Genomic DNA, 144,179 nt, shown 5'->3' on the forward strand with positions numbered 1-144,179 from the left:
CCTAGAGAAAAGTGGGGCCACGAAATATAGGGGGGGGGGGTATATAGGAATAGAGAAAAATCTTCTTACAGGTACAACAACAAAAGGGGCTTAATATTTACCCAAAAAGGAGGTGGGTTTGAATTGGCAGATTTTCAATTTTTTTTTAGCATTACAGTATAACAACTAATGTCGAGGCATTTTGATACTGTAATGCTAATTTGATCAGAATTAAGGCAATTGTTGCTTAGGTGAGTGATGTGGCCCCTGGGCCTTTTGTTTTAATGTACAAATGATACACATTTTTTAAAACAACGATAAAGGACGATTTTAACGGCGTATTTTATTTCGATACCATAGAACATATATTGAATGACCATTTATGTATATTTTTTTATCCGGGAATAAATTGTTATAAATTTCAGTGTCTGACAACCGAGCCCCTGTGGTTTTAAATTCAAAATAGATTTTAAAAAGGTAAAAACGGCAGGGTAATGCTATTTTTTGATTTCTGGAATATAAAATTACACATATTAAGCCATTTATTTTTCGAATTTTGTCTGGTTTAGACAGAGACATATCTTTTTATATGTCTCTGGTTTAGATGTTACATTTTAGATATATGATATTTAAAAATGCGAGATTGTGGGGTAACGGTATATGCAAAATGCGTAATTGTGGATTAACCGTATATGAAAAATGCGGGATCGCGGGTTATCGGTATATATACAAAGTGTGTGATTGTGGATTAATCCATGTCCTCATTTTGTACCATGTATTACAGTACTGCCTGACTATGAAAAAAAGACAAACAATATAGACATGTCACTTTAAGTTTATTGACTTTTATCTACAGCTCGCTACATTTACCCAAACATCATTTGTATACAAGTATTATGTTTTTCATGGTAAGAGTAAACACAATAAAAATAAACATAATACTATATATACGTTATAAATGTATTTCATCACGTTCATTGTGTGCGTAAACAAAACAAAACTAGAACTGTCCTAATGGGACTAATACCCCCGCTAGGCTAATTTCAAATGGGACAAATAATTGAATTGAATAATAATTAAGGTTTGGAACACATAAAAAAAAAAATTCTAGAATTATAAAAAAAAAAAAAATAGTTAACAAAGAAAAATCAAAATTGTCAGAATTTCACTGTAAATACATATCTATAACAGTAATACATTTACAAATGTATGTATTTGATGATATATTTTTTTAATTTAATTGATTTAAAGAAAAACCAACAAAATGACAAAAACCCCTCCCTTTGCAGTGAATAGAAATACCGGTAGCCAAGCAATGCTCTTCTGTTGATAAAACTTTCAATATCTTTCTAATAAGAGTCTTGACAGATGCAATTAGTTGTTTCAAATTTTCCTCACTTTCTCCTATGGCACAATTGAACTCCATATCAGAAAATTGATCCCATAGGACTATGATTTTCTTTGATGAGCTTGTTAAATTTAATAAACTCCCAAAACATTACCATAATTACCATACTATGTAAAAATATGTAAAAAAAAAAAAAAGAAAATTTAATATTACAAACAATTTTAAAATTGCCAAAACACTACAATCATATCAGTAATTTTGAATTTCATTTAAATTAATGCCCAATAGGGTCACTTCATCAAATTACTTGACAAATAAATTTAAACAACCTCTAAAAATAGTTTAACTTCTTTATTAATAATTATATTATTTATTTCCTTATAATGATAGACCTTTTGGTTTACATGAAACAGTTTTAAAATAGCCCCAAAACCATCACCCATTTTACAGATTATCAATTTCCCCTAAACACATGCTCCATCTGAGCCATGGCTCAGATAATGGCTCCCTTGGGACAAATGAATTCAGCCACACTTGTCTTTGATGTTCTCATTAGCTCCTAAGAATTTATCATTGACAAAAAAAACTTTGCATTGTCAGTTGATAGAATACTTATAAAAAATAATTTTTTTTTTATTAATTAAGACATAAAGACAAAAAACTCCATCTGGATGTATTTATATAAATATATTTTAGAGTGTTTTCTATTAATTAATTGATAAAATCTGTAAGGATTACCTCCCTTACTTTTCAACATTAGTGTACAATATATAGAATAAGGAAAATGAAAACTGTCACAAAATCATTAAATCTTGTCTGATCTTAAAAAAAATTGCAGGTGCACATCTTCAGATGGTGTTCAACATATGAACAAATTTTCAAACTGTTCCATGCAGTAATAAAAAATTCTATAAGGGGGACAAAGTTGCGTCTACAGACAGACGGACAGACGGACAGACGGACGGACAGACAGACGGACAGACAGACAGACGGACAGGGTGAAACCAATATACCCCCCTAAACTTCGTTTGCGGGGGTATAAAAATTCTCAAAAGAAAATGACATTAACTTGAGTTGTCCTATCTATCTGGTCAACAGAGATACAGAGTGTGAGAAATGTGCTTAAACACCATTAACAACACATAGGATTAGCAGCTTGCTAAATACAAATTGAGGTCATCATGACCTACTTTTACATTGATATACATGAGTAAATGACTCCTGGTATGATTAATGGTACTTCATTTCTAAAACACAAGTTTGGTTTTTTTTTTCCAAATAGATATGTTCTAAAATAGTTTCACCATAAACTACCATAATTCTAATTGGGTCATTGTGACCTACATTTTGAGCACAACAAGCAATATATGATGCACCAATTGTTACACATGCACAGCTCAAACTTAATGAATTAATCTAACATCAACTATTAATATATTGAAATTAAAACTACATTACATTGTATAAAAAACCATCTAACACTTATCAAATTCTTATCAAAAGCTTATCAGATCACTTCTTTCCAAATGATCACGGTATATTGTAACAAGAGGCCCAGGGGCCACATCGCTCACCTGAGCAACAATTACCTTAATTCTGATCAAATTAGCATTACAGTATCAAAATATCTTGACAACTAAATACAGTAGATTTTGCTAAAAAAAATAGAAAATCTGCCAATTTTTCACCACCTCTTTTTTGGGGTAAATACCAAGCCCCTTTTGTTGTTGTACCTGTAAGAAGATTTTTCTCTATTCCAATTTACCCCCCCCCCCCTCCATTTCGTGGCCCCCCTTTTCTCTAGGGAATCATGGTTTCATCAAACTTAAATCTGCATAACCTGTGCTTTCACACTAACTACTGAGTTTTGGACCGAAAACTTTCCCAGAATATTTTTAAAGATTTTTCTCTATATATTCCTATGTAAAAATTCAAACCGCCATCACGGCCCAGCCCTATCACTAGGGACTGTGATTTTGAATTTACACTATCCGAGGATGCCTCTACACAAGGCTTTTCTGGCCAAATAGTCTTTAAAAAGAAGATATTAAAGATTTTCTCTATATATTCCTATGTAAAAATTCATCCCCCATTGTGGCCTCACCATACCCCATATTTATTATTTAAACAAACTTGAATCTTTACGATCTTGGGATGCTTCCACTTAAATTTGGGCTTTCCTGGCCTTATAGTTTTGAGAAGAAGATTTTTAAAGATTTTCTCTATATATAAAAATTTATCCCCCATTGAGGCCCCGCCCTACCCCCAGGGACCATGATTTGAACAAACTTGAATCTACATTATCTGAGGATGGTTACAATTTGAGCTTTCTTGGCCATAAAGTTTTGAAAAGAAATTTTTTTAAAGATTTTCTCTATATATTCCTGTATAAAAATTTATCCCCTAATTGTGGCCCCACCCTACCCCTGGGGACCATGATTTGAACAAACTTGAATCTACACTATCTGAGGATGCTTCCACTCAAATTTAAGCTTTTCTGGCCTGATAGTTTTTTAGAAGAAGATTTTTAAAAAAAAATTCGATATATTCCTATGTAAAACATGACCCACCTCTTGTGGCCCCACCCTACCCCAGGGGACCATAATTTGAACAAACTTGAATCTACATTACCTGAGGATGCTTCCATTTTAATTTGAGCTTTTCTGGCCTGATAGTTTTTTAGAAGAAGATTTTTAAAGATTTTGTCTATATATTTCTATGTAAAACTTGATCCCCTAATTGTGGCCCCATCCTACCCCTGGGGACCATGATTTGAACAAACTTGAATCTACACTATCTGAGGATGCTTCCACTCAAATTTAAGCTTTTCTGACCTTATAGTTTTTGAGAAGAAGATTTTAAAAAAAAATTTCGATATATTCCTATGTAAAACATGACCCCCCTCTTGTTGCCCCACCCTACCCCCGGGGACCATAATTTGAACAAACTTGAATCTACACTACCTGAGGATGCTTCCATTTTAATTTGAGCTTTTCTGGCCTGATAGTTTTTTAGAAGAAGATTTTTAAAGATTTTGTCTATATATTTCTATGTAAAACTAGCTGCAGGACTGTAGCTCCCGGTCTGAAAAAATTCGGATGGACGACCTGGGAGCTACAGTGCCTCCCATAGTAAAAAACTGCAATTTACGGCGCACAAAAAAATGCGCTAGGTTTTGACTGATTAATCTCATCTACGATCACATTCTGTACAAATATTTAATCCCAAAAAATTCCTCGGACATTTTACTACAGATATTGTCACTTCACTTGCCTCTGATATTCTTTTAAACACCATCCCCAGCCCTGTCAATTAAAAGTGGTGCATGTTTGTTTACATTTAAAAATGGCGACTCTCGATCTCGACGTAAATTAACATACTTCATTTTCCGAGGTCGGTTATCATGTTTAAGAGAAGGTCTGAGGCAAGTAAAGTGATGATATCAGTAGTAAATTTGCTGAAGAATTTTATGGTTCTAATTATTTTTACAGAATTTGTGTGAAAATAAGGTTAATAAGTCCAAACTTAGCGCAATTTTTTGTGCGCCGTAAATTGCAGTTTTTTACTATGGGAGGCACTGTAGCTCCCAGGTCGTCCATCCGAATTTTTTCAGACCGGGAGCTACAGTCCTGCAGCTAATGTAAAACTTGATCCCCTAATTGTGGCCCCACCCTAGCCCCGGAGACCATGATTTGAACAAACTTGAATCTACACTACCTGAGGAAGCTTCCACTTTTATTTGAGCTTTTCTGGCCTAATAATTTTTTAGAAGAAGATTTTTAAAGATTTTCTCTATATATTCCTATGTAAAACTTGATCCCCCCATTGTGGCCCCACCCTACCCCTGGGGACCATGATTTGAACAAACTTGAATCTACACTACCTGAGGAAGCTTCCACTTTGATTTGAGCTTCTCTGGCCTAATAATTTTTTAGAAGAAGATTTTTAAAGATTTTCTCTATATATTCCTATGTAAAACTTGATCCCCCCATTGTGGCCCCACCCTACCCCCGGGGACCATGATTTGAACAAACTTGAATCTACACTACCTGAGGAAGCTTCCACTTTGATTTGAGCTTCTCTGGCCTAATAATTTTTTAGAAGAAGATTTTTAAAGATTTTCTCTATATATTCCTATGTAAAACTTGATCCCCCCATTGTGGCCCCACCCTACCCCCGGGGACCATAATTTGAACAAACTTGAATCTACACTATCTGAGGAGGCTCCACTTTTTATTTGAGCTTTTCTGACCTTATAGTTTTTGAGAAGAAGATTTTAAAAAAAAATTTCGATATATTCCTATGTAAAACATGACCCCCCTCTTGTGGCCCCACCCTACCCCCGGGGACCATAATTTGAACAAACTTGAATCTACACTACCTGAGGATGCTTCCATTTTAATTTGAGCTTTTCTGGCCTGATAGTTTTTTAGAGGAAGATTTTTAAAGATTTTGTCTATATATTTCTATGTAAAACTTGATCCCCTAATTGTGGCCCCACCCTAGCCCCGGAGACCATGATTTGAACAAACTTGAATCTACACTACCTGAGGAAGCTTCCACTTTTATTTGAGCTTTTCTGGCCTAATAATTTTTTAGAAGAAGATTTTTAAAGATTTTCTCTATATATTCCTATGTAAAACTTGATCCCCCCATTGTGGCCCCACCCTACCCCTGGGGACCATGATTTGAACAAACTTGAATCTACACTACCTGAGGAAGCTTCCACTTTGATTTGAGCTTCTCTGGCCTAATAATTTTTTAGAAGAAGATTTTTAAAGATTTTCTCTATATATTCCTATGTAAAACTTGATCCCCCCATTGTGGCCCCACCCTACCCCCGGGGACCATAATTTGAACAAACTTGAATCTACACTATCTGAGGAGGCTCCACTTTTTATTTGAGCTTTTCTGACCTAATAATTTTTTAGAAGAGGATTTTTAAAGATTTTCTCTATATATTCCTATGTAAAACTTGATCCCCCCATTGTGGCCCCACCCTACCCCCGGGGACCATAATTTGAACAAACTTGAATCTACACTACCTGAGGATGCTTCCATTTTAATTTGAGCTTTTCTGGCCTGATAGTTTTTTAGAGGAAGATTTTTAAAGATTTTGTCTATATATTTCTATGTAAAACTTGATCCCCTAATTGTGGCCCCACCCTAGCCCCGGAGACCATGATTTGAACAAACTTGAATCTACACTATCTGAGGAGGCTCCACTTTTTATTTGAGCTTTTCTGACCTTATAGTTTTTGAGAAGAAGATTTTAAAAAAAATTTTCGATATATTCCTATGTAAAACATGACCCCCCTCTTGTGGCCCCACCCTACCCCCGGGGACCATAATTTGAACAAACTTGAATCTACACTACCTGAGGATGCTTCCATTTTAATTTGAGCTTTTCTGGCCTGATAGTTTTTTAGAAGAAGATTTTTAAAGATTTTCTCTATATATTTCTATGTAAAACTTGATCCCCTAATTGTGGCCCCACCCTAGCCCCGGAGACCATGATTTGAACAAACTTGAATCTACACTACCTGAGGAAGCTTCCACTTTTATTTGAGCTTTTCTGGCCTAATAATTTTTTAGAAGAAGATTTTTAAAGATTTTCTCTATATATTTCTATGTAAAACTTGATCCCCCCATTGTGGCCCCACCCTACCCCTGGGGACCATGATTTGAACAAACTTGAATCTACACTACCTGAGGAAGCTTCCACTTTGATTTGAGCTTCTCTGGCCTAATAATTTTTTAGAAGAAGATTTTTAAAGATTTTCTCTATATATTCCTATGTAAAACTTGATCCCCCCATTGTGGCCCCACCCTACCCTCGGGGACCATGATTTGAACAAACTTGAATCTACACTATCTGAGGAGGCTCCACTTTTAATTTGAGCTTTTCTGGCCTGATAGTTTTTTAGAAGAAGATTTTTAAGGATTTTGTCTATATATTTCTATGTAAAACTTGATCCCCCCATTGTGGCCCCTCCCTACCCCTGGGGACCATGATTTGAACAAACTTGAATCTACACTACCTGAGGATGCCTCCACACAAGTTTGAGCTTTTCAGGCCGAATAGTTTTTGAGGAGAAGATTTTTGAAAAATACCAACAAATTTTCAAAAATTCTCAATTATCTCCCCTTTAAAGAGGGCGTGGCCCTTCATTTGAACAAACTTGAATCCCCTTCACCTAGTGGTGCTTTGTGCCAAATTTAGTTGAAATCTGCCCAGTGGTTCTTGAGAAGAAGATGAAAATGTGAAAAGTTTACAACGCCGACGCCGACAACGACAACGACGACAGACAACGGACAAATTGTGATCAGAAAAGCTCACTTGAGCCTTTGGCTCAGGTGAGCTAAAAATACATTAACTGATATTCAATCCTACCAATAAAACTGTCAGGGATAAACACCATCAAATTCATTTCTCATTCTCAAGGGGAATAACTGTTTTTTCATCCTGACTGAAAAATACAAATTTTGAGTTATTCCCCTTTGAATATAATGTTTACTACAACATACAAGATTATTTGTGTAAAAATCAAAATTAAAAAAACCACACTATGTGACACATTGGCTACAATGGTAATGGACATCTCCGTCCTAGCACCGAATGATACCAGAAATTTCAGGAGCTTAGATATGTAAAACATATTATATACTGACAACATTTACACTTAGATAAAATTGATAAAAAACGTATGATAACAAATTACAGTAGAGTTTACGTACACAGAACACAGAGTCCATTGATGACTCGGTATATCTCTAGAGTTTACGTACACAGAACACAGAGTCCATTGATGACGCGATATATCTCTAGAGTTCATGTTCACAGAAAGCAGAGTCCATTGATGACGCGATATATCTCTAGAGTTCATGTTCACAGAAAGCAGAGTCCATTGATGACGCGATATATCTCTACAGATCATGTACACAGAACAAGTTCATTGATGACGCTTTCTTTATGTAAAGTTCCCGTACACAGAAACGGACGCATTATTTATGTACACAGAAACGGAGTCCATTGATGACGCCTTATTTTTACAACAAACTATTTTTATACAATTGGTGTCGATATCTGTGACAATCAGAATTATGGATTATCTGAGCAGGTTCTGTACTGTCTCCACCTCAAGGAGTTTGAAAAAGCAGCTTGTCTGTAAGAAACAAAATCCATCATTTAATAATTGTATTAATGAATAACACCAAATACTAATGAAAGAAAAAGTGAGCAAAGTCAAATAACTAATGCTCCCCCATTACTTGACATTGCTACACATCAAGAATAGCAGAGTATGCATTAAATACACAAATCAATAATGGGCATTACTTGAACAAAATAATCAGATCTTTTTGTTCCTGGAAATATTCTCATCTATTCATGTGTCTTTGTTATATTCAAATCTACACATTGAAATTCCATGCAGCTGTTTAAAGGAGTTATGCTAACAAACAAGAGGCCCAGGGGCCACATTGCACATCTGAGCAACAACTGTCTTAACTCTGATCAAATTAACTTTACAGTTTTCAAATCAAAATCAAGACAATTACTAAATAAATAGATCTTGCTTAAAATATTTTATTTCATTACAGTATCAAATCAAAATATCTTTACAATTACTAAGTAAGTAGATCTTGCTCAATTTTTTTTATAAATCTGCCAATTTTTATCCACATATTTTTGTGGTAAATATCAAGCCCCTTTTGTTGTACAAGTAAAAAGATTTTTTCTCTTCCTATATAACACCCCCCCCCCCCCTCTCTTATGGCCATTTTCTCTGGAATTATTATGGTTTGATCAAACTTTAATCTGCACAACACATGCTTTCACACAAGTTACTGCTTTTTGGGCTGAAAATTTTCCCAGAATATTTTTAAAGATTGTTTCTATATATTCCTATGTAAAAATTCATTCCCCATTGTAGCCCACCCTACCCCAAGAGACCATGATTTGATCAAATGTGAATCTATACTGTCTGGGGATACTTCCACACAAGTTTAAGTTTTTCTGGCCGAATAGCTTTTGAGAAGATTATTAAAGATTTTCTCTACATATTCCTATGTAAAACTTGATCCCCCCATTGTGGCCCCGACCCTACCCTCAGGGACCATGATTTGAATAAATTTGAATTTATACTGTCTGAGGATGCCTCCTTTCAAGTTACAGCTTTTCAGGCCAAATGGTTTTTGAGAAGAATATTTTTAAAGATAAACTCTATATACTCCTATGTAAAACTTCGACCCCCCCATTGTGGCCCCACCTTACCCCCGGGGACCATGATTTGAACAAACTTGAATCTAACCTATCTGAGGATGCTTCCATACAAGTTTCAGCTTTTCTGGCAAAATTGTTTTTGAGAAGATTTAAAAAAAAATATCTCCAAATTTTCAATAAATCCTAATTTTTTCCCTTTAATTAGGGTGTGTCCCTTTATTTTAACAAACTTGAATCCCCTTTACCCAATGACGATTTGTGCCAATTTTGGTTGAAATTGGCCAAGTGGTTCAGGAGAAGAAATCGAAAATGTAAAAAGTTTACAGACAGACGGACGGACAGAAAGTGATCAGAAAAGCTCACTTGAGCTTTCAGCTTAGGTGAGCTAAAAACCAGGACTGACTGATGGACGGGTCAAATTATACCCTTCATGAGGGGTAGGTTGAAATCATTATTTCCTTAGAATTCCCTTACATGGAGTATAATAATGCCACAATTAGCAATGCAAAGATAGATTTTCAAATTGATAAATATTATTTACACTTATTTCTTTAGTTATTATAGACGTCGTTTGGATATTTGTTATAATTATATACTATATGATAATCCACATTTAGCAAAGTAAAAACTTGTATAACATGATGTTTCTCACTCAGCAACAGACAGCCATGTTTGGATGATCACAAAGTGTGAAATAAACAGGAGTCAGTATTACAGTACATGTGAATTATACACAGCTCAATTTCAGCTGCAGATGTTGAACAAAGTGACAAACAACATGTGTGGTTTTGAGAGCAGACTAGATTTGTACAGAAACATTTACAACCTGTCAATATCCCAGCTATCTCCATTATACGGCTGGTGTTGAGCTGGACATGGCGTCCTCATCAGGACGGGGTCTGTGTTCATCTACAACAAGTCATTAATTAGCTGTTAATTAATCATCTCTATACATAATATGTAATGATAGAGCTACATCTACAATTCAAACTTTGAACTGATTACCCTAACACTTGCTTTATTATTTATCTAATTATTTAAATTAAGTCAATTAACATGTCACAAAACAACTGATTACAAATACATGCGTCAGTGGGTTTTACTTTCGTTTAGTTGATGAGTTGTTGTGACGAGGTGTCGTGTATCGGGTGTCTCCATCAGGACGGGGTCTGTGTTCATCTACAACACGTCATTAATTAGCTGTTAATTAATACATACAGTATATGTAATGATAGAGCTACATCTACAAATTAAAACTTTAAACTGATTACATTGACACATGCAATAATATTTATCTAATTAATTAAACCAATTCAAATTACTTGTAACTAATTACATGTGTCACAAAAAGTAATTACGATGACCTTTTATTCTAATTAACCAAATACAAGAAATACAATGTCATGTGAATGTACATCTAATTAATAAAAAAAATGTAACTAATGTATATTTAAGATAAACAATGAATCCCAGCTAACCCTGTAACAATGAGTTGTTTATATTGACAAACAATCACACAGATAAACATGTCTTACATGTATCTTATTGACTGATAATTAACACGGACTGTGTGTCTTAGTTATCTATATCTAATTAATGTGAATGATAATGACTCAGACTTACCTGTCAGAGCGTCCTGTCTGGTGATATACCTGTAGACACACACCTTGTTGTTCCACGGTGATCCGACCCAGAGACGGTGAGTGTTGACATCATAACTCAGGCCCCATGGTTCACGCATCTCTTGTGATTTTGTCAGTAGATGTGACAGGAACCGACCGTCCTTATTTATCATCTGTACTGTGTTGGTTATAGCATCACACACCAGGATGTGTGACAGCGCGTCAGTACAGATTCCATGTGGCCGTAGTCGTGATCCTGATGGATGTCCTGTGTAGGAGAAACGATGTCTTCCTCCACGCTCTGTCACCACTACAGCTCTGTATAAGTCAGACACCACGACATCCCCATTGTTGTTCTCTGTTATATAGAGAGGATCACTATACAGTCCCCGTCCTGTGTTGTGGTTCTGTATGGTTTGTGTGAGTTGTCCACTCTGGTTGTACCGGGTTACCTTGCCTGTCTTTGTATCATTGTTATACATCCCGACCAGTAGATCCCCAGTGGACGGGGACCAGTACACACACTGTGGTCCCCATGTAGAGTCTGTTCTCTCTATAAATGTGGTGGTTGTTTTCATATCCTTTGACAGTTTGTTGATGTTATAATCCTCATCTATATAAATCAGTTCACTCTCACTGTTCACTGTGTGTAATCCATATAAACCACTCCATGAATCCTCCACACGATGTAGAGGGACACCTGTTGTGTCTGTCAACATGAGATTTTTCCAACCACTGACCCAGACCCGGTCTGATGTCACACAGGAAATGTGATAACAACCATCAACACCTGTCACTGTGAGAGATTGATGGAGCTCAGCACCAGACGTCAGTTTCAGCAGACACTGGTTTCCTACGCGTCGGTTTCCTCTCTCTGTGATTTGGATTGCACTCAGTGACTCCATCACATCCTCCTTGTTGAGTGACTCAGTCATGGAGAGCTGGCTGGTGTGGAGTGTAAGATGTATCTGGGGGAGGGCTGTCTTTGTGAAGGAGAGGAATTGTAGCGCACTGAATGTGAATGCTGGCTGTACATATCTGTGTTCATATCTCCTTAGTCTGCCAATATGTCTGATCATTTCTATCTTTTGTTTTTTACATCTGTGTTTGAAATCAAAGTCACATAACACATTGTTCAATAGATCATATACCACATAGTCAATGAGATCCTTCAGGTTCTGGGCCTTTGTTAACATCTCTGATTGAAGGGGGGAGAATTCTGTGTGACAGGTTTTGACATCAGCTTTGATTCCTGTCAGGAGAACAGGTCTGTAAAAGAGAGCCTCACTTCTGATGGTGTGAATGGTTCCTCTGTGTTGTTGTCGCTTTGTTTTATAGGCTGTTGTAACATCTATCTGAGTGTGTTTTCTATGTGTTTGGCAATTATTACAGGCAGGAACTTGACAAGGGTCACAGTACTTTATATAAACATGGCTAGGATGTCTCACACAGATCTCTTGTGTTGGGATGTAGTTGATTTTATCACGGTGTGACACAACATCATGGTCTATTGTTTGGAGATCTTTTACATGGTTCTCTTTACACTGGGGACACAGATCACATGGACACGATACACAATAGTACGCTGTGTCCCCCGGACACTTAGAACACAGATGTACTTGGCACGGGGAGCTTGCTGTGATGTATTGGGAGCTTGCTGTGATGTATTGGGAGCTTGCTGTGATGTATTGGGAGCTTGCTGTGATGTATTGGGAGCTTGCTGTGTACATGATGTGGGCGGTCTGGGTCATAACCTGTTGAATGAAAATAAAGTGTTTTAAAATTATGTCAACCACATTCTTTCAAAACTATTTAATGATTTGATGGATTTATATCATATCAAATTTTGTATGTAAGGAATATTTTAATTTAAAACAGACTCTTTTCTAAAATTATATATTTTCCATTCATAGATAAATAATGATCTATTACTATCTGATGATTAAAACACTTGACTTGTAGATAAATTTTTTGGTTAAAACTCTAAAACATTGGTGAAAACTTTCTCCCACTCTCCTTTTTTATTTATCTTATTTATCTTCTCATTCAGATATTCATGCTCTCTCTCTCTCTCTCTCTCTGTCTCTCTCTCTCTCTCTGTTTACTTTTTAAAACATGTACATCTACAATACACTTTAACTTTATCTCTTGTTCTTTTTTTCTCAATCAGTCTTTGATAAACATGCATCCTCTCTCTCTCTCTCTCTGCTAAACATATACTTTTGTTTTTTGTTCCTACCTCTCTCTCTCTTTATCTACTTATTAATGACTTGTACTCTTGCTCTTACTTTTTCTCTTTCATTTCTTCTTACTCTCTCTCTCTCTCTCTCTCTCTCTTGTTCTCGTACTTATTCTGTTAAATATTAACTTTTTTTTGCTCTATCTCTTACTCATTTTTAAACCATATCTCTCTCTCTCTCTCATTCACTTTTCTGATCAACATGTACTCTGGCTCGTTTTGTCTCACTATCTCTGACTTTCCCCATCAAACATAACATGTACTCTCACTCTTTCCTCCCTCCATCTTTCTTTCTCTCATCTAAGACACATTTTCAGACTTTCTCTGCTAAAGAAATACAAGTAATCTTTCATCATGTGTTTCCTATATGTATGCCAGCTTTTTATGTCTATTTCTCTTTCACACACACACACACACACACACACACACACACACACACACACACACACACACACAATATATATATATATATATATATATATATATATATATATATATATATATATATAGTTGTATTCTCTCTCTCTCTCTCTCTCTCTCTCTCTCTCTCTAACATTATGTATAACATTTACTTTTTTGCTGCTAAAAATGCTCTCTCTCTCTCTCTCTGTGTGCTAAACCTGAACTCTTGCTGCTCTCTCGGTCTTTTACTTCTTGCTTCACCAGTACTTTTGCTTTCTTTCTTTCACTTTTTTTTTAGCAACATGTACTCTCTGTATGCGCTCATTCTCTCATTGCCTCTCTCAAACTTTCTCTTTTAAATATTTACTTTTTCTCTGCTACATATGTACCAACTGTCTTTTTCTCTTTCATACCATCATTCTCTCATGTTCTCTCTCTCCTTCTGCTAAACATGTACTCTTGTTTTTTGTTTCTCTCTCTTTAGCTTGCTCGCTCTTATTCCCTTTCCTTTGCAACATGTACATGAACTATCTCTCTCTCTCTCTCTCTCTCTCTCTCTCTCTCTCTCTCTCTCTCTCTCTCTCTCTCTCTCTCTCACTCTCTCTCTCTCTCTCTCTCAGACTTTCTCTGCTAAACATGTACTCTTGCTGCTCTTTCTGTCTAATACTTATCTGCCTAACAAGTACTCTTGCTTTTTCTTTCTCACTTCCATTTCTTATTTAATAGCAACATTTACCTACTCTCTCAAACTTTCTCTGTTAAACATTGAGGCCAAATAAAAAATATCTGTGGTTCCGGTCACACAACCATCCCTATTTTATACCCCTGACCCTAAACTTTTTTTTTGCCAATTTTCAAATTTTTCCGGAATTGCAAGATATAGATCATTTTTTAAATTTAAAATGAGAAATATTGAGATTGACTTTACTTTTGTTTAATTGAATTGAATTAAAATAAAAGAAACACAAAAAAACAAACCATAGCATTCTGAATGAAAATGAAACCAAATCAAGTGAACTCCGAAGCCTTAATTAATATCGAACATTTTATACTTTTTTCTTTTGAAACAAAAATTATATTTCAATAATATTTGTTTCATAGTTAAAAGCTAGATGCTTCCAACCAATCTTGATTTAGTTTATTTATCTCACTAAATACAAATGCCACCTGTAATGCAGTGCTAGGTAGTACTAAGAAAAAGAAAATCATTTTATATATTTCTATGCTATTCTATAAAAAAAAATCCTCATCTACCTACTTGAATTTTTTTCAGATGTTACTAGTACCACACATATTTTTTTTATTTGGCCTAACTTTTTCTTTTCTACAAACCATTTACTCTAGTTCCCTCTATTTAAATTCTCTCTCTCTCTCTCTCATTATCCTAAACATATACTATTGCTCTGTTTCTCTTTTCCCCTCTCTCTCTCTCTCTCTCCTTAATTCACTTTTCATGTACTCTTGCTCTCATTGTCTCACTATCTTTGATTCTCTCATTTAAATATGTACTATTGCTCTCTCTCTCCCCTCTCCCTCTCTCTGATTTCTGTACTTACTTTTACTATCTAATTTTTTTCACTCTCTCTCTCTATCACTCATAATTTCTCTGCTAAACATGTAAGTTTTCTTTTAAATTTTCTTTCCTTCTCTTTTCACTTTGTATCTACATTTCTGAAAACTTTCTCTGCTAAACATGTACTCTCTCTCTTTTTTTCTTGCAGACTTTCTCTGCCAAACATGTATAATCTCTCTCTCACAGACTTTCTCTGCTAAACATGTACTCTTGTTTTCTTTGTTCCTTTCTCTAACATCATCATAACTTAGTTTTAGGTCTGTTTTTAGAAAACAAGGCTTGCCCAGGATTTGCTTTCTGTCTGATCCTATTGTTAGTAACTTTTTTTAATGTGACACATATCTTTAGTAAGTTCTTATCTACAATGAATTTATAAAATATATGTAAAATGCAGTTTCCTCTTCACCCCATTTAGAAAACAGACTATAACAAAACATAATTCACACCTATTATCACATATATGTAAAATGGGAACTTTTCAAATTATTTACGAGGTCATTTATATTAACTACTGGCTTATGACATATGATTGGCTATCCCCCTTATCCTGGCTGATTGTTTGACTGTCCCCGGGGCAGATAATTGGACAATATCCCAGCCCTGACATTACCACAAGGATATGTTTCTCCTCGTCTAACACATCAATCGTCAAATGGGAATGTGGGCAATAGTTATATTGTCAGTTCCTGGGTAAGAAATTGATGTTGACCTCTGCCTATGCTCTCGGGCAACAGTTCTTACCCGAGGACTAACACAATGACTACTGCCCTCATACCCATTTAAGAGATGTATACTAAAATGTCTACAAATGACACACGACGACAAACGTGAGACAAACGTGAGATAGCAATGGGTCTCCTGAGTGACTCAGGTGACCTAAAAATACACAGTATAGCTACATGAACATGGTGATATTACATGAATACTATACCACATAAACTCTATCTTTGCTCCATCAGTCCACTCTTTATTGATACACAAGGAACCTGTAAAGAGACCTCAAACTATTATACTGTAAAGAGACCTATCTATTATACTGTAAAGAGACCTCTAAATATTATACTGTAAAGAGACCTCTAACTATTATACTGTAAAGAGGCTCTAAATATTATACTGTAAAGAGACCTCTAACTATCATACTGTAAAGAGGCTCTAAATATTATACTGTAAAGAGACCTCTAACTATTATACTGTAAAGAGGCTCTAACTATTATACTGTAAAGAGATCACTAACTATTATACTGTAGAGTGATCTCTAACTATTATACTGTAAAGAAACCTCTAACAATAATAATGTTATTTTCTTAATACATGCTCCAGTGGCAAGCCTATGGTCTATTTTTAATTACTTGACCACATTTCATTTTTTGACATTAGATTGATGAAGAGCAAAATCAAACGCTTTCTTGAAGACGAGCTCATACAGTGAATACGAATCCCAGTCGTCTCTAATTCCCGGTCGTCTCTAATTCCCAGTCGTCTCTAATTCCCGGTCGTCTCTCATTCCTGGTCATCTCTAATTCCCGGTTGTCTCTAATTCCCGGTCACTGCTATAAGTTTCAGGTCACACTGTAATGAAGCAGAGAAAACTTTATAAATACATTGATCACAAACAATGGGCCTTCCTTTATTTGATCTGCAAAAATTATTTGAAGTTTTTAAAAACATTTACAGAAATTAGGAATCAATCCCTTTCGAGATGGAGATTTTCACTCATTTTCAACATGCTACTTTTATTATCTAGCGGTTGATGTAAAAATTGTGGTCGAGTACTAATAGCTGAAAAATATTGCACAAGCATTCACTTATATGTCAAAATTTTTCATAATGATAAGTGCTCAATTAAATTAACACTAATCTTACTAATTAATCAAACTGAAGGAGCTTCCCAACTTGATGGCCAGTTTACTTAAAAACATATTTTTGTGGTTTAACGATAACAGGTAAGACGGAGATGAAAAATTAAATTGAATAAAATGTTCCATGTCGCTCTGACGTCATTATTATTTCATTTCAGTATGTGCAACCTCTGCGAAAAAAAGGAACGGAAATTGCAAATTATTGGAATTTTTCTAAGTCCAATGGGCATAAATCTGTCAAAAATTGTTCGATCGAACAATCTAAAATCGAACTTGTCCTATATATTTTTATGATAAAACTGTATACCAAATTTCATATATATAAGAAAATGAACAGAAGCCATCAGTGGACCGACCGACCAACAGACAGCAGAAATTGACAATGCAATATGCCCTCCCTTCTTTAAAGAGGGGCATAAATATTGCAAATTATCAAACAGACGGACATGACCCAGAACTAGCGACCTCACTGTATTACAGAATATGTATCCTTACATAGCTCATTACTCGGACTATTTTAAATTACTCAAGAGTAGCTTTCTAAAAGTTGCTACATTCTTGACTACGCTGTTTTAAAAATTAAAGAAGAGAAAAATTAAGTCATGTAAATTGAAATGCGGTCATAAGGAAACTGTTGGAAGAGTTATCGTTCTTTAATCAGTTATTAAACCGAAAGTTTATGGATCAAATTATTAAATATCTTGTTGCGTAAAGCAAATTTAGTTAAACATAAAGAGTAATATCTGTAGATTCTCATGCCATTTTGGTATTTTCAAATGTTATTTGGGTAATTCCTGTCGTTTCGAAATTTCGGGATATGCCTACCCGTACCAGCTTTGTTGTAGAGACAACTGCATGTGTTCACAAAAAGTGGCTGCTTGGGCGAAACATCACAAGATTTTCACTGAAACATATGTGTAATGTAAGTCTCACTGAAACAGAGGTATGATGATAAGTATTTAAGTACAAACAATAAGCAAAGAAAAAACTTACAATAGCAATCATGAAGACGATACTAATAGAATCATTCATTATTACGAGTGCGGGATAGTGAAATTCCACAGAGGGGACAAGATTCACGGTCTAGGACGAGGCTTTGCCGAGTCCTTGACCGTGAATCTTGGCCCAGAGGTGGAATTTCACTATCCCACACGAGTATATAATGAATGATTATTTTTCTCGCATTATATTACCTTAAAAAATGATGTTTGACAACTTTCTGTTATGACGTTCAAAAGATAACTTTGAGTTCATCCCTCCGCGTGCTTCAAATAGTGCAAGTCAAAATGAGAGCATACGACAGTTTTTTTTAATTAAAAATATGATAAATTGTAATTAATTAAGCAAAACAATTACTTAATGGATAATCTCAATGCACTGTTTTGCATTTCCCTACAGCAGACAACGTTTGTTTACGTTTTAAAACGGCGTAGTAATACACAGTGTAAGACAGAAAAATCTCACACTGCTGTCTCACACCGGACAAACCGATCTCACATCGGCGATAATGCGAGAAAGCTTTATCACGTGACTTCACAAGAGCGCGGGTATGGCTAATGACACAAAACACCCCCCCCCCCAAAAAAAAATCACCACAGCTCATACAATGTTTGATTAATTATTCCGTAATATTTATTCCTTGTAACATTTAAAAATTAAATCAGCTTAATTGATTAAAGTCTCAGGCGCAGATCATTTATATACCTTCCCCCTTATAAAGACGCAATTTTTTACTGAGTGGGGTATTATAGCACAAACACTTGTTTCTGAGAGAAAAAAATACCCTACAGTACATACTATAGGGTATTTTTTTTCTCAGAAACAAGTGCCTGTGTATTATAGTACTGGTACAGTACAGTCGCAGATGTAAGCAGACAGACACTGTTGCAATTTTTACAGCATGCAAAAATTAAAGTACTGAAAGCTGGACACTCGGTTTTTTTAAAGGCAGACAGTATCTGTTTTATTTTCCTTTTGTGAGTTGGGTGGGTGGATCGGGGGGGGGGGGGGGGGGGGGGGGGGGCTATGATAGGAATCAAAGTACTGAAAGCCGGACCCTGTCAACGGCACTGATCCATTGTTTTATTTAATTTATATATTTACCACAACACGGAGTCATTTAAACAAGTGTATGTAATCATCACGAACAGTAATTAGATGCGTCCTTACCCATCTCCTATTTCTCAAATATTCCCTGAGTACGGGCGTACCATTAAACTCTCACACCTCAGACTCTCCCATAAATCAGGCGTACCTTTAAACTCTCACACATCAGACTCTCCCATAAATCATGCAGGCGTACCTTTAAACTCTCACACATCAGACTCTCCCATAAATCATGCAGGCGTACCTTTAAACTCTCACACCTCCGACTCTCCCATAAATAAACCTAATACTCACTGTCGTCTATCAGAACTCTATCACACACAATAAACAGAGAGTAATAAAACAAGAACAACCATACTTTCTTGTTTTCAATTTTCCTCGATTCAGATGTTGCTTAATTACTCGATATTTATAAATACCCCAGTGTTCTAACGATGTTCGTTTCAAAGTATGAAAAATTTCCTAGATTTCTCCGTTAAAACGCCCCCTTTAGCTTATCAGGTTTCAATACACGGCTAAAAAATGTGATGTCTACGGGGATTTTGTATTGCAGCAAACCCGGATGATAACGTTGAAAAATTGCGCGAGGTATTCCGAGGGAGTTCCGAATGGGGAAACGATGTAAACATTCCCTATTGTAAATTTCCGTAAGAAATTTGTTTTCGGTCCTATTTCTCCGAGTGAAAGATGGGAATGATTTAAATAAATGTCATCATGGTATAGGGGTTGCAGCTTTATACATTTAGAAGGCTTCAAACAATCACCTTGTGTATACAGAGAGTCAGGACAGACAAGGGTGGTGGGGGGGGGGGAGGGGGGGTAAGTCAAAGAGAGTCATATTGCTATTTATACATAATGGAGTTCTAACTATTTTTTATTTGTCTCAATTATTATTTTTTTATTTGCTTAAACAATTATGGTCGTTTTGAAATATTTCTTGGGAAATGTTTACAAACATTATGATACAAACTTGAAATATAATAAGGGCAAATATTAATACTATTCATTGTCAAATAAGTATCATTTGTAATAAAGTTAAGTTTTTGAAATTGGTTAAGATGAGCGAGTTTAAACAATCGTTGATATTTTTATGACATTTTGAATGATAATGATGAAAATAAAATAATGTATAAAACCCTTCTCGTATCCAATATTTTCATTTGATATTGTCATTTTCAGTTTGTCACCAGTTACAAAATATACTCCTTCAAAACAATTTTGATTGGTTCGGAAGAAAATAACACATATCACAATGTTACTTTTAATTTGTCAATGTCTGAATTGAACGACCTCATGTGGACAGAATGGCGGCATTATACGATCTATAAGCCAATGCAGGCATTAAACGACTGATGGTATACTAAGCCAATGCAGGCATCGGACGATTGATAATCAAGAGTCAATGCAGGCATTGGCCGACTGATGATCAAGAGTCAATGCAGGCATTGGCCGACTGATGATCAAGAGTCAATGCAGGCATTGGACGACTAATGATCTACTAAGCCAATGCAGGCATCGGACGATTGATGATCAAGAGTCAATGCCTGAATTGGCCGACTGATGATCAAGAGTCAATGCAGGCATTGGACGACTAATGATCTACTAAGCCAATGCAGGCATCGGACGATTGATGATCAAGAGTCAATGCCTGAATTGAACGACTAATGATCAAGAGTCATTGCAGGCATTGGAAGACTGATGATCTACTAAGCCAATGCAGGCATTGGTTGACTGATGATCAAAAGTCAATGCAGGCATTGGACGACTAATGATCAAAAGACAATGCAGGCATTGGACGACTGATGATCTACTAAGCCAATGCAGGCATCGGACTATCGATGATCAAGAGTCAATGCAGGCATTGGCCAACTGATGATCAAGAGTCAATGCAGGCATCGGACGACTAATGATCAAGAGCCAATGCAGGCATCGGACGATCGATGATCTAGAGTCAATGCTGGCATTTGACGACTGATTGTATAGAGTTAATGCAGGCATTGAACGACTGATGGTCTAGAGTCAATGCAGGCATTGGCCGACTGATGGTTTTAAGCCATCTTGACCATTTTTCTGGATTTAATGCAGGATTGTTTCACGTAATGGATGACATTTTGTTTGTTTAGTGATGTTTTTAATGAGATAATCTAAGCATGAGATGTACTTTAAGTGATATTAAAAATTAATGAAGGAAATGAATAGAGAAGTATTTGGAGTCGTTGCTTGATTTGAACATTCTATGCATAAAATAAGATACTTCTACATCTAACGTCCTTGTACATTTGTCTTTTTTGTTCAACAGGATACTGTATGTAACACAACTTCAACTTCTGAGACAGAGCTTGATTTTGATTTAAAAGAAAACAAAACACTTGTTTTAATTCATCGTTCATCGTTTTTGATGGGTAATATTTTTTAATAAAGTGCTCTATTACAAGAACGGACCATTTCATTCCTGGTGTCTACTCCAATTACAGTTAGACCTTTCTTTACTCCAGCTTGTAGGGCTTCACCTGAAAGACATTAAGCGTAATAAATAAACACAAGGTCTACATGTGTATTCTGCCTTAAATGCACAGTTCCAAACCAGGTTATCACATATATACCTAATTAGGTTTGTTTCTTATATGCCTTACCTTTGCCACAGTGAAGTACCACTAGATTTCCATTTTTTGGTGATACTTGAAGGAGTAGTTTTTCATAGAATGCTGACTTGGTATTTCCTTCAATCAGTGCTGACAAACCTTTGATGCCTGTTTTGCTGGACGTGATGCAGAGGAATGGCTGGGTGTAGTTACCTTTAATGTAATTGCTCATGTTAAAATAGTTAACTTAAAATTAGTTTCAGGTTAGAAATTACTTAATTTTTTTTCATGTTATGAATAACTTAAATAAGATTGATAAGTTTCATGTTACAAATGATTACTGATACAATTTGTTTTAATTGCAATGAATTGGGCCTATTTCATAGTTTAAAAGTTTAATGAAATGTTTTGTCTTCAAAAGATTTGCAACTTTACTCACTTCTTCTGTTGAAGAGGACAACCACCAGAGTAGCTTTGTTAGGATACATCAGTTCTACTCCTTTCTTTGTGTCGCTGACACTGGCCCACGATGTTGTTAAAACAATGGTGTGTTCCTCATTTAGTAAGGGGAGGTCCATACACACTCTGAGAAGTGTTTGCCACTCGGACTTGATAGGTTTAAATAAAACATTTCTATAGTTTTGCGTGAGTAAATATCAGTAAAGTTGAATGAAAAAAAATATATATATTCACATACATGTAAATACCAGCAAATATTAAAATCAATATATACAACTACGAGCATTTAATCTAAAAAAAGAGAAGAAGGGCTTGAAGTGCTTATATTGCATGCCTAAAAAAATATTGTACAAAACAATATGTAGTTTACTGTCACAAAAAGTACTTACTATTTCCTCATTGAATAGAATGACATCAACAGGATTATTTAGGCTGCCCCCTTTTATGAAATTTAAAGGATGATCTTGAAAAACCAAAGGTTTTGCCCTTGAAGAGGGATCTTTCAGTTTCCTCTCCACAAACTGGCGGAGCCTTTCCCCTGGAACACCCCTTTTAACATCACTGAAAAGAAAGAATATCAGGTGGTTAAACATATATAATTTAAGGCTTTTCTTTTTATATCTTTCCTTCACCCGATTTGGTACAGGCATGTATCAGCAAGAGTATCCTGAATATGTCTCCTATGTATTTAAGCTTTAAAAATTAGTCACATTCAAGCATAGTTGCATGAGGTAAGATAAACCTTTGTACCTACCCAATGAACTGGCTAAGTTCTTCTTCAGCCTCCTCCTCTGTTGACCAAAATGTATCTAGTGTTTTTTCCCATGACATTTTGGTCAACTTGCACAAGGCATACTGGATGTTCCTCGTTCCCTTTAGATATTCTGCTTCCTGTTTAAAATCATTTTGGAATCAGTTAGTTTTTAAATGCCTTCTTTAAGAGGAATGGGCAGTTGTGACCATTAAATTAGACTATAAAAATCTGACCTTAAAAAGAGCTTTGGGTAATGATATAGGGGGAAATGTAATTCAAGGCTAAAAATGGAGTTTTATAAATAACTAAAACTAATTAATAGTTTATATGGCTAAAATGATTCCATCTGAAATTTAACAATTCAATTTGTTGACAATCACACCACTTTGGAATACAGTTACATATATTCATGCAATATCAAATACCATCTTCAATGTAGGTTTATAGGAGGAAAGATATTTGCAACTGTAAAATTAGCATCATTATAGCATTGAATTATGATTTTTGAAGTATACAGTCTCATAACTGCAGCGGTGTGTGCATACAGATTCAGCAATGCACATTGAAAATTTTTATGCTCTCATCGCTGCGGTTATGAGACTGTATATTTCAAAAAATCATGATTTAATGCTTATATTAATGGAAGAGCCACAGTAACAGCCGCAAGCGTGAACTTAGATTTTCGCTTGTGACGTTGCAGTTTACAGCGTTCAACGTTTGTGACGTCATGATAAAACTCGTCATTTTAACCTTTGAGTTCCCTGTGTACATTACAGTGTTATAACTGCCATAGCTTTCAGCACACTTTACAAGCAAAAAATATGTGGAATGTAAATATAAAAATATATGTACCTTTGTCATTTCATCCAGATCATACTCTAGACTGGTAACTTTAGTTAACATCTGTACAACAGTTTCCTCTGGTAAGGTCATTAAAGCTCTCCAAGGCCGTGTCACATTCAAACATGGTGTCATCATGGATTCATGTTTCTGAAAATTTTAATAAAAAATCATATATGTGTGTGTATGCGTGTGTATATATATATATATATGCACTCAATTTGTACAGGAAAATACAGAAAATTAAATTATAATAAATGAACTTAATATATACTCAAGTGATACTCCTAACCTAGGTTGGAGCAATTTCAGCTTTCTTATAATCCGCAATATATACATGTATTAAGTTTTTGTTCAAAATTTTAAAAAATGATAATGTTGAGCCTTATAAATCTTAATTATGATTTGATCAACACCTTTAGTTTTTGGTTCTTTAGCTTCCCTTGCTCAAAGAGACCATAGATCAGCAAAATCTGTCTGTAAACAGGGTCACTGGCACATGAAATCCAAAAGATAGACTGGTAACTAGAAATATCCTACAAAACAGAGTTAAAAATGTTGTTAATTTAAACTATATATATAAATCAATAATTAAAATAACATTTCTGTCTTAAGGATTTATTTAAAATTACATACTGAGCCAAGAGGAAGATGTTGCTGGCACCTCATTCTCCATTCCTTTGTGTTTTCACACCTGGCTGACTCCACATCAATGTCTGATGGCTTCAGACTTCTGAATAATTTGACCTGATATAGTTGTCAAGTTTAAAAGATAGTTATACAAAAAAACTGTATAATAAATAATTGGTACTGTAACAGAAAAACAGATGAAAAAATTACGGACCAGTACGGTATTCAAACCCAGGCCCCCCATGCATCTCTAGTCAGGTGATTTCTCTCTCTCTCATTCTTCTCTCTCTCTCTCTCTCTCTCATTCTCTCTCTCTCTCTCTCTCTCTCTCTCTCTCTCTCTCTCTCTCTCTCTACAAAATTCATAACTTCATACCCTAACTTTATTACCATATCTTTGTGGGAAACTCTGTTTATATTGTGTCCAATGATGTTGTGGTTTGTAGCAACGAATATCTCCTCCTCTTGGGTCAAGTTGACGAAAATATTAGATGGAAGGGTCATATATTGTACCATGTGTGGATACAAGGAATGGTTCTCCACAGCTGCTAACCTGCAGTTAAAAAATGCAATATGGTAAAATTATTTAATGCTACTAAGAGTTATTAATAGCAAAATAACATACATAGATACAAAAGGTAACGAAATCCAATATTACAAATTTTGTGACAAACATATAAACAAGAGGCACATGGGCCTCATCCCTCACATTAGGAACAATAGTCATGTTAAATCAGCGTCATGGAGTCATAATACAAAATATATGTAAAATGTGGTATAATACATGTAGATCCAGACAGATGGACGACAGACAAAATGTGATCAGAATAGCTCACTTGAGCTTTCAGCTCAGATGAGCTAAAAATGATGCATGGTAGTTTTTTAAATGCTAAGGTCATATGGCATGAAAGGCAATCATGATAGATTAATCAACTTGCCTTTGATGATTTCCTCCTAGACATATATAGGAATATCCATTCAAATGTTCTTTGTCCACATTTTGTTTATCATTCTCTCCAATAAGGTGCAATGCAAGAGGTTGTGGCAAAGTGCAAGCTGCTGTTTGGCCATCTTGAACCTTTTTTTATAAAAATTAAAAAATTGAAGCATTCATTGTGAGACGAATATGTTGCAGAATAAACATTTTACGTGTTGACTTCTTGAAATATAAGTAATATTTGTGCTTTGGTCATATTACATACCTGTTTAACAAAACTGATATTTGTGTCCCTGAATGGTGTATCTGGACCTTCAATTCTACTCAGCATAATTTGATGGATTCCTAAAACCAAGAAGTCAAAATGAGTTGTACTTTAAAAATAATGTACGGATTATTAATTATTCGACTTGTTTGTACGTTCTGAATATTAAGTGAATGAAATTCATGATAATTAATCAAAGGCAGATTCTGATGTGATACATGTACTTATGAATCTGTCATACATTTACCTGTTAAAGTTTTCCCCCTTATACTTTTTAAGATGTCATCCTGGAAATTATTGGTCAGTGCCTGACTTTTGCTGAGAGATGCTTGTAGGGGTTTTACCTTCTGTTTCTTTAGAGGTGGCTCCTAATTGATAATGAAATTTACAACAATATTATCATTCAATGTATGTACTTAATAAAATGAATGGTCCGGTAATTTAATGAATTATTTACTTAGTTATTGTTCTCCATAACCAGTAATTATAAATTAATACCACTAAATGCATTTATAATTGTGATTATACATCAAGTTGGACATGAACTTACAAAACTGTGCGACTCACTCCCATCTGCTTCTGGATCACATGTTTCAGAGCATACTGGTTCGAGGAACCCAGAGTCATCAGCATACACAGTGGCTTGGCTGTCAATTTGGGTTTCTCGCACAATATCTAAATTGCCTGGTGTAAGAAAATACAAATTATATATAATACCAGTACCATAACTGAAAATTTAAACTTGGAAAGGAGAGGTCAGGTAATCTATCAACTTTTTCATTGTATACCGCCTATTGTTATACATTCTTGCTGATCTTATATAATGGTGTTTCTCATGAATGCCTTAAAGATATTTCCTAAAAACAATGAACTTGTTTTTCCAAAAATTACAAACCTATTGTGATATTAACTGCCTCTACAAATTCATCCACTTCTGTAAACATTTTAAATTGTCTACATAAGTCGTTGTAGCTCCAATCAAAATCTGTTCTTGAAGCAAATTGCCTTCTGCCTCCTAAGAATGTCATCTATTCAGAAATAGATAAATATATTGTTGACTATATCTCAGGAGAAAAAAGGAAAAGGAAGAAGAAGAAAAGAGAGAGAGAGAGAGAGAGGGGGGAGAGATAGAGAGAGAGATTTACAAATCAAATTAACTTCAATTTGCAAACACACACATACATATATATATAAATATAAAATAATACCATGCGAAACATATTTGTAATTTTATTTTTTTTAAAATCTAATTTTTGGACACAGCTGTACATTGGAAATCCCCCGAGGACACTTGTTCGTAGGCAAACAGTGAAGTGATAATAAAAAAGTGAAAATGAATTTTCTCTAATTTATAAATATGTAGAATAATTTTTTTTCTAATTATTGAATTAAGCCTGATGTTTCTACTTACAATGACAGCGCGTTTCGCATCACAGTGAAGACCTTTCGATCGTAAGTCTTCTTTGGAGGGGATAGCCAGTCTTTCGAGCGGTGGGCATTCCGTCTTGCTTCTAGAAAACCGCATCCTGGCATTGTTTTTCACTGCATAGTAAGCATTTTCTTCTTTCCTTATTGCCCACATTTTCATCTTCAGAAACGGCTTTCAGAATAACCGATAACGGCCAAGAACGTCGTAACGTGCGAAAATATTACGTCAGTCTAATTTTAAAAGTTAAATTTGTTCGCGAAATCGGAGCAAACGGCATACGAACGTTAGACAAAAGAGGTTTATTGTACCACGCTAATAAGTTGATTTCGTGTATTTGTAATACTGGTATTGAAGTGTGGGAAGAAGATAAATAATACACAGGTGAAACAGAATTCCTCAAAATGTCAAAAGGGATCTGCTCCTGGACGATGGGTAGGCTAAACGATAAACATGTCAATCTAACGTTATACTATACGTATTCTTCTTTCAATAAACAATCATAAATTAATATGAATATGCACTGTGTGTATCTTTTACGTTAATATTTATATCGCCAACATGTTTTGTTTCTACTTTCATTTTGTTGGGTTTGACGTAATCTACGGACACGCTCTAAAGTAAGATTCACATAAGTTATTAAGTCGGGGGGGGGGGGTTCCTGTCAACAAGCACCTGTGAAAACACCTTGTAAAGTTATGCTACATCCAGACATAAGAATACTATAGTATAGAGTTTAAGTAATAGATACATGTGAAATTTTGTTTAGACATTGAACCTTATCCTGATGATGACCCTGAGCCATATCCAGATGACAGTATTGAAGATGAAATTGAATCTTATAGTGATGATAACCAAGAAACCTGTGGTAATGATGTCGAGAATTAATTTGAAGATAGCGTTTATAGATAATAGATAAATAATGAAAATAGTAAAACTCTCAGGGAAACCAAATGAACAGTACAAATTAAACTATATATGCATGTTCTTTTGTAGATTTTTTCTATCTTATATATTTATATTAATTTCTTATTTTGATAAGATACCCAGGCTATAAAGTTTCATGAGATAAGAAAGAGGTTATCATCTTGTCCTGATAATTGTACTTGGAGACTCTCAAGGTAATTCTCTGGAAAATTTTAATGATACAATTTCAAAGTTATCTCCCTTTAATGCATCTCTCTCTCTCTCTCTCTCTCTCTCTCTCTCTCTCTCTCTCTCTCTCTCTCTCTCTCTGTGTTTAATAAACTGATATATGATGTATACATACAGTTTTTAAATATAAGATGAAAATTTTTAAAAAAGGATTTAATAAGTGCCTTTTTTTAATTTTGTAGGCAAGAGTTCCAGGAAATTAGCAAGAATAGACCAAAAAGTCAAATGGATCATGCACAGTGGCTATTGGATTATTTCTTTGAACATGCAACAGAGGAGAATGTTTGTCATCTAATATGTGGAAAAGAAGTTTGTGAAAAGTGTTGGAGGTATAGAATTTTAAAATGAGAGAAAGAGGGCGAGGAAATTTGGTATTTTACTCTTTGTTTTAAATTTATTTTGTTAATCTCCGAAGTATTTGCTTGCAATAATAATTTAACTTTATTCTGCAACAACCCTTTTTATCGACATAATAAAGGTAATCCAATCAACCAAAGCTATATTCGGTGAATAACCCGATAAAGCCTCGTGCATTCAACCGTCGTTGAAACACATTGTGACGTCATCTTTCATTCATTTTTTAACAAATTTGAAATCATCTTACTGTTAATGTTGGCTTTGCTTAAATATTTTGTATATTGACATCAGGGCAGGGGTGATAACTTGTTAGCATCGGCTCACAGATATCTTGTTGAAATTATTTCTGAGGGGGAGGGAGTGTTAATTTGATGCTTTTAATGGCCAGTGGTAATATACATATTTTGAAATTAACAATGAATGACGAGTAATGAAATTTTATCAAATCATAAGTTTCATCAGTTATCATTTTTTACACAGAGAAGTACATAAAGTTTCCCCTTACAAGTACAACAAGTACCTAGGTGAAAGCCGACAAGGAGTTAGAGGAAAAATTCATGGAAATAAAGGATCAATTAAGCCTTCCATTGAACATACTGGTAATTTATTGTTTTGGTATAAGAAAAAAATAATGATTTGTCTTATGTATAATCCATGATGATACTTTTTAGCTTATCTGAGCTGAAAGCTTAAGCGAGCTTTTCTGATCAAAATTTGTCCATTGTCTGTTGTCGTTGGTGTTGGCGTTGTAAACTTTTCACATTTTCATCTTCTTCTCCAGAACCACTTTGCAGATTTTAACCTAACTTTGCACAAAGCATCACTGGCTGAAGGGGATTTAAATTTGTTCAAATAATTGGCCACACTCTCTTCAAAGGGGAGATAATTTAGAATTATTGAAAATTTGTTGATATCTTTCAAAAATCTTCTTCTCCAAAAATATGAGGCCAGAAAAGCTATAATTTGTATGGAAGCATCTTAGGTAGTGTAAATTCAAGTTTGTTCAAATCATGGTCCCTGGGGGTAGGATGGGGCCACCAAAAAAAGCTTGTGTGGAGGCATCCTCAGGTACTGTAGATCCAAGTTTGTTCAGTACCATGATTCCCTAGAGAAAAATGGGCCCACAAAGTGTCTGTGTGTGTGTGTGGGGGGGGGGGGGGGGGTATATAGAAATAGAGAAAAATCTTTTGACAGGTACAACAACAAAAGGGGCTTGGTATTTACTATGAAAATATGTGGAAAAAAACTGGTTGATTTTTTTTTTTGAGCAAGGTCTTCTGCACTTAGTTGTCAAGATATTCAGATTTTTATTACTGAAATGCTAAATTGATCAGAGTTAAGGATATTGTTGCTCAGGTGAGCTACATGTATGTGGCCCCTGAGCCTCTTATTCATCAAAGTTTTCTTTATAATTGTTGAAAGTAAAAAAGAAATTGGCAGGTTACAAAATTTAATTAAGTTTTACATGTATGCAAATGGATTTGATAAATTTGTATATTAATTAATTCAAATGGCAGAGAGCATAGGATGGTTCCAGAATTTTGTGAGTGACATAGGAGAACATATGCCACACCAAGAAAAAGTTACGCTACCTGCTGGAATGAAGAAAACAGATGTGTGGAAGCTAATGACTTCTGACCTTGACAGTCAGTCTTTGGCAAAGTCATCATTTATGAAGATATGGAAGAATTCTTTTTCTAATATAACCATTGTCAAGGTACACGTTTGTGTAAAATATTTGAGAATAATGAGAATGTAGAACAATATTTATATTCGTATAATCACCATAAAATTGGACAAGTGAATAGAGTTAAATGACTACATACATTTTTTTTAAATTATTGTTTAAATAACAGGAAAACCCATTTTCAAAGTGCCACATCTGCACAACTTTACATTTTGAGTATGAACAATGTGGAAGATATGACAAAGAAGGCAAGAAGCTTATAATAGACAAGAAGAGAGAACACTGGGAATATGTTAGGTAAATATTGCATTTATTTCTTTAAGTTTTTAACTTCATCAATTTCTGATAGTTTCTGTTTTACTTCAAGACTGGTTATTTCATGCACTTTCACGCTCAGTTTAAAAAAATTTACTAGGGAGAAATTGTTTAATGCTATATTCGTTACAAAGAAGTACAGGTTGTGTCTTTGGCTTTCCCTTCCCACCAGATATGCTTTTTTAAAGATAATTAATAAAACTAATATTGATTGTTACTTTTATCTTGTCATTTATTTGTATGTTGAATAAATATTAAATGCGATTTGTAACGAACACAGTGATATTCAAAACACCAATCCTAAAAGTTTTATTTTTCAATAAATTAGTCAAGAAAATATTTAGTTTCAGAGAAGTGAAACAAGGGAGAAATTAAATGTTTTATCCTGTTCTTTTTTCAATTCTAACAAAACTATATGTAGAAAATCTTTTTTCATAATGTTTTGTAAAGGAAACAGAAGGAGGCATACTACATGAGAAGAGAGGCGTCATGTTTGTATCCGAAGCGCTTCCTGACGATAATCATTGACGGAATGGACCAGAAGAAAACTAACATTCCCATTCTTTACACCAAAGCAAGAAATTCGAAACAGATTTCGAATCTGCAGCAAGTAAGGACACACTTGCTGGGCGTATTGGTCCACAGAGATTCAGGTAACATATAGAACAATCCATATAAAACATTTGCAATTCAGAACACATTGCTAGTAACTGAAGTACATACGTGTGTCCCTCAAGTTCAATATTTCTGTACTACTTGTTTTTCAGAAACTTCAGGAATGAGAAAAGTTGGATTTGGCCATTTTGATTTGATGCAATATCCACATGATGCCAATCTGAACTTGACTGTTCTGCTAGAAACATTATGTGGTAGGTACTGTTTTTGTAAAAGTTAAATAGAAAAGACAAGTTTACTAGAGCCTTGACACAAGTGTTATATACAAATGTATATGGAAATCCTTTTTTGGCAGAGTTCAAAGATGCACTAGGAACAGAGCTTCACCTGCAAACAGACAGTGCTTCGGATAACAAAAACAAGACGGTCTTGGGCTTCTTAGGATTGCTAGTGCATTTGGGCATATTTGAGGAGGTATTTCTTGTTTACATAATGCACAATTTAATATTGAATTATTTCCTGTTCATTAATAAGTACCTGTTAGTGACATATACAGTGACAAATAATTTATTTCTTCAGTGTTACCTGCACATGCTCCCAGTTGGCCATACACATGAGGACATAGACTCTATGTTTTCAAATTTTTCAAGCTCTTTAAAAGGCGACATTATGACCCTAGATGGTAAAATCTAATTTCACATCAAGTTGAAAAACCTATCATTACAATTGCTTCACGACATCACTGCTGGTTTTTCTTTACAATAATGATATTTTTATTTTCAGACCTGCTTCAAGCTTTTCAAAAGCTATCATATGTTGAGCGAGGAAAGATGGTAAAATTGGTTTGGGATTTTAAGGGATGGATGGAAAATAGCCTGATCAACAGCCACGGTCTTGGGGATCAATTTGAATTTCGGATCCACACAGTTGACAAAGGTTACTTAAATCAATATACTCAAGAAATAAACAGCACGTTAAAAAGTTCATCAGGATATGAACTTGGTTGGTCACATGGTCAAATCCTTTGAAGCCCGAAGAAGATTTGATCATGTACCAACCAAGTTCATATCCTGGTGAACTTTTTAGCATTGCTGTTTATTACTTATATTTACATTTGAAAAAGACAAATCATTCACAATTGTTAAGATTACTGAGATTTTATGTTTACAATATTGCTATTCTATAGGTTCATATAGTGGAACATACTTGCATAAGTAAATATTTTAATGCGAAAATATGCTTATTTTATTGTACTCTTTATCAATGATATTATATTTGTATAAATAGAAAGAAGGATACCAATTTTCCACTATAGAAAGGGCGAGGGAGAACGGTGGATGCCGGATGCAGCTGATGACACCACTTATGAGGTTCATCAGGATAGGTGTGGAATACTGATATTCAAGGTAGCTACTCATTCTAAGTGTATGTGTTTGTGTGTGCGAGTAGGTGTGTGTGCGTGAGAGACAGAAACAGAGATGTATTGAACTAATCATTCTATGATATTGTTTAGGACATGGATTTTCTACAAAGAGCCCCAGAGTGTGTTGCTCCAACGGACAAGAGCATGTATCTGGATCGGATTTTAAAAGAAACATGCCCAAAACTACTGAAATCTGGCCTGCTTACTTCCACAGAGCAGCAATGGTGGGAGAATTTTTCATCGGAGGTCATGACGTATCTTAAGACTTCAAGAAATGTTAGTATAATCAGATTTTCATTTTTAACAATACATTTATTACAGATAATTATGTACAAGTGTAATACCCAGTATTAGAATCTCAATATACTTATATTTAAGGAAGGAGTCTTTTTATTATCAAACATACTTCTTATAATAAGAAATGCATGAAATTTTGACACAGTCAAACGGATCATATTACTTAATGATTCTATCAGTTAAATTAAATTTGACCTTTTTGTTTTTGGATAAAGGTCAGGTCAAGGTCACTACCTTTTTCCTCAACGTAAAGAGTGATAAAAATAAGTGTAGCTCTTTATAGTTCTGTAGACATTTGTTTAAGATTTGAAGATTCAAATCTTCAATGAAATCATAGACCATGAGAGTGTCTATCAGCTAATACTACTAAATTGGAAAAAATATTTATACTAATATTGATATTGCTTAGCCCGCATTTCCTCTAATTTTCTTAAATTTTGAAGAAATTTTGATTATTTTTTTATGCTTCCAATAATAAAATATTTCTAATTTTTATGTTTTTTGAAGACTTTATATAAAGATATAAATTGACAGAAAAGCTAATATATTGACCGTTTCATAAGAGAGAAAAACTGATTTTAGTGATTTTTTCACAAAAATCAATGTATAGAGTGGGCGCTTTAAAAAGCTTATAAAAATGTTATTTGATAGGCAAATCATATTTTAAAAACATATTCTGAAACCCAAGTATCATATTATTAGTTAACATTAGTAAAAAAAAATCCAACATTATTGTTATTGTTTTTAAAATGCTCAAACAGACTCATTATATATATATAATCTGCAGCAATTCTGAATTGCGCAACATGTGATATTTTCCTACGCCAAAAATATAGTCCTTGTTCCACTCTAAACATTGATTACATTTTTCTATGCCAAGTTGTATGATAGTAAAAAAGAAAGAAAAATATACTATTTTAATTTCCTTTCATCTTGATTTAATGAACAATTAATCAAATTTACGTTTGACAAGTCGAAAACCAGAAAAGACTCCTTCCTTAAGGTGGATTTCCCATTGATTCATTTGATTGAAAGTGTGAAAGAGATACCAGAAACTCTGATGTCCCATCCAGTGGAGACGAGACTTCAAGAGCTCGAGGACAAGGCAATGAAAAGAGCCCTGGTAATGCAAATTCTTCTTTTTGTATATGTTACACTGTTCAAAATTATATGTAAAACATCAGTTAGTATTCTTTTTTCATTTAAAATCATACACAATATTTAGTTTTTGCAATATTTTGAAGTGTCATTTTGATTTTTGACAGGTATACACTGGTAACTATTTACCTCCGAAAAAGAGGAAAGCGGCAGAGAAGAGCAAAAAGCAGAGAAAATAATAAATTAAGCAATTCCAAAGCACAACATTCTTTAGTATTTTTTAAAATGCTTTCCGATAGCATTTACATTAATTATGGAATGAAAAAAAAATCCAAAACTCTAAATTGATGCTTGCTGATAGGTTTGGAAAAGAAAATATTTGCATTTCCCTGTAACATAAACAGGTGCTTAATGTAGCATTTGATGTGTTGATCTATTTCTAATATGTTGCCATTCTATATCAGTGCACAAACGCATAATAATTAGTTTTGCAAAGTGACTATTAGTTGATGCTTGAAGATATGGACCTTAAACAGTTGTTAATTTTTTGCATTCGAGAGACAACAAAATTGCAATTATCAAATTTTATGCTTTCATTGAGCAACTAACGTACTGACAAACAAAAAAACCCAGCTAATTCCTGCATTGAAAAACTTATCATAATCAAACGACACCCAATACATGGCCCCGGGGCCATAAAACTTAGACGAGCTCACTTTTGATCTCAATCTCACTTTTCTACTATGTGTTCCTTTTGTAAAAGTGAGACTGAGATCAAAAGTGAGCTCATCTAACTTTTATGGTCCCAGGGCCTGGTTTGAACCACTGAAAATACATCCAATACCTACATTTAATCACTATAAATTCTTCCAATGCCTGCATTGAGTGTCTCTTCAGTCTTCCAATGCCTGCATTGAGTGACTCTTCAGTCTTCCAATGCCTGCATTGAGCGTCTCTTCAGTCTTCCAATGCCTGCATTGAGTGACTCTTCTGTCTTCCAATGCCTGCATTGAGCGTCTCTTCAGTTTTTCCAATGCCTGCATTGAGCGACTCATCAGTCTTCCAATGCCTGCATTGAGCGACTCTTCAGTCGTTCAATGCAGGCATTGAGCGACTCTTCAGTAGTCAAATGCAGGCATTGAACGACTCTTCTGTCGTCCAATGCCTGCATTGAGCGACTCTTCAGTCGTCCAATGCCTGCATTGAGCGACTCTTCAGTCGTAATGCAGGCATTGAACGACTCTTCAGTCGTCCAATGCCTGCATTTAGCGACTCTTCAGTCGTCCAATGCAGGCATTGAACGACTCTTCAATCGTCCAATGCCTGCATTGAGCGACTCTTCAGTCGTCCAATGCCTGCATTGAGCGACTCTTCAGTCTTTCAATGCCTGCATTGAACGACTCCTCAACCGTCCAATGCCTGCATTGAGCAACTCTTTATTCATCATTGCAATCATCCAATGCAAGCAATTAGTACCACTCATTCTTCACCCAATGCAGGTATTCCTTCTGTCCAATGAAATCACACTGGATGCATATAATGCCAATGCCCATATGCATTACAAAATGTATATTGCAGTTTCTGCATTGCTTCAATGCTGAGTTTTAACTCTAAGAAAATATTCCAAATAAGGAACATGAGGTCTAAAACGTAAATATTTTAATTCCCGTTATCACAAAACTGAATGACAAAGCAAGGAATGGTTTTATCAGAATGTCGCAAGAAAAATTAACATATTTTGCTAATATTTCGAATGGATACTTGGCGTGTTTCTGTGAATTGCCTTAATTAACGCAGAAAAATCAGAAAAAAATGGTTGAGACAAATAAAAAAATAGTGTAGACTGCATTACATGTGTTAATTCTGTGGACAGGAGGGATAACTATGTCAGTTAGAATGGAGGAGGTAATCTGAAACCTAACTAACTGAATCAATATATACATAGAGTCGGAGAGAGTCAATCTGCTCTCTATGTGTTTATTCTGCTGATGACAACACTGAAACACTGACTGTGTCCACTGCCCGGTCCAGTATACGGCGACTCAGTAGGCTAAATGCACCCATTCAACACTATAACAGTGCATACAGGCCATAAATAAATAAAATATTCAATGCTCACTCCACTGTATACTCCATCATTAACAGTTTTACCACACGTCATACATGCACACTTCATTAAATAAGCATCCATCTTCGTACACAAACTCTACACACAGCTTTGACCTGCATCTATAGACAACAAGACAACATGGACCTCATTATAGCACCTCAAATCTTCACAACCGTTTCTGGTTCTCTAGCTCATGTATGTACCCAATACACTAATGTATGTACCCAATACACTAGTTCTAACATGCATCTTCTATAGACAAGACAACAGATCAAACACAGCATTCACCCACACAAATATATATCTTATACAACAGCTACCTATAACATGTATTACATGCACCTTCCACAGACAACATGGACCTCATTATGACGCCTCAAATCAAATACAGCATGAACCTTCACACATGTTTCTGGTTCTCTAACTCACGTACATACCCAATACAATACTGTAAACGTACTATATTTAGCGCATACAATATTTAGCAGAATATGAATTTTCAACAAGATAGCGTGGATTTGATTGAGCGCATTTCTGAGTGTACCTATTACTCTACTTATATATTTTACATTTGGTGATATACTTGATTTAGCGGACGCCGTTTTCCGCCAAAACGCTAAATAGAATACACAGCCAAATGTAATACATTTACAGTAAGTTCGAAAGACAACACAGCACCCACACTTTACAGCAATACAGGAGCTCCCTGATTAAATACAACATGCATAGATAGACAGTGTAACTGATAAACACTTATGTCTTAAAAATTAATAAAAATAAGCTGAATTCTCGGTGCGCATGAAGTGTTATAATGTAAATAATCAGATTCATCGAAACTCTTGACATGCATCTGTTTATGTACAACAAAAGAAACTCCAGCTTAATCTTAGTCCCATAGTATCTTGGATGGTATAATATCTCTCTGTCTAGGTTGTTATGAGATTATTTTTTCCCAACGTCAATACTAGATATCATAAAATAGCCATGTCTGTGGCTGTGTGAAACCTATTACAGTACGGTAACATTGGTACCAATTAAACACAAAAAGCAGATCGAGTCCAATAACCAGTAAAAAATTAATGGCAGAGATGAGTCAAGCTATTGACTAATGTGTGGGTTTCTGCTCAGTGTTCTAAATGATTATTATTTTGCACTTTGTCACAGGAAATATCTGGTAATCATTGATTTGAAAATTAAAATTTTAATAAATATCATTGTGAATTTCTTTTTTGCCCTTTGTCATTACAGTCTAATAAAGATTAGGACTTCCAACCGCTTCCTGGATGATCCACGCCACGTACCAACATCTGAGGAGCGACTGGAAGTTCTACTTTTAATTCGATTGTCTGTCATTAATGCTGTTTGCTAAATATGGCTCATCAAAACTAGGCATTAGGCATTAGGCAATGCGGTATCGGATTATATACCGGAAGGGCTTACTTTTTTTTTTTTTGAATTACTAGAATAATCAAAGCTTTTTAAAAACTGGCTGCACAACATATCTCTCATAATCTCTCATAATCAGCTCCAATCTAAATGTCACACACAGGCAAAAATATACTTCCAACTTTGGCTGATAAATGGTATCATTTTAATTAGTTCAAGAATGTTGATTTTTTTGGCATCAAAATTAAGAAAAATAATTACATAAGACATCAATATCTAAAAATTTCTATATATTCTTAATATTCGGTTATTACATCATCAATATATGACTAGCGTAATTAATAAACTAATAAAATATTGTAAGCTTATAACTGTCCCACAATATTAAGAACTACATACTTAATTACAAATTATCAAAATCAAAGCTAAATTCCTTCAAATTGAAACTGTTTATTCATTCTGTAATTACACACTTTTCCACTTTCAATATCACAATTACAGGACCTACAGCATATTCACAAAACTGGTAACAACAAAAAAGACGCGCCTTCATTGTAAAAATATCTTAAAATATATACACAAGTCTGCCAGGTAAGTAATTGCTTATGCTCCTCGAGTGGAAAGTTAACCAAGGATAAGAAAAACTCTCTTATTAAATTAATTCCAATGCACGCCTCTCTCATGCAGGGCAAACAATGCAAACCAAAGATGTTTTACTCACACGTGTGTGAAGTGTGGAAATGAGTCAATATCTCCTGGAAAACAAGAGAGAGCTAAGACAGCCATAGAGGATCTGAATCAATAGAACTCTTGTCCCATGCAGCAAATCATCACAAATCTACCTCAACCATGATCTTTGATAGATTATCTGCATCTGCAAATTCTTCCTTGATTAAATTTTTTTCATAACACAGAAAAAAAAAAAACTATAAATGTGTTGGAATTGGTTCAGATTTGACATCTTTTATTTTGGAAATGCATTAACTATTATGGGAACTTACTTGGATACTATACAGTATCTGCAGGTCTGTAAAAATTTGGATGGACGACCTGGGAGCTACACTACAGTGCCACCCATTGAAAAAAAATGTATATTCATTGCGCAGAAAAGAGTGCACCAGTTTTGAACTGATTAACCTTATTTATACGCAAATTCAAAACAGTTGTTAACAATGAATTCTTTGTGCAATTGACTACTGATATCTTCTGTTAACTTGCCTCAGACTTTCTCTGAAACATGCTACCGACCATGGAAATTTACATCGAGATCAAATGTCGCCAATTTAACATGTAAAGAAACTGCATCACTTCAGTTTACGGAGCTGGTGATGGTGTTTAAAAGACCATCAGAGGCAAGTAAAGAGATGATATCAGTAGTTAATTGCATGAAGAATTCATTGGTACTAACTGTTTTCACAGATTTTGCATATAAACAAGGTTAATCAGTCTAAAACTACAGTAATTATAGTAACCTGTTACATGTAATGAAAAAAACTTCAACAAGCTGTCGGAATTGTTATTGTAAATTATTTCATGTGTTTGTCAATAATGGCTCTGCCATAATATTAAGTACAATTTCTGCACAGAGAAAAATGAATCTTTAGTACCAACAAGTCCATGCCACTATAATATTTCAAGAGTTTAACAATATACAAGGTTGTAACCTTTTAGCACACCCAAGTATCATCTACTTGTTTGTTGTACTCTCTCTCTCTCTCTCTCTCTCTCTCTCTCTCTCTCTCTCTCTCTCTCTCTCTCTCTCTCTCTCTCTCTCAGTAAAACATCCTGTTACACCAAAACACAGACAGCACCAGGAGTTATTTCCCTTCCTCCATACAATGCTGTCTGGAAAAAGTGAAAATACTTCCGAATAGCCTCCAATAACTTTAGGATCCGCGTCCTTTTGGCGCTAAAAGACGTTTTTAAACAAAATAACATATGATACAGATCGAAACCGGTTCAACAATTTTCATACCAAATTGGGAAATTTCGACCCAATTTATTATCCCACACAGCATCCTACAGGCGATGCGGGAGTCATCCGTTTCCTATTTCAATTTTAGGTTTTGTGCACCGACTTTCGTTCATATGCTCTTAACCGTCCATAACTTGAGTAGCACATTGTGTGAATTATTGTTTTCTTATATCTTACAACCTTAGTTACATACCTCAAATTTTACTAAGTTCTCCAGTGAATTTTTGGCACACCCTCGATCAGCTAGTCAATATGGCGGAGTTATTCGTGACGTCACATTACCGGAAATAAACAAACCTTGCATATTTACTTTCGGTTTGTCTTTCTGAACCAAGTAACAAACACGTGGAATTTCTCAACACATGAGGATTTTAAACTAATTTCCGTGACAGAAATTACCACATAGTTCAGTTATTATAAACGATTACAAAGAGTTGTTCTTTTTTACATTAACAAAAACCAGGGACGTATATACTATAACCTGCAAAAACTGTTTACACACACAAACACTGTATAGGCCTACAATTATATATGCGCCTTATGATTCGTACAGGCACGTAGCATCGTTTTTGAAAGGTGGGGGAGGGGGGGGGGGGCCAGACTCCGTCAAAAAATCTTGACAAGCGAAAAAAAAAAAAAAGGAAAGGAAATAAGACTTTCCCAAAATCTTCAAAATCCTAATCCGTGGGGGAGGGGGGGGGGGGGGGGGGGGGGGGGCTGGCATAGTATATAACTTCAATTTCAATCCTAATTTCCTTATTTTCATATCAATTTTTTACATCGTCAAAAAAAGTGGGGGGGGGGGGGCCAACTCCATGATAATTCAATTTTTTATATGTAAATTTTAAAAAATTAGTTGCTGTGAGAAAAAGTGGGGGGGGGGGGGGGGGGGGGCCAGGCCCCCCCCCTGGCCCCCCCCCCCCCTGATGCTACGTGCCTGTCGTATAACGTTAATTAAAATTTTTGCATCAGTCAAGCTGCGTCTTTTTCGACGGTTGCTTACTTTCTGTTAGTTTAAGAAATATTTCATTGATAATATATACATAAGTATACAAAGTGGACATGTATTAAACAGCTGGCAAAGTATAGCCCATTTTAGGTCTTTCCATTATAGAGATTATAAGGCACATGTACATTATATATATACAGATGTAACAATAGTATAAAATGTTTGTAGCTTTACAAACACATTTTAAACTAATCTATAAAGACATTACAGAACGTTGAATAATGAAATAAAAAATGAAATGAAGAATAACAATCATTTACAGTCCAAAACACAAAAGCAAGAAAAAAATGATTTAATAGAAACATGGAACAGAAAACATGGTAAAAAAACAAAGTAACAAAAACATGGAAAAAATCTAACGCAGGCTTAGCAATAGTATGCGCACGTTTACGTTTAAGTTTCATACAAGCACATAATTTTCAAAATACAATCGTACATTCTAATTTATTTTGTGTTTTTTAAAATATAAAATGAACTATTTGTCAAAAAAAACAACAAGGGATATACAATGTTAACATCTGTTAGTATGTATACTTTCTACTGAAAAGTTAGGTTCCGTTCTTAAAATCAGGAAAGAAGTACATTGTAAAAGTACATGTGTCTTCAATTTTCTATACCACCCTAGGTTAACCCCACTTTATGAAGTGTTTGCTTTGAATCAAATGCTATTTGGTGGAACCGACATTTATTAAAAGAAATAGACCATCGGAACTTAGATAAGAAGATTTGACACACAACAACAAAATTAAACAATAATATAATACACATAACTGAATATAAATTCACACGGAATGATCGACGGCTTTCAGTTATTTGTAGGTCATCTTGTTTAATTACTAAATAAGCTGACTATCTATATTGTCTTCATACAAATGTTTATTGTAAATGAAGAAGATGAGTTAATTAGGCGAATAAAATGCCTATAGAAGGACTGGTATCAAATATTTAAAAAAATATATATCTTATCTTTTTACCCCCCCCCCCCCCCCAAAAAAAAATCCAGGATGTTGTAAAAAGATTTCAATAAATATTTTAAAAACATGGAGATGTTACATTAAAAGTTTAAAATCAAAGATTTACAAACTTAACTATAACAAAAATTGTTGCAGTTGTGTCATGAAATCTTTGATTTTAAACTTTTGATGTAACAGAGAGATGACCCACCATAGTAATCTCCACCCTCCCTTATAAACAATAAATTCTACAAGCTTCCAATTACTAGAGACTTATCTCACCAATGTTAAAAGTATTGACAAGTAGAAATGTTCATTTTTCTATGGTCTTCTGGGATCTATTAAAATATGGCACAAAGGTCTTTGGATCAGAGCTAGCATTTTCAATGGTTTAGTAGTTATCTTTTTTGTCGTACACAAAAATTATGTGCAAAGATCAATTGTCTTCGAGTGCATGTTTAAATGCAAATTTACCTCAAGGCTGCTGTTCCTGAACCTCTATTATCTTTTTAAAATGTTAATGATGTTGCTGAAAATAAGTCTTTGTATAAATTACCATATTTGCAGATGTTAACTCAATTTAATACGCATCTTAAAAAAATCGAATAAACCTTAGGGATTACCCTGATTACACAAACAGTTAATTTTAGAAGTTTTCCTTTTTCTGAGACTAATGTTTGTAAGTTTTGCCCTTGCTATCTTGCAACTTCACCGAATCACTGGTAACTGCTTGGTGATTTCTGGTTCTCCTCCAAGTCCCCAAATACGGCCATCCACCAACAGATTGCCTGGAGGTAGTCTGCAGGACTGTAGTACGTACACTTGTTGGCAGGACTGTAGTACGTACACTTGTTGGCAGGACTGTAGTACGTACACTTGTTGGCAGGACTGTAGTACGTACACTTGTTGGCAGGACTGTAGTACGTACACTTGTTGGCAGGACTGTAGTACGTACACTTGTTGGCAGGACTGTAGTACGTACACTTGTTGGCACTGGTACACGTGGGTAATGCTTTGGCTCACTACTTGACTCTTCATCAATGACCGATAGTTACAAAGCATAGTTACCGAGGTATTTCTGGAGCTTCGCATTTCTTCAATTTGTCATGATGCATGGTCCGAACCTCTCTGCGGGACTTTACTATGAACAAAGTATCTGACTTGGCCTTTACAGTTATACCTGGATCCTTCCAGATAGACTCCACATTCTTCCATTCGGCGCCAATATACCAAATCGCCAACCCTGAATGGATATGTATGCAGTCTGATGTCATATACTCTCTTCATAAATTTATGCGCAGAGTTCAACTTCTGCCTGGCGGCATCGGGCGTTTTTTTAGCACAGTCTGTTTTAACTCCTGCACATACATCTATCTCACCCTCCTCCCCATTTTGAAAAGACTTCGGAGGGGGCCCTACATCAAGGTTGCTGGTACATTAACCTCTCTTCCCAGCATAAGTGTATTCAGTGTACATACCCTGTGTGACGGTTTATGGCTGACAGGTATACCCCTGATCATGAGTGGACCCAGAAGTCTCGTGAACTTTCATTCGAGCACCTCTGGATTTATTACATACTTAACAACGATAAAGATAACATTCCGAATGCATTCGCTGGGGTGATAGAGACTGGTTTGACAGTTAGATTTGGTTCGCACCAAGACATAATTGCCTTGTTCTTGTATATAAAGTATAATATCATATCCTTCTTTTGGTACCAAATGTAACAGCACTGTCTTACTTAGAAAAAAAACCAACTATAAAGAAATGTCCCTTTTATTGAGTTTTATCTACAGCTTGATAATACTCCCCAAAAAATCATTTGTATATGAATTATGTAATTAATGGTATGCATAAACATTAAACAAACACTGTAAATGTCTCAAAATATGAATATTAGCACTTGAACATAAGCACAATATTCCTTTAAAACTATTTAAATATATATGAAATATTAAACAGAAACACAAGTTGTTTATCTATCTATTCAACAAAGCCAAGTTTTTTATATGAGAGAAATGTGCTAAATCCACCATTCTGCTTAAGGTGGTATGGGACATCTGTCGATATTAATGTAGATTAAGGTACATTATAATTGAAATACTTTCACCAGTGTAGAATTTTCAAATTTTACAATATTTAACCCCCCCAAAAACACATAAAAATATTTGGAGAGGTAAAAATTGTAAAACCCCGAGCGGGATTCGAACTCATGACTTACAGATCTAACCCACTGCGCTATGCTGTTAGTTGACAATATTGGGAAAGAAACAACTTATATAATTATAATTCATTTTATTGTTTATTTTGATAAACAATACGTCACAACATGGAAGTGTCCCATACCACCTTAAAGTCGGTCAAAATATTCCTCAAAAACTATTTACATAAACATGAATTTTCTATCTACCTGATCATTATAACTCAGTTTTTATGTCGGAGAAATGTGCTAAATCCACCAATAATATACATATACCTAGGTATATTTTTACAAAATGCATCATAAACCCCATACAAACAGTTGTATCAGAGTGTTAACAGCATGTTCTACATAACATTTGCCTTATCCCACTATATAATAATGTAACTTGTCATAACATTGCAGGTATTAAAGGGTTTAGGATATCTAAGACATGGTTCAGCCGTACAATATATAATACACATTAAAGTCAGCTATTTACACGTTGCCATTGTTTTTGTTCAAACTTTATAAAAACAACCTTTGGGTATGGTCCACTTTGAATCCCCCTTCTCCCAAATCCCCAATTACACTTATCATGGCATTTTGTAATAAAACATTGACTGATATTCAATAAACTCTCCTACAAAAAAAAATGTCAGGGATCAACAACATAAAATACAGATAATTCTAGAAAACATTACTAGAAGGGGGATAACTGCTTTTTCATTTCAAATAAAAGAATACAAATTTGAGTTATTCCCCTTTAAATGTGTTTAATCAATTTCTTGTCTGCAAATCAAAACTGAAAAAATGAATCAGCACACATTAGCCACCATTCTAAGCGACAATATTTCAGGAGCATATCATATAAAACATACACATACTGTAAACTTAGCAAATCAATAACAATTACTGTAGAGTTCACGTTGGAGAATGCAGAGTCCATTGATGACGCGATTTAACTCTAGAGTTTACGTACACGGAACGCAGAGTCCATTGATGATGCAATATATCTCTAGAGTTTACGTACACAGAACGCAGAGTCCATTGATGATGCAATATAACTCTAGAGTTTACGTACACAGATCGCAGAGTCAATTGATGACGCGGTATATCTCAAGAGTTTACGTACACAGAACACAGAGTCCATTGATGACTCGGTATATCTCTAGAGTTTACGTACACAGAACACAGAGTCCATTGATGACGCGATATATCTCTAGAGTTCATGTTCACAGAAAGCAGAGTCCATTGATGACGCGATATATCTCTAGAGTTCATGTTCACAGAAAGCAGAGTCCATTGATGACGCGATATATCTCTAGAGTTCATGTTCACAGAAAGCAGAGTCCATTGATGACGCGATATATCTCTAGAGATCATGTACACAGAACGAGTTCATTGATGACGCTTTCTTTATGTAAAGTTCCCGTACACAGAAACGGACGCATTATTTATGTACACAGAAACGGAGTCCATTGATGACGCCTTATTTTTACAACAAACTATTTTTATACAATTTGTGTCGATATCAGTGACAATCAGAATTATGGATTATCTGAGCAGGTTCTGTACTGTCTCCACCTCAAGGAGTTTGAAAAAGCAGCTTGTCTGTAAGAAACAAAATCCATCATTTAATAATTGTATTAATGAATAACACCAAATACTAATGAAAGAAAAAGTGAGCAAAGTCAAATAACTAATGCTCCCCCATTACTTGACATTGCTACACATCAAGAATAGCAGAGTATGCATTAAATACACAAATCAATAATGGGCATTACTTGAACAAAATAATCAGATCTTTTTGTTCCTGGAAATATTCTCATCTATTCATGTGTCTTTGTTATATTCAAATCTACACATTGAAATTCCATGCAGCTGTTTAAAGGAGTTATGCTTATAAACAAGAGGCCAAGGGGCCACATTGCTCAACGAGCAACAACTGTCTTAACTCTGATCAAATTAACTTTACAGTTTTCAAATCAAAATCAAGACAATTACTAAATAAATAGATCTTGCTTAAAATATTTTATTTCATTACAGTATCAAATCAAAATATCTTTACAATTACTAAGTAAGTAGATCTTGCTCAATTTTTTTTATAAATCTGCCAATTTTTATCCACATATTTTTATGGTAAATATCAAGCCCCTTTTGTTGTACAAGTAAAAAGATTTTTTCTCTTCCTATATAACACCCCCCCCCCCCCCCCCCCACCTCTCTTATGGCCATTTTCTCTGGAATTATTATGGTTTGATCAAACTTTAATCTGCACAACACATGCTTTCACACAAGTTACTGCTTTTTGGGCTGAAAATTTTCCCAGAATATTTTTAAAGATTGTTTTTATATATTCCTATGTAAAAATTCATTCCCCATTGTAGCCCACCCTACCCCAAGAGACCATGATTTGATCAAATGTAAATCTATACTGTCTGGGGATACTTCCACACAAGTTTAAGTTTTTCTGGCCGAATAGCTTTTGAGAAGATTATTAAAGATTTTCTCTACATATTCCTATGTAAAACTTGATCCCCCCATTGTGGCCCCGACCCTACCCTCAGGGACCATGATTTGAATAAATTTGAATTTATACTGTCTGAGGATGCCTCCATACAAGTTACGGCTTTTCAGGCCAAATGGTTTTTGAGAAGAATATTTTTAAAGATAAACTCTATATACTCCTTTGTAAAACTTCGACCCCCCCCATTGTGGCCCCACCTTACCCCCGGGGACCATGATTTGAACAAACTTGAATCTAACCTATCTGAGGATGCTTCCATACAAGTTTCAGCTTTTCTGGCAAAATTGTTTTTGCGAAGATTTAAAAAAAAATATCTCCAAATTTTCATTAAATCCTAATTTTTTCCCTTTAATTAGGGTGTGTCCCTTTATTTTAACAAACTTGAATCCCCTTTACCCAATGACGATTTGTGCCAATTTTGGTTGAAATTGGCCAAGTGGTTCAGGAGAAGAAATCGAAAATGTAAAAAGTTTACAGACAGACGGACGGACAGAAAGTGATCAGAAAAGCTCACTTGAGCTTTCAGCTTAGGTGAGCTAAAAACCAGGACTGACTGATGGACGGGTCAAATTATACCCTTCATGAGGGGTAGGTTGAAATCATTATTTCCGTAGAATTCCCTTACATGGAGTATAATAATGCCACAATTAGCAATGCAAAGATAGATTTTCAAATTGATAAATATTATTTACACTTATTTCTTTAGTTATTATAGACGTCGTTTGGATATTTGTTATAATTATATACTATATAATATATAATATACTGTTTAATATTATAGACTTAATGTGGATATCTCTTATAATATTCCACATTTAGCAAAGTAAAAACTTGTATAACATGATGTTTCTCACTCAGCAACAGACAGCCATGTTTGGATGATCACAAAGTGTGAAATAAACAGGAGTCAGTATTACAGTCCATGTGAATTATACACAGCTCAATGTCAGCTGCAGATGTTGAACAAAGTGACAAACAACATGTGTGGTTTTGAGAGCAGACTAGATTTGTACAGAAACATTTACAACCTGTCAATATCCCAGCTATCTCCATTATACGGCTGGTGTTGAGCTGGACATGGGGTCCCCATCAGGACGGGGTGTGTGTTCATCTACAACAAGTCATTAATTAGCTGTTAATTAATCATCTCTATACATTATATGTAATGATAGAGCTACATCTACAATTAAAACTTTGAACTGCTTACCCTAACACTTGCTTTATTATTTATCTAATTATTTAAATTAAGTCAATTAACATGTCACAAAACAACTGATTACAAATACATGCGTCAGTGAGTTTTACTTTCGTTTAGTTGATGAGTTGTGTTGTGATGAGGTGTCCTGTATCGGGTGTCTCCATCAGGACGCGGTCTGTGTTCATCTACAACAAGTCATTAATTAGCTGTTAATTAATACATACAGTATATGTAATGATAGAGCTACATCTACAAATTAAAACTTTAAACTGATTACATTGACACATGCAATAATATTTATCTAATTAATTAAACCAATTCAAATTACTTGTAACTAATTACAATACATGTGTCACAAAAAGTAATTACGATGACCTTTTATTCTAATTAACCAAATACATGAAATACAATGTCATGTGAATGTACATCTAATTAATAAAAAAAATGTAACTAATGTATATTTAAGATAAACAATGAATCCCAGCTAACCCTGTAACAATGAGTTGTTTATATTGACAAACAATCACACAGATAAACATGTCTTACATGTATCTTATTGACTGATAATTAACACGGACTGTGTGTCTTAGTTATCTATATCTAATTAATGTGAATGATAATGACTCAGACTTACCTGTCAGAGCGTCCTGTCTGGTGATATACCTGTAGACACACACCTTGTTGTTGTTCCATGATCCGACCCAGAGACGGTGAGTGTTGACATCATAACTCAGGCCCCGTGGTTCACCCATCTCTTGTGATTCTGTCAGTAGATGTGACAGGAACTGACCGTCCTTATTTATCATCTGTACTGTTTTGGTTTTATCATCACACACCAGGATGTGTGACAGCGCGTCAGTACAGATTCCTAATGGCTCTAGTCGTGATCCTGATGGATGTCCTGTGTAGGAGAAACGATGTCTTCCTCCACGCTCTGTCACCACTACAGCATCAGACAAACCAACACAGTCAGACACCACGACATCCCCATTGTTGTTCTCTGTTATATAGATAGGTATACTATACAGTCCCCGTCCTGTGTTGTGGTACTGTATGGTTTGTGTGAGTTGTCCACTCTGGTTGTACCGGGTTACCTTGCCTGTCTTTGTATCATAGTTATACATCCCGACCAGTAGATCCCGAGTGGACGGGGACCAGTACACACACCCTGGTCCCCATGTAGAGTCTGTTCTCTCTATAAATGTGGTGGTTGTTTTCATATCCTTTGACAGTTTGTTGATGTTATAATTCCTATCTATATAAATCAGTTCACTCTCACTGTTCACTGTGTGTATTCCAAAACCACTACATGAATCCTCCACACGATGTAGAGGGACACCTGTTGTGTCTGTCAACATGAGATTGTTTAGATCACTGACCCAGACCCGGTCTGATGTCACACAGGAAATGTGATAACAACGATCAACACCTGTCACTGTGAGAGATTGATGGAGCTCAGCACCAGACGTCAGTTTCAGCAGACACTGGTTTCCTACGCGTCGGTTTCCTCTCTCTGTGATTTGGATTGCACTCAGTGACTCCATCACATCCTCCTTGTTGAGTGACTCAGTCATGGAGAGCTGGCTGGTGTGGAGTGTAAGATGTATCTGGGGGAGGGCTGTCTTTGTGAAGGAGAGGAATTGTAGCGCACTGAATGTGAATGCTGGCTGTACATATCTGTGTTCATATCTCCTTAGTCTGACAATATGTCTGATCATTTTTATCTTTTGTTTTTTACATCTGTGTTTGAAATCAAAGTAACATAACACATTGTTCAATAGATCATATACCACATAGTCAATGAGTTCCTTCAGGTTCTGGGCCTTTGTTAACATCTCTGATTGAAGGAGGGAGAATTCTGTGTAACATGTTTTGAAATCAGTTTTGATTCGTGGCAGGAGAACAGGTCTGTAAAAGAGAGCCTCACTTCTGATGGTGTGAATGGTTCCTCTGTGTTGTTGTCGCTTTGTTTTATAGGCTGTTGTAACATCTATCTGAGTGTGTTTTCTATGTGTTTGGCAATTATTACAGGCAGGAACTTGACAAGGTTCACAGTACTTTGTATAAACATGGCGAGGATGTCTCACACAGACCTCTTGTGTTGGGATGTAGTTGATTTTATCACGGTGTGACACAACATTATGGTCTATTGTTTGGAGATCTTTTACATGGTTCTCTTTACACTGGGGACACAGATCACATGGACACGATACACAATAGTACGCTGTGTCCCCCGGACACTTAGAACACTGATTTACTCCGTATGGGGAGCTTGCTGTGATGTATTGGGAGCTTGCTGTGTCCATGATGTGGGCGGTCTGGGTCATAACCTGTTGAATGAAAATAAAGTGTTTTAAAATTATGTCAACCACATTCTTTCAAAACTATTTAATGATTTGATGGATTTATATCATATCAAATTTTGTATGTAAGGAATATTTTAATTTAAAACAGACTCTTTTCTAAAATTATATATTTTCCATTCATAGATAAATAATGATCTATTACTATCTGATGATTAAAACACTTGACTTGTAGATAAATTTTTTGGTTAAAACTCTAAAACATTGGTGAAAACTTTCTCCCACTCTCCTTTTTTATTTATCTTCTCATTCAGATATTCATGCTCTCTCTCTCTCTCTCTCTGTTTACTTTTTAAAACATGTACATCTACAATACACTTTAACTTTATCTCTTGTTCTTTTTTTCTCAATCAGTCTTTGATAAACATGCATCCTCTCTCTCTCTCTCTCTCTCTCTCTCTCTCTCTGCTAAACATATACTTTTGTTTCTTGTTCCTACCTCTCTCTCTCTCTTTATCTACCTATTAATGACTTGTACTCTTGCTCTTACTTTTTCTCTTTCATATCTTCTTAAATAGCAACATGTACTCCCTCTCTCTTTTTCTCATACTTATTCTGTTAAATATTAACTTTTTTTTGCTCTATCTCTTACTCTTTTTTAAACCATATCTCTCTCTCTCTCTCATTCACTTTTCTTATCAACATGTACTCTGGCTCGTTTTGTCTCACTATCTCTGACTTTCCCCATCAAACATAACATGTACTCTCACTCTTTCCTCCCTCCATCTTTCTTTCTCTCATCTAAGACACATTTTCAGACTTTCTCTGCTAAAGAAATACAAGTAATCTTTCATCACGTGGTTCCTATATGTATGCCAGCTTTTTATGTCTATTTCTCTTTCACACACACACACACACACACACACACACACACACACACACACACACACACACACACATATATATATATATATATATAGATAAAAATTAAATAAGAAAACATTCAATATAGCTTAAGCGCTTTCATTTTAAAATCTTCAGAAGCTATATAATACCATTATATAGCTTCTGAAGATTTTAAAATGAAAGCGCTTAAGCTATATTGAACGTTTTTCGTGTTTTCTTATTTAATTTTTATCTATAACTCGCCGATCACTGTGGATTTTATTGTGTTTCAATATATATATATATATATATATATATATATATATATATATATATATATATATAGTTGTATTCTCTCTCTCTCTCTCTCTCTCTAACATTATGTATAACATTTACTTTTTTGCTGCTAAAAATGCTCTCTCTCTCTCTCTCTCTCTCTCTCTCTCTCTCTCTCTCTCTCTCTGTGCTAAACCTGAACTCTTGCTGCTCTCTCGGTCTTTTACTTCTTGCTTCACTAGTACTTTTGCTTTCTTTCACTTTTTTTTTAGCAACATGTTATCTCTGTATGCGCTTGCTCTCTCTTTGTCTCTCTCAAACTTTCTCTTTTAAATATTTACTTTTTCTCTGCTACATATGTACCAACTGTCTTTTTCTCTTTCATACCATCATTCTCCCATGTTCTCTCTCTCCTGCTAAAAATGTACTCTTGTTTTTTGTTTCTCTCTCTTTAGCTTGCTCGCTCATATTCCCTTTCCCTTGCAACATGTACATGAAGTCTTGCTCTCTTTGTCTCACTAACATGTACTCTCTCCTCTCTCTCTCTCTCTCTCTCTCTCTCTCTCTCTCTCTCTCTCTCTCTCTCTCACTCTCTCTCTCTCTCTCTCTCAGACTTTCTCTGCTAAACATGTACTCTTGCTGCTCTTTCTGTCTAATACTTATCTGCCTAACAAGTACTCTTGCTTTTTCTTTCTCACTTCCATTTCTTATTTAATAGCAACATTTACCTACTCTCTCAAACTTTCTCTGTTAACCATTGAGGCCAAATAAAAAATATCTGTGGTTCCGGTCACACAACCATCCCTATTTTATACCCCTGACCCTAAACTTTTTTTTTGCCAATTTTCAAATTTTTCCGGAATTGCAAGATATAGATCATTTTTTAAATTTAAAATGAGAAATATTGAGATTGACTTTACTTTTGTTTAATTGAATTGAATTAAAATAAAAGAAACACAAAAAAACAAACCATAGCATTCTGAATGAAAATGAAACCAAATCAAGTGAACTCCAAAGCCTTAATTAATATCGAACACTTTATACTTTTTTCTTTTGAAACAAAAATTATATTTCAATAATATTTGTTTTAAAAATATTTGTTTCATAGTTAAAAGCTAGATGCTCCCAACCAATCTTGATTTAGTTTATTTATCTCACTAAATACAAATGCCACCTGTAATGTAGTGCTAGGAAGTACTAAGAAAAAGAAAATCATTTTATATATTTCTATGCTATTCTATAAAAAAAATCCTCATCTACCTACTTGAATTTTTTTCAGATGTTACTAGTACCACACATATTTTTTTTATTTGGCCTAACTTTTTCTTTTCTACAAACCATTTACTCTAGTTCCCTCTATTTAAATACTCTCTCTCTCTCTCTCTCTCTCTCTCTCTCTCATCATCCTAAACATATACTATTGCTCTGTTTCTCTTTTCCCCTCTCTCTCTCTCTTTCTCTCTCTCCTTAATTCACTTTTCATGTACTCTTGCTCTCATTGTCTCGCTATCTTTGATTCTCTCATTTAAATATGTACTATTGCTCTCTCTCTCCCCCTCTCCCTCTCTCTCTCTCTCTCTCTCTCTCTCTGATTTCTGTACTTACTTTTACTATCTAATTTTTTTCACTCTCTCTCTATCACTCATAATTTCTCTGCTAAACATGTAAGTTTTTTTTTAAATTTTCTTTCCTTCTCTTTTCACTTTGTATCTACATTTCTGAAAACTTTCTCTGCTAAACATGTACTCTCTCTCTTTTTTTCTTGCAGACTTTCTCTGCCAAACATGTATACTCTCTCTCTCTCTCTCACAGACTTTCTCTGCTAAACATGTACTCTTGTTTTCTTTGTTCCTTTCTCTAACATCATCATAACTTAGTTTTAGGTCTGTTTTTAGAAAACAGGGCTTGCCCAGGATTTGCTTTCTATCGATCCTATAGTTAGTAACTTTTTTTAATGTGACACATATCTTTAGTAAGTTCTTATCTACAATGAATTTATAAAATATATGTAAAATGCAGTTTCGTCTTCACCCCATTTAGAAAACAGACTATAACAAAACATAATTCACACCTATTATCACATATACTTAAAATGGGAACTTTTCAAATTATTTATGAGGTCATTTATATTAACTACTGGCTTATGACATTTGATTGGCTATCTCCCTTATCCTGGCTGATTGTTTGACTGTCCCCGGGGCAGATAATTGGACAATATCCCAGCCCTGACATTACCACAAGGATATGTTTCTCCTCGTCTAACACATCAATCATCAAATGGGAATGTGGGCAATAGTTATATTGTCAGTTCCTGGGTAAGAAATTGATGTTGACCTCGGCCTATGCTCTCGGGCAACAGTTCTTATCCCAGGACTAACACAATGACTACTGCCCTCATACGCATTTAAGAGATGTATACTAAAATGTCTACAAATGACACACGACGACAAACGTGAGATAGCAATGGGTCTCCTGAGTGACTCAGGTGACCTAAAAATACACAGTATAGCTACATGAACATGGTGATATTACATGAATACTATACCACATAAACTCTATCTTTGCTCCATCAGTCCACTCTTTATTGATACACAAGGAACCTGTAAAGAGACCTCAAACTATTATACTGTAAAGAGACCTCTATCTATTATACTGTAACGAGACCTCTAAATATTATACTGTAAAGAGACCTCTAACTATTATACTGTAAAGAGGCTCTAACTATTATACTGTAAAAGAGACCTCTAAATATTATACTGTAAAGAGGCTCTAACTATTATACTGTAAAGAGACCTCTAACAATAACTAGAACTGTCCTAATGGGACTAATACCCCCGCTAGGCTAATTTCAAATGGGACAAATAATTGAATTGAATAATAAAGGTTTGGAACACATGCAAAAATTTTTTTCTAGAATTGTAAAAAAAAAAAAAAAAAAATTAGTTAACAAAGAAAAATTAAAATCAAAATTGTCAGAATTTCACTGTAAATACATATCTATAACAGTAATACATTTACAAATGTATGTATTTGATGATATATTTTTTTAATTTAATTAATGTAAAGAAAAACCAACAAAATGACAATAACCCCTCCCTTTGCAGTGAATAGAAATACCGGTAGCCAAGCAATGCTCTTCTGTTGATAAAACTTTCAATATCTTTCTAATAAGAGTCTTGACAGATGCAATTAGTTGTTTCAAATTTTCCTCACTTTCTCCTATGGCACAATGGAACTCCATATCAGAAAATTGATCCCATAGGACTATGATTTTCTTTGATGAACTTGTTAAATTTAATAAACTCCCAAAACATTACCATAATTACCATACTATGTAAAAATATGTAAAAAAAGAAAATTTAATATTACAAACAATTTTAAAATTGCCAAAACACTACAATCATATCAGTAATTTTGAATTTCATTTAAATCAATGCCCAATAGGGTCACTTCATCAATTTACTTGACAAATAAATTTAAACAACCTCTAAAAATAGTTTAACTTCTTTATTAATAATTATATTATTCATTTCCTTATAATGATAGACCTTTTGGTTTACATGAAACAGTTTTAAAATAGCCCCAAAACCATCACCCACTTTACAGATTATCAATTTCCCCTAAACACATGCTCCATCTGAACCATGGCTCAGATAATGTCTCCCTTGGGACAAATGAATTCAGCCACACTTGTCTTTGATGTTCTTATTAGCTCCTAAGAATTTATCATTGACAAACAAAAACTTTGCATTGTCAGTTGATAGAGAACTTATAAAAAATATTTTTTTTTCATTAATTAAGACATAAAGACAAAAAACTCCATCTGGATGTATTTATATAAATATATTTTTGAGTGTTTTCTATTAATTAATTAATAAAATCTGTAAGGATTACCTCCCTTACTTTTCAACATTAGTGTACAATATATAGAATAAGGAAAATGAAAACTGTCATAAAATCATTAAATCTTGTCTGATCTTAAAAAAAATTGCAGGTGCACATCTTCAGATGGTGTTCAACATATGTACAAATTTTCAAACTGTTCCATGCAGTAATAAAAAATTCTATAGGGGGGGACAAAGTTGCGTCTACAGACAGACGGACAGACGGACGGACAGACAGACGGACAGGGTGAAACCAATATACCCCCCCTAAACTTCGTTTGCGGGGGTATAATAATGTTATTTTCTTAATACATGCTCAAGTGGCAAGCCTATGGTCTATTTTTAATTACTTGACCACATTTCATTTTTTGACATTAGATTGATGAAGAGCAAAATCAAACGCTTTCTTGAAGACGAGCTCATACAGTGAATACGATTCCCAGTCGTCTCTAATTCCCGGTCGTCTCTAATTCCCAGTCATTCCCAGTCGTCTTTAATTCCCGGTCGTCTCTCATTCCTGGTCATCTCTAATTCCCGGTTGCCTCTAATTCCCGGTCACTGCTATAAGTTTCAGGTCACACTGTAATGAAGCAGAGAAAACTTTATAAATACATTGATCACAAACAATGGGCCTTCCTTTATTTGATCCGCAAAAAATATTTGAAGTTAAACATTTACAGAAATTAGGAATCAATTCCTTTCGAGATGGAGATTTTCACTCATTTTCAACATGCTACTTTTATTATCTAGCGGTTGATGTAAAAATTGTGGTCGAGTACTAATAGCTGAAAAATATTGCACAAGCATTCACTTATATGTCAAAATTTTTCATAATGATAAGTGCTCAATTAAATTAACACTAATCTTACTTATTATTCAAACTGAAGGAGCTTCCCAACTTGATGGCCAGTTTACTTAAAAACATATTTTTGTGGTTTAACGATAACAGGTAAGACGGAGATGAAAAAATTAAATTGAATAAAATGTTACATGTCGCTCTGACGTCATTATTATTTCATTTCAGTATGTGCAACCTCTGCGAAAAAAAGGAACGGAAATTGCAAATTATTGGAATTTTTCTAAGTCCAATGGGCATAAATCTGTCAAAAATTGTTCGATCGAACAATCTAAAATCGAACTTGTCTTATATATTTTTATGATAAAACTGTATACCAAATTTCATATATATAAGAAAATGAACAGAAGCCATCAGTGGACCGACCAACCAACAGACAGCAGAAATTGCCAATGCAATATGCCCTCCCTTCTTTAAAGAGGGGCATAAATATTGCAAATTATCAAACAGACGGACATGACCCAGAACTAGCAACCTCACTGTATTACAGAATCTGTATCCTTACATAGCACATTACTCAGAATATTTTAAATTACTCAAGAGTAGCTTTCTAAAAGTTGCTACATTCTTGACTACGCTGTTTTAAAAATTAAAGAAGAGAAAAATTAGGTCATGTAAATTGAAATGCGGTCATAAGGAAACTGCTGGAAGAGTTATCGTTCTTTAATCAGTTATTAAACCGAAAGTTTATGGATCTAATTATTAAATATTTTGTTGTGTAAAGCAAATTTAGATAAACATAAAGAGTAATATCTGTAGATCCTCACGCCATTTTGGTATTTTCAAATGTTATTTGGGTAATTCCTGTCGTTTCGAAATTTCGGGATAGGGCTACCCGTACCAGCTTTGTTGTAGAGAAAACTGTGTTCTACCGGAAAATCCACAAAAAGTGGCTCCTTGGGCGAAACATCACAAGATTTTCACTGAAACATATGTGTAATGTAAGTCTCACTGAAACAGAGGTATGATGATAAGTATTTAAGTACAAACAATAAGCAAAGAAAAAACTTACAATAGCAATCATGAAGACGATACAACTTTATCACGTGACTTCACAAGAGCGCGGGTATGGCTAATGACACAAAACATAAGAACCCCAACCCCACCCCCCCCCCCCCAAAAAAAAAAAACCAACTGCTCGTACACTGTTTGATTAATTATTCCGTATTAATTATTCCTTGTAACATTTAAAAATCAAATCAGCTTAATTGATTAAAGTCTCAGACGCAGATCATTTTTTTTTTAGTTCTATATATACTTCCCCCTTATACAAATGCAATTTTTGAGTTGGGGTAACTATTATGGACGAAGTTAGCAACCTTCTTGTATTATATACACAGAGGGTCTGATTTTAAAAAAAAAATGTTTGTTTTAGGTTATTTTGGGCAATGAATGAATAAATTAGATTAGAAATATGTTATAAAAGGATAATTTAATTTTAAAAAAGAGTAAAGCCCCGGGGGTCTTTATAATTGGGGGGGGGGTGGAAGGGGGAGGGTCGGATCCTGTCCTCAAGCACCTATATAAGTACTGGTACAGTACAGTCGCAGGCAGGCACGTAGCAGCCCCCCCCCCCCCCACTTTTTCTCGCAGCAACTAATTTTTTAAAAATTTACATATAAAAAATTGAATTATCATGGAGTTGGCCCCCCTCCACTTTTTTCTAGGATGTATAAAATTGATATGAAAATAAAGAAAATAGGATTGAAATTGAAGTGATATACTACGCCAGCGCCCCCCCCCTCCCCCACGGATTAGGATTTTGAAGATTTTGGGAAAGTTCTAATTTCCCTTTTTTTTTTTTTGCTTGTCAAGATTTTTTGGATGAGTCTGCCCCCCCCCCCCACTTTCAAAAACTATGCTACGTGCCTGGTCGCAGGTGTAAGCTGACAGACATTAATATTTTTGTTGCAATTTTTACAGCCTGCAAAAATCTAAGTACTACATGTAACTGAAAGCTGGATACTCGTTCTTTTTAAAGGCGGGTACGCGGCATATCTGTTTTAATTTCCTTTTGGGAGTTTGGGGGGGGGGGGGGGGGGGGGGTTAAGCACAAAATAAAGTACTGAAAGTACTGAAAGCCGGATCCTGTCATCGGCACTGATTATATAACAACTGTTGTTTATATTTACAAGTTTATCTATAATTCATATATTTACCACAACACAGTATCATTTAACAGGTACACAGGTAATCCTCACGAACTTGAATTAAATGCCTCCTTATCTACAGTATCTCCTATTTCTCAAATATTCCCTGAATACGGGCGTACCGTTAAACTCTAACACCACAGACTCTCTCATAAATCAGGCGTACCGTTAAACTCTAACACCACAGACTCTCCCATAAATCAGGCGTACCGTTAAACTCTAACACCACAGACTCTCCCATAAATCAGGCGTACCGTACGTTAAACTCTAACACCACAGACTCTCCCATAAATCAGGCGTACCGTTAAACTCTCACACCTCAGCTAGACTCTCCCAGAAATAAACCAAATACCGATCACTGTCTATCTATCAATCTCACACAATAAACAGAGACTAATAAAACAAGAACAACCATACTTTATTGTTTTAAATTCCCTATATACTCTGGTCCAAGATATTCTCGATTCAGATTTTGCTTAATTACTCGATATTTATAAATACCCCGGTGTTCTAACGATGTTCGAAGCATGAACAATTTCCTAGATTTCTCCGTTAAAACACCCCCTTTAGCTTATCAGGTTTCAATACACGGATAAAAAATGTGATGGTTACGGGGATTTTGTATTGCAGCAGACCCGGATGATAACGTTGAAAAATTGTGCGAGGTATTCCGAGTGAGTTCCGAATGGCGAAACGATGCAAACATTCCCTATTGTAAATTTCCGTAAGAAATTCAATTTCCGGCGGTCCTGTAAATTTCTCCGAGTGAAAAATAATAATATGTCAATGAAGATGGAATTCTTCCCTTTTATCGTTTTCAATTGCACTTCTTTCACATACATGTGTATTTTTTATTTAAAATCGTCCAAATGTGCAGTATAAATATCTTGGGACATGCAGACTATAACTAGGGAAAACGACATTTTTGGAAGCATAACTACAGTGCCTGCGCCCCGCACCTGCATCTGTATAAAATCTTTCAAAACACAGCCTATACTCTACATGCAATTATTAACATTATTTACCTCAGGATTGCCCCTTACACTTGTAGGCACAAAGTTCAATATCTTAGTGATTGATATTGTAATGAGGCAAATGTATGTCTATTTTTGCAAGAGTTTCAATATTAAATTCATCTGAATAATAAGTGAACCAAACAGCAGTTTAATGCCAGTGATACAACCTCCGAACGCTCCGTAATATATTGGAATTGGTTGTGTTAGGGGAAGGATTATCACTGGATATACTTTACAGGAGAGCCATATTAATAACATTTCTAGTAGAATAAGAACCTTTTTTTATCCGCAGTAGATGTGACTTCAGATGTTAAACGAAAACGAAGACTGACAAGTAATCGCAATAATACAAAGCCATGCAGCAATTGTTTAAAGCTATACACGCTATAATTTACGTCAATTTTAAATGACAGTGAAAACGCATGTGTTTGTCTACTTATAAAAGTTATCCTTAATCTGTAAATTACAATGGCGAATTCCATCTCGTTACAAAGATATAGATTTTTAATTGTTTATTTTCCTGCCAGGAAAATATACCTTTTCATGAATATTGATGAAGGAAGAGCGAAACCGACCTCATTGCGCATGTTCGCGGAGAACTAGGTGGTCGTTATTGTTTGCCTAATTAAATATCCAACTTGATTTTTAATATGCTTAACAGTTGTAAATTTGAAATACATACATGTATAATGAGTAAAATACGTTTGTCATTCACGATACCCTTACTTCTGCATTAACACTTATAGGATCTATAAATAGCACGTAGGGGAAAACACAGGTCTACGTCATTTTTTTAAAGGAAGTATTCATATCTACTCACACTGTGTTGTATTTTTTTCCTTTGTTTGTACTCGTATATCGGACAAGTTTATGCTTTACTGAAAATATCCTTTCCTTTGTGAAACCATCACAATTATGAAGATGTTGACCCTTCACCAGTTGTGGTATGATAGACTAAATTTAGCTGTCGATATCACGTGATAGATTGATATTCACGAGGAGGCATTACTTTCCTGGCAGGAAAATAAATATTTTTTATTGTTTAATATTTGATATATTTGTTACGTGATCGAATTGAGCATTATAATTAACAGCATAAAGGTAACTTTTATTAGTAATCAAACACATACATTTTCCCCTTTATTAAAAATTGACGCAAATTATAGCGTGTATAGCTTTAATGCACAATGCAGAACGGCGAGAAGAAAATTCCACCTGGCTAAACGTATCCACAACAAATTCAGGATCCATTAGTAAAACGCTGATCGAAACGACATTTCGTTTTATTGAAGGGATTTTATGGACTGAAATATGTAACTTACTCCATATCCGAGTGCATAAATGTCGGACTTGCGATCCGTATACATCCCGAGTTCGAATCCCGCAGGGGCGTTTGTTGTTACTTACTGGAATAATTATTTTACATATTCATTTTTTATCCCCAAACTGCCAATTTTTCGCTATAATTTGACGTTTGTACAGTTTATTTATCATTACATCTTTCATTATCAACAAATTTCCTGTTTATCTAATAGTTCGAATAATAAATGTGAAACTGAATTTGATATAAAAGCAATGTTTGAGGCTCCAATACACAGATAGTTTAGAGAAAGTCCATTAAAACTTTTTTTTTAATTTGTACAGCATATTAAGTCTAGTACACAAAATTGTATTGTTTATGGGGAAACTGGACGATCTCCATTGATAATCTTTATCAATGTACGAATAATTACTTATTGGGCTAAACCTATATTGGCGCATGATTGTAAACTTGCGCATGTAATGTATCGCTATTTTTATAAATGCTTTACTGAGGGCACAGGGGCCAAGCCCGTTTTAACATTAATTTCAATGTAACCATAATTTATGTCTACATTGAAATTAATGTTAAAACGGGACTGAGGGTCCGTTTATGCACTCATAAATTGTTGAGATACATGTATGTGACAGATACACATACATGTAACTCATGCGGTCTTTTCTATATGTCCGGATTGATCAACGTTTTTCTAGTATGAACTGGCTAAAATTTGTTGCTGAGTGTTACAAGTTTGGTTCAGAAACGTAGAAAATTCCCCCAAATATTTGAATTACAGAATTTTTAAGAAAAACTTTCGACAGAAAATGTATCTTAAGAAACTTCGAAACGATTTAAGAGTCATATTTACAAAATTAAGAAACTGTAATCACAAATTACCAATTGAAATTGGAAGATGTAAAGATATTTCTGTTTCAGTAACATATCACGTGTACAATCTATCACACAACGCTAGCGACATCGAATATGTCGGAGCGCATCAAAGATCTTATTTTAATCGGATTGCATATCACAAAAATATTTTAATCAGTAAAGAGCTATGGCTAACATAAATTCACGTTAGACCCCATGGGCCGGATTTGATTTGATGCTATTCTTAAACTAAGACTTGATAGTAGCCACAAAACGTAGTTCCAATATAGCAGTTTAAAAAAAAATAGTTTAATTATATAAACGAATTATAATCCGGAAATATTTTTTCTGTTCCGGTGACATTTCCTCTTTTATTGATCCCTGGCAACTTGATTTACAAATGGCGGAGGTTTAAGCGATATTGACAAACGGTGTTATTACACGGCGTTCAACGTGCTAAACACAATGGATAATTGAACGTTCAATTTGTGTGTAACACGCTATGGCTGTATATGAAGATTTCTAGTTTTCATTGTAGACTGAAAGAGTCTAGAGTCGTAAGAAACCGACCTTTAACGGGCACCTGTTAATTGCTGTTCTAATCTCGCCGCCGAAAGTCTCGAGATGTCAACCACCACTACCACACCAACGGTGGCGACATCCGGGAAACTGGACACCACCAAAACCCCGGACATGTTAAAGTCCTCGCGGAGCAAGACTCCCGAGAAAGAAAAGTAGGTCAATCATGCAGAGATTTAGATTTTCAAGTGGGTCATGTTTGATTTAATTAATCTCTCAAGAATAACAATAGGTCTAGTTTTCATCCAAAAACTACATAGGTTATACAGGGGTGTAGGCCTATATTTGTTTTGAACAGTGCAGTAGACTCTGTCACTCTTCTAAATGAATGTGCTAATAAAGTTTAAAACTTTCAACAGATGTATATTGCCAAGAGTTTCAAGTGCATGGAAGCTATGACAAAATATAATGAGTAATGTACATGATTACAAAATAATAATAATAAAAGTAAAACATAAGCTTGACACAAAAAAATAATGTTAAAACGGGCTTGGCCCCTGTGTATTGACAGAGAGATTTTGTATCAACTTTTGTTAGAATAACATTTCGTTGTTTTTATGGGAGTGAGGTGATATCAACGTTATAAAACGCTTGTCAACTTCAATCTTGTTCCTATATACATACAAAACGCTACAGAAATGTAGCTCTATGGAAAATTTTGATTGACAGACTGCAGAGCTACGGTTCCACCATTGCACAAAACTATATTTATTGCACACAAAAAATTTGTGCTGCCCATGCAAGGGCTTTGGATTTTACCTAATTTGAGATATATTTAGATTCTTACATGGCAGTTTTTATATCGCATCCTATATTACCAGAGGTTGCTGTATAGCTTAATTCACTTTCCATGGATGGTTATGGTGTTTAGGAGGCATGTAAAGTAATAAATTAGTGTACGTAGTAAAAGATATCTCAGGAATTTTTATGTATGAAAATTTTACAGAATATTTTCCTTAATAAGTCCATGCGAAACTGTGTGCAAAAAATTGTAAATATACATTTTTTTATATGGGGATGAAACTGTAACTCTACGGTCTGTCAACCTGAATTTCCAGTGGAGCTACTAGTAGTATAATTGATAGATTATAATACAAATTTCTACTAGATTTAACAATTTTATATGATGTATTATGAAGTACCTTAAAATTTACACTGTTTGGCTCTTAAATTTGTTTCAAGTTTTGATAAGTAAGTATAAATTTAGCAAAATAACATGATGTACCTAATCGTTACCATTGATTTTGCATCAAACCAGAACAGGCTTGTCTCGCGGAGTTACCTTTCTTGCTTCGCCTACAAAATTGTCTAGAAATTTAAAACCTGAACGGGAGAAAAGTTTACAACAGATTTTGTAAGTAACGCACAGAATTACCTAGTGGGGGAGGAGTGCAGCCAGCATGTATTACCGGGTACTTATATATTTATATATTAACTGTCAGGGGACACTTATAAGGGTGTGGTATATAGGCCGGTTAAAGGTGATCTGCACAGGTGCCCTACCAGTAAAGTAGCCGATTCTGCTGAATAATGAACAATGATGCTTTTTGCTTTATATTTATTGTTTAGGACTTGATGCATGTGTTTAGTTTTCAGTTAAAATTATAATGACTAATCATGGTGGATTGTTGGCTGAAGCAAAAATTTGTTTTATCTTCACATAGAAAGTTCTGTTAAAGTCTTTTTTTTTTTTTTGCATGTACTGAGTTGTACCCCTTTGTAAAGATTTTTGTCACTAGTCATTGACAATTATAATCTCTAGGGTGAGCTAGCACTGAAATTATGTACAATTGGATTACGTATACTTATACAATGAAATTGTGTGCAATTTTTTTCCCGAAATTTTTTTTTCTAATTTTTTTTAAAAAAAATAAATAAAATGCATTTGGGTGGGCCATTTTCAGAGGGGCGTGCGGGGATGAGAATCTAAAAATTAGTTTTATGTGGCCTTCCGTATACTGTATACAGTGAAATTGTGTACAATTGGTTTACTTCTAAGTATACAGTGAAATTATATCGGAGACCATGTTAACAGTTTTAAATTTACATTAAATGGTGATATACATCACTAAATGTATGTCACAGAATACACATGCTAAAATAACCCATTAAAGATACACTGAAACATATCTGCATGTGTTTATATTTATATATTTACATTTTCCAGTGTCTTTGCCTGTGATAACACTACGTATCGATTTTGTACTATATAAACCATAGTACAAATGACGCCAAATTGAGGCTCCAGCGGGGTTTGCTTATTAATATTTAAATATATAATCGTACAATGGCTTAAAATTATATAAATATAAGTTGCTGAGTTAGTTGCTGTGTTAGTTGCTGAGTTAGTTGCTGTGTTGGTAAGGGTCTAACAAATCTGTGGTCACTGAAAAAGGTCAAATGTCAAGGTCATGCTTGAAATAACCATGTCTTAGTTGCACTTTGGTAAGGATCACATAGACTCAGGTTAACTTAATTGTTATCTGATCCCTAAAGTTAAAGGTCAAATGTCAAGGTCATGATGAGACGCAGAATGTTGCATTCAATATGTAAAAAATGAATTCATGTATCTCGAAGTAATAATCAAACAATTTTTTAAGAAGTTACTTGGTAATGCACTGATTAATTTTTGTTATTTTTCAGGAAGGCGGTCTCTATTGACAATAAACTGGAGAATCGTCTGACCATGAAGGACCTAGCCAAGCTCCAGAAAGCATTCATGGTATGATGCCCTTCATAATCATATGAACCTCAAATCAGAATTATATGATTCTCACATGATACCCATATGATATTATAAGTTATATGATTCTGACATGATACCCATATGATATTATAAGTTATATGATTCTCACATGATACCCATATGATATTATAAGTTATATGATTCTCACATGATACCCATATGATATTATAAGTTACATTGTTTGTATACTATACTACCTAATGGTCTCAATATATGGTTAGGATACAGTGTATATGTATAGGAGATAAACATTGAATTTATTTAAGGAATAAGGAATCATTCTTTGAGTATTAGGAGGTGATAATTTCGGTCGGGGCGTGGTCAAATCCAATAAAGCCCGAAGGGCTTTATGATAGATATTCAAAGAATGATTCCTTATTACCGGTACTTATATTTATATTATTTCCAATTTGTACACTTTAAAACAACATTATTTTAAAATCACTATTTTTTTACGTAGCACATGCTATTATTACTACGCGGCGCAGCCAATACCATGTTTTGGTTATATGCTATAAGACATGCCCATTTTGTGTCACTTATTATGTGTTTTTGAAGTTATTGGGTTTTAGGGTTCAAAATAGATTCATAATGTTATCACAGACAAAGACAGTTGAAAATGTAAATATATAATGATAATAGATAAATGATAAACAGAAAAAGCTCAGAAATCTCTTTGTTTGGTTTATTAGCTGGTAAAAACAGATGCTCAGTAATGGCTTGTAGTTCTCTTTAACTTATCCACAACATCTGACAAATTTATATTTAGACTGTACTAAAATATGTTTTCATTAAGGAATAAGGAATCATTCTTTTGGTATTATGAGGTGATCAAATATGTTTGGGGATGATCAAATCCAATAAAGCCTGAAGGGCTTTATGATTGATTTGATCATGCACATCCTTATGACTGTAGATTCATAAATAAACGCAAGGAATTAATATCCGCATAAAATTGTGAGAAGCACATCTCGCCAAGTTTAAAATCTCCCTTTTATTTTTTAGACATATGTATATTATATATGAAAAGAAACCTAGAAAATACATTCACAACACAACACACACACGTTGACGAAAGACAATTACATATACTACATATTTGACTAAATTACAAACACAATGGTATCCCAATTATAATACCGGTGATTTACTGACAATATCACTGAATATGATGTTACAATAATATGTTTAACAGTGATCTTACCAGGTATCCAGGAATTTAAATAATAAATAAATAACTGAATCTTTGAAGATCAGGAATGGAATGTAACAGTAAATGATACTAGCGCCGTAAAGGGTAGAATCTGTGGGTACTGGATTTGGCGGGACTTGAGCTTATATAGTGAGCCAAGTTAGTAAAACGTGCATATTAATGAGCTAAAAGTCGTCTGTCAATGGTCAATGAGACATGTATACATGTACCTGGTCACTAAATCCTAAAAATTGAAAAACCACGTGACTTATCACAACATTCACACATGCATGCACTCATTCATACATACAGCAATGCGTTCTATCAGCAATGCGCGCTGATGAACATTAAATAAATAAATTAATATGAACTGTGACATGTAAACTACACAAAACCATGATAAAAATTTGGTATTCGCGATTTAATGTTCTCGTGATTTGATGGAGAACGCTTAAATCGCAGAATTAAGTACTCGTGTAAAAATAGAAATCTACAGTACTTATATTTATTATATATAATTTTCAGCAATGGTACATACATGTATGATTAGATATTAAACTAGTCATTGATGAAATGTATTGGACTATACAGTACAAATCCATTCGTTATCACAAAGACACTGGTCTACTATAAATATTACTGAATAGAGTCAGCTACATATACAGCCAGAGAGTTTACATCATATCTAGAGTGCATATTGCGGGGTAATCCGAGATTCCTCTGACTCTAACCCCCGCTTTTATATTGGGACGTAAGTGGGGGTTAGAGTCAGAGGAATCTCGGATTAATTGCTGGGATAAGTATTGAAACTAAGCTGCACGCTGTATCATAAATAGACAGCACATAGATATCAGAAGTCTGAGTAACATGAAAACATAGATATCAGGCCCCAAGATCATGAAGCAGTCTTAGACTTAAGTCAAATTTTATACACTGTCTTATTGTCTTGCGATTGAAAACATCGAAAAAATGAAATGCAATTGGAAAGTGTCTCTATATTATGTTGATAGTTACAAAGTTTAAGGGTAATTTTATGACATTTAATAATTTAATAAAAGATTGCAATTTAGACTTAAGTCTAAAAATGCTTCATGATCCTGCGTACAGAAGTCTGAGTAACATGAAAACTTAGATATCAGAAGTCTGAGTAACATGACAGCACATAGATATCAGAAGTCTGAGTAACATGACAACACATAGATATCAGAAGTCTGAGTAATATGACAACACATAGATATCAGAAGTCTGATTAATATGACAGCAAATAGATATCAGAAGTCTGAGTAACATGACAGCACATAGATATCAGAAGTCTGAGTAACATGACAACACATAGATATCAGAAGTCTGAGTAACATGACAGCACATAGATATCAGAAGTCTCAGTAACATGAAAACCTTTACAGACAGAAAACTTACAACAGGGGATGGATATGGATTCTGTCACAGCGACCGGACAAGTGGTAACTGTGTTGTGGAGAGGATCTGTTACACACCGCACATGAACTGGGAGCTAATTTTAGTAGTCATTAGGTGGTGCAGGGCTAGGTCTATACTTTGTACACAGCACTGGGGCAAGGCCAGGGTATTTGGTTAGGGTTACGATTATATCTCATTGATATATCACGCATTTTCTCAGAAAAATTGATATAAAAACATCCATTTTACCTGTAAATAAAAAAAGTGTTATTTGAACTCCCTTGACTTTGATCCAGTCATGAACTCTCTATACCCCAGCTCTGAAGGAGAGGGGTGTATACTGTTTTACCATAATGTGTCAGCTGTCCGTAGCAAAGTTCTGTCACAATTTTCTCTGCAACTATAAGATGCAGATGCTTGAAATTTTAACACTTTCTTTGTTTAGCCATGCCAATGATGGGATTCTTTTTTTGTACTAATTGGACGTCAATGTTTTGTCAAATGACTGTTTATTTTTAGCCAAAAATTTTAACAAATTTTTTGTCCAAGTTTTCTCAGCAACCATTAATTGCAGCACGCCATATGGTGAGGTTCATTTTTAAACAAATTTGATGCTAACTTCCTGTTTACATCAGAGCGGAGGTATGACTAGTGAGCATTGGTCACAGATACAATGTATCTTGTTATGGATCTCCAAAACATGGTGATAAGACCATTAGGTCAATCTGTTAAACAATGGCTGTCTAGTGATTACTGTAATAAAATGTAATACCAGGGTCTGCCCAACAGTCATGGTTAAAGGTGGCACTCACTATGTTGATGGTACAAGTGATTTCTTATTTGATTATTAGACATATCTCAAAAAACAATTACATAGAGTTAAAATCCATAATATGATACATTAATATGTATAACATGTAAACAGTGACCCTGACCTTTGACCTTTTTACAGACGGAGGGGGACGGCTACGACAACAAGCTGGCACTGTACCGTGACATGTTCTGTGAGGCGCTGTCCATCCTCCTCGACAAGGGGACGCGCGAGGAGTATGGCGAACTCTTTGATAAGGTCGACGTCGCAAAGGAGGGGACTGTGGACTGGGACAAGTTCGCATCGCACATGCTGCTCGAGTTCTACGAGAGGGACGACCGGGTCAAGTCAACGCAGGTACCTCAGTGGAAGGACCTCAAAATGTTACAGACGTAAGACCTTAGAGAGAGAGAGAGAAAAGAGAGAGAGAGAAAGAGAGAGAGAGATACCTCAGTGGAAGGGCCTCAAGATGTTACAGATGTAAGACCTAAGAGAGAGAGACAGAGAGGTTCCTCAGTGGAAGGACCTCAAGAAAGAGAAAGAGATGTAAGGCTTTTAAAAAAGTACTGAGGTAGAACCACAAAATGTTATGTAGGTTGAACCTCAAATCAGGTCCTTGATGTACAAGTATGAGAGAGAGAGAGAGAATGAGAGAAGAGAAGGAGAGAGAGAGAAGAGAAAGAGAGATTTCAATTATTATAATATTAAGGGAGAAAGAGAGATCTAACACCTAAGTGTAGCAACTTTACTAGTCTTAATTTTTTATCAAAATCAATCGAACAATTTTCCAAAATTGAAACTTTTTTATGAGCTTTACTTTTACAATTAACAACTTACTTAAAATAATTACCTGTGATTACCAAAAATCATTGAGTCAAAGATTTATAAGCAGTTATATATATATATAGAGTCCTTAAAAATCATTGATCTCCTTAAAAATCAGCACCCCTATAGCAACATAATAGAATTAGATGCAATATAATGAGCTGTTCTTTCTTACCACTTGCAGCCCTCACAAAGACATAGTGCAGCGAGTGCAGTACCTTAAGAGCAGTAACCGCTATGTGTCCATCAGTAAGGTCAGTTGTTTAATAGAATCACAGTACTGAAGGTACTGTTAATCACAGTACTGAAGGTACTGTAAATCACAAGCTCTGATCAGAGCAATGATGAATTTAGTTTTGTTACAAGCAAATATATTTCATGCTATTCAAAACTAGTAATTGTATGATTTTAATTCTTCTGTAGGAGGGTACAGTGGGTATCTGGGGGCCGGACCTGAAGCTGTCCCGCTCATTTCGGATCGCCACTGACTCGTGTAAGGCCCGCGACCTGTGGGTGACCCACTTTGTGGCACTACAGAACATCAACAAAATTGCAGTCGCCTTCACCAGCAAGGAGATAGGTAAAAATAAGGATGTAGACTAAACTGTGTAAACAAGGGCTGTCTAGTTACGACTAAACTGTGTATGCTAGGGCTGTCTAGTTACGACTAAATTGTGTATGCTACGGCTGTCTAGTTACGACTAAAGTGTGTATGCTACGGCTGTCTAGTTACGACTAAACTGTGTATGCTAGGGCTGTCTTGTGTAGGTTACAATCAGTCTGGTACATGTACGGGGGACAGGTGTCTAGAATCAGGATGCAAATAATGCAGATCTTTCAATGATTCAGAATCTGGATGCTTTTCTTTCAAACAAATTTCTGTGGGATTGTTTACCAGTTTTAGTTAACTGTAATGTGGAAATTTTCAAATTCTTCAATTCATATAATTATCCAGATGCTTGATTTGGGTAATTTTGAAGGGGAGTGTAGATTACAGATATATCAATGTTCTATTGTTTCTCAAGTTATCAAGACCCTGATCTTTTCCCGTCTGTGTTACAGCTATGACTTTTTCCTGTCTGTTTTACAGCTATCTACGACATGGGGAACAAGCTGGAGTTTAACTGCCAATATAAAGTTCAGGGAATGGAGTTCACTCCCCTCTGCCTAGATTACTGGTAAGAGTTATCTTCCTTCCCTGTTGTATTATATGCATTATGATTGATACATTGAAACATTCTTTAAATTTATAATTTTGGATCTTGTTTACTTGTGTACTTGTTGTTATTTTGACTGAATCAGATCATAATTGCTAAAGAATTTAATCACTTAATATAAATGAGAACAGCAGTCAAGGGTGTATTACACTTTGAAGATATGCTATTTATGCATTTAATGCATTGTGGCATCAAATATAATGCATTGTGACATCACATTTTTCTACCCCTGACTTAAGTCGGGTGTATGGAAATTTATACCCAGCCTATTAGCCAAGCAAATCTCGTGTTACAAGCTACATAGGAAATAATGACTTGTTTTCAGGTACAACCCAAAAGATGCTAATGAGGCCATCTTGTGCTGGGGAGATGTAGGTGGATATGTTAACTGTCTGTTCTTCAACTCCGCAAACATCGCTCTGTTTGAGAGACCGCCTGCTCCGGCCGGCGAAAAACAAGGTGAGAGCCCCCGCTATGTCATCCAATTACTTCATCAGACATTGGTAGAGAGGGATGGGGGTGGAGGGGGGGGGGGGGGTCCAGGTTAATAAATTTATGGGATAGTAACTAGAAATGAATTTTCGGAAAAAAAGGGTTGATCAATGATAACACACTCTGAAACTTTACCTGCTGAATAACTCTCGGCCTGTTGATGTCACTTTTTAACTTTCACCCAATTATATCAATAACCTGACCAGCATGGACTGACCATAATAAGTATTCCTATATTAGCCATTAAGACCCTATTGTGGTCTTAACTGCTCCTCCCTAATAACTATTACAAAATCCCAAACTTGATTTCATCAATCAATTCTAATCATAGTTTATATCGTAAAATGTATATTTATATGTAATTGATATGGAAATGATTTATGAATGTTCATGATATGCAAATGAGGTTTAAATGTTTTTAATCAACTTTACACAATCCCAAACTGGTCCTCATTTCTAATCACAGCATGATATAAAATCATAATATATATAATACTGTATATCACATTATGTAAATCATATGTAAATAACATGTAAATGATAAGCAAATCATAAGTAACTAACATAATCATGTCTTACAGTATATAGGTTGGTTCAGACATTGCTCACAATTAACACTTCTAGCTTATTAAGATTCAGTGCTTCTAATCAAAAAGTATAATTGTATATGGGTAGCAAGTTTTAAAAGAATATTGTTAATAAATAATCGTGACACAGATTACGTAGTTTGACAGTGTAATTGAACTCGGAGTATTTTTGAGAGTTATCTCCAATGCTTGACGGTTTTTGTGCCTTAAGATCTGATCAGATTAAAAACCTATTAAACAAGTAAAACCACAAGACATAATCATATATATCTGTTCATGAGAGTTATCTCCCCTGTGTTAGGGTAGTTGTACCTTAAGATTTACAATAACACCACAGTCCCATTGTCAATGATAGATTTGGACTCTCTCCTCAGGAAGATGTCTGGTAAGCCTGTATGGGCAGACTGTTATAACAGATTAAGCCATATTGAATTTAAGACAATCTTTGACAAATTCCCCGGAGCTTGATATGTATACACAGATATTCAGTAGTACAAGTTGTTGGATGACTTTTACGTAGGTAGTTACTATGTGTACATGAGTCAGAGCTTCAAGGAAATTGTACATGCTGCTCATGTTTTAGATAACTTCCTCAACAATAATACCCAGAGCTTGTGAAGACATTAGATGTTTTGGAAATTACTTGATAAACCACACTTTAGGCAAAACTTTAGTCACTATTGTTAAATTGGGCAAAAATTCTGATGACATAGAGAATGGTACAAGAAATAATAATGATTAGAATACAATGGTGAACAGAAACAGGAAAATTTCTTAGATAGAGCTTGATCAGAATAGATAAAGCTTTATATGGAGTAACTGGAACATCACAGTGAGCTCTGTTCTGTTCAAAGCAGTATCCTCCATTGTTAGTGAATGAGATCCCAGCCCTGCTTTGTAGAATCTGATTATTATAATTTCATTAGTAATATTGCCAGAGTAGTTCTCTTTAGCCCCCACTTTCTATTCAATAAAGAGTGATGGAAATATTTGCTAATTAGTATTTACTGTATATCTTTTTTTTCCGCGCTAGAACCTAGAACAGTATAAAATTTATGCGATTTCAAAGTCAAAGTGAAAAAAGATCCTTATTTTAACCTGTGAAATACTTGAGGGGAAAACATCTCTTAATTTTTAATGAAAATTTCAGACAATGAGACACAATACACATATTCTGTAATGTAAAAAAATTACCAATATTTATTTTCAGAGAAATCAATCATTGATAATCAATCGATCAATCATTGATAATTAAATCGTGTATTGTTACAAATGCTAGTGGCTCAGATATGATTAAACAATAGTTAATGCAAGGAAGGAGAGCAATTTATTTAGCTTGTCAATGGTTTATTAAATTAACTTACTTACCTCTTATCTGTACACAGTTAAAATTAATTCAATGTACACTTTTTTTAAGCAGAGAGACAACTCTATTACAAGACCAAACCTTTGTATTATATTTTCGCTGATTTATTTTCTGTTAGTCGGAAATTGTCGTGAACAAAGTGGAAATTGGATAAACGCAAAAAACGTGATATATGGCATATAAAGGTTCTTATATTTGCAAAGGGGAACAACTCTCATTCCAAAATAGCTCAAGTTTATCCAGAACTTCAAGAGCTATTAACAGTAGAGTATAACTAGTTGGCTTTGTTTGGATCCAATTCTTTTCACTGTCATAAGACATTTATTATTATTTGTCATATTCATTGTTCACACACATATTACTGACATTTGAAATTTATGTTGAATTTTGGCTATCATTGAGTTCTTTTAAAAAGTGTTTTACGTTAATCATCGTGTATAATTCAGCATCATTTCATTACAACAAATATATCATCGGAAAATTCCCCTCTCCAGTGCTTTTCATTACAGACTATGTGTACATGTATAATATTAGTTTGAGATGTAATGCACAAATAAAGGGTAGGGGATTTACTGCACACGTTGTGTTCTGTAGACTAGTACATTACATAACATTCACTTACATCATACTTCGCTGGGATGGTGGGCAATGCACCTCTGGTTTGGACATTTCTTTTTTCTTTTCATTGCCCCTGTATGGGGCCCCTGTTGTTAGAAAGAAAGGATCCCTCTCCTGTTTGTCATTGACTGTAATAGTTTCATTACACCTAGAAGTTTTACAGAAAGAAAGTAGTCTCTGAATCAATTGATTCATTTTATCGCAATGATATCTAAATATAATATCTCATCTTCTTTTTGTTTTGGTTTAAGTGGGTAAGGTATCACAGCATGTGAATTTCACAGATCGAGATTATCTCAGATTATCTCAGATTATCTCAGATTATCTCGGGCACAGAGACAAGCTTTACTTTGAGAATCTCACTGAGATGCATGTAGTACACACATTTAAGATTTATCTCAGGTTTTCAGCGAGATGTGCACATTTTGAGTGAAATGGTTGACCAATAAGCGCCCACTGTTCTAGTTTTTAGTGGCTTGATTCTGTTTGTTTTTTGTTAGTTTTTGCACATTTTGTTCATATACCATAGTTGGATCTGTTCATGGAGTTACCTCCCTTTTGCCAAGAATGATCTCCCTTTAGTTTACATATAAATAGAATACAAGACTCTGATATAACACACAAAATTTACATATGCATAGTTATCTAGAAAATGCTACAGTTAGTTTGGTAATCAGTGGACAATGTTACTGAAATGCTTGAAGATGATTGCATGATGTAAATTTTTTCCCCAACCAACCAAAATGAATTTAACATTTGAATTCAAATCATGCATGCCTATAATATGAATACCATATGTCCATAACATCAAACAATGCATGCTGATCACAATATAATTCATGTATTTCTCCATGAACATCCGCCTATAACACAGTACTGACACGTCTATCATTGATTTGAATCATGTGATTCTAATTTCATGCAGTTAATCCATATTATGCTTTATTTTTGTTGGCTGTGTGCGAACTCTGACCTTTAACCTTTGCACTATCTGCACTCAGTTTGGGAAGGTGAGTAATTATTTTTTCTTTTGTTTTTTTTTCAAATATATGTGTCTATTTTTTTCTTTCTTTAAATGTGAACTAATCCTTTTTGTTTCAGTTTTTCCCCATCTGTGTACTTTTTAATTCCTAGGGTACAATTTTTTTTTGGTTTGTCAATTTTTAAAAGGATTAAGGTCAAGATCTAGTAAATGATTCCAGAGTGTCTTTTTGGTGCTAGAACCATTATGACGTCATAATTGATTTGATGAATCTTTTACCGTATTATACGGCTTTACTGAAATTATGTAGAAAATAAAACAATATTTAGACATTCTTTATTTAATCACAAGAAAAGTAATCCCGGTACCTATATTCAATTTGACATCATTTTAAAACGGAGGTCAAGAGCTTGTTTAATGCCGTTTTTGGAGAGATTGTAGGCAGTCTAGATATATTTCATTAGTCAATAATGGACAAAACTCCAAGATTTGTTACTTTTATCCTTCATATTTCGTAGAAAATAGTTGTTTAAAAACATGATTTTTCATTGTGTTTACCAAAAATTTAAGCCCCGGTACACCCGATGAAACAAAGATATTGTTATGAAGCATCATTAAAAGAATTTATATCTTGAATTTCATAAACCTGTAGGCACCTTTCATTCACTAGATCTTGACCTTAAGGGAAAATAAATTCTAAGTGAAGAGGATTAAAATATGATATTTAGGGGATTAATGAGGGGAAGTTTGGGATAAGAGTTAGCTATGAAATCTCTGATAATTTAGCCTCCACATGTTTAATACGTTCACAGTGTTTATAATGATATGTATATATCTATTGTTATTGTACCAATCCTATTAGAACTGTACTGTAGCAATCATATAAACACTCCACAATGGCTAGTAACTTCCGAAACAACCTATACATTATTCTTCAGTAGAAAATTCCTGGCTACAAGTCCTGTTACTTACTCCTGATAGTAAATTGTGTCCCTCTCTTATTTACATTTCACAAAGTATACAATTTTTTTTTTCATTTAGCCGATTATACAATTTAACAAGAAAACATCATACACATAGCTTATCTCTTAATTTTATGCAAGTTCAAATTCAAAGCCAAAAATTTCTGAAATGTACAAGTTCTAAACACCAGAAATAAGTATTTTATAGATTCCAAAATAACAGTTCACAACATTTCCTATTTCAGTCTTTAGATTTCAGCACACACTATCACAATAGTTTAAATATTACAATTATCAGCACAATTCAATTTCTAAAATTTTACCACTTCCAATTTGTTGGTTTACAAATTTTATTTTCAAATCCAGACAAAATATGTCAATTTAGTAAGGAATAAAGTCTCTTAGATTTATTATCTTAATAGCATTCAAATCCAAGAAAAATTATCAATTATTTCTAAAGGAAGTTTTAAAAACAAAGTTATGTATTGTAGTCTTTAGGTTGACAAAGGCCATTATGTTGGATAAACAACTCCCTCTATGAAGCTTGTATACTGTGTTTTGTATTAACTGAATGGTTCTAAGGTTGATGGGGAAAATGAGTGATGAAAAATAGTTTCTAATTCATCTGAAATTTCTTCTATAACAGAACTGTTCTGTTGTGAAATTTTTGAAGAATTTATTAATCGGTGAAGGGTATTCATAAATGATTGAAAAAAAGATCAATTTAAGCTTTTGTATAATTTTTATGAAAAAAAAAATCATTTTGATATACAGTTGCTGATTGCACTATATATAAAATTGAAAAAGATTGATTATAGAGTCAAGACTTGCTGTGGTAATGGGAGATAAGTTGAAGTGTTGACCAGAAGCAGAGAGATGTACACAATAGTTAAATTCATGAATTACCTTACCTCTTACTTCATTGCCTTTTGAACTTTTCAGAGCCCTGCCTAAATGTTAATCTCCAGGATGTTGGAAATGAGACGCTGTTCAAGAATGAGACATACACGAGACACGAAGCTCACAGAAAGGAGTGGGTCAGACAAGGTATGGGGAATAATGAGCATCAAGTACTCTCTGGACTTTGATTAACTACATATTAATTTGTGAGATACAAGGCTCACAGAAAGGAGTGGGTCAGACAAGGTACGGGGAATACTGAGCCCTGAGTACTCTCAGGACTTTGATTAAATAGGTATTATACATGAGATACAAGGCCCAAAAGAAAGAGTTGTTCAGGGAAGGTACAGGGATCTTAATATGGCATTGAATACTTGATTTAGTTACAAGATATTTATACATGAGATGATATGTCAGCAGAAACAAGTGGGTCAGACATATGACATTGGGTACTATTAGAACTTCGATTTGGGGTGTTTCAATAATTGTTTACAGTAAAATATGCCCACTATTTGGAGTGTTTCATTAATTGTTTACAGTAAAATACGCCCACTATCTGGAGTGTTTATTAATTGTTTACAGTAAAATACGCCCACTATTTGGAATGTTTATCAATTGTTTACAGTAAAATACACCCACTATCTGGAGTGTTTATTAATTGTTTACAGTAAAATATGCCCACTATTTGGAGTGTTTCATTAATTGTTTACAGTGAAATACGCCCACTATCTGGAGTGTTTATTCATTGTTTACAGTAAAATATGCCACTATTTGGAATGTTTATTCATTGTTTACAGTAAAATATGCTCACTATCTGGAGTGTTTATTAATTGTTTACAGTAAAATACGCCCACTATTTGGAATGTTTCATTTATTGTTTACAGTGAAATACGCCCACTATCTGGAGTGTTTATTCATTGTTTACAGTAAAATACGCCACTATTTGGAATGTTTATTCATTGTTTACAGTTAAATATGCTCACTATCTGGAGTGTTTATTCATTGTTTACAGTAAAATACGCCACTATTTGGAATGTTTATTCATTGTTTACAGTAAAATATGCTCACTATCTGGAGTGTTTATAAATTGTTTACCGTAAAATACGCCCACTATCTGGAATGTTTATTAATTGTTTACAGGGAAATACGCCCACTATCTGGAGTGTATTATTAATTGTTTACAGTAAAATACGCCCACTATCTGGAGTGTTTTATTAATTGTTTACAGTAAAATACGCCCACTATCTGGAGTGTTTCATCAGCTGTTCCACAACCAGCACTAACTCTATGGTGATCGGTTGGATGGAGAAAAAGACAGGAGCAACTACAAAGTAGGTCAAATGGTCACTTACTGCTAAGACGAGAAATCACCATCTTTCTTTGTATCATGTACTTATATTTAGATGTTTTTATATGATTATACATCGATCAGAATTTCTTTTAATGATTAATTTGATTTATGATGATTATTATTATGACACAGTACTTAATATTATTTTGTAGTTATATTACATCCTACTGTGTTTTTCCATTAAATTCTGTGATCTTTTAATGCCTCTAAATGCAACAACCTAATCACTTTGTATGAATTAACATATAATTTACATAAGTAGTTCCCAAACATTGATTTTATGTTGTCGGTTCAAAGATATATTTCATACATGTTGTTAAAACACCATGTTCTACAATTATTCAACAGTAGAATTGATTGTATTGTTAAAAGCGAAATTACAAGAGCTATTTTTCATAGATCATATTTTCATGCTCATCTCAACAGTCTATGTGATAACCAGTTTAAACTGGTTTTATAAAACAGCTGTTCTTGCTGTTACTAATTTACTCCCTCCTTGATTTGCAATTTATACCGATTTATTTAAATGAAATAATTCTAATAATTTTGTATGTTATAGGGATCAGGGAACAAGCAAGAAGATTCAAAGAGTGTGAGTTGTGTAATTTGTTTTCTCTGAAAAATATTACAATTTAATTTGATAAAAAAAATTTCATGTAATTTCAAACAAGAGAAAAATCCCTTATGTAGGGAAGGGTTTGGAAAATAACTCTAGATGATAATAATGCTATTATTTTAGTAATAATCTTTGTTTTGTCAATTTCAGCTCCAACTTTAACATCTCCCAAGGAGTAAACACATTTGATTACAACCAACACTTAAACATCATAGGTAGGTTAATTATCTTACCTCTAAAATCATCATAACAGGCAGGTTCATACCTGAATGTCAGGGTTTATTACTGTAAAGGAACTGAATGTGACTATTCTTATACATTTATGCATGGCATTTAGCGATGTACTTGATTAAGCGGAAGTATCATTCTGCTAAAAGCACTAAATGAAATACATGGCCAAATAAAGTATGTTTACAGTATCTTGGCTCATATTGATATGCTTCACCCAACTACCAAATGCCTTGAAAAAACTAAAAATTCAGAATCATTATTTGCTTACCGTCTGATGAACATCTCTGTGTAAGAAAAACCCATGCATAATGAATTGACTTTTACATATTTTGATTTTTTTCTCCCTCAGCCACCGCGGGAGTGAACCACCACGTCTGTCTGTGGAACCCCCACATCGTGTCCAAACCTAACGGCGTCCTCCGTGGACACATGGCCAGCGTGATTCAGGTCCAGTTCATCAAGAGCCGCGGTCAGCTGATCAGCTTCTCCAAGGATAAAGTACTCAGAATCTGGGACGTACAGCTACAGGTGTGCATACAGAGGCTGGCCGGGATGTTCCCTAAAGGACCCGAAGGTAAGAGAGAGAGAGAGAGAGAGAGAGAGAGAGAGAGAGAGCATACAGAGGCTGGCCGGGATGTTCCCTATTAAAGGACCTGAAGGTGAGGGGGGAGAGAGAGAGAGAGAGAGAGAGAGAGAGAGAGAGAGAGAGAGAGAGAGAGAGAGAGAGAGAGAGAGAGAGAGCATACAGAGGCTGGCCGGGATGTTCCCTAAAGGACCCGAAGGTGAGGGGGGGAGAGAGAGAGAGAGAGAGAGAGAGAGAGAGAGAGAGAGAGAGAGAGAGAGAGAGCATACAGAGGCTGGCCGGGATGTTCCCTATTAAAGGACCCGAAGGTGAGGGGGGGAGAGAGAGAGAGAGAGAGAGAGAGAGAGAGAGAGCATACAGAGGCTGGCCGGGATGTTCCCTAAAGGACCCGAAGGTGAGGGGGGGGAGAGAGAGCGAGAGAGAGAGAGAGAGAGAGAGAGAGAGAGAGAGAGAGAGAGAGCATACAGAGGCTGTTCCCTAAAGGACCCGAAGGTGAGAGAGAGAGAGAGAGAGAGAGAGAGAGAGAGAGAGAGAGAGATTATTTTCCATAAGAGACTAAAAAACATTTTTTTTAAAGGTTTAATTTATACATGTATCTTGAAGTTTGCTCATTCAAAGAAATGTTGATAATCATGATGGGCACATTAAATATCAATTACATTTCTTAACTAGATTCGATCTCGTTGCGAGCAACGAGTGGGTCTTCCGTCCGATTTTTGAATAGATTAGACTAAACTTATCAATTTAAAGATAAAATCGTAGATCTAACCGAAAAAAAGAGAGAAAAAAATTGCGGCACTCAGGGCTTGAACCCGGGTCGCCTGGGCTATGTCCACGACTCTATCGACTGAGCTACTCGGACTCTCGCTTCAGGACTTTGACGCTTAATTTCTCGAGAACGCCTTGATCGATTTTAAAACAAATTGCATATTCTGAATCAGTAAAAGGGTCACTATCATCTAATTTGAAAAAATATATCAAAACAAAAAGTTGAAAATTTTCATTTTTTAAATTTGCTTCCGGTGACGACCGGAAGTGACGGCCAACATTCTCTTGACCGAGGTTCACGAGAATATTGCTAGATCTATCATCTCTGAAAATTTCAGTTCTCTATCTTTGATCGTTTTTGAGAATCATCGCCGACAAAATTGACTTTTAAAAATCGTAAAACGACGATAACTTCCGACCAGAAGTGAAATTTTAAAAATCGTTCCGGCGGTATAAAATTCAAATGACTAAGCATCAGCCCTGAAAATGTGAAGGAAATCAAACGAGTCATCTCTGAGAAATCGCCTGCACAAGACAAAAAAAGAATAATAATAATAATAATAATAAGAAAAGTGAAAAAGAAACATTACAATAATAGAAGGGTCTTCCGCTGAAGACGGAAGACCCTAACAAGAACGACAAGTTCAAAATTACGTTCAAATTCAGGAATCAATATTTTTGATACAAGGCTGTTACAAACAGCTTTAAAAAAAGAATATGTTTCACAGCCAGCAGAATAAACCTCCTTGATTTACTTTCACTTTACAAGCTGTACTTTCACTTTGTTGACAGTGGTGAGCACACTGTTCTTTGACGAGGAGCGTGACCGCTCAGGCATGGAGAGGAACAAGATGTTGATCACGTTCAACTACCAGATCACGCTGATGGAGATGAAGACTGAGAACCGCGACAAAATCATGTCACATGACAAGCCTGTCACCGCGGCAATATACAACTCTGTGTTTAATCAGGTCAGTAAAAAAACCACCACAGAAAACCGCGACAAGATCATGTCACATGAAAATCCAGTCACCACGGCTATATACAACTCTACCACTAAACTACCACTATGGCTATGAGTACAACGTTAACCAGGGCAGTGAATTTCTACTGATGCCTAAAAAATATATTTTAAAATTTTGTACTGTTAATTTGTGCATAGATACAATGTACTTTGTCTGTCTAATTCAGACTTAAGTTCCAGAGTTTTATCAATGTAACTAAGGTTAGACTTTGGATGAGGGGACAAGCTTTCCAACCCCTTACAATAACACAAAAATGTCTGGGTAGAGGAGTAAATTAGAACACTCCCCACTCACAAAGGTTGTATGTGAAAGAGTATGGTGGTCGCCTGCTCAGACATCAGAGTTTTCTCGGGACATTCCTGTTTCCTCCTTCCTCAATAACCCCCTTACACTAACATCTGTGCCAACAAAAGATAATAATATAAGTTGTTGAACATGTGTATAATCATTGCAAAATAAATATTGCTAAATTCATATTTACTAATTTATTTTCTGCAGGTGATCAGTGTATGTCAGGCGGGGACCCTGATAGTGTGGATGATTGACACAGGTCAAAAGGTCAAACAGTTCAACAACACCCACGCCAACGCAGAGGTCACCTGTTTGGCCCAGGATCCAACAGAGACGAAGCTGTTCACAGGAAGCACTGACGGAACTGTCAAGGTCAGGGTTCAAGGGTCAAAGTCAAATTATTCTAATACATCTCTATATTATTTAGAAAATATGCGTACAGTTTATGATATCATGAATACAATAGCTATGTTGAAATGAGTGGCAGTTTTCCTAATCAAGTTCAGTACATGTATTTGTTTATTTTGGCCCATAAAGTTGACCATCTGATTTCAAAAGTTTTTTTCCTTGGCCCATTGAAGTTCAAGAAACATATATTGACATCTGTTTGTCAATTTGTTGACATGAAATGCTGCAATCCTGTTAGTATTATTGGCGAGGCCCTTAGATGTTAATGGCCACCCTTTCTTTTTTTGTAGGTGTGGGATTTTAACGGCCATTGTTTCCACACCTTGGAGTGTGCAGGGGGACAGCCGGCAGACGTAGGACAGATCCTGAATCTGAAGAGGAGTGTGGTGGTGGTGGGATGGACCAAGTAAGTAACAATGTGTGGAGGATCTAACATTAAGTATGTATGGAGGATCTAACATTGGGTGGGGTGGATCAAGTAAGTAACAATGTATGGAGGATCTAACATTGGATGGGGTGGATCAAGTAAGTAACAATGTATGGAGGATCTAACATTGGGTGGGGTGGATCAAGTAAGTAACAAAAGGTGGAGGATCTAACATTGAGTTTGTGTGGAGGATCTAACATTGGGTGGGTTGGACCAAGTAAGTAACAAAGGGTGGAGGATCTAACATTGGGTGGGTTGGACCAAGTAAGTAACGATGTGTGGAGGAGCTAACTTTGGGTGATGGGATGGACCAAGTAAGTAACAAAGGGTGGAGGATCTAACATTGGGTATGTGTGGAGGATCTAACATTGAGTATGTGTGGAGGATCTAACATTGGGTGGGTTGGACCAAGTAAGTAACAAAGGGTGGAGGATCTAACATTGGGTGGGTTGGACCAAGTAAGAAACAATGTGTGGAGGATCTAACTTTGGGTGGGATGGGGTGCTAAACATTAATGTGAGCTGAGGGTCACTGGGGTGGACCAAGTAAATGTGGGATCTAACATTGTGGGGGTGGGGTGGGTGGGAGCTGAATGAAGCAAGTAGGGGATCTAATATTGAAGGACTGGTTTAAGAGGATGAATATTGATGAGGATCTACTCTAGAGAACCTTGCAACATTTTCTTGAATAGCTTGTTTAAAAGTAAAGGCAGTATTGTTTAATTCATTTTACAGACAGATCACGGTTTTCCCCACGTCCTCGTTCAAAGATTTCCACGTACAACCTGCAGAGTGGAAGGGAGGAAAGGTATGTCTGTCTGTTTGTCCATCTATCTCTCTTCTGTGAGATTTGAAATTTTGATATGATTTCAATTTATCACCTTACACACTACATTTAATTCATGGTTTAGTGGTTTTCGTATTGAACGTTTCAATCACTGCTTTTGTGACATAGTTTGTCAAGATTTGTAGCATTCTGACTTGATACTGAATTGTTGATATGATGTAACAAAATACAGATGCAATTCTTACTCTCTACACACATGATTGATTCAGAACACATTCATTTTATTTTTATTTCACTCTCAGCATGCTGACACCGATTAGTTTGCATCTTCTTATTTCATTTTACTTTTTCAGTGTTTTTTTTAAATTTTTTTTTTTATTTTATTGAAAACAACTTGCCTGTTTTCAAATTACTCACTTGGGAACAACAAAATATCATTGCATGGCCATTTTGATCCTATATATTGAGATGATTCATTTCAGCTGATTACAGTAAGTAGATAGAAGTAATATCCCTCCAAGCAGACATTCCTAGTTATAACGGGGTCACGAAATCCCATTGTCTGACCCCTCCCCCTTTCTCTCCATCCCTCCTTTTTTCTTTCAATCCAAGATCCTAAAGATCTCAGTCTGATGTGAAGTGGACCGACATCTTCGGTGTCCTATGACCTACTTTTTGTTAATGCTATGACCTACTTTTTTTGTGTCACAGAAAATGACCTACTTTGGTGTCACATTTTATAAAGATTACCAATTCTGTGCTATTTGTAATTTGTTAATGCCATCACATAAAAAAATAAATGATTAAGATGTCTGGGAGTAGTTGGTTCATAAAGAATGGGATAAATGAAATACAGATTCTATTTACTACAATCATTGCAGAAAATTTTATTAATATATAGCAAAAGTTTTTTCCCAAACTTGCATATTTCCTTACCATATCTATGCAAGAAAATCTGAACCAGAGTTGACCTTTTACACTGTTCTTGCCATTATGAAAATATGACATATTGTGATGACTTGCCTTTAAAGGCTAGCTGTAAAGTGTTATCCTTTACCCATAATCCCACTCACTCCAAGCACGCCATGCTTGATATAAACTAACACACAACAGCACTGGGTTACAATATAACAAGCACACAGTTCACTCTGAGTTTGATTTGATCTGCTTCCTTTGTACAAGATGAGTCGAGTCTGGTGTAAATCCAACTCTTCTTGATTTGTTATGTTTCTATTGTCATAAAAAATAATTTAAGAATTTTCAGAAGTTAACACTCTTTAGTACGTTTTGTGTAAGAGTGTTTTGTGATTTGATATCATCATGCTTCACTTATTACAGGAACACAGCGAGGACATCCTGTGCTGCGCATTCACTGGACCGAATCATTTGGCCACAGGAAGTTACGACGGGGAGATTGTGATATGGAACACAAACTCTGAGCACATTTCACGCCGCCTGAATCAGAGATCTCGCCGTCTGCTGGTCAAGTCTCGACAGAAGTCGTTTATGCAGGCTAGAAAAGAGGCAAGGCATTGTTAACATGGTTTGAAGATGCAAGGAACTGAAATGAAAAAAAATAATTTCCATTTATATTGTTGGCAATGCTTAATTATGTTATTTTTTATGCATAACTAAATTTTGAATGTTAAAGCTGTGGTTTTACAAGTAATTCAGATACAGTGCTCTATTTCAGAATTGTTTATACATAATCAGTTTGCTGGTTCCAATTAAAATGTGCATGTAGATGATTTTTTTTAAAATTTTGTAGGGCGAGTATTATTAAGATTTAAATATATTTTATATTTTGTGTATTTGTGTTTCAGTCTGCAAATTCCCAGAGATCTGTGTCCAAAGCCTCACAAAAGAGCGGGAAAAGTCAGACGAGTGGAGCAGAGGACACGGTGAGAACCAGTTAAATGGCCACTAGTCAAAACAATATGTTTTTTTGTAAATGTTTTCTGATATTAATATATTTTGTTTAAAGAATTCATTAAATATGAATCACTTAAAAAAAATCCAACAATCTTCCTATTTCTAGTAGTTCAGATGGAAAAAATATTTTTGAGTTATACCATGAGATAATTTCACAAATGATGAATTGATTAAACGGCGAAGTAGATTAAAATAATGATGGTATTTACAGAATGAGTTTGGACTGGCCATTGCTAAGCTGATTTTCTTGGACACCAGGAAGGGGAATTCAGCAGGGGGCGGGGCCAACCTGATTTCTGGGGGAGGGAATGGCTGGGTGCGGTTCTGGAACACCTCTCACTCCAAGCTGATTGGAGAGTTCGTGGCCCACCAACAGTGTAAGTAGGTCAAATGGTGTTGTAATTAGGTCACCCATTATTGTGAATGGATCACTTTTTGTTAACAGTTCACTCAATTTTGTAAATATGTCAATCATTGTTTTGAGTAAGACTTCAAGTGTTAATTCAGATCTTTTCTTTGGAAGGGGATTTACCCTCCTGAATGCATTTATATATTTTATATTTATAATAATTTTTTCATGAATTTCATTTTAAGAATATTTCCATTTAAAAATTTCATGAACTGTCTATGTGAACCAGTCTTGAATATATCATGAAACTTCATAAAAAATCATAAAGTTATGAATTTCATCTTGCAGGATTATGACCATGGAATTTTTTTTATGATAAGTTCATTTTGTTTACTGTACAGCTGGCAGTATTTTGATGGCAACAGACAAAAAGAACCGTTATATGGCCACAGGAGATGTGGATGGAGTGATCAAAGTGTGGGACATCTCAGAGTACTGTGTTCAGGCCTCAGAAGACGTCATAACCACCGCTCCACGTAAGTAATTATCCACTGCTCCACATAAGTTGTTATCTCGGAGGCCTAAGACGATATCATAACCACCGCTCCAAGTGACTGACATGACATACAGTACTTTGATTCTGTGTGTTTCCTTGAGACATGACATATTTTCAGTATTTTAATTCTGTTTTTCCTTGAAACATGATATACTTTCAATACTTTTATATTGTGTGTTTCCCTGAGACATGACATAATTTCAGTATTGTGATTCTGTATGTTTCCTGAGACATGACATACTTTCAGTACTTTGATTGAAATTGATTCTATGTGTTACCCTGATATGACATATTTTCAGTACTTTGATTCTGTGTGTTTCCCTGAGACATGACATACTTTCAGTACTTTGATTCTGTGTGTTTCCCTGAGACATGACATACTTTTAGTACTTTGATTCTGTGTTTCAGCCATGAAGTGCCAGTTCCAGGCTCACTCAGACATGATCAACACACTCGAGATGTGTGAGAGAAACGAGCGAGTCCTGGTGATCTCGGCCTCCTCAGACTGTAGTGTGGCCATGTACGACGTGCTCGGTAACATGATTGGGATATTTGGTCAGGTGAGGCTCGTATTATTTTAACAATATTAAATATTTTACTTTAATTTATGTCATTATTTCTTTTTCTATTATAGAAATAGTATTGGTAGAAAGCTCTTGAAAAAACTATTTTTTGATAATTATGGAGATTTAATAGCTTTGTATCTGATGTGTGTAGGAGGAGCACTGGAAGATCGAGCACTACAACCCGGCCGAGGAGATGGTGGAGGAGTCGGAGAGTGAGGTAGGAGTTGTCTGCTCTTGATTCTTTGTGATTTATTACAGTTCTTGTTTGTGTGTTCCTGTATGTATTTGTTATCAAATTTAAAAGGTAAAATAGGTTGATTTTTTCTTTACTAAATAATAGTTTACAGCTAAACAAATCATATTCTAAAATTTAAGCTTATTAATAATCATGATTTGATGGTCAATTAATTAACCATCCAACCTCCTTAAATGATTCATATCAAAGATAAATCAATTTTATTAAACTGACTCGTTTATAATAAAGCAACAAGCTGTTCCTGAGGTGAGTGAAAATAGATGATAACTGGTGTATGTGCTCCTTATGAAGACTTGAGCTACATAGATAAACTCAACTGATTAACTCTTGTTCAATATTCGTTTTATTATTCTCTTTCAGTTTAGCTCTAATAGATTACTTTAGTTTACAAGGAAACTGTTCTATTGCAAGGTGTTTTCAGTGTATATTTATTTCATAATTGTGTATTATAGCATTGAATCATGATTTTTTGAAGTATTCAGTACCGCGCGTTAGCGCGGTATGCAAACATCGCTACAGTTATGAGACTGTATACTTTAAAAAGTCATGATTTAATGTTTATATTTACTTTTTTTTTAACTTCTTGCCTTGTCTGCAAATGTTATTTATACCTTAAAATTCCTATCTTATCCTAAGGGTTAGTTAATAATAATGGAAAAGCCACAGTAACAGCCACAAGCGTTAACTTTGATTTTGGCTTGTGACGTTGCAGTTTACAGCGTTCAACGTTTGTGTTGTCATGATAAAACTCGTCATTTTTACCTTTGAGTACCCAATGATTAGTTGTTGCATTTAGAGGCATTTTAAAAAGATCACAGAATTTAATGAAAAAACACAGTAGAATGTAAATATTAGATAACAAAGCAACCTGATAAGTTCATAAATAAAAATAGCGCGCATGGCTATGGACAGACATTTAGACAACCAATGCTCGGTGATGGCAATGATGCGTATAATTATTATGAGATGTTTCACTTATTAACTTCCTTTATATTCAGTCATTAAACATGAGTCTAACATGAGCTATAACTATATACTTGCTGACCATTTATACCATGTAAATTTTGAATGACTCATTGATAGGTTCTTCAGCTGGATATTTGTCTAATTTTGTCTACTTCTTTCAACAGTTTGTCTAATGTTGTCCTTTAATAAGAATTTTTAATAAAAGGTTGACACCTATTTTTTAGGAGTTTTGTCTAATTTTGTGATCTTCTAATAATAAAGAGTTGTTTAATTTTCTCCATGTCTGTGTTGAAGAAATGAGTCCACTTTATCTACTTTTAACAACAGTTTATCTATTTCTGTCTATTCAGGAGGAAATTGAGGAGAGCAAAGACTACGAGGTGGAGGAAGTTGTTGAAGAGGACAACTGGGAGCCGGACGAACGGGCGATCACCGACCCCGAGGGATTCCGCATCAACACTTGGGACAACACACTGCTAGGTACGGTGAGAGAGAGAGAGAGAGAGAGAGAGAGAGAGAGAGAGAGAGAGAGAGAGAGAGAGATGACTGGGAGCCAGATGAACGGGCGATCACCGACCCCGAGGGATTCCGCATCAACACTTGGGTCAACACACTGCTAGGTACGGAGAAAGAACAAGAGAGAGAGAGAGAGATGATTGGGATCCAGACGAACGGGCGATCAGCAATCCCGAGGGATTCCGCATCAACACATGGAAAAACACACTGCAAGAGAGAGAGATTGAGAAAGAGTGAGAGAGGAGAGTTTTTCTGAATGCTGTGACTGAGTGAAACAAAATTATAACAATTTTTGGAATGGGGTAAGGATAACCAGGAGTAGAGAGAGAGAGAGAAATCATTTTTTTATAAGTATGATTGATATTACAGGTAAGAATTACCAGGAGTTGCGTGTACAGAAGAGGGAGAGGAAGCAGCCGAGTACGATCCCAGACCTACCCTACCTCCACTGGGAGAGGACCGGCCACGCCCCCGCCGGACCCTACTCTGTATGTACACTATTATTATTTACTTCTGCTCAGTTCCGGTGAAATTGACAAAAATATTTCAGACATGAAATTCAAACAAGTGCTCTTTTTGTGTGAATTTCATGACAAGTATAACTTTTTGTATTTTACTATATTTGTTTGATAAGTGCCAAAGTTATATTGTATTCTGCTGTATTTCTATAGATTATTGTGAATTAATAATGAAATCTTCTATTGCAGTCATTGGACACCCAGGTGATACAGGACTTTGACCCGCCGAAGAAACCCAACATGTCCTACACGGAGACCGTGTCCCAGGCCTCCAACCTCCCCAAACTTCCTAACCTTGTGGACAGTAAGTCACACAGTCAGGGACATGCATGTTCAGTAAAACATGGGCACATTAAATATGCCTCTAATGATAGTTGTTCTAATCACATAATCTTAACATGTTTGATTAGATAATCAGGTATTTGAAGTGACATATATACAAAATCTCAATTACTTGTCCCTTGTAATTTTGCAATAAAAAAATGTATTACTGTATTTAACTTTTTAAACTTGCAATGAAACTTGGAGGGAATAAACCTGCATGTCCGAAGTATTTTTATTAACTTTTTGCCCAAATAACTAAAGACTTTTTTTTTTGAGAGGCCTGGAAAGATAATTTGACTCAGTTTTGATGTATTCTGGGATATTGTTTTAAGCTCTCAAACAGCCAGTCCCTGAGAAGGAGATCTTCCCCAAGTACATCCTGGACTTTGAGGCCAAAATGAAGGACTACCACCGACGACAGCTCAGTCAGGGAAACTCCAATAACGCGGTATGATCACATGTCTACTGTAAATTCCTTATATTACGCGAGTACTTACGGTAATTCCACGATCGCGCTGGTTTGTATCATATCGCGATATTATAAAATCGTAAAAGTTGAACTTTTCTCCTTATACTTGTAGTTTTCAACTCTCGGAAAATAATGGCAAGATTTTAAAATCCGCGAAGGATGCTTCTCACGATTTTACGCGGATATTAATTCCTTGCGTTTAATTAGGAATTTACAGTATACCATGCTGAGTTAAAGACACCCTATAATACCTATAACACTGTATGCCAACCTCTGTAAATCTGTCAGTCAGTGATTTGTTTATAGCATACTGCAAATGCATAATATTGAGCATCAAATAATTGGGCGGAAAATTTGTTTTCAACATGTTAGGGTGAATCTGATTGAGCACATTCCTGATTGTACAGTATACCTATTGATCTACATATATACATTTGGCAGTGTACTTGATTAAATGGAAGTAGCATTCTGCCAAGTAACAACACAAGGAAACACAGCAAAATGTTGAATGTTTACTGTTACATAGATATTAGTATTGCTAAGTTTTTGGAATTATTTATGATATGTTATACATTTGTGGTAGAGTCAGGTATATGGCATTCCTACTAGCTCTTGCTAGGGGGTTAACCCTTTAGCTCGATCGGTAGAGTGCTGGACTGGCGTGCCAGAGGACCCGGGTTCAAACCCCAGCAGAGGCAAAATGTGTCTCTGTTACACATTATATATGCTATTATTGTTATATGCTATTATTGTTTTTTGTTCTTTTTTGTGTAGCCTGGTTTACTGGGACTGAAGGGTAAGCTAGGAGCAGGAATGGCCAAGTCCAGCCTACAGAGTATCGGCCTACAGCTGGGGAAACAGGTGCTCAATGTTCCCTCCAAACCCACAAAGTCCGTCAAGAGCATGAAGGTGCGGTCTGTGTCACGGAGGACCTCCATAGTGTCTACAGAGGCCTCACAGGCCTACTGAGGTCACCCGGGACCTCAAGGGGGAACCTCACCAGAAAACTCACTCACTGGAAATCACCAATCTCACAGGACACAAACTCAATATACAAAAAACTGCTGATGGTTTATAGCATTACAGGCAACACCCAGAATATGTACATTTGAAAATGGCAATTAACAGTGGAAGAATTGTAAAGATATTAACCTACCAAATATAGGGTTCTGTGAATTTGTATCATATGTGAAAGCAAAGAGTAAGAACATTACATGTACTGTGAAAAAACAATACTGAACAGTGGAGACTGTGGTGAATTCTTAACACTATGTGTTTGAAATTGGAACAACAGAAGGAAGTATTTTTCGGAATATTGAAAGAAGTATTCATATAACAGATACCCAAAACAAAGGCTCTGAGAAAACGGTTTTCCACTGCTTGTTGTCAAAGACTGTTGACAGTTATACTCTGTATATTTCAGGTGTTGATACTACAAGAATAGTGACTAATGATACAATGTTTCTGTACATAATTAATTACATTGTTCTTGCCTAATGAGAAATAAGGGACTTAAACATGTTGATATTAAGTCTTAGCCTCACTGTGATAGAGAGACTTAAAAACAAAGAGTGAAATGCATTTATATGTAAGAATTCATATTGTTGTTGAAATCTATTTTTTAATTTCCAACTCGGTACTTCCTGTTTGTTTGCATTCTTCAACCATACCGCCGCTGTGTATGAACCATACCGCCACTGTGTATGATTTAATGATGTGTTGGTACAAGCAGTTAAAGGCTTGTTCCACAGTGATGGTTAAATAGGGATTTCTCATTAATCCCAGTATTCACTTCGCACTCAGACATAATAGTTTTATTCCTGTATTGAACCGACTCTTCCTTCTGTTGCAATAACTGTGTTGACTTTGACTGTATGTGGTGTATATTAATATGATCGTGCATGGTCTTTAATTACTTCTGTGTGTACATGATGATGTTTTGTTCTCTGTGGATGTATCGATACAACTGTTGATATGTTGATCGATGTTTGTGGATATATTGATACAACTGTTGATATGTTGATCAATGTTTGTGGATATATTGATACAACTGTTGCATTCTACTGTGATATTTTATTTGTACAAATTGATGAAGTGTTTTGTAAGATAAATGTCACCATGAGAAATGAAGTGTATGTGTTTTATTAAAAAAAGGTATTCTCTTATAAAGTTGTCCCTCCCACAGTAAGGTTAAATTCATCTAACTGCAAATTTTGCACCATAAAATTCAAAGTCAAATTTGGTTTAAGATATTAAATAGTTTTACTGAAGTTGTCTTGATCAAGGTAATATTAATCTACAATCATTATTAACCAATGATATTTATTTCATTAGCATAAAAATGCAAAATGTACCATGTATATTTATGATGTCATGAAATAATGTACATGTTCACTATTTCGCACATACCGGGGTACATATAAATCTCTGAACGTTCTATATTGTCAAGCACAATCTTTGCTCAAATTCCAGTATTTCCTCAATGTTGAAGGGTCAAGGTAATGAGAGGTCATGACCTTATTTCTATAGAAACCAGGAGTGAATGCTGCACGCATGTCATTAAATCCCTTAATTGACACCGGCCTGACCCCGAGACTTCTGGCCGCCATTCGTACAAAGACATCTTCCAGGTGGAAGAACGGTAAATTCTGACTGACGGCCATCAGTCCTTGCAGGAAACTGGAACTGATGACGTAAGCGGTCCCGGAACAAATTGGCGAGAAGTTTTTGTGAGGGTAACTTTGGAAGGAGACATACCACTTCATGGATTTTGGAACGATAAGGACTCTGTCCCCCCCCCCCCCCCCCCCCCAGCAGTTTCCCCCAATGAACACTCCCCGGGGTACAGCTGTAGTAAAGAAGGGGGCAGCTCCAAGTTAATGTAAATAGCTTTGTTTGAAAAACAAACTGGACTATGTCGGAATTAATGTTTTGAGCTTTACGGTACTTTCATTCTATATTTTCCAGGAGATGTTTTCTTTTGCCAGGGAAGAGGATACGCTGCCTTTTTCATATATTTACTGTGTGAATTAAAATTAAATTTTAAATTTGAGGGCCTCTCTGATCCTTTAATGTTTAAATCTATCATTGCTTCTGTAAAGTGGTATATGTATGGTTCAGTGATGAGGTTTGTTACTGTACACATAATGCGTCTTTAAAACTCCATATGAATAAGTCAAAAAGAGAAGTTTCAGAAACAGGTGCTTGAGGAGAGGACCACCCCCACCCCCCACCCTAAAGTATAGAAAAGGAGGGTTGTGTGTGGGTCCTGTCCTTAAGCACCTGTATGGTTTTAGGTTTATATTGCTGTGTTTATATATTGAAAGTTCAATTATCTATTATTTGCTCAAAAAGGGGTATTTCAAAGCAAATTAAATGAAAATATCGCATAGAATCGTGATGACAGACTATCACCCCCAGTCCTTCCGCCCTGGTCGTGGATTAGTTGTCTGAATCAGTAAAGCTGTCTCCTATTTACAGTCCATACATTGTTCTACAATCACTGAATGAAGTGTTTGATAAAAGAGCTTAACAAATGAGACAAGATAAATATCTCATGGATCGTTTATTTATTTTTCGCCCGGGAAAATATTCTGTAAAAAAGTTCATACTTACTTGGTTGATAATCTTAATTTTCTAATAATAATGATTTATGAAAAATTAACCATGCCCTTCTTGCCAGATATATATAAACAATAAAATGCTTTCTTTGGTGATTCACGCGGGTTATTAAGGTGGCGACAATGTAGGAAAAAAATCATAACCCGCTTTAATTCACATCCATGAATTGTGGAAAGTAAGAGATTATGCCCGTAAAATGGTGGGAAATATTTGATGAGAGAGAGAGAGAGAGAGAGAGAGAGAGAGAGAGAGAGAGAGAGAGAGAGAGAGAGAGAGAGAGAGAACATGCATGTTAAACAATTCCAATTTATCTGTTACAATGTGATTGTAATACCGTGTGTGAATAATATGTGGATATAGTTAAAACAAAATTTAAAATAAGAAGTGTGGGGGGGGGGGGGGGGGGTACATGTTTAAACTGACTTTATCAATCTTTTCATTGCCTGAAAGAAAATACACAACTTTTAAAGCCAGTTCGCTTAAGAAAATTATTCTATATAGTTAGATATAAGAAGAAAAAAGTGTTGGACAAATCCTTTTACATGTTTTTATGTATTCATTAATTTTTTTTAGCAGATTAACGGTATAATTTGTAAGATATTTATTTTATTATGAAGACACAAGTAATAATAAATATGGCGGTCCTGTACCCCAGAGATCGTCGTAGATCGCTTCAGCTATCACACACTTTGGCCGCTTTTTCTAATAACTTCCTGAAAAAAAGCACAACCTGGTTGAATTTTGCTTCAATTATATTTGTCATCTCCAAATAGTGAATTTTTACTGATTTTATACAAACGGGAAATACGTGGTTTTGAGGGTATACCTGTTTGGAGCTAGATATTTTGAGAAAATGCTGTATAATGTGTTCTTCTTATGGTGTTAACTGATGGAATGGGTAACAAATAACATTTTGTCAAGAGAAATACATGTACAAACTAATTCTTAAAATGATTCCTCCTCCTCTATAATTGAAGATGAGTTTCATTTTATTTTAATATGTTCATTTTATATAGATATAAGAAAGTTTAATTTAAAAAAATATTAAGCGCTTTATCTTTAAACTTATTTAATTACTCTCAACAAAGAATATCAAAGAGTTGTGAAATTTGGGCTAATACCTATATAAATGCTCAGAATTACGATAAAAATATAATTATTGCTTTTATTTTGAGAATATACTCTTTATTATCCTGTTTACATTTCGCTGACTGCTATGTGCAAACGCATTCTAATCCAAGATTGTGATGTTTTAAAAAAAAATAAATGTCTACATATGTGTGTTTACTTATGCATATATGTTAAACCTATGAATCGTATGGTTCTTGGTAATAAATATTGTTATACTTTCATGTTAAATACTGAAATCTGATTGGTTAAGACGCAGTTAATAATATTTACTATTACCCTCAGCGTTAGCAACGCACTTGGCAACGGGTAACATTAAAAAATGTTACATGCGCGAAAATTATGCGCGTACGGTTCGCTGTAGAATTCACGTTATTCCTATATAAAAGCAGTAAAATTTTCTTAAAAATTTTAAAAAAGACATTCAGTATAACAAAATAAATAGTGCCTGTTTGGGAGGATAACAGTTGAAATTGACACCCCTCGAAAACCATTGTCAACCTCCGCTTCGCGTCGGTTGACAATGGTTTTCTCGGGGTGTCAATTTCAACTGTTACCCTCCCAAACAGGCACTATTTATATAATAATAAACAATACAATACACTACAATTGTGTCATATCGTGAAAACAATCACCGGTGAGATTCCTTGAACGGTCGACAAACTTAGAGCGCCAGTTTCAAGAGTGTATAAGAATTAGATCTGTTTTTTGCCTGAACAAACCACTGGTAAACTTTTAGACTACAAGGAAAACGACAGAACATCATAAACATGCTTAAATTAAAAGAACTGGATGGCCGTTGCCATGTTTTAGGCTATTTTAATCTTCTTGAGATGAAGAGCTATAATTGTATAGATAAAGCAAACACCAAGATTTGAAATCTAAAATATACAAAAGTCATGTATATATGGAATTTTTCTTGACTTATGGCTAAAAATATAAAAAATATAACTTATTTAAACTTAACTCGGGTATTATATGTGATATTTATATACATGTATACCTGTGTAGCCTATATATGTATATTGATCTCATCTGATTCTTATATCATCAGGTATGGTATCTATATACATTGTCTTGAACACTAATATTAAAACTGCATTTTTTATTTTTTATTTACTTTAATGAAGAAGAATATTACTATACTATATACATATTTTGTTTATGATCGTAATTGTCTTCCACGAATTGAAATAAAAACAACAACCAAAACAAAACACAATTACACAGAAATGAAAAAAAACCCCGAAAAGATAAAGAGAAACAGAAACTAAAAATTCAAACAGAAAACAAAATACATCCGGGAGATTCCGTCGTCCATTGCATTCAGGTACATATCGGTTTCCTCCGTTATTCAAAACTCAGGAGCCGCAGCCCAGACGCCATTGTTTTAAATATAAAGCGATATTGAATGTGTAAACCTATACAATCGAGTCGGCGGGTTATTTGTATTCGCAACTCTCTGTATAAAGAGAATCAATAATCAATAGACACGGGCGCTGTGTGGATCGGAGCACTACGTGGTCCATTAATAAAACCACGGTGAACTAAATACTGCGATCTGTTCAGGTATTGAGGGGCGTCCTACTCCAGGGTGCAAGGACATCGAAGTAAATGAACCTTCTTCAGGTAAGCATGCATCGTCTGAAACCCACGCTTCTCACTTCTAGCAAGAACGGTCCGTGGGTTTCTGACGAAGCAAGGTAAGATGGTATTTAAATCTATTTAACCTCCTTCTGAATAATTCTTTGAAGGGCCTTTAATAGCTGTTTAACACGCCCCCTCCCACGAATTAGGATTTTCAAGATTTTGAGAATTTTTCTTTGCTTATCAAGAGTTTTTGGACGAGGCTGGCGCCCCAACTTTCAAGAACGATGCGAAACGTGCCCCCCCTCTCTCTCTCTCTCTCTCTCTCTCTCTCTCTCTCTCTCTCTCTCTCTCTCTCTCTCTCTCTTTAACTCTGATCAACAGGTAAATCGTTTGTTTATAAAGTTTTCGCAATTAATATTGCCCTGGGCCTTGAAAACCTGCTAACAATGTCTGAACTATATAGACTTTATTTAAAGTGTGAATTTTTGGGCTTTGCTTTAAAAAGAAAATATTTGTACACTACTTTTTAAATGTTTTCTGATACAGACACGTAGTTTAGTTTTAGCTCACCTGAACCGAAAGCTCAAGTGTGCTTTCCTTATCAAAATTTGTCCCTGGCGGCGTTGTCGTTGTTGTTAACTTTCCACATTTTAGTCTTCTTCTCTAGAACCACTGGCAGATTTCAACCAAACTTGGCACAAAGCATCACTGGGTAAAGGGGATTCAAATTTGTTCAAATGAAGGGCCACGCCCTCTTTCAAGGGGAGATAATTTAGAATTATTGAATATTTGTTGGCGTTTTCCAAAAATGTTCTTCTCAAAAACTATTAGGCAAGAAAAGCTGTAACTTGTATGGAAGCATCCTCAGGTAGTGTAGATTCAAATTTGTTCAAATCATTGTCCCCCGATGTAGAGTGAGCCACAATAGGGGAATGGAATTTTACAAATCTTTAAAAATCTTTTTCTCAAAAATTAGATGGCCATAAAAGCTTAAACTTGTGTGAAAGCAGCATCCTCGGTCAATTTAGAATCAAATTTGTTCAAATCATGGTCCCCCGAGGGTAGGGTGAGGCCATAATGGAAGGGGGATAAATTTTTACAACAAAAAAACGGGCTTGGTATTTATCATAATAAGGTCTGTAGCCCGTGGTCTGAAAAAATTCGAATGGACGAGTCGACATGGGGCTACTGTGCATCCCATAGTAAAAATCTGCACAGAGAATGCGCTAGTTTTGGACTGATTAACCTTATTTTCACATAAATTCTGTGAAAACAATTAAAACCATTAAAATCTTCAGGCAATTTTCTTCTGACATCATCACTTTACTTGCGTCAGACTTTCTCTTAAACATGCTAAGCGACCTCGAAAAATGAAATACATATTAATTCACGTTGAGATCGAGAGTCGCCATTTTTACAGGTAAACAAACTGCCCCACTTCACTTTACAGGGCTGGTGATGGTGTTTTAAAGAATATCAGAGGCAGGTAAAGTGACGATATCTGTAGTAAAATGTCCGAGGATTTTTTTTGGAATCAAATATTTGTACAAAATGTGTTGGGAAATGAAATTAATCAGTCCAAATCTAGCGCATTTTTTGTGCGCCGTAAAATGCAGTTTTTTAGCTCACCTGAGCTGAAAGCTCAAGTGAGCTATTCTGATCACATTTTGTCTGTCGTCCGTCTGTCTGTCCGTCCGTCTGTCTGTCTGTCCGTAAACTTTTCACATTTTCAACATCTTCTCAAGAACTACTGGGCCAATTTCAACCAAACTTGGCACAAATCATCCTTAGGCAAAGGGGATTCAAAGTTGTGAAAATTAAGGGCCACACTCGTTTTCAAGGGGAGATAATTAGAAATTAATGAAAAATTTCGAGAAATTTTCAAAAATCTTCTTCTCAAGAACCAGAAAGCCAGTAAAGCTGAAACTTGTGTGGAAGCATCCTAAGGTAGTGTAGATTCAAAGTTGTGAAATTCATGACCCCCGGGGGTAGGGTGGGGCCACAATGGGGGGTCGAAGTTTTACATAGGAATATATAGAGTATATCTTTAAAAAATCTTCTTCTCAGAAACTAATCAGCCAGGAAAGCTGAAACTCGTGTGGAAGCATCCTCAGGTAGTGTAGATTCAAAGTTGTGAAACTCATGACCCCCAGGGGTAGGGCGGGGCACAATGGGGGTCGAAGTTTTACATAGGAATATATAGAGTAAATCTTTAAAAATCTTCTTCTCAGAAACTAATCAGCCAAGAAAGCTTAAACTTGTGTGGAAGCATCCTCAGGTAGTGTAGATTCAAAGTTGTGAAAATCATGACCCCCAGGGGTAGGGTGGGGCTACAATGAGGGGTCGAAGTTTTACATAGGAATATATAGAGTAAATCTTTGAAAATCTTCTTCTCAGAAACTAATCAGCCAGGAAAGCTGAAACTTGTGTGGAAGCATCCTCAGGTAGTGTAGATTCAAAGTTGTGAAATTCATGCCCCTGGATGTAGGTTGGGGCCACAATGGGGGGTCGAAGTTTTACATAGGAATATATAGAGTAAATCTTTAAAAATCTTCTTCTCAGAAACTAATCAGCCAGGAAAGCTGAAACTTGTGTGGAAGCATCCTCAGGTAGTGTAGATTCAAAGTTGTGAAAATCATGACCCCCAGGGGTAGGGTGGGGCTACAATGAGGGGACTAAGTTTTACATAGGAATATATAGAGTAAATCTTTGAAAATCTTCTTCTCAGAAACTAATCAGCCAGGAAAGCTGAAACTTATGTGGAAGTATCCTCAGGTAGTGCAGATTCAAAGTTGTGAAAATCATGATCCCTGTGGGTAGGGTGGGGCACAATGGAGGGTCGAAGTTTTACATAGGAATATATAGAGTAAATCTTTAAAATTCTTCTTCTCAGAAACTAATCAGCCAGGAAAGCTGAAACTTGTGTGGAAGCATCCTCAGGCAGTGTAGATTCAAAGTTGTGAAAATCATGACCCCCAGGTGTAGGGTGGGGCCACAATGGGGGGTCGAAGTTTTACATAGGAATATATAGAGTAAATCTTTGAAAATCTTTTTCTCAGAAACTAATCAGCCAGGAAAGCTGAAACTCGTGTGGAAGCATCCTCAGGCAGTGTAGATTCAAAGTTGTGAAATTCATGATCCCTGGGGGTAGGGTGAGGCACAATGGGGGGTCAAAGTTTTACATAGGAATATATAGAGTAAATCTTTAAAAATCTTCTTCTCAGAAACTAAACAGCCAGGAAAGCTGAAACTTGTGTTGAAGTATCCTCAGGTAGTGTAGATTCAAAGTTGTGAAAACATGATCCCTTGGGGTAGGGTGAGGCCACATTGGGGGGGGGGGGGTGTTAAAGTTTTACAAAGGAATATATAGAGTAAATCTTTTAAAATCTTCTTCTCAGAAACTAATCAGCCAGATGATTCTTTATAATTGTTAAGACTTTGGCTCCAGGACAATTCTTCGGCCTCACAAGAAGGTTCAGAGTTTGATGTAGCTTAATATCCCATATATAAACAATTGTAAAGGATCTTTTTGAGGACTTCAATACTCAACATGTGATATGACTATAAAATCATCCTGTTAGAAAAGGGACTAATGATTATAAACATAAGAATATCCAGGGGGGAAAATGGATTTTATTTTTGCAGGATCTACATGTATTATTGTACATTGTCCAGATTGTTTGTATTATGACTTCATTAAGCTGATTTTATCATACCCATTGTTCCTAAGGTGAGCGATGTGGCCCATGGGCCTCTTGTTTAACTGTGGAAGGCACTTTCGCTCCCAGGTCGTCCATCCGAGTTTTTTTTTCAGACCGGGAGCTACAGACCTGCAACTAAAACATATGTAGATAAAAATTGGCAGATTCTAAAATTTCTTTTAGCAAAATCTACTGTACTTAGTTGTCAAGATATTTTGATTTTGATTCTGTAATGCTAATTTGATCTAATTGATTTAATTTAAGTTAAGGCTATTGTTGCTCAGGTGAGCGATGTGGCCCCATGTGCCTCTTGTTGAAAGTATGTGCAGAATGTTAAAAAAAAAGACAACTTTAAACAATCTTGATCTTAACCCGGGGGTGGGGGGGGGGGGGGCTAACGTAGTACCCCTTAAACTTCAAGTTCACTGTTAATTACCAGTGGTGTCGGAAGCAAATTGAAAGTGGGGGGGGGGGGGGCTAGACAAACCTCAGAAATCTTGACCAAAAAAAAAAAAAAATCATGAAAATCTTAATCCCGTGGGGGGGGGGGGAGGGGTTTAAACCTATAGTTCCAAATAAAATTTTCATACCTACAATTTTTTTCCCCCCCATATTGTGAAATTCCTAATCCGGGGGGGGGGGGGGGGCGCAACTATACATATAACTCCAACTTCTCAATATTCCCATCTTTTCAAGGTAAATTTAGAAAAAAAAAATACCTTTCCTACGGGGGGGGGGGGGGGGGGGGGCTATACTTATAGTTAATTCATAGCTCTATAGAAACAGCCATGCTAAAATTTACACGCCCTGTTTATCGATTGGTCGATATCTGCAGCGACGTAAGAAAAATCGGGGCCTGCACGAAATAATTATGATGATGTCAGATCAAGGTCTCACGGGAACTGATTTGGCTGTTTCTTTTAGCTAACGTACTTACCTTACGTAATTAACAGTAATTTAGTTAATTTTTACTTACTTTTCAAAATCAATTTATTAATTATCTAAAAGAAAGATAGTAATATAAACATTAAAATGCTTTCTTTGATGATTCATGCGGGTTATGAAGATAGCGATCTTTGCAGAAATAACTGCGATCATTGCAGAAAAAAATAACATAATGCGCTAACGCGGGTAATGTATATTTTCTGCAATGTCGCTACCTTCATAGCCCGAATGAATCCCATCGTATGTTCTCAAAAAAAGTTGGGTTTACACGTTTATAACTTATAATGGGCTGACAAACATAAATATATGCATGTTTAGATACTTTTCAGCATATATCTGCATACACACAAAATACATATGCGAAATTGTTTGTCACGGGTATAACTTTACTTTGTCATTTTAATAAATTATAATTTTTTGGGGAATGTTGGAGCGGTGGGGATTTCAGACCTTTTCATTCATTGGATCTGCGCATATATGGGTGTTTAACTATACCTCCCTTTTTACACACTGAAAACGAGAGAGAGAGAGAGAGAGAGAGAGAGAGAGAGAGAGAGAGAGAGAGAGAGAGAGAGAGAGAGAGAGAGAGAGAGAGAGAGAGATATGAGAGAATGAGAGAGGAGAGAGAGAGAGAGAGAATGAGAGAGGAGAGAGAGACAGGAGAGAGAGAGAGAGAGGAGAGAGAGAGAGAATTAAAAAAATATCAACCAATGGAGGAGGAAAGTGCAATGTGACAATGCCTGCGGCGTGCGCGGATCTAGAGTGTGTGTGTGTGGTGGGGGGAGGCTCGGGGAAGTGAGGGAACGGGTCTAATATTCACATAGTAAAATTACCCCCCCCCCAAAAAAGGCCTCAGACCACCCCTTTCCCATTTGGAAAAAATGTTATATCCGCTTACGGAATGATTTTCACTATAAAGGATAACCTTGCCAATAGCGTCTGCATCAGTGTTCAAGGTAAAAAAAAAAATACCGATAAAAAATGAACAATGCGTGTAGTGCGATCACTTCCTGCTATCTGTATATGACATCTCTGTATATGATATCTAAATACAACAGCTGGTTTCTGGGCACACAACTCGGCCGGGCCTCAAAAGTCGACATTTTCCCGTTGGGCTCCATTGGTTTTCTATATATTTTTAAGGCGCACACAATCTGCAGGGATTACATAACCGGTGTGTGATAGACAGAGAAGGGTTGTATTACTGAATATGCTGATATTCTAAGTAAACATTGAAACGATAAGCATGACATAACTGTTTTAACGGGTCTACTGGGATATTATATATCCATTTAAGAAATACGGGACGTTCTGTATGGCAGATTCATAACTTCATGACACATGTAAGTAAACTACTCTGTGTTTATTTATGACTAACGAATGAATTTCACAGAAATAGAGCAAAATTGCTTCCTGAAAAGGCTATTCAACTAAGTATACGTTCTTCAAATAGCATGGCAGGGTGAGAAGTTTTTATAGCTATTGTTCTTAACAATCAATATTTAATTTGCCTCAATCCTATAGATAAAAAAAGTTCTCAAGCCATATTTTTTATAAGTTGTTTTTCAAGATTTTTTTCCAATTAAAAGTGGGTCAGTAGGTCGAAATAAAAAAAATAAATAAAAATAAAATATCTTTTAAAATGCGGAACACCTCTGACATAATCCGATCGCTGCGTTAAATTCAAACTGTGAAAACTCTAATTTGTTTATAATCAAGAAATTCTGCATTGCAGCCAAAAAAAACAACGTTTTCTTAGGTATAATAAAATACCTATTTACTGACTATTCGGATGATAGCAAGTTTATTCTCCCCCCCCCCCCCCTCCACAGCAACTATTTTCCTCGGCTTCGCCTCATGAAAGAGGTGCTATCGTGGGGGACGATTAACTTGTTGTCGTCCACATAACCAGTAAATAGGTATATAATATATGCTGATATTCTAATGCATACATGTACATGTATATAATGGTTTTGATAACTTCATGACATATACATGTATATAATGGTTTTGATAACTTCATGACATATACATGTATATAATGGTTTCGATAACTTCATGACATATACATGTATATAATGGTTTTGATAACTTCATTAGATGTACATATATAAATAATGGTTTTGATCACTTCATTCATCGAACACCACAAACAAAATGCTGCTATTTTTCCAATTTTTGAACTTTGGGTTGTTGGGTCTTGAAAAACAATTTAAAAAATGGCCTAATACAAGTATATTAGTCTTATCATTTAATCGCAACATTCAAAACCTTTTAGGTAGAGCTCGGAAAATTAACGTGTTTTTTTCCGAGCTCTGCCGTAAAAGATTCGAGTGTTTATCACAAGTTCTCACAATGAATGTAACTCATGTCGTATTGTATTTCATTTTTCACTTTACGAGGTGGACACTCTTCAAAACAATTCTAATGACAACCATTTTGCTATTTAGTTGCAGAGATAATATTGTAAATCTGTGGCACAACCTTTGGGTAGCAAGGGCGAAATATTTGCATGAGAAGATACACACGTAAGAGTTTTATCGCGCGGAATCACAGATTAAGATATTCAATGTATAACGACCACATTTTGTACCCAATTAATAAATATTCCGATATTCTTAATCATTATAACATTTTGATGGTGTAATCAAATAAACATACTCCACCAAAGGAATTTTCAAATTTTTGATTATGGTCCAATTGTTTACATTTTTGCATTGTAGTCTATGGACAACGTATGTTTTATTAAGATATTGTAAAAAGTAACTTAAAATTCGTAAAACTCCCTTGGTTAATACATGCATAAACTTTCTCTTTATCAAAATATGAAATAAAATGAATAATTTACCGGAGATATTTCGACTTAATTAAAATTTTATTTTTTACATTAAAAACATTTAAGGTGCAAAATGGCCGGCTTCTTATATGTTGTCAGTTATGTGAATTTTGTTTATTTTGGTTCAACTATAAATATTTAACCAGTTTAAAATGTTTCAAAATTGTTCAATATCTCTTCATTGTACATTAAATACCTTAGCTTGATACTAATTTCTATTTCAGAAGAAACTGAATATTCAAAAAGAAACAAATCACAGAATATGGTGAAAGGAAAAGTCTCGCCCTCCACCCTCCGTCTCTACATCCTCTATATGTTCTGAAAACTGTTAATGGCGTAACGACTCCAAATAAAAGTATCGGGATCATATCGTTGCTTTCGTTTACAGTTCAAGACCAACTTTAACATGACTTAATTTGAATGATATGTGAGCCACAAACTTTATTCATATTGAACAAAATGTGAAAATAATAATCGATAAGTGAATTCGCCTTGAGTGATGTCATCCAAAAAGAGAGCCTTCTTCTGGATTCTCGTTTTGAGCGCGCTGTGTCTGTTCGGCTTCAGTTTAACGGGGTACAGGGTGTACCTAAATCACAGCCCTGTGCGATCTAGTCTACCCAGTGATGATGTCCTACCGATCACAAACATCGACACTAAAAACACGGCCCCGACTCAGTTCTTCAGGAGATTCTTACACGGGTTGTCTAACTTTGGAAATGACGTCAGAGCGGATACCTGCGACGCCTGCTTCAAAAATAACTTTAATTACGTCATCAATCGTGACGTGTGCGGAAGTTATGACGAGGTTGACCTACTGGTCCTGATCATGACAGCCCCTAAGGAGACGGTGGTTCGGGGCACCATCCGTGACACCTGGGGGTCTCTGTGTACCAAGGACCGCCATATTGCTTGTGTCTTCATCTTGGGTCTCACGAGCGATGTACAACTAAATGAGAAAATCAAGTCTGAAAGCTCCAAACATTCCGATATAGTCCAGTTAGATTTCAAAGAAAGCTACGGAAATTTGACCTATAAAACGATGTCTGGTTTTCGGTGGTCACGTGACTTCTGTTCCAAAGCGAGGTTCGTGATGAAGGCGGACGGTGACATGTACATTAACTTGGAGCTGCTACCTACTCTATTGTCAGCTGTACCCCGGGGAGTGTTCATTGGGGGAAACTGCTGGGGGGAACAAAGTCCTCATCGCTCCAAATCCTCGAAATGGTACGTTTCCTTCCAAAATTACCCTCACAAAAACTTCCCGCCAATTTGTTCCGGGACCGCTTACGTCATCAGTTTCAGTTTCCTGCAAGGACTGGTGGCCGTCAGTCAGAATTTACCTTTCTTCCACCTGGAGGATGTGTTTGTGGGAATGGCCGCCAAGAGTCTCGGGGTCAGGCCAGTGTCAATTAAGGGATTTAATAACATGCGTGCGGCATTCACTCCTTGTTCTTATAGAAATGAGGTCATGACCTCTCATTACCTTGACCCTTTTGTACTTAGAAGATACTGGAAAATGAGCAGGAATTGTGTGTTACAGAATCGAACTCCAAAAGAGTTGTATGTTTTCTATAACGTATGAAAATTGATTTTGCATTGTCACAGAGAAATATTTCTAATAATGCTTTATTTATTTCCATTGATTTTACTTGATTATTTTTTATACCTTTACTGGGTCGTTTGTGGCTTTTTAAAATGCAACGATTTTATAACCCAAAAAGTATAATGTCCTCTTCCTTTCGTACAAGGAAAGCAGAAAACAACAATTGAGTTTCAGCAAATAATTAAATAACATTTTTATTTGAAACAAAGAATAAGTTTGAAATAAAACATGGCGCAAACTTGATAGAATGACATACAATAAAACACAGCGAAATGAGATAACAAACAACCCCTGTGCATCATCTGTTCCTCTTTTATCTGTTCTTCTCACACTCCATTCTTCACACCCCATCCTTCCTTCCTTTTCTTTATATTTAATGTTCCCTACACCATCTTGTTACTTTTGTTGTAAATCTCGGTCGTAAAAGGACTGAATAGAGAAAACAAAGATGTGATAGCTAGACAATGTGTTGCCTGCCACTAAATATGGACATCTTTTATCAGGAAAAAAATTAGAATTTGCATAGAATGAAAAGAAATGGAAGTTTTATGCTGAAAACAAAAATGATTTTTCTGCCTTTTAATTCAAACCATATAAGTGTTGAATGTACCACCACAAATTACTGTAGACGTATTTTTTTCCACGGGGTCATAATTCCGCGGAATCACAATATCAATTTAATCCGCGGGTAAAAATTTACGCGGATTCTTTGAATGAAAAAAAAAATCATTTGAATAATTATTATTAAATTTGGTTCTGAGCGATTTTCATTACCTAGAATTTGTCCAACTTTAGACTTAAATTGTAAGAACTGTTCACTGTAATTATCGGTTGTGGACTGATCGGTAGTCATTAGTTAGCCGTCAAGATGTTGCGACGCTGGCTAAAATCGTCTTGTGAAACACCACATCTTTAATTAATAGTAACTGTCAATTTATGGGTTCACATGTAGTTTAAATTATGAGTTGATCAGTTTTATTACTTAAAAGTCAGAGCACAAAGGGATCTAAAAATTGCAGTAAAAACACGGGTCGTAGCGTATAGTTAATTGGGTCATTGAAAGACACACCTGCTTGGGGCTATTTGTCGTCTGACACGTGCCGTTATCTCAAGCTGGGAGAAGTTTAAATTTCATGCAAGTAATTTTACAGAAAATTCAAATCTTCAGGAGATTAAATTATTTATTAAGTGAATTCTCAATACAAATTTGACAGTTTGCATAGATAAAAACGATATACACTGGGTACACGTAGATGCAAGTGTTACATGTATAGAATGTAGTAACTTCCAATTATCCTTATTCATGTAATGCAATTTTAAATTTCATTCCAAAATGCACTTTAAGTACACTGGGAAAAAATTCCGCGGAAAATTTGTGCCCGCGTTCATAGCGTAAATTAATACCACGCGGACAAAAGTACGTCTACAGTATATAGATATGAAAACATATGACTGTACAAAAAAATTGACCAATTTGATAGGTCTTGGCTACGTGATCACACCGGGACACGTGATAACAAACTTACCCTTCAAACAGGATGGCTATTTTGTAGCAGACGGCAACAAGACAAGTCAGCAGGAGTCCGCACAGACTGGCCTTACTGTTAATGGAGGAAAACATTACATTTAACATACTGAGAGAGAGAGAGAGAGAGAGAGAGAGAGAGAGAGGAGAGAGAGAGAGAGAGAGAGAGAGAGAGGCTGGCTTAACTAATAATAGATGTATTAATTGAAGAGAGTAAGCACAGAATTAGACACCAGCCTTACTGAAGTTTTTATTGTAGAGTGTTAAGGTCAAAATTAGACAATCATAATGACTCAGATACAGTTGTTGCTTGGATGAGACATAAACAGAAAACCCATCACAATGTTACATATATCTTGTAAAAAGATGACTTTGTTGTGACTTTTAATTCAGATCTAAACGTTCAACAAAATCAGCTTCTTTGGATGATAAACGGTGTAAAATTGATTGTACATACTTTATTACAATAAACATAAAGCTACATTTTAAATACAGAGAGAGAGAGAGAGACAGACAGACAGAGACAGAAAGAGAAAACAGAGGGAAAGAAGAAGGAGGGAAAGAAGAAGGAGGGAAAGAGAAAGGATAGACATTAAACGAGAGAGAGAGAGGAGGGAGAGGGAGAGAGAGAGAGGGAGAGAGAGATGTCTGACATACACGAGAGCCGTTCCCCCGAAGATGATGGTTGACCCCCAGTACATTGGGTTGTCGATCAGGTTGAAGGGGAAGTGGGTCACCTTGTTGTCCATCAGAATACCAAAGTAGTCACCTGTGGTTACAAACACAACATTTTACTCAAAACAAATTCAATCTTTTGTTAAAGACCACATTTCAAAACTCATAAATCTGAATAAATTGAATTTACAGGGATTTATACATCTCTCTTACCCAGAAAAGTCATAAAGAGGACTTAAACAAAGCACTTATCTATTATAGTATTATTATTTACCTATATCAGAATATAAGACCTTTTCTTACCTACAAATAAACTGTTCTGTTGAAGCTAAGCGCCCAGTATAACTGAACTTGCTTAAATATTTCTGTATAAATTGAACGCCAAGGAGTTAGAGGTTTATTATTTACATGTAATTGCTAATTGAGTTATAGATTTATCATTTACTAACTGAAGTAATCTATGCATAAGGACTTGTACTTCCTCAGAAATATAACATAAAATTCTAGCGCCAAGTTTAATTGTTCTTACCAATAGAAGTCACATAGATTCCCAGCGCCAACTATGATAAAACTCGCTGTGGAATATTATAATTGTACTTACCCAGGGATATTCCTTAAAATCTTAGTGTCCAGTAATTGTCCTTACCTAGGAATGTTCTGTAGAATCTCAGTGCCCTGTATAATTGATCTTACCATGGAATGTTCTGTACAATCTCAGTGCTCGGTATAATAGTTCTTACCAGGGAATGTTCCAAAAAAATTCCTGCACCCAGTATAACTAATCTCACCATGGAATGTTCCGTAGAATCTCAGTGCTCGGTATAATAGTTCTTACCAGGAAATGTTCCAAAAAATTCCAGCACCCTGTATCTCACCAAGGAATGTTCTGTTGAATCTCAGCGCCCGGTAAAACTGTTCTTACATAGGAATGTTCCAAAGAGTCCCAGCGCCAAGTATTCCTGCACCCAGTATAACTAATCTCACCAAGGAATGTTCTGTATAACTCAAGCACCCGTATAACTGTTCTTACCCAGGAATGTTCCATAGAATTCCAGTGCCTGGTGTAATTGTTCTAACTTAGGAATGTTCTGTAGAAACCCACCACCAATTATAATTGTTCTCACCTAAGAATGTTCCATAGAATACTAGCGCCCAGTATAATTATTCTTGCCTAGGAATGTTCAATAGCATCCAAGTGCCCAGTATCATTTTTCTTACCTAGGAATGTTCTGTAGAAGCCCAGTGCCCAGTATCAGTGTTCTTACCTAGGAATGTTCTGTAGAGTCCCATCACCAAGTATAATTGTTCTTACCTAGGAATGTTCTGTAGAATTCTATCACCCAGTATAACTGTTCCTACCTAGGAATGTTCTGTAGAATCCCAGCGCCCAGTATAACTGTTCTTACCTAGGAATGTTCTGTAGAATTCTATCACCCAGTATAACTGTTCCTACCTAGGAATGTTCCGAATAATCCCAGTGCCAAGTATAACTGTTCTCACCTAGGAATGTTCCAAAGAATCCCAGCGCCCAGCATAACCGTTCTTACCTAGGAATGTTCTGTAGAGTCCCATCACCAAGTATAATTGTTCTTACCTAAGAATGTTCCGTAGTATCCCAGCGCCCAGCATAACTGTTCTTACCTAGGAATGTTCTGTAGAATTCTATCACCCAGTATAATGGTTCTTACCTAGGAATGTTCTGTAGAATTCTATCACCAAGTATAATGGTTCTTACCTAGGAATGTTCCTAATCCTTAGAGTCCCATCACCAAGTATAATTGTTCTTACCTAGGAATGTTCCGTAGAATCCCAACGCCCAGTAGCTGGAGAAGACGAGGATGGAGCCAATCAGAATACAGAGATATCCCAGCCATAGGAAGTAGTTGTCAAACAGGAACGGCCACTCTGGCTGACTGTCGCAGGCCAGCTTGAACCTGGTCAAAGAGGAAAACCCTATTGTATATATCGACTAAATCGTTACATGGACATTGGAGTAATGTCCTGATCCCAGTTATAAAGAAAACAAAAAGTCTGTTATATCAGAACTCCACTACAAATTGTTTGATTTTAAATATATACTAGTCATAATTCAGTCCAATTGACATTGTTCTTGTGGTGTCTTAAAATCTATTTAAAATCTATTTTATTTTGGCACCTCTGCTGCTGTCCCAGTTGTGAAACTGTTCGCCCTGGTTAAATCTAAAAAAATTGCCACAATGGGGTAAGAGGAGTAACTTAATGTTTCTAGTTTAAAAGTCTTTTTTTCATGAAACCACTGCTAAAATGTAATTTTTTTCTAAAAATTCAAAGCGGAAAAAAATTTCCTTTATAGTTAAGATACTTACACCGCATCAAAAATAATTTATTTTGAGACCTTTGTCTATCATTTTAAGGTCTTTATATATAATCAAGGCTTAGCTTTAAAAAGAAGACTTATTGTTTCTACTTACCACCAATCCCTGAAGAAACCGAGCCCTACAATAGTTAAGGCTAGGGCCACACACCCCTTCCTGGGGCCCCCCAGTAACCTGGATACGGTCTGACGTCGGTACTCCCGCCTGGCGACCTACAGCAGACACACACAGGTCAAAGTTCAAGGATAACACCCATATATATCAGAGTTATCCCCCAATCGCAACTTCTCGGGCCTTTCCGGCAGGCTCGGAAAAACACCTCGAATGTATTACCTAGGCGTCCATGACAACCCCCCTTTTTATACAACTTGATATAAACACAACACATTTTACGATCTTTTGAGATGCATGATAGACTTCATTAAAGTAAATGATATACCCTAAAATATAACACAGAAGCGACTTATAAGGCTGTCTAGCCGATACTTATTTTAATGGGAAGCGACTCCATTTTGTATAAAATTCTAACATCCGGTAATGTTAATATATTCGAGGTGTTTTTCCGAGCCTGCCGGAAAGGCCCGAGAAGTTGCGATTGAGTTATCCCCCTTCCCCAAAAGAATTAATGCAAATTGTAAACTCTTTACCACAACATGCTTTTCCGAAATGTGAAAATCTTACCGAAAAGAACAATTCTCCCCAAATACCATTCTGCTAGTATATAAACGGTAAAGAAATTTAACTAAATCATTCAGTACTATCATTACAAACCCTTGAGTCTTACAGATTTTCAATCATTCTTGTGAGCACCAATTATGACAAATATTTATGGAAAAAACCCACCCAAAATTGTAAGTAATTTCAAACTTTTATAATATTTACCGTAAGCAGACATGCAATGATTTTACAAGCAATTTTAAAATTGGTTTTGTCAGACAGACGTTAGGACATAACATGCTGCTCCATGGTAACAATCTAAAAATAAACGATCCCTATAATCGAATACATGATAATTTAATTTACCCCGTCAAATCTGACGCTATTTCAACCCCGCGTGATCATCTACCCCCGGACCCAACCCTTCCCAAACCCCGCGTAGTCCTCTACCATTCAACCCCCACCCCCTGCACCCCACAGCAAAGAAGAGCAGAACGGAATAAGGATCGATGTTACACAGGTAAACTTAATCAGATGTAGAAAACAACAAACTTACTTGTACGTACCACATTCCAGAAGAGCGGGTTAAACATAATGGTTGCCACGGAGATCCATAGATTCCTGTCACTGAAGGAAATCAACGCATCCCCCTCATTGGTCCTCATTGTCCTGAACAATCAGAATCTGTAAAATCAAAGAAATCATTAATAACTTATTAATATGCGAGGGATTCGCCATTTTCAACAAAGACTGGATCTCGATGATTAAATATACGGAAAATAAAACGCCAAAGATAAATATTTATAAATATTTACATTTTCCAGTGTATTTGCCTGTAATATCACTACGTATCGATTTTGTACTCTTTAACCCATAATTTCAAATGACGTATAATTAGGGCGCCAGCAGGATTTCCTTATTTATATTTAAATATTTAATCGTATAGTGGCTTTAAATTATATAATTATAAGTAATAAGGAATCATTCTTTGAATATTTTGAGGTAATAATTTTGGTCGGGGCGTGATCAAAAATATCATAAAGCCCTTCGGGCTTTATTGGATTTGACCACGCCCCGACCAAAATTATCACCTCATAATACTCAAAGAATGATTCCTTATTCCTTAAATTGAATTGACAGAAATCAATGCAAGCATCTAGCGCCTTTTTATATGAAGTGGAGGGGTCACTTACTGAATGACGAGGTCATTGGATTGTGCATTCATTTTAGTAAAAAAAAAAAGCGTAATACAAGAAAAAGTAGAAAACAAGAACCAATCTTTAAACTACTAGTATCCGGCGGTAGACTGCGAACCCGAGGTAGACCTTTCTAATTTGAAGAAAGTGTCATTATTTTATTGTATATGTTTTCTTATTACTAGTACATAAATAGTGCCTGTTTGCGAGGGTAACAGTTGAAATTGATACCCCCGAGAAAACCATTGTCAACCGACGCAAAATGTAGGTTGACAATGGTTTTCGAAGGGTGTCAATCTCAAACAGGCACTATTTATTTTATTTTTCTGCAGTCAATTCTGAAGAACGCATAACCGACTTCTTTAGGGATGACAACACTTTTTCAGAAAATTCAAGCAATTGGGATGAATAGTTGCTATAGTCTGTCCCAAGATATTTATGCAGCACATTTGGACGATTTTTGAAAAAAATACACTTACCTGTGAAAGAAGTGCACTTGAAATAGTTGAAAGCGATAATTTCCAAGATAATTTCATTGACACATTATCAACTGTCACTCAGAAAAATTCACAGGAACGAAAACAGATTCCTTACGGAGATTTATAATGGGGAATGTTTACATTTTTACTCCATTCGGAATACACTCGGAATACATCGCGCAATTTTTCAACGTTATCATCCGGGCTTGCTGCAATACAAAATCTCCGTAGACATCACAATTTTTAGCATTGTATTGAAACCTGATACGCTAACAGGGGCGTTTCGACTGAGAAATCTTGAGAATTTTTAGTACTTTTGAATGAACATCGTTTGAACCCCGAGGTATTTATAAATATCAAGCAATTAAGCAAAATGTGAATCCAATATATCTTGGGACAGATTATAGTTAATCTTTCAGGAAAATTCGTTTGAAAATTTTGACTAAAAAAACAAAGTCGTCAGGTAACAGGAATCTGACGTTTGATTGGTACAAAAGTAGATCCCAACGTATGACATGCCTAAACAAAGAGTACGTTGAAATTTCAAGCATCTGCGATAAATAGTTACTGAGAAAAGTACGACTGATTTTTTTGTTACGGACGGACAGACAGAAGAAGAAACACACAGACACATAATGGTGTAATTTAAAAAACATACAAACATAATGGTATTATCAACAGTACAAATATACAGATTATTTCTCTCACCTCATTAAAGGGAAAAGAAGTTAAAAATATGTTGTACAATAAATCAATTAATTATCATCTACTTTAACTTTAGTATATATATTTTCATTAAAAACCTCTGAACAATGAATAAATCAAGAAAATTGATCGCTTGATTTAAATTTCTCGCCGCTATGGGAGCTGCCATTGAACTTAAATCTATGACGTCACACCATCCTATCCGGTTTGTTTTTAGCACATCATGTTTGTTTTTTAGATTGAAGTGTGAACCTAAACATTATTTTTGTTCAGTCGACTACTTGAGTAACAGAAAGTCATAAACCAACGTTTTATTCAGAGCACTGTATACGTTGTATGCATGTATGTAAACCAAACCGGAATAGATGGTGTGACGTCAAAATAACTTTATTTTTATTTTAATACAAAAGAGTTCTACAATATGTCAGGCTCAAGTAAATACGATTATTCTAACTTCACGTGCAGTAAGGCTGAACTATGTACATGTAGTTTATTCTCAAAACAGCATGACATTTGATTCAAAGTACTTTAATAGTATAAATAAATATGTTTTTGACTTTCCTTCCCCTTTATTCTATTGAAGCCTCGAGTTCTCGTGCACGATAAACTCTAGGCCTATCAGCAATATTTCCCTTCGCCAGAACTAATGTTATATCGCATAACGTCAACAAGTCGCCATTGATTAAACAAAGGCCTGTATGATAAAATTAAATGTAGCAGGCATTTCATTTAGATTTGACCCAGATATGGTTGTGACGATATGACACTCTAACCGACATCTAAAGTGACAATACAAGATATAAATTTCCACACGTACTTAGCAAAATATTTCGTCTTCGAAGGAAGAAGTAAACTTGATTGCGAGAAAGTAAATACTACGTCATCAATCAATACCGCACGTTTCAAACCTAGCGATATTAATCAAACTGTCATATCTTGGTTTCATGAATTGGGAAATGCCGATGTAACCTTTTCTTAATCAGCTGTTTTAAGAATAAAAATAATTTTTACTACATTAAAGAGGGGAAACTAGTATTCCCCTTTAGATACTGTAGACCACCTTGTAAAACTTCACTCCTAGCTAATTTCAATGCATGAATCTAGATGGATGAGACTTGTTATCATTGGTATATGACACAAACAATATAACATTATTCGCTGAACAAGTAAAATCAGAGAATTGTCTGTTTCATTATTATTTTGGGTTTGAGTCGATGTGTGTGATTGAATCATTCCCTATCAATGACTTTAATATCTTTATCGTGCTAACACCGACTGATAAGGGTAATGAGGGTCATACCCGTATCCAAATAGGATTATAATCGTCATTGAGTTAATATATATCTTATAGCGCACATGTTTTACAAATTATGATGTTAAAGTATTTAAAAGTGCAAACTCTATTTTGAAATATTTATATTTTTGCTTAACAGTTATCTCTTATTCAAAAATATCTTGAAAAGTCTAAATCTACACAATGCCGTCTTTAAATTTCTTATACCACCAGTTTACCGTGGGTGTAAACAATTAGTAATACATACAGTGAGCTATTGTTCAGAAAACTTCTATATTTTATTCTTTAGAATTGCCAAGTATAACTTTACCTGTCAGGCAAAATCACCGATGCAGAATCATCAATACACAACCAATACCAAAATATATTGTGACATAATAACAAAAAAAAAAAAAAATCAAACAAACTTACCTCTTGGTTTGTGGAAAATTCTTTAAAATATGATTGTCCTTGCAAGAAAGGTATGTGAAGTATTTTTTATTATGCTATCCTTAAGAAAACTGCCCGTTTCTCCTCTAATTTTACATGTTAGATCACTGCCTGATTGTGTGCTGTATCAATGTAAGATTAATGTTTATTTTATACCTGTGTACACCCGTGTACAGTATCAAGTAGAAACTAATCAACTCATACGTGTATGGAAAATTTTAATAAGGACTTTGTGAACATCAAGGTTAACAGATTAGATGAAGATAAACCACCACACCTGGTGAAAGATTCAAACATCTGGACAGTGATGGTATTTCAGCGCCATTCACTCTTCATCTTTATTATGTATTTTTAATTATTGTTCAAAATCAAAGCCCCTTATAGCACATCAGTAAAATAACAGGTATTGAAGTTGGTCTATAACATGTTTATCAGGTATGTATTCGGCTTATACTAGAGGTGAATTACATACGCGTCTAAACGGGACTTTTTTTTAAAGCAAAATTGAGAGGTATAGTAGTAGCCCCCACCCCACCCCAAAGTTCAAGGATAACACCCATATATATCAGAGTTATCCCCCAATCGCAACTTCTCGGGCCTTTCCGGCAGGCTCGGAAAAACACCTCGAATGTATTAACATTACCGGATGTTAGAATTTTATACAAAATGGAGTCGCTTCCCATTAAAATAAGTATCGGCTAGACAGCCTTATAAGTCGCTTCTGTGTTATATTTTAGGGTATATCATTTACTTTAATGAAGTCTATCATGCATCTCAAAAGATCGTAAAATGTGTTGTGTTTATATCAAGTTGTATAAAAAGGGGGGTTGTCATGGACGCCTAGGTAATACATTCGAGGTGTTTTTCCGAGCCTGCCGGAAAGGCCCGAGAAGTTGCGATTGAGTTATCCCCCTTCCCCAAAAGAATTAATGCAAATTGTAAACTCTTTACTACAACATGCTTTTCCGAAATGTGAAAATCTTACCGAAAAGAACAATTCTCCCCAAATACCATTCTGCTAGTATATAAACGGCAAAGAAATTTAACTAAATCATTCAGTACTATCATTACAAACCCTTGAGTCTTACAGATTTTCAATCATTCTTGTGAGCACCAATTATGACAAATATTTATGTAAAAAACCCACCCAAAATTGTAAGTAATTTCAAACTTTTATAATATTTACCGTAAGCAGACATGCAATGATTTTACAAGCAATTTTAAAATTGGTTTTGTCAGACAGACGTTAGGACATAACATGCTGCTCCATGGTAACAATCTAAAAATAAACGATCCCTATAATCGAATACATGATAATTTAATTTACCCCGTCAAATCTGACGCTATTTCAACCCCGCGTGATCATCTACCCCCGGACCCAACCCTTCCCAAACCCCGCGTAGTCCTCTACCATTAAACCCCCCCCCCCCAACCCCTGCACCCCACAGCAAAGAAGAGCAGAACGGAATAAGGATCGATGTTACACAGGTAAACTTAATCAGATGTAGAAAACAACAAACTTACTTGTACGTACCACATTCCAGAAGAGCGGGTTAAACATAATGGTTGCCACGGAGATCCATAGATTCCTGTCACTGAAGGAAATCAACGCACCCCCCTCATTGGTCCTCATTGTCCTGAACAATCAGAATCTGTAAAATCAAAGAAATCATTAATAACTTATTAATATGCGAGGGATTCGCCATTTTCAACAAAGACTGGATCTCGATGATTAAATATACGGAAAATAAAACGCCAAAGATAAATATATATAAATATTTACATTTTCCAGTGTCTTTGCCTGTAATATCACTACGTATCGATTTTGTACTCTTTAACCCATAATTTCAAATGACGTATAATTAGGGCGCCAGCAGGATTTCCTTATTTATATTTAAATATTTAATCGTACAGTGGCTTTAAATTATATAAATATAAGTAATAAGGAATCATTCTTTGAATATTTTGAGGTAATAATTTTGGTCGGGGCGTGATCAAAAATATCATAAAGCCTTTCGGGCTTAATTGGATTTGACCACGCCCGACCGAAATTATCACCTCATAATACTCAAAGAATGATTCTTTATTCCTTAAATTGAATTGACAGAAATCAATGCAAGCATCTAGCGTCTTTTTATATGAAGTGGGGGGGGGGGGGGGTCACTTACTGAATGACGGGGTCATTGGATTGTTCATTCATTTCAGAAAAAAAAAAAGCGTAATACAAGAAAAAGTAGAAAACAAGAGAGAACTAGTCATGGTCTTCCCCAAGAACCAATCTTTAAAATACTAGTATCCGGCGATAGACTGCGAATCTTTGCCCCGAGGTGGACCTTTCTAATCTTAAGAAAGTGTCATTATTTTATTGTATATGTTTTCTTATTACTAGTACATAAATAGTGCCTGTTTGCGAGGGTAACAGTTGAAATTGATACCCCCGAGAAAACCATTGTCAACCGACGCAAAATGTAGGTTGACAATGGTTTTCGAAGGGTGTCAATCTCAAACAGGCACTATTTATTTTATTTTTCTGCAGTCAATTCTGAAGAACGCATAACCGACTTCTTTAGGGATGACAACTATCGTGTCAAAGATTTTACTTCTGTTTATTTTATTTTTCTTCTAAATTTTAGCGCGATTTTAATCAAAATACATTCTCGGGGTTTGAATATGGCTATTGTTTGAAAAAAAACTTTTGTTGGGTTCAAATGTTGGTTAATCTCATTTACTCGTTTATCTACGTTTATGATAGTAAAAACGTCAAATGTCTTAGAGTTTTAGATAATTGAATTTCCTCACCTGTCATCTTTATTTTGCTAAAAGCATTTACAGGCATTATGTACTTCAAAGGGAATTAATTGGCTAGGTAATTTACTTAGGGATTAACTCAGGTGTCATGGTCAGAGCTATTATTCATTTATCGTTTTACACATGTTACATAATTTTTGTTTTATATACTGTTGAAATTCTTTTGTACAGTAGTCGGAATCGGACAGCCGTCCCGATATCACCGATCTGTATCAAAATTACTGTCAGGTCCTTAATAAATGTTGAAACGCTGATTGGACTTTACTCGGTTACTTTTACCAAAGTGAGGGCTACCAACCGAGTGTTGATCGGGTTATAGTACAGCCGAGTGTTGATCGAGTTGTACAGTAGTCCTTATTGGTGGTGCTAATTTTATTGTCGGTAATCGTCCCAAACCTTTCTGGACTGGACATTGCCGGTAAAATCCTTACGGACATTCCGGGAAAAAGGATAATTGGTGGAGAATCCGGGTACGATCCACGGACCTCGGCCAAGCGAGTTTTCCCCAAACCTCAACTTACCAGGACCCACAGCCTCAACATGGACTGACATGCATTTCCGACCACAGTGGCAGTTTTCGGCGCCGGTGTGCAGTAGATGTAATCGACGGCATTACAACGCATGCAACGCTTTGGAGAAACGATGTCACCGATGTGGACAGGATGGACATTTTGGCAGAGCGTGCGGAAACATTGGATCCCGCACTGTATATAAAACCGAACCGAAAAGAAAACGAGATTTTCAGCGACTCCGAGAACACAACGAAAGAAAGAAACTCCTAAGAGCACTTCCGTTTTCCAAGTTAAGTGACGCCGCTTTTAAACAATGTGTTAGTGATAAGTCTGTTTTCATGTTAGATTTAAAAGCAAATATGAAGAAATTTCAAGAAACTATCGCGACTTTGAAAACGGACAACTTGCAACTAGATTCAAAAGTAAAGCAACTTTCGTTGGAACTGGATGATAAAGACGACAAAATCAAATTTTATACGGTTTGTCTAAGTGGTGTTGTTTCGGACGGAAGGAAAATGCGATCCATAATTTCGGAGTACCAGTGGTTTCTGGATAATTATGAAATGGAACACATCATCTTGCGATCTATTAAAAGAAATTGTGTATGCAGGACAGAATCGGGGATCGACAGCGAGTTTTTACGTAAAGAACATCGGCGGATAAAGAAATTCGGCGTTGACTTTGTGCTTAAATCATAACAATATAACATTAACTTTTTAGTCTTTTTGTAATGTGGACTGTCAATTATAGTTTTGCGTTAATTGTAAAGGAAATTGTTTCATGTATGCAGCATGTGTAAAATGAGTTTAAATTTTATTAGTTTAAGTTTGGGGACCAAACTTTTTGTAGCAGGGAGGAGTTGTCATGTACAAATTTTGATTATCAATAATCTAAATTTTTGTAAAGGACAGGTTATCGTGTCAAAGATTTTACTTCTGTTTATTTTATTTTTCTTCTAAATTTTAGCGCGATTTTAATCAAAATACATTCTCGGGGTTTGAATATGGCTATTGTTTGAAAAAAACTTTTGTTGGGTTCAAATGTTGGTTAATTAAGAAATGAACTCAATGTCTACCCAAGTTATACTCGTATAACCTGGGTTGGGGCAATTTACGCTTTATAATCCGCGAAGCGGATTATAAAAAAGCGTAAATTGCTCCAACCCAGGTTATACGAGTATAACTTGGGTAGATATTGAGTTCATTCCTTATAATTTAATTTTCTGGAATTTGCTGTACAAATTGAGTCCGTTTTACTTTTAAAAATGATATAAATCTGTTCAAAATTCAAACGTAACGTCAAGTGAATTAGTACGTTGATGCATTGTGACGTGTCTTGTGACGTGCAAACCAGGTTATACAAATTTAACTAAATTTTTCTATCCAATCAAATGCCGCGTTACAACCATAATTAAATTATTCTCATTTACTCGTTTATCTACGTTTATGATAGTAAAAACGTCAAATGTCTTAGAGTTTTAGATAATTGAATTTCCTCACCTGTCATCTTTATTTTGCTAAAAGCATTTACAGGCATTATGTACTTCAAAGGGAATTAATTGGCTAGGTAATTTACTTAGGGATTAACTCAGGTGTCATGGTCAGAGCTATTATTCATTTATCGTTTTACACATGTTACATAATTTTTGTTTTATATACCGTTGAAATTCTTTTGTACAATAGTCGGAATCGGACAGCCGTCCCGATATCACCGATCTGTATCAAAATTACTGTCAGGTCCTTAATAAATGTTGAAACGCTGATTGGACTTTACTCGGTTACTTTTACCAAAGTGAGGGCTACCAACCGAGTGTTGATCGGGTTATAGTACAGCCGAGTGTTGATCGAGTTGTACAGTAGTCCTTATTGGTGGTGCTAATTTTATTGTCGGTAATCGTCCCAAACCTTTCTGGACTGGACATTGCCGGTAAAATCCTTACGGACATTCCGGGAAAAAGGATAATTATTCAACATCAGATGGAAGAAATCGAAGATTTACATCAAACAAATTTTGATTTAAAACAAGTCATATCTCAACATCGCAAAGAAATCTGTGACTTGCGAAACCAGTTATACCCCAACCATAGCAACGGTTACAACGGACACTACCGGAACGGACATTTCTACCGCTGACAGTTCTTTCCAAACACGAGGACGTGTTTTTTTCCGGAGCGGGGGATATTATCACAGTGCAAAATTGACTGTTCTATAATTATCTTTATTTCGGACTTTACTTTTTAAATACAACATTTATTTTGTCATATATTCTTAGAATTTAATGTTTACAAAGTGAATTAGCCATTGACACTCGGCAGACTCTTTATTTAATTGTTATTACAAATCAGACAGATGTTTCTCCCAAGAACTGCTAATCTCTTGAAACAACATTGCGTAATTATATGCCTTTCATGTCTTGGCCATCAAAGACTCATTGAGTTAATCTAATTACCTAATACCTGTGAATCTTTCACTCAATTCATTTGATGTCATCAAATTGTCACTTTTACTCATTGTTTAGATTCTTATATATACTGAATTGTATTTGTCAATCTTAAGTTCGGAGGCCTGACGCATTACCGGCCACTTCCGTCTGTGTCGCTTATTTGTTTGTTATTGTTCATCTTTTAAATTCGATTGATAATAAATACGGAATCCTTCATCACTTGGTTTTACTTCTCTGGAATTGCATATTGGTGGACCCTTGGGAATACGGCAGACATAACCTTCGTTTTTAACTTACGGCCCACAGCGCGCCTCAGCCTTATAATTTGTTCCTTTTACGCCAACATTCCCTCACCCGGTTCGTACTGCACACGACCGATGCAGATTCAGAAGAAATACCCTAGCACCGTAAAATCTACGCGGTCACAATTGGTAGTTGTCATGTACAAATTTTGATTATCAATAATCTAAATTTTTGTAAAGGACACAACACTTTTTCAGAAAATTCAAGCAATTGGGATGAATAGTTGCTATAGTCTGTCCCAAGATATTTATGCAGCACATTTGGACGATTTTTGAAAAAAATACACTTACCTGTGAAAGAAGTGCACTTGAAATAGTTGAAAGGGATAATTTCCAAGATAATTTCATTGACACATTATCAACTGTCACTCAGAAAAATTCATAGGAACGAAAACAGATTCCTTACGGAGATTTATAATGGGGAATGTTTACATTTTTACTCCATTCGGAATACACTCGGAATACATCGCGCAATTTTTCAACGTTATCATCCGGGCTTGCTGCAATACACAATCTCCGTAGACATCACAATTTTTAGCATTGTATTGAAACCTGATACGCTAACAGGGGCGTTTCGACTGAGAAATCTTGAGAATTTTTAGTACTTTTGAATGAACATCGTTTGAACCCCGAGGTATTTATAAATATCAAGCAATTAAGCAAAATGTGAATCCAATATATCTTGGGACAGATTATAGTTAATCTTTCAGGAAAATTCGTTTGAAAATTTTGACTAAAAAAACAAAGTCGTCAGGTAACAGGAATCTGACGTTTGATTGGTACAAAAGTAGATCCCAACGTATGACATGCCTAAACAAAGAGTACGTTGAAATTTCAAGCATCTGCGATAAATAGTTACTGAGAAAAGTACGACTGCATTTTTTGTTACGGAAAGACAGACAGAAGAAGAAACAGACAGACACATAATGGTGTAATTTAAAAACATACACACATAATGGTATTATCAACAGTACAAATATACAGATTATTTCTCTCACCTCATTAAAGGGAAAAGAAGTTAAAAATATGTTGTACAATAAATCAATTAATTATCATCTACTTTAACTTTAGTATATATTTTCATTAAAAACCTCTGAACAATGAATAAATCAAGAAAATTGATCGCTTGATTTAAATTTCTCGCCGAGCTATGGGAGCTGCCATTGAACTTAAATCTATGACGTCACACCATCCATTCCGGTTTGTTTTTAGCACATCATGTTTGTTTTATAGATTGAAGTGTGAACCTAAACATTATTTTTGTTCAGTCGACTACTTGAGTAACAGAAAGGCATAAACCAGCGTTTTATTCAGAGCACTGTATATGTTGTATGCATGTATGTAAACCAAACCGGAATAGATGGTGTGACGACAAAATAACTTTATTTTTATTTTACCACGAAAGAGTTCTACCATATGTCAGGCTCCAGTAAATACGATTATTCTAACTTCACGTGCAGTAAGGCTGAACTATGTACATGTAGTTTATTCTCAAAACAGCATGACATTTGATTCAAAGTACTTTAATAATATAAATAAATATGTTTTTGACTTTCCTTCCCCTTTATTCTATTGAAGCCTCGAGTTCTCGTGCACGATAAACTCTAGGCCTATCAGCAATATTTCCTTTCGCCAGAACTAATGTTATATCGCATAACGTCAACAAGTCGCCATTGATTAAACAAAGGCCTGTATGATAAAAATAAATGTTGCAGGCATTTCATTTAGACTTGACCCAGATATGGTTGTGACGATATGACACTCTAACCGACATCTAAAGTGACAATACAAGATATAAATTTCCAAACGTACTTAGCAAAATATTTCGTCTTGGAAGGAAGAAGTAAACTCGATCGCGAGAAAGTACATATTACGTCATCAATCAATACCACAAGTTTCAAACCTAGCGATATCAATCAAAATGTCATATTTTGGTTGATGTCGATGTAACCTTTTCTTAATCAGCTGTTTTAAGAATAAAAATAATTTTTACTACATTAAAGAGGGGAAACTAGTATTCCCCTTTAGATACTGTAGACCACCTAGTAAAACTTCACTCCTATAGCTAATTTCAAAGCATGAATCTAGATGGGTGAGACTTGTTATCATTGGTACATGGCACAAACAATACAACAATTTTCGCTGAACAAGTAAGATCAGAGAATTGTCTGTTTCATCAAATCATTATTTTAGGTTTGAGTCGCGTGTGTGTGATTGAATCATTCCCTATCAATGACTTTAATATCTTTATCGTGCTAACACCGACTGATAAGGGTAATGAGAGTCATACTCGCATCCAAATAGGATTATAATCGTCATTGACTTAATAAATATCTTATAGCGCACATGTGTTACAAATTATGATGTTAAAGGTATTAGGTGCAAACTCTTTTTAGAAATATATTTTTTCTTAACATTTTTTTAAAATTAAAAAATAGCTTAACAAGTCTAAATCTACACAATGATGTCAATTCAATTTATTATCCTTGAGCTTTACAACTCATCGGAATACAAATCACAACACATACAATATTATATACAAATGTGCAATGTTCAGTAAGTGAGTCTTAAAATTTCTTGTACGACCAGTTTATCAACAATTAGTTATACATACAGTGAGCTATTGTTCAGAAAACTTCTATGTTTTAATTCTTTACTATTGCCAAGTAAACCTATCAGGCAAAATCACCAATGCAAAATCATAAATTCACAACCAATACTCAAATATATGGTGACATTATAAAAAAAAAAATCAAATAAACTTACCTCTTAATTTGTGGAAAAATCTTTAAAATATGATTGTCCTTGTAAGAAAGGTATGAAAAGTGTTTTTATTATGCTATCCTTAAGAAAACTGCCCGTTTCTCCTCTAATTTTACATGTTAGATCACTGCCTGATTGTGTGCTGTATCAATGTAAGATTAATGTTTATTTTATACCTGTGTACACCCGTGTACAGTATCAAGTAGAAACTAATCAAATCATACGTGTATGGAAAATTTTAATAAGGACTTTGTGAACATCAAGGTTAACAGATTAGATGAAGATAAACCACCACACCTGGTGAAAGATTCAAACATCTGGACAGTGATGGTATTTCAGCGCCATTCACTCTTCATCTATATTATGTATTTTTAATTATTGTTCAAAATCATGGCCCCTTATAGCACTTCAGTAAAATTACAGGTATAAAGGTTGGTCTATAAAAACATGTTTTCAGGTCTGTATTCGGTTTATACTAAAGGTGAATTACATATGCGTCGGAACGGGACTTTTTTTTTTTTAGCAAAATCGTTAGAGGTATAGTAGTAGCCCCCCTCCCACCCCACGGATTAGAAATTTCAGGATGTAGGAAAAATTGATTTTTGGTAGGTAGGATTATTTGGGGGGAAGGTTTAACCCCCCCCCCCCTCACGGATTAGGATCTTCGTGATTTTGCGGATCTTTTTTTTTTGCTTTTCAAGATTTCTGATAATTATAGTCTCGCCCCCCCCCTCCCCCCACTGAATTAATTGGGTACCCTGTGAAATTTAATTATATATGTCACTCATTTCGGAATACAAGATTAATTTACCTAAATTCTTCACCGTTACGTGAGACTAATACCTGGATCTAGGGGGAATACACCCCCCCCCCCCCCCTCACCTCAACCACCGAACGCATAGGTAAGGTTTGAACCCCTCGCCCTAATTGCACTAAGCTGTAAGGTAAGCATTTTGGAAAAAAAATTAATCAAAGTACTGACGGGAGTTAATTTTATCGATTTTTATATACATGAAATTTTTGTTTAAATTCGAAGATCAATTTGTAAACAAATTTTCATTCTGTGGGAGCTAATACAGGTATACTATCAGAGCAAATTCAGCAAGTGCTCTCAAATAAAACATCACATAATTCCATACTTAATTATTCCCTCGCGCAACTTGTTTGCTCAAGAAAAGTAGTTTTCGTATTAACGGAGGGTTAGTAGAATGTGGTATCCTCATTTACATTTTCATAACTATAAATTCCTAAATAATGCATCCTCCACAAAATTATTCATGCCGTGAGGGGATGCTCCGCTTAGCGGTGCCCTTGTTCCAAATGTAAAACCAAATCTTTCTAGAAATTAATCATTACCATTTATTTTATGTTTTTAAACAGTTTAAAGCAATGTCAACTTGCCAGTATGTATATAATTCATGCAACATATACAATGGATTCTGATTAGAAAAAAATACAGCAAATCTAAATGTATATAACCTTTTATATTTTGGTTCAAACCCACTTAACATTGGTACATTTGTTAATCATCATAAATCCTATAATATTTCAAAAAGCAAATATTATCTTGCCAGGTACAAAAATTGAAAAATGGCGTCTATACATGGTTGCCATTGTACACTTTAACAGTTTTTCAAATTATTATATAGATATTACATAGATATGTATACGTTTTAATGTCGTCCGAAACCGCTCAAAATTACGACGAACTGAAAAGTTTTTTTTGGCGATTGTAAGAGTCTATATGGTTTGTCGAAAGATTGATTAAAGGGAAAGTTCATATCCAGTAGACCTGAACCAGGTGAGACGTTTTCGTTTTTTACGGTAAGGCTTGGATCATATCTTACAAGATGGATCGAAATGTCTAAGATACCAAGAACTGTAGATGGATTATTCGCGACATGAACAAATTCCGCATGTTTGTAATCAAGAACGACTTTTTAAAGGAAAAATGACCCAAAGAGAGCAGACGAATTGAGCAAACTTTCAGACCAATTTCCGAATCTCGAAACAAGAATGCGTTACACATGTGTCAAAAATCTTTCAAGAAACAACTAGGATGTGAAAGGTAAGGATAATTTTAAGAACGGTAAGATCCCTCAGTTGGAAAAGAAAAAGCTGTTTGTAACAATATTAGAGCGGAAATGCTTCCTTTGTGAACGAAAGGGACCCATAGTACCCAACTGTCATAGATAGATTTTTAGATATATATTGAAAAAATAGTTAGGACAGGCAAAATTTAGTTTAGACTCCATTTGATACAAGTTATACTATATACTGTTGAGCTAAAATTAACAAATCATTCAGAAGGACGGCTCAGACATCTTTTAATTTCTCTCTAATTGATCGTAGATAGACGAACGACTCGGGTAAGTCAGATAACCACCATCCTCCTCTACTCTCTCGTATATCACATGGTGTGGTGATACATCATTGGTAGATGACGGATCATCTACTGGTGATAAATCATTGGTAGAAGACGGATCATCGACCTCCTGATTTTGTCCGCCTTGCTTTTTCTTTTTTCGTCTACAATTCCAACACATTCTACAATTTTAATTGTAAAAATACATACATTTATTCTAAAAAAATAAAAATTGTAAATTAATTTTCATTTCCGTTTTTCGTATAAAATTACTATCAAAGGTGCAGTAAACCTTTTCATTTACTGCTCAGTAATAAAGTATTTGCTAGCCTGTAACCACTCTAAGCTTTAGTATTTAATTCTATTTAATAACCAATGTTCTATTTTGAAAAATTTACCAAGAGAACATTTAACAATTTTGTTAGCATTTTGTAAGCACCCACTTTTTCTCGCAGGAAGTAATTTCCTTAAATTTACATATAAAAAATTGAATTATCATTTATCATGGAGTACTTTTTAGGAAGTATGAAAAAAATTGGTATGAAAATAAGGAAATTTTTGAGTGAAATTGAAGTTTTAGATACTCCACGCCCCCCCCCCCTCCACCCCACGGATTAGGATGTTGATGATTTGTGAAAATTCAAAATCCTCCCCCCTTTTTTTTTGCTTGTCACGATTTTTTGGATGAGTCTGCCCCCCCCCCCCCCCCCCCCCCCAACTTTCAAAAACGATGCTACGTGCCTGAGTTCAACTAAAAAACCTATATTTTATAAAAATATACAAAACAACAAACTGTAAAAATTCTTGATAATTCAAATTCTCGGCAAAAAATGCTTTGTGTTTAATGCAATACATTTTAACGCTGGTAAACACTTTGTTATCGACATTGAACCGTCTACACAAATTTGTTTTCAGTTAAGGTTAAAAATTTTCAAAGACTTTCTAAGTCTTCTCAAGAGTGAACGAATGTACATGGTACAACAAATTAACAAATCAAAGGAGAGGCTTATTTTCAAACAATAATATTGTGATCAAATATAATATCAGGTTGTTTAATATTGTTTTAAATTGAAGGGGGAATCACAAAATGTTAGGTAGATCATGTGAAATATAGATCGTGTAATACATCATCAAAATAAATACTGTTGAATTATGTATGGTTGCAGAATATGACTTAAGTGGAAAATGTAAGGCGACATCAAAACATGTATGTATTTGAATTGTGTTTTCTTTACGAAATTGTCTATAAAGTAAAAAACTATGTTTAAAGTGGCATATACCAAAGGGGGCGTGGTCACGATTTTGGTCAAAAAATTTTTTTTCGATTTTAATATTTACAATGCTTCAGAAAGGCATTTTAAATGGGCAACCAAAATTTGAGTGTCATTTGTTGAGTTATAAGCGAGTTACAGAGCTTGAAATTCTTCGCTAAACATGAGAAACTGTTTATTTATGCTTAAAATAAATAAAAAGATAGACAAATAAGCTAGGAAAATATTTTTACTGGTATATTGAACCTATGTAAACTAAAACAGGACACGAGCCTTATTTACAGTACAAAGATTTGTTAGCCCTGTATCTCGCTTATAACTCTACGAATGACTCTCAAATTTTATTCGATCATTAGAAATGCATTTCAAAAGCATTGTAAATAATAAAAACATAAAAATAGAATTTGACCAAAATCGGGACCACCACGCCCCTTTAAATAAGATACTAATTACCTAATAGTAAGTAGAACATTCAGAATAAGACTCAAACAAAGTACCACGATGATTGTATTGAGAACAAGAGGAAGTTGATGGTTCGAACTATAACATCCATGATGCAACAGGGGTCCTAGAGAAAATAAATTAAACTATTTATTTAAATAAATTTGCATTGAAATCAAAAGGACGATACTTTTTACTTGTTCAATTATCATGGTCATTAACCAATTACATATATTTTGCGTGTAAATCCCATGATGCCTACCGATCATTCGATAAAATTGCGAGAACATTCGTTATTTATTTTACATAAAAGCATATGCAAGAATTGCATCTGTACTAATCTTTTCATAAATTGACATACAATGGATATTTTACGCTACAGATTTAAATGGTTTCACAGCAACTGTCAAACTTATGATTTCAGAGTTTCTAAAAACAAATCTCAAAAAACGAATTTTATTCTGCAATACCAATATTATTCTTACTGATACTAGTAATCAGATAGGCGTTATGCCTACCAAGGTGTCATTCTTGATTTAGATTTAACAACTTCTTTTGTAAACCTTTTATATATCATATAAATGAAACATTATAAAGACTCACTGTCACATTGTTCCCCGAACCAGCCCTGCACACATCCATCAGTACAGTGTCCACTGTGCTGTTCACACGTCTGTTCTACACACCAAGAACTACAATTGTGTTCACATGTGTCACCAAACTTTCCAGCCAGGCATCCATGTGTACAGGTGCTATTTTCTTTGTCACAGTCTCCTCCGTAACACGAAGTAAGGCACACCCGATCACAGACAGCTCCCCATACACCAAGTGGGCATTTCAAGCAGTGCCCAGTGCTAATGTTACAGTTAAGCTCGAAACAAGTCAAAGGGCACGTAAGATCACAGAGATCTCCCCAGTACCCAGGTATACATTCGTAGGTACACTTTCTGTCATTTTTATCACACATTGAGTTGATACACTTTGAATAGCAACCTGAATATATTTAGAAAGATATAAAAAAAACAACAACTAGGTTATAGGCGTTTAATTCACGAAATAAACTATTCCACTAAGTAAACTGAATGTTTACTAAAATATCTGTGAGGAGAATGAATGGCAAAGTTTCAGGTAGATTTTACACACCTGCATGGCATAGTTACTAGTGCAGCAATTGAATTTTTATATCTTTACAAAAAACTGTTGACAAAGATGACCCACATTATCAATAGAAAGGATAATATATGGTTCGAGCCTAAAATGGCCCCCTCAAATGAACATTGTCATTTTACTGATTCGTATCCTCATTAACATTTGAAGTTTTTTCATAATTTTCATTTTGAATTTAGTGCCCTAAATTTAGAAATATGACATCAGAGAATAAACCTTTTCCCGCCATTTTCGTATTTTTAGCATAAAACGGTTTGTTTTGGAGCAGTTTTTCTTTAAGGAAACATTGATCGACTGTTTGAACAAACAAAACATTTTCACCAAGACGTATCTCTCCGGTACCTATAAGCGACATAAAGTTCGTTCTTGTTCAAAGAGTCGCTCTATATTTCCCATTCAAAAAAGATAAGAAAAATGTCAATTTTCGACTGATTTTGATTGTATTATAAAGAAATAGTGTTCTTCTGACGTCATATACTGCCAGTGAATGCATATAAATCGAATATATAGGTGAAACTCATAATTTATGTCAACTCTTTTATAAAATAACACAACAAATTATTGTACCTGCATCACTTTAAAAATAGCGAATTATGGGGGCCAAATTTGACTAATATCATACATAGTTCTTTACGACAAACGCGAATATTTATTACTTCCGAAAAAGCGTATGATAAACGGGTAAATTCATCGACTGAAGCCGACATGGCATATAATTACTAAAGTCGGTAAGAAATTTGGGTAGGAAATGAATACCTTATGTGCAGAGATTGTGAAACTCAGTGATTGAAGAAATCATACAGATCTAGAAATCGATGCACTCTTTTAAAATAATCATACGCTCACATACCGTTAAAGTCATTCTTTTGACATCCTTGACAAAATCTGCAATCAAAGTCATAGTGTCCAACTACACATCCTAAAAAATATAAAGCATCGACATTTTAGTTTAAAAAATAATCCTTTTAATATATTGGTTTTGCTATCATTTTTATTGCTGAAAATCTTGAAGCCAGAGAACTTCTTCGACAAAGAGAGGTCTTGATGGATTTTGTGAATAAGAGAAAATGTGATTAAAAAACATTTACACCCATCGAACGGAAATTATTTTTAATACATAGACAAGTTTACTAGCATACTTATATAAGGTGTCATGTACAGACCATAGACCTCTATTTCACATATTTCAAGGATGGCTCCTCTTGTAGGGTTATCTTCAGGAGCGTCGTATGTGGTCTCCACAATAACGTACCTCGCCGTCTGTATACAAGGGATTTCTATTTTGTTTTGAGGTAGGTAGGGATATGTAGTGTTGTCAGTGTAACAGCGGGTTCTCTGTGATGTATACGTTTTTGTTTTTGTTACTGACGAGTTTGATATATCCAGATAAAATTGCCTGAATCTGAACTGCTTCCAGTGATCTGATAAATAATTCAATAAATTCAAATATTGATCAAAAATTAAAAAGCTTGCCGAGACAAGACATCAACTACACAAAGTAATTTTTATTACATTATACTCAAAATTATAGTAAACGATCTCTATTATGGTAGAAAACAAGAAGGTTAATGAGAAAACTTAGAGATATGTCAACAAATTTTAACTGGTCATATTTTCACTAAACTTGGATGGTGCATTAGTGATACTTACGCCTGTGTACAGAATAATAATTTTACAGAACCTTTTAGAGTATGAAAACATGTTACATATTCCAGTTTATATTGATAATAACCATATTCACGCTTTTTGTATGTAATAAAAAGATCACATGGATGCTATTGTGAAACGAAATTTTAAGTACACTAGTTGAGTTTAGTTTAAAGAATGGACGGTATTGTTTGTCAAAGAAAACGATGACTCGTGATTAATTTCCTTGTGTTCCCTAAACTGACAGAGGAATCATGGGATACTGCTCTAAAATGTTTAACACGTCCCAAACATCATATTGACAGGCATCTCAATTTTAAGGATCAGATTTAAAATTCCTGTTTGTTAAGTCGTTGAGTTTACCCACATGCAATATGGAAGCAAGTTTAGTAAAGATAGGAAAACTTGTTATTCAGATATGGGACCTACTCAAAACTATTTTGCCGGATGTTGCGTTTCCTCTTAAATGATAATTGTATATGATTTTTTACATATATTTTCTGGTTCAAACGAAAAAGTAATAAAACGATCATTGATTGAAAAATAATTATTTCGTGAAATACGTATAAGTTAATACTCACTTTCTCTTCTGTAATATATCTTTATGCTCTTTATACTGAACTGTTTTGTGAAATACGTATAAAGTGAATACTCACTTTCTTTTCTGTAATAAATCTTTATGCTCTTTATACTGAACTGTTTTGTGAAATACATATAAGTTAATACTCACTTTCTCTTCTGTAATATATCTTTATGCTCTTTATACTGAACTGTTTTGTGAAATACGTATAAAGTGAATACTCACTTTCTCTTCTGTAATATATCTTTATATATATATACTGAACTGTTTTCCAAGATCTACTTGCAGCCATGCTCTGTCTAGACCACGGTCAGTTATAGCACAATACATCTCTTTAGGGGATATGACGCCATCATTTGCTAATGATGCAGAGTTATTAATGTGAGTCGAACTAAGGCTAAGAATAGTGCTGTTTCTTAGACATAGGTTTTCTGAAAGTAAAATCATCGAGATCAATATTGATAAAGAACGCCTATGAATATACTTATAAAACTATGAATATGATAATGTTACAATACGAATATGACAATGAATATGATAAATCCTACCGTGTGATTTCCTTTATCTGTTATAACTGTTTTATATTTTGAAAACCATTTGAATTATGTTTTCTAAGAATGCACTGTTCAAGAATGCGCCAATTAAGTGTTTATCTTTTGAATTGTTTTTTCTAAGAATGCACTGCTTAAGTGTTTATCTTTTTTTTTTACCTCGTGTATTCTTACGACCTTACTGTGATTATGATATTTAAGTGTGAGGAATTATAATTTACGATTGGCCGCTTTACTGAAGCAAAATGAGACAAATATATATATAATCAATCGTCGGCTAATGAGACAGAAATGAAAAGGTCCGGGACCAAATGTCCTATGAAATGAATAAAAGCATTCAAGTTCTATAAATGATAAACATGACAGAAAAAATAAACAATCTGATGAAGAAAGTGAAAAACGAGAAGTAAAAACTGGTCATCGCAAATGAGATAAAAATATGCACTCAATAGTAAATGAACAAATTTAGTGCACACGCCGTATGTCTGCAAATAAAAACATATCAATCATGCCTATTGGGGTGTGTTATTGTATTGACCATAGGTTCAACTGGATTATGAGATAGGCTCTACAACTCTGCATGGTGCCTGGAAAATTCTTTACCGTTCTCAATTGTCAAGTATCCGCTGCGGCAAAGAGATCCTTAGCAGAAATAAAACACATTGTTCGTACCATCTAATAGGTGAATTGCTTTCATAAAAGGCTTTTCACTTCATTTTACTTGAAATCGTATATGGACAAGTTGTTTTAATGGTTTGGTAGGTGGGTCGCTGTGCAACCCACATTGCCACTGATTGTTTTATACCAACTGTGTTTAGATGCCAACCAAAGTGTTATACTTTGTAGAGGGTAATCTTATTCAAGCGGCACACACCCGCTTTAATAAGTTGTACGTTGTATGTTTGTGGTCATCCAGCGGTAAAGTTTATGTTGCATTCCGAAACGAAAATCGTTTGTGATTTTCCTCAAAATAAGGAATGGAAAATTTTGGTATGAATTTGCAAGATAATAACTATCTTTAAGCATTTTGGAGAGGAAAAGCTTTGATTTTGTTTGTCTATAAATTATATCAGAGAACGGACATCTCGACACATGTATATAACAGTTGCATAAAAACAAAGAAACGTAAACATCTCATTGGAGTTTGCAGAAGTGAGAGCAAATACATGTATGAATAAAATGAATACAGCAACTTACCATAACAATACAGAAGTGTAAAACATTTAAAGGATATCGTCCAATAAAACGCATTCATCTTGATTAATGAAGATTTCGACACAGATGTGGATACCAGCTGTTGTTAATGTAAACTCTTTGATATTATACAGCGATCAACGCAGATAAGCAGCATTATCATTTCTTTACCATTTAAATGGAATTGTTGAAAATCAATATTTTTGATAACTACATATAACACCTTATCTGTCTGAAAGTAACAAGTGGAGATTGCTATGTAAACATGCAAAAAATCCCCCACTCTCTTCTTAAGAAGATTTTTAGTTACTATGTTATGTTAAATGTAGATTTTGGAATATTTACAAATAGTGGTATCTATAGTGTACATTGGAAATCTGTGAAAATAGGTCAAGTTGGGGAATGTATTATTACCGATTGCGATTGCTAAGAGAACAAGTTATATCTTATTTCACCGTCACTCGCTGATTTCCCTATCAATGTAAATGTTTTTCTTCCGATGTATCAAATCAGAAAGTCAAGCAGGTCATCTAGCCCAGTCCCTATTTTATTGTGTATTTAGTTCGTCCGAAAAATGGTAATCTTACGTCGCTATGTAAATAAATTATAAATAGTTTTTACAACTTTGTTAAGATATAATATTGTTGTGCATGCATTGACAAACTTTCAAAAATTATTAAAAACGCTGTTTCTTTTATAATTAAAATAAATAATTTTCTTAAGCATTTAACACGCTAATTTTAACAAGAATATTACATTCTGAATCAATTTTAAAATCTGAACCTTTAGGCAACCTACAACATTCTTAACAAATAAAATGTACGTAAAAAATTAAATACACTATTTTCTTTGGTGGATGTAAGTGATTTTAACTGATTTCCTTTTTTCTATTGACTTTAATGAAATTGAAACTGTGTTTTATAACCGAACTTGTTGATCTGAAAGGTATGACAAAATTAATGTATTTTGTTTTCTTGCATATTCAACATCAAACTTTGTCGAGATGCTAAACGGTTAAGGTACTCTTTAAAAATTAGAAGATATCCTTTCTGCATCAGTTGCGTACCTCATATATATCTTGTGTGAATTATAAATAGTAATCAATTGTATGCATTTACATTGTCTCTGAATTTGTAATATTAACATTTGCAAACATGTTTCCTTTTATGAATATGTAGAATAGCATAGACGTGTAATTCTGTGTGAATTTTTTAATGGCACACACTGATTGTTCGACAGTTGCATTATTGTAAACATTCAAACATGGTTATGTTTATGATTATGAATATTTGCTTTTTCAAACAATTGTTAGAAATAAACAGCAATGTTAAAAAGTTCACGGGGATATGAAGTGGGTTGGTCACATGTGATCAAACCCTGTTAAAATCTTTTTAGAAGATTTGATCAATTGAAAACCAATTCATATCCCAGTGAACGTTTTAGCAAGCTGTTGAATTCGCAAATAAATAATAAGACAACAGGACATATTGTGTTACAACCATGTTTATTCAAATAAACATGTTATAACAACAATATTTACCGATGTTAAAGAATGATTAAATTAAACATATCAGCTTGAGGGGCGTCGCATCATCGAGGTATGATTATTATGGTATGTATGGGGCGGTTGTCAGTATAACAGCGGATCCTCTGTGATGTTTTTCTCTGTGTTATTGGAGGCATTCATATGGATCTCCCTGTATCTGTACTGCTTCAATAGTTTGGTCAATCAGCTGACATACAAAAACACCCCGTTTCCCATTATCAGAAATGTATTATAGGTATAACTATTATTATCTATTGTTTAACTTCTTCTGTAACGCAATGTTTAAGTATATAAGCAGCTCAAATTGATTTACGATAGTACGTATCATTGTTGTGCCTACCGTTATGTTCAACACCTCGTTTTATAAATGAAAAGATTTGATAAGTTTCAATAATTTATCATAACAAAAGTAAATGTGACTTTTAATAATTGATAACAAATAACAAGTATATTTTCCACAAATATAACAGGAGTAGTGTAAATATTCTAAAAGTAAATTACTAGAAATATGAATATAAATTATATTGCAAAAATTTAATAATAGAAATAAGTTATGAGGGGGAATGAAAATATGTCTTTATTTTCATATTTCATATACCCTATCAGAAAAGAAAAAGAACCAGATAAGCTTGATGGAAGATATGTAGAGTGGAAAGATGTTATAGTACATTTTGAACAAGTCTCTTCATGGAATAGGTGGAATTATGATGAACAAGGTCAACAACTGGTTATGTGTTTGAGAGGAGAGGCTCAGAAGTTGTTAGGTGATCTTGCCATTGAGCAACGATCTGATTATGAATCACCTAAATCAATTCTGACAAAAAGGTTCAATCCACAAGAGTTAGTGATAGCTCATAGGTGTGAGTTTAGGTCACGTAGAAGGAAGTCTGGCGAGAGTCCTTCAGATTATGGCTATTCTCTAAGGAGACTAGAGTGTTTGGCATTTCCAGACTTGACATATAGGGATAGAGAGATCAATGTCCTCGAACAGTTTATCAATGGGATAGGCAACTCTCCTGCTATTCACGACCATGTTATTTACCATCATTCACAGTCATTATCATTAGCTACTGAATTTGAGGCAGTTAAGGGTTCTCAGTTACATGTGTCAAAACCTGTTAGAGTGGAAGATGTAAATTTGGTTCAATCTAAGAGTGTGGTTCTAAAAATGCAGATTCCTTACATGTTGAACACCAACAAGACTCTCCTTCAGAGTCGAAGAGTTTGAGTGAACTGTTTTAGACATTAGAATCTTGTGTAGATAAATTGTCCAAATCAATTAACAAAGTACATAGAGGAGGAAGGAGACATTCTGGAAAAATGTCATCTGTAGATTGTTACAATTGCCATCAGTTTGGACACATAGCTAAAGATTGTCTTCAACCATGTCAAAGGGGTTCAAGTAATTCTAGAAATACAAAGATAGACAAACAGACAAACCAGGAAAACAATTAGGGGTTGCTCTAGTGTGGCCCAGCCTAGTGATGTGAAAGAGGGCAAAACTATTAGGATCAATGTGTTGAGAAAGTTTTGCTTATCGACCAATTGTTCTGTTGAAAATGTTGTACATAAGTTTTTAGTTGACACAGGTTCATTTGCAAGTATTTTATCTAAAAATGTTTTTATGACTTTGAAAAATAGACCAGTATTAGTACAAACAGACTTAAGTTTCACTGCAGCAGATGGTGGTAAGTTAAACAAATTAGGGACAGTTGATCTTCATTTCAATTTATTGTTGCAGAGATTGATGACCTCAATGGGATTTTGAGAATGGATTTTCTCGAGCAACATGATGTGAAAATTCATATTGCACAAGGCACTCTGATGTTTGTCGATCAGCAACAGGTTCAGTTAGATAAAGACTATTCTCCAGTGTGTGCTAGAGTCAAGCTGTCCAAAAGAGTTGTAATTCCACCTGAAAGTGAAGTCATAATACCAGGTTATGCTGTAGGTGTCAAGAATGCATCTGTAAATAATATTGTTGAACCATTTCAGTTTCTACAAAAGAAAGGTCTATTAGTGGCAAGAACTTTGGTCAATTCAGAAAATGTACAATTTTCTGTAACAAGTATTTTAAACAAGCTAGTTAGATTTGAAAAACATACAACTGTTGCTACATTGCAACTTGTTAATATTGTACAGTCAAATCCCAAGTGTGAGTCAGTTACAGATGATTTACCTGAATTACCCGAACATTTACAATTTTTGTTTGATAGAACATCCAAATGTTAAACCAAAATCTACTTTGTTCGATTTGTTACTGTCCTACAAGGACATTTTTGTTGGTCCGGACGGGAAATTTGGTAGTACCAAGATAGTTAAACATAAGATAGATACAGGAGATAATAAACCTTTGTAAATTCCCCCTCGTTGATTACCTTATGCACAGAGGGAAATAGTTGAGAAAGAAATACAGAAAATGTTAGATAAAACATCATAGAGCCCAGTGAGAGTCCATGGTCTGCCCCTTTGTTATTAGTGGAAAAGAAAGAAATAACTTGGAGATTCTGTGTAGATTACAGATAATTAAACAAGATCACTAAAAAAAAGCTTATCCTTTAACTAGAATAGACGAGTCTCTAAATGCTTTGGCAGGTGCTTCATGGTTCAGTACTTTAGACCTTGTCTCAGGTTATTGGCAGTGTGAAATGGAAGAGGAAGATACACCTAAGACTGCATTCACTTCACATATGGGTCTATTTCAATTTCAAGTTTTACTCTTTGGAATTTCAAATGCCCCTAGTTGTTATGAAAGACTAATGGAATTAGTTTTACGAGGCTTTAGATGGGAGAAATGTCTTTGTTATCTTGATGACATCATTGCTTTTGGTTCCAGTTTTGAACAAGCAGTTGAAAATCTGATTATAGATTTTGACAAATTGAGATCAACAAATCTAACACTTAAACCATCTAAATATGAATTGTTTCAGCGAAAGGTTTCTTTTTTAGGCCATGTTGTTTCGGCACAAGGGATTCAATGTGATCCCGATAAAATTAGCAGTATATTAGCAGATTCCAAATATGGCGCTTGACCAGGTAGGTCACCGTCAGTAACAGCGGTGCAACTGTGGCCAAAATTAGGGAACTAGAGACTAGCGAGACCCTCGAATTTTTCCAATTCTGTGTGTAGTGAGTTGGGATTAACTATCTTCAACTGAAATTTGTAAAATTCCATGGAAAGGTGGAGTTAGAAAGGTTTCTCTGACGCCGTGAGTACTTCATTTAACACTGGGTATTGTTCACGTCCGATCTATAAATAGATTCACTGTGTATACATGTTTACATGTACATGAATAGGCCGAATACAATTAAGCAATATTTCAACATGCCGAAAGATGGTGTCACAACTCGCCGACTTAACACTGAAAAACAGTTGACAAAACGCCCACAACACCTCAAACACCAAAAACTACAAAACCAGCAACTACTGCAAAAACGGTCGAGAGTGAATGGGCCTCGATACATGCCCAACTAGGCGAAATAAAGGATGAACTAAAAAAAACTATTAAAGGCGATGATGTGAAAAAACTAATAAAAGGCATTGTTGAGGAGCTATTCCAAAAACATCAAGAAAAAATAGAACAGAAATACGATGAAAAAATTTTAGAATTAGAGAGAGAAAATAGAGATCTTAGAAAAGAATTAGAAGAACAAAGCGAGGCTCTGAACAGAATTCATGTACAGGTAGAAGAAAATGAGAACATGGTACAAAACGCTCTCTCAAAAGCAAACTACAACGAGCAATATTCAAGGAAATTTAATATAAAATTTCACGGAATCACTGAAAATAAAGGAGAAAACTGCTTGGATTTGATAAACGACACTCTGTCAAAGAGCGTGAGCATTGCCATAGACCCACAGGATGTCGTAGCTGTACACAGAATTCCAGGAGGAATAGAAGGACCAAGACCAATTCTTATCAAAATGCGGACCATGGATGCTAAGACAACCATAATGCGAAAGAGGTCCGATATTAAGACTAGAGGAGTCAAAATCACCGATGACGTCACCAGAGATAATGCGACCCTCATTTCCAGACTGAGTAGCGACCAACGGATATCATCAGCGTGGTACTTCAACGGACATGTGTACGGACAGTATGGAAAACGTCGCATTAGATTCGACATATTTGACGATGTTACCGAGAAACTGCGCGAAAAACAATCCCGGAAATAAATAACCCGTTCCGAGTGGGTTTCTCCAAGTGGTATTATGATACCAGTGTCAACTTCCGGTGGCGACTCAGTAGTTTCTGAACTGGCCAACGCAAAAAAATAACACTGTGCGATTTCTATAATGGAATTAACTGTAATCGTTTTTCTTTCTGTTTGTGTTTTCTTGCTTCTATATGTTTGTCTCGGAGTGAATAGTGTGTGTGCGTCGCAGGTTGGTATAGATTTTTCCTTAGTCGTGGAGTATTTGAATGTTTTAAACCCAACTCGTCCCCTGAATAACATGTACACTACTCTTACAACTATTTATATATATGTGTGTACAATATTATTTTTTTATCCACTATGTCTTAACCTATAATGAGTGTTAAGATTATGTCATTGAACTGCAGGGGACTTGCAGGAATGGAAAAAAGAAGAGACGTTTTAAACTATATTAAACAAAAAAATTGCTCTATTTATTTTCTTCAAGATACACATTTTACTGCTGATGATTATGTACAAATTAGATCGTTCTGGGGGCATGATGTTTATATCTCCCCAAGTGCTTCAAATGCCAGAGGCACAGCCATACTTTTTAACAATAACTTTGAATATAAAGTCTTAAATGTACTTAAGGATAATGATTGTAACCTGTTGGCTATTGAGGTCGAAATTTTTGACAAATATACTTTTTTACTGGCAAATATTTATGGGCCCAATACAGACAGCCCAGATTTTTTTGTATCTTTATCTGAGTTAGTAGATAATTTTGATGGTGACTTTGTTATAATGGCAGGTGATTTTAATCTTGTCCAAGATACAACTTTAGATTATTACAATTATGTCAATACTAACAACAAAAAAGCACGCGATGTAGTTTTAAATATGAAAGAAGTACATGGTCTGGTTGATCCATGGAGGTTAAAATACCAACAACGAAAGAGGTTTACATGGTTTAAGGCAAAACCAGTTAAAAAAGCTAGACTAGATTATTTTTTAATTTCTAGTGAGCTGATGTCTTTAGTTGACAAAGCTGATATTATCCTGGATATAGGTCAGACCACTCAATGATTGAACTTGACATATCTCTTACTAAATTCGAAAAGGGAAAGGGTTTTTGGAAATTTAATAACTCACTTCTTCATGACAAAACTTATGTTGACTTAATTAAAGACACATTATCAAAAATAAAAGCGCAATATATTGCCCCTCCCTTCAATCCTTCAATGGTCACCTCTATTCAGGACGAACAACTATTATTCACTATTAATGACCAATCCTTTTTTGAACAACTATTGCTATGCATAAGAGGAATCACAATAAGTTATTGTTCTAATAAAAAAAGAATTCGAAATGAGAATACTAAACTCCTTGAAGAAGAAATTAAACGGTTGGAAGAATTAAGAAACGTTGATTAATCCGAGGAAATTTTAGAAAAATTATCCATTGCTCAAACCAAACTGGAAGAGTTTCGAAAAGATTATATCAAAGGATTATTTGTAAGAACAAAACTCAAATAGATTGAGCATGGAGAAAAATCTACAAAATATTTCTTAAGTTTAGAAAAACGAAATTATGTAAATAAAACAGTAAACAAACTTGTGCAGAGCAATGGTGATACTATTACAGATCAATCTGACATACTGTCGGAAATTGAAAATTTTTATAAAAATCTGTACTCCAGTTGTGATAACAAATTACATGATGTTGATATTAGTACAATAGTTGATAAGACAAAGGTTAACTTATTAGATAATGATATGTCATGTAAATTAGAGGGTATTATCACTAGAGAGGAAGCCCTTGCTGCTTTGAAGGGAATGAAAAATGATAAAAGCCCTGGTACTGATGGCTTCTCTGCAGAATTTTTTAAATTTTTTTGGAAGGATATTGGGCACTTTTTGATTAGATCACTAAATTTTGGATTTAATAAAGGGGAATTATCTATAACTCAAAAACAAGGTATAATATCAATACTACCAAAAGGAAATAAGCCAAGAGAATACCTGAGTAACTGGCGTCCTATATCTTTACTTAATGTTACATATAAGATAGCATCAGCATGCATTGCAAACAGAATAAAAACAGTCTTAAACTTTTTAATTCATGATAATCAGAAGGGCTTCCTCAAAGATAGGTTTATTGGAGAAAATACTAGGCTTATATATGATGCTCTTCACATCACTAAAGAAGAACAAATTCCAGGAATGATTTTACTTATTGACTTCGAAAAAGCTTTTGACTCCATATCTTGGAGATTTATGTATGATACGTTAAGATTTTTTAATTTTGGTCATGAACTCATCAAATGGATATCAGTATTATATAATAAGGCAAAATTATGCGTTATCCAGAATGGGATCTTCTCAGAATTTTTTGAAATTGGAAGGGGTTGTCGACAGGGTGACCCTGTCTCTCCATATCTTTTTAACCTGTGTGTCGAAATCATGGGACACATGATACGACAAAATATAAATATTAAAGGTATTAAAATAGGAAAAGAAAAAAATTGTTTACAACAGTATGCTGATGACACAGTTCTGTTTTTAGATGGATCAGAAAAATCTCTCAAGTCTGCTCTCGACCTACTCTTCCAGTTTTCAAAATTTTCAGGGCTTAAGCCTAATATTAACAAAACTAAAGCAATCTGGATAGGATCCATGATTAACAGTCAAGTTTTGCTTTGTCAAGATACTGGGCTCCAGTGGACATATGAACCTTTTACAGTTTTAGGTGTAACTTATACAGCTAATCTGGAAAACATGGAACATCTGAACTTTAATGAGAAATTTAATCTGGTACAACAAGAAATAACACAATGGTCAAAGAGAAACATCTCTCCTATTGGCAGAATTACAGTTGTGAAAAGCTTATTCTTATCCAAGTTTAACCATTTATTTACAGTGTTACCTAAACCAAACTCTCAGTGGATTAAAAAATTAGAGCAAGTTTTCTATAAATATATCTGGGGTAATAAAATTGATAAAGTATCTAGGAAAACTTTACAGTTGGACTATGATAAAGGGGGATGTAGAATGGTTCATATTGATACATACATAAAATCTCTTAAACTTACTTGGATAAGAAGGCTTCTTCACTCTAATTCGGAATGGTCCATGTTTTTCAATGAAGTAATTAATTGTAACACTGCTCATCTCATACAATTTGGATCAAAGTATTCTAAACAAAAAGCTAATTCAACAACAAATCTATTTTGGAAAGAAACTCTATCTTACTTTGCTGATTTTCTGGATTCTATAGAGCCAAAATGTGAACATGATATATTATTAGAACCTTTGTGGTTTAATGAGAAGATCAGTATGCAAAATAACTATATTTTTTATAAGTCTTTATATGAAAAGGGTTTTTATATTTTATATGATCTGCTGGATAAGCAGGGGAATTTTATTAGTTTTGAACAAATAACCAATGATTACCTAGTTAAGCTACCATTTACTAAATATGAAGGCTTAAAAAAGGCTATATTAAGCTCCTGGCCCAGTATCAGGCAATTTTCACATGAATTAGTAGTAAAACCGTACCAGTTAGAATCTATAAAAATTCTGTGTAAAGATAAAAAAGGCTCAAGAACATTATATGACTTTTTTATCTCAAAACTACAGCATAGGCCAATATGTGAATCTAAGTGGGAAATTGACTTAAATCTCGAACCAGACTTTAATTGGAACCTCATATATTGCAACTCTAAGTTAATCACAAAAGATACAGAACTGGTATGGTTTAATTACAGAATAATTCATAGAATTTTAGGTATAAATAAATTTTTGTATCTTTCTAAGATAAAAAACAATAACTTATGTGCAATATGTATGTTGGAACCTGAAACTTTTAAGCACTTATTCTACCAATGCCCACTAATTTTGAATCTCTGGACAAAATTGTCAGACTATATTTTTAATAGATCTGGCAAGAGAATAACATTTGATATCCAGAGTGTACTATTAGGTGATCCAGATATGGATCATGTAGTTAATTTGATTATTATATTGGTAAAAAAATTTATTTTTCAAAGGTCGAGAAAAGATATAAAGATATGTTTTGAAATGTTAATGTCCTATTTACAAACCTATTACAATACTGAAAGGAAACTATTTACTACTGTAGACTTTATTAAGAGATGGTCACCATGGAGTTGTCTCTTTCCAGTATAAATATTTAATTAACACATCAATGATGATGTAGATATTAATCTTCTTCTTTTTCTTTAGATAATTTGTACTGTATGTATCTTTAAATATATATAGGTGTATACAAATTCACTGTACCAACTTGCTGTGTGTGAGAGTCTGTGAGAAAGGGGTGTTCTGTTTGTCTGTCTATATACTATAAAAATTTGAAAAAAAAAAAAAAAAAAATTAGCAGTATTAAATCTTGGCCAGTTCCTTGTAATGCTACAGAGGTTCGTAGTTTCTTAGGTCTTGCAGGCTACTATAGACGGTTCATTCCAGATTGTTCAACTATTGCTAGTCCACTTACATATTTGACTAGAAAAAGAACAAAATTTTTGTGGACCCCTGTACATCAAACAGCTTTTGACAAACTCAAAGAACTTCTCGTTTCAGCTCCCATTTTGGTGTATCCAGATAATCAGCCTGAATTCATTTTAGATACTGATGCTAGTAACACTGGTATAGGGGCCGTCTTATCTCAAATACAAAATGGGGAAGAAAGAGTAGTAGCATATGCTAGTCGTACCTTAAATAAGCACCAAGTTAAGTACTGTACAACATACAAAGAACTTCTAGCTGTGATAACATTTATCAGACAATACCGACATTTTCTCTGGGGTAGACACTTTACTGTTAGGACTGACCATGCGTCCTTAATCTGGTTGAAAATTTTTAAAAACCCTGAAGGAATGTTGGCACGATGGCTCCCCATAATAGAAACATATGATTTCAGTATAGTACACAGACGGTGACAGACCAGGGAGGTTACATTGCAATGCAGACAGTTTATCACGTAGACCTGCTAGCTACTGCAAACGACATGATTGTCCTGACTGTCATGTAGAGAATCATACTTGTGAAGGGGCACCATCAAGAAACAAGGATCCTCATGTTGAATCTGATACAGTGAGAGTGGCTCCTCTAGGGACTTCTAATGAGTCCGTTAGTTTAGATTCTAATCATGATGACACCGCAAATTGGTTGCATACTTGGTCCCATGACGAGTTAAAAAAATGCAGCAGTCTGAACCTGCTAATAAACAAATGGGTAGCCTTAAACAAACATTTAATGCAAAACCACCCTGTCATATTGTACTAAATGCATCTCAAGAGCTGAAAACATTATGAGGACTATGGGAGTCTTTGATAATAATAAACAGCTTATTGTACTACATGTGTATACGTGGAATACATCACATAATAAAGTCTTAGAGAAGTCAGATCTGTAATATTTCAGCAATTACATGAAAACAGAACAGCAGGGAATTTAGATAGAGAACGTACCCTTAGATCAAACGCAGGGTTTATTGGCCAGGCTTGTCATCAGATGTCAGACGATGGTGTAAGGAGTGTGACATATGAGCTAGGGCTAAAACAGGTCCAGGGTTAGATAGATCTTCTATTTGCCAGTCTGTCACAGGTGCACCATTGGTTAGAATAGGAATTGACATAGTAGGACCTCTCCCAGTAACAAATGATGGCAATGCGTATATCATAGTTTTGTGTGACTATTTTACAATGTGGAGTGAGGTTTATGCAGTTCCTGATCACCAGGCATTAACAGTAGGTGACAAAGTTGTCAATGAATTCATTTGTATGTTTGGAGTACTTAAGCAAATTCATACCGACCAAGGTCGCGAGTTTGAATCAGAGCTGTTTTCAAACCTTATAGCTTATTCTAACTTTTGAGGATATAGTTGATGAGAGTTGTTTTATTTTTTTTAAAACACAGTATTTGACCATAAGAAGAAATATCTACAAGGTAAAACAGTACATTTTGTCTTTTAATTTTATCTAACTTCAGATTTAGAGATAATTATTCATTGATAGAAACTACACGGTATTTGTGGTTCAGTAGATGAACTATTATGAAATATCTTTTCTGAGTTAGATCTTCATATAATGTATTAGATATTTGGTTGATTTTAAATGAGAAAGAGATTAAATACTGGCCATATTTAAATCTCAGTATATTGAGACTATCAGTTTAGATTAACGGTAGTCATGGAGTTAAAATCACATATATCTGATTTCAATATATATATTTAAGCAGCTTAATAAATGAATAACTTGTAGCATATGGAGATAAAGGAAATGCATACTATATGTGTAGACAATTTATTTAATTTTTGTCTTTTAAATTATGTTGGTAGCCATCAGCCATGGATTTTTAGATCTTGTTGTCCCAGAGTAAGAAATGGATTTCGGGATGAGGAGGAGGGTGATGAGTTCCCGGAAGAAAGGATGGTTTGTCCCGTTCCGGGCTGTACCAACGGAAAACACCTCTTCAAGAAGTACAATAATTATATTGCGCATTTCGACAGATTTCATAAGAGGAATATTTTTATTTAGAGCTGCCCCATCTGCACGGTGAAGGACGCTAGGAAGTCTGAAATAATCAGACATTTCCACTCTACGCATGGAACACCTTCTTTAATCGGGAAGTTGACAGGAAACAACATATTCATAAATCCGGGAACCTTTAAGAAGCCCAGGAAGAGGATCCACCGAGAAGAGCGTGAACGAGCTGAGCAACTAAGGAGACAAAGTTTGCCATCGCAGCCTTTGTTTGAATTGTCGGACAATTATAACCCAATATATTTGCTTTAATTCAACCCTAACTTTATATCTATTACATACCGTTTTGTCTGTATTGCCGTTTAAGTTCTATAAGCTTTATATTTCGATGTTTTCACATGATCCTGTAATATCCCCTATTTATTGTGATCGGCTTCGGCCGATCACTATTGTGTCCATATGAGGCATCCGGCAAATGCTTCCACGTGCGCACACATTCCGCT

The 144,179-nt window shown here is 35.1% G+C and overlaps 6 protein-coding genes and 2 pseudogenes across 19 annotated transcripts; 3 read left to right on the forward strand and 5 right to left on the reverse strand.

Annotated features, from left to right (window-relative positions):
- Positions 1-7,697: 7,697 nt before the first annotated feature.
- LOC128171372 (uncharacterized) lies at positions 7,698-40,107 on the reverse strand (annotated as a pseudogene).
- On the reverse strand, positions 21,722-27,416 carry LOC128171363 (uncharacterized). The gene is made up of 15 exons (XM_052837142.1): positions 27,230-27,416; positions 26,714-26,846; positions 26,369-26,502; positions 26,066-26,186; positions 25,819-25,898; positions 25,555-25,694; positions 25,007-25,169; positions 24,624-24,734; positions 24,404-24,523; positions 24,000-24,137; positions 23,148-23,284; positions 22,783-22,954; positions 22,374-22,542; positions 21,986-22,147; positions 21,722-21,862 (listed from the first exon to the last, which is right to left on the reverse strand). The coding sequence occupies exons 1-15, from the start codon at positions 27,404-27,406 to the stop codon at positions 21,765-21,767; spliced, it is 2,055 nt and encodes a 684-aa protein (XP_052693102.1). The 5' UTR covers positions 27,407-27,416; the 3' UTR covers positions 21,722-21,764.
- Positions 27,233-35,268, forward strand: LOC128171364 (uncharacterized). Of its 3 annotated transcripts, XM_052837144.1 has the most exons (16): positions 27,567-27,679; positions 28,014-28,112; positions 28,287-28,365; positions 28,582-28,728; positions 29,237-29,355; positions 30,274-30,473; positions 30,613-30,740; positions 31,209-31,411; positions 31,526-31,627; positions 31,729-31,847; positions 31,953-32,055; positions 32,157-32,309; positions 32,661-32,779; positions 32,887-33,072; positions 34,097-34,216; positions 34,359-35,268. In XM_052837144.1, exons 1-16 carry the CDS (start codon positions 27,649-27,651, stop codon positions 34,428-34,430), a joined length of 1,980 nt encoding a protein of 659 aa, XP_052693104.1. In that variant the 5' UTR covers positions 27,567-27,648; the 3' UTR covers positions 34,431-35,268. The 3 variants fall into 3 exon arrangements, with proteins under 3 accessions (XP_052693105.1, XP_052693104.1, XP_052693103.1); XM_052837145.1 differs by lacking the exons at positions 27,567-27,679; positions 34,359-35,268 and adding an exon at positions 27,233-27,367 and having other exon boundaries at positions 34,097-34,318; XM_052837143.1 differs by lacking the exon at positions 34,359-35,268 and having other exon boundaries at positions 34,097-34,318.
- A 3,275-nt stretch (positions 40,108-43,382) lies between the features above and the next one.
- On the reverse strand, positions 43,383-56,833 carry LOC128171376 (uncharacterized). 4 transcript variants are annotated; one of them, XM_052837156.1, is made up of 8 exons: positions 56,748-56,801; positions 56,577-56,658; positions 55,305-55,459; positions 53,541-53,595; positions 48,166-49,861; positions 47,639-47,716; positions 47,362-47,444; positions 43,383-45,417 (listed from the first exon to the last, which is right to left on the reverse strand). In XM_052837156.1, the coding sequence occupies exons 5-7, from the start codon at positions 49,856-49,858 to the stop codon at positions 47,386-47,388; spliced, it is 1,830 nt and encodes a 609-aa protein (XP_052693116.1). In that variant the 5' UTR covers positions 49,859-49,861; positions 53,541-53,595; positions 55,305-55,459; positions 56,577-56,658; positions 56,748-56,801; the 3' UTR covers positions 43,383-45,417; positions 47,362-47,385. The 4 variants fall into 4 exon arrangements, with proteins under 4 accessions (XP_052693116.1, XP_052693115.1, XP_052693117.1 ...); XM_052837155.1 differs by having other exon boundaries at positions 56,503-56,658; XM_052837157.1 differs by lacking the exon at positions 56,577-56,658 and having other exon boundaries at positions 56,748-56,833.
- Positions 56,834-61,433: 4,600 nt separating this feature from the next.
- On the forward strand, positions 61,434-90,835 carry LOC128171550 (WD repeat-containing protein 49-like). 5 transcript variants are annotated; one of them, XM_052837328.1, is made up of 30 exons: positions 61,434-61,805; positions 62,909-63,004; positions 64,294-64,372; positions 66,995-67,051; positions 67,960-68,210; positions 68,828-68,897; positions 69,067-69,223; positions 69,734-69,821; positions 70,186-70,319; positions 75,810-75,914; positions 76,996-77,098; positions 77,678-77,710; positions 77,885-77,949; positions 78,315-78,539; positions 80,109-80,287; positions 80,840-81,004; positions 81,331-81,446; positions 82,202-82,274; positions 83,592-83,777; positions 84,077-84,154; positions 84,397-84,562; positions 84,936-85,070; positions 85,499-85,650; positions 85,808-85,873; positions 86,141-86,158; positions 87,229-87,358; positions 87,764-87,882; positions 88,102-88,216; positions 88,569-88,684; positions 89,480-90,835. In XM_052837328.1, the coding sequence occupies exons 1-30, from the start codon at positions 61,696-61,698 to the stop codon at positions 89,672-89,674; spliced, it is 3,582 nt and encodes a 1,193-aa protein (XP_052693288.1). In that variant the 5' UTR covers positions 61,434-61,695; the 3' UTR covers positions 89,675-90,835. The 5 variants fall into 5 exon arrangements, with proteins under 5 accessions (XP_052693288.1, XP_052693289.1, XP_052693290.1 ...); XM_052837329.1 differs by lacking the exon at positions 86,141-86,158 and having other exon boundaries at positions 61,435-61,805; XM_052837330.1 differs by lacking the exon at positions 66,995-67,051 and having other exon boundaries at positions 61,435-61,805.
- Positions 90,836-94,751: 3,916 nt separating this feature from the next.
- On the forward strand, positions 94,752-104,168 carry LOC128172543 (beta-1,3-galactosyltransferase 5-like). 3 transcript variants are annotated; one of them, XM_052838296.1, is made up of 3 exons: positions 94,752-95,083; positions 102,141-102,218; positions 102,751-104,168. In XM_052838296.1, the coding sequence occupies exon 3, from the start codon at positions 103,026-103,028 to the stop codon at positions 104,109-104,111; it is 1,086 nt and encodes a 361-aa protein (XP_052694256.1). In that variant the 5' UTR covers positions 94,752-95,083; positions 102,141-102,218; positions 102,751-103,025; the 3' UTR covers positions 104,112-104,168. The 3 variants fall into 3 exon arrangements, with proteins under 3 accessions (XP_052694256.1, XP_052694255.1, XP_052694254.1); XM_052838295.1 differs by lacking the exon at positions 102,141-102,218 and having other exon boundaries at positions 94,752-95,157; XM_052838294.1 differs by lacking the exon at positions 102,141-102,218.
- Positions 104,169-104,310: 142 nt separating this feature from the next.
- Positions 104,311-122,410, reverse strand: LOC128172544 (phosphatidylethanolamine N-methyltransferase-like). Of its 3 annotated transcripts, none has more exons than XM_052838299.1 (7): positions 122,277-122,410; positions 114,981-115,098; positions 108,783-108,898; positions 108,121-108,266; positions 106,315-106,426; positions 105,659-105,733; positions 104,311-104,561 (listed from the first exon to the last, which is right to left on the reverse strand). In XM_052838299.1, exons 2-7 carry the CDS (start codon positions 115,077-115,079, stop codon positions 104,516-104,518), a joined length of 594 nt encoding a protein of 197 aa, XP_052694259.1. In that variant the 5' UTR covers positions 115,080-115,098; positions 122,277-122,410; the 3' UTR covers positions 104,311-104,515. The 3 variants fall into 3 exon arrangements, with proteins under 3 accessions (XP_052694259.1, XP_052694257.1, XP_052694258.1); XM_052838297.1 differs by lacking the exons at positions 114,981-115,098; positions 122,277-122,410 and adding exons at positions 109,910-110,027; positions 113,429-113,626; XM_052838298.1 differs by lacking the exons at positions 114,981-115,098; positions 122,277-122,410 and adding an exon at positions 109,900-110,029.
- Positions 122,411-123,452: 1,042 nt separating this feature from the next.
- LOC128172545 (uncharacterized) lies at positions 123,453-130,208 on the reverse strand (annotated as a pseudogene).
- Positions 130,209-144,179: the final 13,971 nt, after the last annotated feature.

Source organism: Crassostrea angulata, chromosome 2 (assembly GCF_025612915.1).
Source record: "Crassostrea angulata isolate pt1a10 chromosome 2, ASM2561291v2, whole genome shotgun sequence".
Classification (NCBI taxonomy): Eukaryota; Metazoa; Mollusca; class Bivalvia; order Ostreida; family Ostreidae; genus Magallana; species Magallana angulata.

Bases quoted from the DNA above. Each gene is read 5' to 3' on its own strand.
- LOC128171363 (XM_052837142.1), bottom strand. From the start codon at position 27,406: ATGAAAATGTGGGCAATAAGGAAAGAAGAAAATGCTTACTATGCAGTG. The intron at 24,735-25,006 runs GTAATAAAGTTA...CAACTATATCAG, and splicing joins GAGTTTCCCACAAAGATATG to GTCAAATTATTCAGAAGTCT. The intron at 22,955-23,147 runs GTAGGTACAAAG...CTTTCTTTTCAG, and splicing joins GAACTTAGCCAGTTCATTGG to TGATGTTAAAAGGGGTGTTC.
- LOC128171364 (XM_052837143.1), top strand. From the start codon at position 27,649: ATGTCAAAAGGGATCTGCTCCTGGACGATGG. The intron at 30,474-30,612 runs GTACACGTTTGT...TTTAAATAACAG, and splicing joins CTAATATAACCATTGTCAAG to GAAAACCCATTTTCAAAGTG. The intron at 32,310-32,660 runs GTTACTTAAATC...TTGTATAAATAG, and splicing joins GATCCACACAGTTGACAAAG to AAAGAAGGATACCAATTTTC.
- LOC128171376 (XM_052837157.1), bottom strand. From the start codon at position 49,858: ATGACCCAGACCGCCCACATCATGGACACAGCAAGCTCCCAATACATC. The intron at 47,717-48,165 runs GTAAGTCTGAGT...GACTTGTTGTAG, and splicing joins CAGACAGGACGCTCTGACAG to ATGAACACAGACCGCGTCCT. The intron at 47,445-47,638 runs GTAAAACTCACT...GACTTGTTGTAG, and splicing joins AACTCATCAACTAAACGAAA to ATGAACACACACCCCGTCCT.
- LOC128171550 (XM_052837328.1), top strand. From the start codon at position 61,696: ATGTCAACCACCACTACCACACCAACGGTGGCGACATCCGGGAAACTG. The intron at 82,275-83,591 runs GTATGTCTGTCT...CACTTATTACAG, and splicing joins CAGAGTGGAAGGGAGGAAAG to GAACACAGCGAGGACATCCT. The intron at 83,778-84,076 runs GCAAGGCATTGT...TTTGTGTTTCAG, and splicing joins TTATGCAGGCTAGAAAAGAG to TCTGCAAATTCCCAGAGATC.
- LOC128172543 (XM_052838295.1), top strand. From the start codon at position 103,026: ATGTCATCCAAAAAGAGAGCCTTCTTCTGGATTCTCGTTTTGAGCGCG.
- LOC128172544 (XM_052838299.1), bottom strand. From the start codon at position 115,079: ATGAGGACCAATGAGGGGGGTGCGTTGATTTCCTTCAGTGACAGGAAT. The intron at 108,267-108,782 runs GTAAGTAGAAAC...CTCTTTGACCAG, and splicing joins GGTTTCTTCAGGGATTGGTG to GTTCAAGCTGGCCTGCGACA. The intron at 105,734-106,314 runs GTATGTCAGACA...CTCCATTAACAG, and splicing joins TTCGGGGGAACGGCTCTCGT to TAAGGCCAGTCTGTGCGGAC.